This window comes from Chionomys nivalis, chromosome 11, assembly GCF_950005125.1.
Source record: "Chionomys nivalis chromosome 11, mChiNiv1.1, whole genome shotgun sequence".
NCBI classification, from domain to species: domain Eukaryota; kingdom Metazoa; phylum Chordata; class Mammalia; order Rodentia; family Cricetidae; genus Chionomys; species Chionomys nivalis.
Genome location: NC_080096.1, coordinates 51707918 through 51852096, shown reverse-complemented (window position 1 = coordinate 51852096; position 144179 = coordinate 51707918). Strand labels below are relative to the sequence as shown.

Below are 144179 nucleotides of genomic sequence, written 5' to 3'. Positions count from 1 at the left end.
CTTGAACTCTCCAAGGCAAACCAGGCTTCAACTTCACAGCTGCACACAATGGCCCCTCTGAACCTCCATGCAGAGAAACCCCTGCCACACACCGGGCCCCAGTGCATTTCCTTAGTCACAGAGGGGGATTCCATAACTTCTTTCTTCTATCCTTGACTCTAAAGTTGGAAACACACGGCGTGGCCTAATCTGCTAAAGTCTTCTCTTCTCAGAACTAGAACATGATCACCTAGTTCAATTACATCTTTGCCAGCTTTCTGTGTTTGATAGTTTCCTTCACTGGCTAATTTTGGCTGTCCTGAAACTGGATCTGTAGACCAGGCTGGCCTCAAACTCAGAGATCCACCAGCCTTTGCCTTGCCACACCTGACTCTAAATTTTTCCCTAATTCCTTTCACAAGTTGGAAGCTTAGTTGGGTGGGTCTTGCCCTGAGGTTACCACTCTCTTTATTTTATTTCTTAATCTGTTTATCTCCTTGAATACAGGATTTAGCTCCATTCTACTTCCTGTCCTCAAACTATACATTTTGTATATTTTCTTTCTAAATTTGCTCCTTTTCATTATAAATATTCATTAGAAGTCAGGTGGTGGTGGTGTTGGTTCATATATTTAATCCCAGTACTTGAGAGACAGAGGCAGGTGGATCTTTATGATTTCAAGGCCAGCTTGTTCTATAGAGTGAGTTACAGGACAGCCAGGACTGTTACACAGAGAAATCCTGTCTCAAAAAACAAAAGAAAGGAAGAAAGAAAGGAAGGGGAAAGGGAGTGAGGGAGGGAGAAAGAGAGAAAGAGAGACAGAGAAATCTTCATTATAGTTAACCTTAATAACCACATGACAGAGTTAATACTAGGCTGTTTTGAGATTTCCTCTGCTGACTGAATTAATCCAACACTCTTCACGTTAGTCTCAGACAAACTTCAGACAAGGGCAAAAGCAGCCACTTGTCTTTAGGCCTCTAACATTCTTCTCCTCTGAACCTCTGAGCCATGCCCCTAACAGGTCATATGACTCTCAGTTAACACTGTCTTTCATGCTCTAATTAGTACCGCTCATTAAGGATTCATCTGCTTTGCTAGCTCAAAGTACTAATGTCCAAATTCCTCCAAGCAAAAACATGATCGCATCTATCATAATCCCAACTGGTACCAACTTCAGCCTTAGGGTTTCTGTTGCTGTGAAGAGACACCGTGACCACAGCAACTCTTACAAAGGAACACATTTAACTGGGGTGACTTACAGTTTCAGAGGTTCAGTGCATCATCATCAATCATGACTAGTGGCCTACAGACAGGCGTGGTGCTGAGAAGGAGCTGCAAGTTCGACATCTTGATCTGCAGGCAACAGGAAGTTAATTTAACTGTGTGCCACATTGAGCACAGTTTGAGCAAAGGAGACCTCAAAGCCCACACCAACAGCGATGCACTTTCTCAAAAAGGACATGCCTACTCTACAAAGGTCACACTTCCTAATAGTGTCACTCCCTTTAGGGGCCATTTTCTTTCAAACCACAGGTGTGTATTACATAATGTGTGCTCTTTGTAAATATTTTACATATCTAGGATGTGAATAAGAGTGACATCCTCAGTCTTAACCACTAACATTATGTAAAATGTTCCTAAGTCCATAAAGAACAGACTCTTGATTCTGAATACAGTGTAACAGCTAATGACAGAGGATCAGGCAGAAAAACAGGACATTTTAGACATGAGATAAGAAAATCTGGCAGGCAATATCTACAGGTGTCTTTTTATAGGTTATATAAAGGAAGGAAAAGAGGAAAAAATCATGATAAACATCACAAATGATTGTCAGTTGCAGGAGGATGGTGACATCCTACATGTCCGGGTTTACTTAGGCATGTTATTGCCTAGGGTGGTGATATTTAACTAATTTAACTAATCGTGGGACTGTCTTCCACAGTAGGGTTTTTAAAAAGACCAACTATGAGTCTTTAAAAAGAAAAGTAGAATACAGGAATGAAAAGAAAAAAAGTCGCCGGGCGGTGGTGGCGCACGCCTTTAATCCCAGCACTCGGGAGGCAGAGGCAGGCAGATCTCTGTGATTTCGAGACCAGCCTGGTCTATAAGAGCTAGTTCCAGGACAGGCTCCAAAACCACAGAGAAACCCTGTCTCGAAAAAAACAAAAAAGAAAAAAAGTAATTTTGTTTGGACTGGGGTGTATATCAGAGGTAGAGTTCCTACTTAATAAGGCCCTGAGTCTGAACCCAGCATCAACAAAGCTAAAACTAATTTTGCTCAAAAGAAAGACAATAAAATGGATCATAAAACATCAAGACAGTTAATAAGCCCATGGATGGAGCCAGAGTCAAAAGAACAGGGAGTCTCTGAGCTAAAAAATAGCTGAGCACATGATTCTTTCTGTCTCTTTTCCTGGCCCTGAAGTCAAAAGTAGAAGTGATTTGAGATGGGTAGAACTGGAGATCTTTGCATCAAGTGGAATATATAAGAGTCAGAAATACAAGCACGGCATGACCTTCATGTGGAATCTTAACATCTGACTTCACAAAAGGTGAGGATGGGTGGTTAGCAGCGGCCATGATGAGAAGGGAGGTAGGGATGGAGGAAAGTTGGTAGAAAAAATATTATAGTTACATAGAAGCAAAAAAAAAAAAAAAAAAAAAAAAAAAAAAAAAAAAAAAAAAAAACCTCTGGCATCCAAGGAAAGATTTTGAGATTTTGAACTTTTTACCATAACAAAATGATAAATGTTTGAGAAGATAAACATGTTTTTACCAGACGTAAATATAGTACAACGTGTGCGTGTGTGGAAACATCACGTTTGTTGCCCCGTTAGCATATATAATATTTATGATGACTGTAATTCAGGGATTGAATACTTGCTGAGCATCTACGAGGCCCCAGGCTTGAACCCCAGCACTGTATCTAAGAAAGGAAGGAAATAAATAGATACATTTCTACATAACAGTATTTCTATGTAACAGTATTTATTTTTCCCTTTTTAGTTAGGGGCAAGCGAGATGGCACTTCTGGAAAAGGTTGCCGAGCCTGAAAACAGTTCAGTCTAGAGCCCACTTAACGCAGAGAACCAACTCCACCAAACTGTCCTCTGACTTCCACATGTGCCCTGTGGCATGTAGGCCTACTTCCCCAGGCAAATTAGTTTGAAAAAAACATTTTTGGTTGGAAAAACATGGAGTTATCAGTCAATATAATGAGGCTCTCTGATGAGGATGCAAGTCTGAGTTTTTCAAATGCATCATTGTCTCGTGTCTAGTAGCACAAGTTAACAATCCCTCATAACGGGCTGGAGTGGTTAAGAGCACTGGCTGTTCTTCCAGAGGTCCTGAGTTCAATTCCCAGCAACCACATGGTGGCTCATAACCATCTGTAATGAGATCCGGTGCCCTCTTCTGACCTGCAGGCATACATGGAGGCAGAATGTTGTATACATAATAAATAAATAAATCTTTAAAAATAAAAAAAAAAAACCAAACAGTACCTCATAAGGTCCCTTCCAGCAAGTGGAGGGAGCCTTTTACTTGATTTAGCTTCCAGTGAACACAACCCCTAGGTTGAAAGCTGTGATCTAGAATAACATCTTTGTCCCTGGGAGCTCCCTAATTAACTTGGATTTTTTTTTTTTTTGTAAAGTGTTTAGATGTTAACAGAAGTGGAAAATATCTCCTTAGAGGAGGGCTGGCTCATACGTTTCCTTCTACTAGGCAGATGGGTCTTCCTGTTATTTTTCAAAGGAAAACCTTGATGTTTTCCAGATGGGACTGGAACAAAGGTTGAGCAAAATCAACAGAATAACCTTTGGACAGGGAAAGTTAAAAATCTCTGTTAGCTACTGGGACTTTATTACTCCATGTGTCTTCCACCAATCCATAAAACTAAGAATAGTAAGTACAAGGGAAGTCTAAGAAAATTCACCACGCATTACAAATAGACCGAATTATTTGGCCCAGGAAACATGTTTTCCAGGAAACTGGTGTTCAGAAGGACATCCACAGAAGAGAATAGTTATTTTTTTTCTGGTAGGATCTCTACTACCATTTGGGCCAGAGCTCTGCAGCATAGACATACCCCAGGCTAATAAGAAAGCAGTTTATATGGTTCCAAAGAATGAACACACAAACATGTTGCAGGATGGGAGGCTCAAGTCCTGTGCAGAATTGGTCTGTTCTTTGCTCCACATTGTAAGCCAGTTTCTAGTAAGGCCTACCCAAGTGCAGTGGCATGTGCCTGCAATAGCAGTGCTGGGGGGCAGGACAAGGGTGGCATGCACAGTCAGGGAGACACCAAGTTTGAGGCTAGCTTGGGCTACATTGTGTTATAGACAGACAAAAAGAATGTTTCTCCATTGTTTCATATTCATAATTCCTTCTCGGTGGCTCTCTCAACAGTGTTTTGCACTGGGCCTGCTCATGCAATTCAAGAAGTTTAAGCTTGTATCAGTGTTACGATACACAGTAACCCCAGCACGTTGGAGACCGAGTCAGGTGATTGTGAGTTCAAGCTCAACCTGGAATACATGGATACATAGTAAGTCTTAAACAACTAGAAGAAAACTTAAATGATTGCTTTAACTGGGTTGTAACACTGCTTTTAGTAAGTCTAAAATGTGGTGACCACTTTTAATGGGTTGTTCTGAAGAGGTCAGGAAACCATGTTTTTGCTTTGTTGGTTTTGTTTTTGTTTCCACAATATTCTCAAATCTCGGGCCACTCCAATTATATGTCAACTGTCTGCATAGTTATTAGTCACATTACTTTCTGTCACTTGGCAGGACCTGGGTTAGGCAGTCAGTTCGGCTTGCTGAGTTGGTGACAGTCTGGGAGAGGTTTTTGGTGGTTTGTTTTTTTTTTTTTATGACTCCCATTAAAGAGATAAATGTCTGTCCTGTGCTGTAGCACAAATAATAAAAACCTAGAGACAGATATTGGAGTTCAACCTAAAAATCAGAAGAGCAAGGCAGCCAAGCCACTAGAGAGACCATTTACTTCTACCAAATCTTCAGACTGAAAGGGTGAGATCCTGTCTCAAAGAATCCTCAGACTCCACACTTCACTGAGTTCCTGTCTCTTTCCCTTTTATACTATACTCCTCTCTCCGCCCAGCTATATCGCTCCTGTCTCCACCTACTTAGTGCTGGGATTAAAGTGTGTAAATTCAAAACACTGGGATTAAAGATGTGAACCACCATCACCTGCATCTGTTTCTGGATAGATCCTTGGTAGCCCAAAGTAGCCTTAAACTCACAGAGATCCGTCTGCCTCTGTCTCCTGAATCCTGGGATTAAAGGTGTGTGCCACCACTCCCTGGTCTGTATGGCTGCCTAAAGGGCCTGCTTTGTCCTCTGCTCTTCAAGCAAGCTTTATTGATTTATTAAAACACAAATAACACACCACTATACTGTGCTGTTTTCACTAGAATTTAAAAACTGCATTCCATCTATAAAGCAAACAACATCAGATTCATGTGTTGGTTTTCCTTGTAAAATTCTCTCCAGCATGAAGCACAGACAGTCAAGGCAACACAGCCATAACGATGAGGCCTGCAGAGAGAAACAGAGGAGAGTAGCTGTGATTCGAGGCAAGCCTACTGACTGTAGTGCCGATAACTGGATAGCAGTGATAGGATGAGGCACAGAAATAGAACAGTCACGATCCTTCAACTGTCTAGAAGTCAGTCGCTCTCTGGTTGCTGGAGCTCTCAAAAGGGGAAGCAACTTTTGACTGCTCGATCTACTTGTTGACAGTCATATCCTGGAAGTCTCTTCTGTTCACTCTGCTTTTTAGTGAGACCTTCTAGCATGTTTCATTTTCATGCAAAACAGGAAATCCTGTTCATGTTCTAATTTCCCCCTGTTGACATTTGGATTTTCTACGGTCCCTTTTTAGGTGCCCTAGTCTGTTACAACAACAGCAAACCCACCCAAGCACTGCCCCTCCCCCATCAAGAAAATGCCCCACAGGGTGCCCACAGGCCATCTGGTGGGGACATTTTGCCATCCTTCCCAAATGACTCTAGCCTGCATTAACTTGACATTAAAACTAACTAGTAGAGCTGATAAAGCTGAAAATTCATTTTTTAAAAGGACTTGTCAGGTTTTCTTCCTGGAAAGTCCTTGAGAGTTGTGTAGGAGTGGGTCATGAGGACCCAATTAGAAAGACAGCTTTTATCTTCTTTTCCTCATCTCTTCCCCTCTTTTTCCTGCGTGTGTGTGTGCGCATGTGTGTGTGCTGTGTGTGCGCGCGCGCGTGTGTGTGCTGTATGTGAGAGATGTGTATGTATGTGAAGTGTGTGTTCATGTGTGTTTATGTATGATGTGTATGTGTGCTGTGTGTGAGATGTGTATGTATGTGAAGTGTGTGTGATGTGTTTGTGTCTTCATGTGTGTGTATGTATGATGTGTGTGTGATGTCTCTGTGTGTGTGCTGTGTGTGAGAGATGTGTATGTATGTGAAGTGTTTGTGTCTTCATGTGTGTGTATGTATGATGTGTGTGTGCTGTGTGTGAGAGGTGTGTATGTATATGAAGTGTGTGATGTGTTTGTGTCTTCATGTGTGTGTATGTGTGATGTCTGTGTGTGTGTGTGCTGTGTGTGAGAGATGTGTATGCATGTGAAGTGTGTGTGTGTGATGTGCTTGTGTCTTCATGTGTATGTATGTATGATGTGTGTGTATGTGTGATGTCTCTGTGTGTGTGTGCACCCGTGTGTACAGGTGCAGTTGCCTAGACATGCGTGTTGTGGAGGTCAGAGCTTGATGCTGGCTGTTTCTTCTATCATCCTTAACCTTATTAAGAGTCTTTCAATGAACCAGAACCTCACTGTTTCTAGCCAGTGAGCTCTCAGGATCTGCCTGTTTCCACCCTCCAATGCCAGAGGAGAGGGGAGCAAAGTCACTGCTCAGGCTTTGGTAAGTGATTTCCTTCAGGGCCGTCAGCTCCCCAAATAATGACATGGAGACTTATTACTAATTATGAAAGTTCGGCCTTAGCTTAGGCTTGTTTCTAACTAGCTCTTATAACTTAACCCATTTTTTAAAATTTACTTCCCGCTTCATGGTTTTAGTACCTTTACTCTGTACTGCCCATGCCACTTTCCTACTTTCTGTGTCTGGTTAGTGACTCTGCCTTCTTCCCAGTGTCCTCTCTGCCCTGAAAATCCTGCCTAGCTATTGGCCATTGAGATTTTTTTATTAAACAAATCACAGTATCGCATCTTCACACAGTATAAAGGAATATTCCATTACAATTTCCTGACCCTTTGTGATCAAGAAAGGGTGCAGATCAAACTTGCTTGTGACCTTAACTCCCTCAAGGTGGGTGTCACCCTTGAGTTGGTTCTTATGTTTCAGGACCTCATATACCTTGTAAATGTGATGTTCAAGGTAACAGGTACTGTCCTGTGCACCTTCCAGCTGAGCCAAGGTTCTTAAATATTCTACTTTTGTGGAGGCCATTATTTCTTTATTTTATTTTTATTGAAAAAATTTCCGCCTCCTCACAGCCTCCCATTTCCCTCCCCCTCCCCCAACTCCTCTCCCCCTCCCTCTCCAGTCCTAAGAGCAGTCAGGGTTCCCTGACCTGTGGGAAGTCCAAGGTCCTCCCCCCTCCATCCAGGTCTAGGAAGGTGAGCATCCAAACTGGCTAGGCTCCCACAAAGCCAGTGGTAAAAAACAATGACATCTTGAATTTTGCATGCAAATGGATGGAAATAGAAAACACTATCCTGAGTGAGGTAACCCAGACCCAAAAAGATGAACATGGGATGTACTCACTCATAATTGGTTTCTAGCCATAAATAAAGGACATTGAGCCTATAATTTGTGATCCTAGAGAAGCTAAATAAGAAGGTGAATCCAAAGGAAAACATATAGTTATCCTCCTGCATATTGGAAATAGACAAGATTGCCGGGCAAAAATTGGGAACTTGAGGGTGGGGTGGGATGGGGGTAAGGGGAGATGGGGAGAGAAAAGTGAGAAGGGGAGGATGGGGGGAACTTGGGGGAATAGGATGGTTGGGATAAAGGAAGGGTGGATATGGAGGCCATTATTTCTGAACTAATTTTTCATAGAACAGGTAGAGGCAGTCAGGAGCTGCAGTGTTTGGCATCAGAAGTAATTGCTGTAGTTCACAGACAAATTAAAAGCCTCAGCACCTCGTTTAGGTCCTAGGATAAATAATGAGTTATCTATTTTTCAGGGTGGCTTTTAAAGCATGCAATAACTTATTCTGAAGACTATTTTACTTCCAAAGGATGTCTCAAATATCATAAAATCAAGCCAAAATAGCAGATACACAACATTGCCAATAGTTATTATTATTATTTTTTTTTTAAATTTCGAGACAGGGTTTTTTTGTAGCTTTAGAGCCTGTCCTGGAACTAGCTCTTGTAGACGAGGCTGGCCTCTGCCTCCCAAGTGCTGGGACTAAAGGTATGCTCACCACCGCCCGGCCTCAATGGTTACTTCTTTTCAGCACCATGAGCCATACGCACTCGCACACGTGTACACATTCCAATTACATGTACTCCACCATCTTATCTCCTTTTTAAGCCCCATTCCCATCAATCCCCCTTCTCCCTACAAGTCCCTCCCACCCACTTTCATGCTATTTTGTTATGAGCAAAAGTTGAGCCAAGGTCATCAGCATGAGCTTAGGTGTGAAGCCATCCACTAGGAACACCACTAAAAACAATCATGTCCCCATTCCACCCCACTACCAATCAATAACCAGTTTCTGGGGTGGGTTGGGGTGGGGGACAGCTTCATGAGCACCTCTCCAGTTCATGACTGGATGCTGACAGGCTGTCTTGTGCAGGCCACTGGAGGCAATCAGCTGCAGCAATGGCCTTGTGATACTCATAGACAGTCTTTCTGCCACAGCCCTGTCCTCCACCATCCAGCTCCTAGAACCTCTCTGCCTTTACTCCCACTATTTCCTAGTCCTGCTGAGAGCAAGCTCACAATGGTAACCTGTTCTCAGCACCTTGAGCAGCCAGCCACAAGTCTGCTTTTCACTAAGCAAAGAAGCCTCTTTGATGGAAGCTGAGAACAGCACTCGTCTGAGAACAGAATTTAAAAAGCTGTTTGGCCCCATATCCATTTAGCAGCACAAAGTTTGTAGCCCCCGCCCCCCGGGAGGTCAGTGCCTATGACCTCTTCAGCTATAGGCTTTTGATCGGGTTTACAATACCAGGCATGAGCTCCTTCCTACAGGGTGGGCCTCAGACACAATCAGAGTGGTCAGTTACCTCCCTAACAGTCACACGACTATTATAGCCGTGGGCACATTTTGTCTAGGAAGTCTGTAGCACACAAGGTACTGCTGGGTTAAGATAGTTGTTAATAATGCGTTGTTTTCAACAATTAAACTGTGGGGTAATTTAATAAATAATATATAATACAGAGGGTTACAGAAATGTCTTCATATGTGGGGTACTTCACATTCTAGCAGCCTCTAAAGACAGTACACACACACACACACACACACACAGAGACAATTTTTTTCTGAGTTTCTCTGTGTAGCCTGGTCTGTAGACCAGCTGGGCCTTGAGCTCAGAGATCTGCCTGCTTCTGCCTCCCAAGTGCTGGAGTTAAAGGCATGTCCATCAGCACCTGGCTAAAAAACAGTATTTTTTAAAGATGGGACTATTCTAGAATGCACGTGCGCGCGAGCACACACCTCATAAATCCTGATTAGATACTTTTAAAGCAAAAATTATATTGGGTATTTCTAGAGCAAAATATAAGGTCATTTCAAATACAGACTAGATATCAGACATGAAGTTATTTACTAGCTTTGATATTAGTTATGTCAAATGTACAAATACACTTGCATTCAGAGAATATATTGAAATGCTTACTTGGTGTGAAATTTGCAATTTATTTTTATGCAGTCTCACAAGTATAAAAAAAGCAAATATGGAGAAATGGTAGGATCTACTGGGACAGTAGTGGTTTGACTTTATGGCATGAGAGTAATACCATTCAGTAGAAAACATTTGATTTTGAGCTTTTCTCGCTTAGCAATATATGGTAAGACACTCTTAGAACAGTGGCAATGCAGGACAGCCAAGTTAACCTCACAGTAAACAATCCATACTCCAGCCTCAGGTTGCTATGATGCTTGGTAGGTTCAGTGTATTAACATAACATGGGTTTTAAAATTGAGGTAGTTTCTAGTAGTGGTCGATTGTAGGGGAAAACCCAACTCCAGCAAGAACTACACATATAGTTGGTAAATTCCTTGTAGGGTCACTTATTTTTTTCAATTTTTATGAACATCTAAAGGAAGTTCATGGGAAAATGTTTTATTTTATCTATAATCATTTTGGTCATAATTTGTTACAGAAAATGCACTAAAAATTAAAATTAGATTATTACTTTTAAATTAGGTGTATGCATATGTAGCTCTGCATATGGGTGTGCTCCTACGTGCTGAGCCTACAGAGGACAGAAGTATCTAATTTTATGCAGATTTTGCCAGCATATATGTATGTGCACAATGCTTGCATGGTGTACAGAGAAGAGATTAGATCCTCTGGAACTGGAGTTATGGATGGTTGTGAACTACCTTAACTATTGAGCCATCTCTCCAGGCCCTTGGGTAGCATTCTTTCTTTTTTAAAAATAATGTATTTAACTTTATTTTGGGTGCATTGGTGTGAAGGTGTCAGATTCTGTGGAACTGGAGTTACAGATAGTTGTGAGCTGCCATGTGGGAATTGAACCCAGGTCCTCTGAAAGAGCAGTCAGTGCTCTCAACCGCTGAGTCATCTATCTCTCTAGCCCCTTTGGTAGCATTTTTAATCTTGAGTGTTTAAGTTCCTTCTCAAGACACATAGGAGGGGATTCTTCTTAAAAGACCTGTAGGAAAGAAGCCGTATCACAAATGCTTCTTTACTTAACACTTCTTCATAAATTGCACTGTGGTAACCACTAAGGAACTCCCCACTTATCCCCAGAATTATCTTTGAAAAGAATATGTTTAGCTTTGTCTCTTCTATCATTCGTAAAACATAATTGTATTGCTGTGTAGTGATATACTAGCAGTAAATCAAACACAGTCTTAAGAAAACTACAACAGCAACATATCTAAGTAAATGAAAATAACAGCTATAAAATGGACATAAAGTATGTCTTTTGTAGACAATGGGGTTTAAAATGCAATGTGAAACCCACTAATCTGGAATTGAAAAGTGCAGTTGAAGCCGAGCGGTGGTGGCGCACGCCTTTAATCCCAGCACTTGGGAGGCAGAGGCAGGCGGATCTCTGAGTTCGAGGCCAGCCTGGTCTACAAGAGCTAGTTCCAGGACAGACTCCAAAACCACAGAGAAACCCTGCCTTGAAAAACCAAAAAAAAAAATAAAGAAAGAAAGAAAAATGCAGTTGATTTATTAGACACAGTTATCAGTTTAAAACTGCCTATTAATTTGATTCATCAATTTCTTGCATACAGTGTATTTCTAAGAAAAGGGTAAGACTGTTGTGTGATCTTTAATAGCATTGTTTGATAATCAAAAACAGGAAAGTTTCAGATTATAGAAAATGGAATATTAAATAAAATTTCTGAACATTAAAATACATTCCTTTTTGAAAAATAAAATGCATGTTTACATACATGCAATACAGTATAAGATGCTAAGAATGTTTTTCTAGTAGGATTACAGTCAATGAGATGTGTGTATGTTTTACTAAATGAATGTTTATTTCTTTTATACTCAAGAAAACATTAAGAGATCTTTTAAAAAGTTTAAAGGAAAACAAAAATTTAAACCACTATTTAACAGGTTCTTCAAATGAGATTATCTTATTTTTGTTGTTGTTGAACTGTACAAATAATAAAAGCTGGTATAAAAGACAGTGATATGAAACAAAGTATTTACAGTTTTCCATCTCTTACATACTCAGGAGTGAAGTCATGTTCTAAGTAAGAATACATCCAACCCTTTTACAAAGGTACCCACCCATCCTTTCAAAATAAGATAAATTGCATGCTAGATTGGATGTATTAACAAGCAGTGTATTGTAACAGAACCAGGATGATTAAAGTTTTACCATTTAATTTTGATGTAACAATTTAAATCCCAATTCAACAAAAGTAAAGCACAAATACATAAAAGGAACAAGCAACGAAGAGTTTAGAGTTTGGGTACACACAGGAGACTGTAATTTAATACTTAGTAAGGTATACAGCCCTATTTACATTTCCTCACTTCTTATGGTATTCTACAAGTTCTTCCCCTGGATTATTCCAAACACTCAAGATTTTCTTTCCCTTACTGGAAAAAATTTGTCCCTGAATTAAGTCAGGAAACCCCATGGTTCTCCATACTGTTAATTTTGAGAACACTGCTCATAATTTTAAGCAAAGTCCTTGTAAAACCATCTTTTTTCCATAATAAAAATGGAAGTTTTGGAGCTGGGAATGTAATCCAGTGGGTAGAGCTTCCCCAGCATGCACCTGGGTTTGAGCTAGCACCACAAAACAAACAAAATCAAAATGCACACACATACACCAACACAAATATACTTTTTAAAAGGCATTGATCTGGGCATGGTGGCTTTAATCCTAGCACTCAGGAGGCAGAAGCAGGCAGGTTTCTGAGTTCAAGGTCAGTCTGGTCTACAGAGAGTGCCCGGATAGCCAGGGTTACAGAGAAACTGTCTCACGAAACCAAAAAGGAAAAGAAACAGCACTATTTCCTCCTTTGTTTTAGTTGCTAAGATATTCAGAGACAAGCCTGTGGCTTCCTGTCTAGAAAGCTGCATCATGGCAAGTGCTCTGTGCAGACAGCATAGAGTACCCTCGCCTTTACCTTCCCATTATAACTTATTCTATTATCTTTCCTTTTGTAAACAGAAGTATAATAACCATCTTTTAAAGAAAGCTGATTTGAGAATTAAATGACAATGTATATAATGTAGTATCTGGACCATTTTAGGGGTTAAAAACACTTAATTTCACATGACAGATTCTTGACCTTAAAGTCTGATATATGTTACTTGCACAAATGCCTAATGAAAGTCAATGAATTCCAAAATTTTTTGATGCAATGAAGATGATCAACAAGTATACAATCATATCAAACCTGAAATGAAAAATAATGAAGAGCAAAAGAAATAATACAACTTTAAAGAATGACCAAATAATCAGATATCAAAACTAGAACGAAAGATGAAATTACCTCATATAGTGAAAGAAAATTAGTTATCCTAACGCATAATCATTTAAGGCCTCAGTTGTCTGAATTGATATGTATAACAGCTTACCAATTTGCTTCCTTCATCTAAAAATGGACCATGAAAGTTGATACTTTCTATTTACAAATGGCTCAAGAAATTATTGTGTATTTTTTCAATTTACAACTTATAACAAACTAAGTTAAAATTACTTTTCAAGTAAATCCTAAAGGGCCTTGAAATGTGCTAATGAAAGAACCCAACAGTGAAAGGAAGCGGAGAAGCTAATGCACAAGATAGAGGCCAACCTAACAAGGTCTCACAGAAGTAGAGGCAGACTACATAAGTAAAAATCTGTGCTCTCCTGAGTAATAAAGGTAAGGAAGAAAAAGCCACTGTAATTGTGCTGTTATTGATTATAGTTTTAATGTTTCTATACCCTTGAAATCTGCCCCATTACACAGGAAAACCTCACAACCATCAGTGCAAAAACTTTATTTATAATTTGTTTCTCCTCAACACAACTTTACAAGATCTAAACTTATCCCACAGTTCCGTTTTCTTTCTTCTCTCTCTTTTAAACATCTGCAATCAGTCATGTAAAATGTGGGAAAAAAAAAAGTACCCCCATTAATCAGTTGAAAACCTCAGCTTCCCTTCCCCATTGTTACAGCAAATTTAAGATAAGTCTACAGCATTCGCTTACTTTAGCTGGCTCTGATACGGACGCATACTTTTTTATTTGAGAGTCAACACCTAAGGACTTGGCTAATTGTATAGCATTCGAATCATCAATGATAAGTGTCCCAAGAGCCACAAGCAGTCTAAAAGTGGCTTCTAGGTCTTGTACAACTTCCAAGATTGTGCTAATTACTGACAAGCACTGAGCTTTCCCTTCAATGTTATGGTCTTTATGGAAACAAACAGAATAGTTCAAGGTCAATGTAGCCAGAGCAATATGAATGTTCTTATTGCCCCCTGATTTCAGTTCTATTGCTTGTGACACCAGTGATTCCCTCTGGGACATCATGAGCTTTTGTCCTGCCTGACTAACAAAGCAATTGCAAAAAGTCCTAAGAGCAAGCAGCTGGTTTGCAGGCTTTCCTTTAGGATTCAGGAGGTTGATGAGATGGCTGCTGAACTGATCTTCTTTTTCACTGCAGAAATTCTCATTCACACTGGGATGTTTAATTGATAGCCGAAGAATGTCAAGTGCAGGAAAGACAATGTCTATTAAAAAGAAATACTCATTAATACATATGAAAAATCTAGAAAATTCCTTATAGTTATTATTCAGTTTTACTTTATTTTCCCACTACAAAATGACCATTTATAGGAAATGCGAAAAATGTTTTTATATAAACTAGGCTATATGCTTCAAAACTGAGATAACTTTTAGATTGTCTAATAGTCTGACATAGCAAAATATTCATTAATGAGATGAATGACTGAAGTAGGGAATCTAGCTTTAAATATCTGGTAACCAGGCTAGAGAGTTAAATTTTGGTAGGAGCTTTGTAACTGAGTGCTGTGTAGCTGCCATGCAAACATTTAATGAACAATCTTATTGCGAATGTAAGGAAACAAGACATTATATGCTCCATAACATAAGGACAATCATGTGTAAAAGATCTTCACATACACTAGAACAAGAAAACCCTAATAAACTAAAGTCTTAATTATGGCACTCAAAGGAAATATAGTGACAGAACACAACAGGCAGTCAAAGCGAACAGTTAAATCTTTTTTTTTTTTTTTTTTGGTTTTTCAAGACAGGGTTTCTCTGTAGCTTTGGTGCCTGTCCCGGAACTAGCTCTTGTAGACCAGGCTGGCCTCGAACTCCCAGAGATCCGCCTGCCTCTGCCTCCCGAGTGCTGGGATTAAAGGCGTGCGCCACCACTGCCCGGCTCGAACAGTTAAATCTTAAACTATTTTGTAGTAAAGAAAAATCTTTTTTCCTCCAGTAAATGCCATGAAAAATAAATCATGGGCTTGAGAGATGGATTAGTGGTTTGGAGCACTTGCTGCTCTTGCAGAGGACTCAGGTCCAAGTTCCAGGACCCAAATGGCGACTCTTAACTCCTGTGTCTGGTGATCTGTTGCCCACTTCCTACCTTCACACTCACCAGGCACTCATGTGGCACCCATACATCCGTGCACGCATGACATTCATACACGTAAGATTAAATACATTTCCAAAGATTTTTAAAAACCATGAGAGGTTCTTTTGGTTTTCAAAAAATATAATAATGATATAAAAGGTAGAATAATAGTAGATGCTTTTAATATGTAGTTAATAGGTCACAAAGAATTTCTAAAGGTAATTATTATCCCAAATAATGAAATATAAAATCTCAAACATTTTAATTCTAAAATAACAGAAATTATAAAAGAATTTCTAATTTTTGATTGATTATGAATGTTCAATTAGTCAATGGAAATAATTCAAACTGGGAGAATCCAAATTCTAAAACATTCCTGGTTCCTAAATTTCAGTTACGGTATACCAAACATACACCATCAGAATCTCATGGGTTGTGACTAACAAGATTATAAATTATAGTGATGTGGCGAGGCCATTCTGCATAACTGTTCATAACCTCAATTAGAAATACCCACATTAACTTTTAGTTAATCTAGAAGTATCAGCAATATTGGCAGAAATAAAAGGTTCTTAGTTAAAATTTGAAGATACTACTTACCTTCAGGCCAGTTGATGGCTTTCCACAGAATCTGGAGTTGCTGGGTCGTTGGCTTTTCTGAAGAATTATCACAAATCAGAGATAGTATCTTTTCGAGAAGTACCAATTCATCTTCAGTTAGCTTCTTGTCTTCAGGTGCAGTTCCATTAAGTTCCTTCAGCTTTCCTAGAACCCAAAACCAATCTTTCAAAATCCTCTATCTGAACTTAGCAAAATAATACATATGCCATTTTCAGGAATGTTCTCCTACACACTAACACTCTTCTCAGCAATTATCAAAACCTATCAAATGAGGTCCATGAGCATTTCTGTGTAGTGTAGGAAAGGCAATTGAGACCCTCAGATCCTGCTTTAGAGCCACTCTGAGTGTTTTTCAAAGCAACAGTTATGTATGTATTATCTATTATTTTTTATATGTTGTACGATAGGTGTGTGAATGCGGACATACATGTGCCCATGGTTTGCACGAGGCAGCCAAAAGATAACCTAAGCATCAAGGCATCAATTCTCTCCTTTTACCAGATTCCAGGGATCAAACTTAAATCATCAAGCTTGTACTTTTACCAGCTGAGCCACCTCACCAGTTTCAAATTTACAAATCTTTTTTTTTAATTAAAAAAATTTTTCTTTTAATTTTTTTAATTTTGTGTGTATTGGTGCTTTGTCTGCATGTATGCCTGTGTGAGGGTGTCAGATCCTCTGGAACTAGAGTAACAGACAGTTTTTTTTTTTTTTTAAAGATTTATTTATTTGGAATACAATGTACTGCTGGCAAGGAAGGCACCAGGTCTCATTACATTACAGATGGATGGAGCCACCATGTGGTTGCTGGGAATTGAACTCAGGACCTTTGGAAGAGCAGCCAGTGCTCTTACCCTCTGAGCCATCTCTCCAGCCCCTACAGACAGTTTTGAACTAACTGCCTCATAACTGTGGGTGCTGGGGACTGAATCTGAGTCCTCTGGAAGAGTAGTCAGTGCTTTAGCCTCTGAGCCATCTCTCCAGCCCCCAAATTTACAACTCTTTAACAATCATAAATGGACTTTGGACCTATCTCACTTGTATTTGGCACTACAATTTCAACATTGCAAATTAATGAAAACAAAATTTTGAGAAATGTAGAAAACAAGAAATCTCTTAGATCTGTATAATTAACAAATGTTTAAGTGTGTGTATACTTTTTAGTTCATAATATTACCTATCAATGCTATATGTAACAATAATATAAAGAACAATAATGAAAAAAATCTCTGCCTTATTTATGTCAAGGTACAACTGTTATTTCAATTAATCTTCACCATCAGCTTTGTAGCAAAGGGATCAAGTAATTTATAGTTCAAAATTTTCCCTTTTCACTTTAATCTGAGAAAAAATGACAGAAAAGCAATCAGAGTAAACAGTGTACTTTTCTCTTTCTCTCACCCACTGTGCTCCCCTGGGGCCCCCTTCCCCAGATAGTTTCAATATACAACTCAGGCTAGCCTTAAATTTGTATTCCTCCTGCTTCATCCTCCCAAATGTTACAAATACCCGAATCTATTTTTATTAATCATTTTGAAAGCTTGACTTTACTCCATATACAAGCAGGGTCCACAGTGACACAGCGGAAAGGCATGGAGGTCGGAGGACATGGCGCTTCCTCCATCTGAATCCCAGGAATTGAAGTCTAGTTCTCAGATGTGTCAACAAGTTCCTTATACCGACTGGCTCTGTCCACAGGGCATTATGCTTTTTAATTGAAAATAGAATTTTTCCATATATTCTGATATAGCTTCCCCACTCCCAACTCCTCCCAGATACTCCCTACTTCTCCATCTATCTAAATCCACACCCTTCCTCTCTCTTTAGGATACAAATAGGCATCCAAAATACTAATACTACTAATAATAAGATAAAATAAAAACAAACACAACAAGACAAAATAAGGAAAAAGAGAAAGAGCCAAAACAAACAAACAACCCTCAGGAAACACATATAGGAACTCACAAACACAAACACATAAAAACACAAATCTGGAAACCATAATGCATATGCAAAAATCTTATAAAGTTTTTTTTTTTTAAAAAAAAAAAAGTCCTGAAAAAACATCATGAAACAAAGAACCTCCAAAAATACGACTGAGTTCATTTTGTGTAGGATACTTATTTATTTTTAAAGGTCAGACTCTAAAGTGGGGTGTGGTAGTACGATGCTTATAATCCTAACACTCAGAAGGGTGAGGCAGATAGACCAGGAGTTGTGGACAAGCTACATAGTAAAAAACTGCTTTAAGGGGCTGGAGAGATGGCTCAGTGGTTAAGAGCACTGACTGCTCTTCCAGAGGACCCGGGTTCAATTCCCACCATCCACATGGCAGGTAACAACTGTCTATAACTCCAAGATCTCACATCCTCACACACACATGCAGACAAAACACCAATGCAAGTAAAATGAAAATATTAAAAAAAAAACTGCTTTAAAATAACAGAAAAATGTTATCTTTATTTTTCAAATATGCCACAATGTTACTCATTTATTTTCACACCCCCCCCCCCGCAAAACCCTCAAGAGCTTGAGGGTAGAATTTACATTTCCCCTAAATAGGTGCTTTCTATTAGTCATGATAACCATTTATCCTGTATTTGTACAAAACTTCTTATAACCCATAAAGGTTAAATTATCAGACTGTTGTAACACAGCTGGCTAACAACTACCTCACTAGAAGTCTCTATTCATTTAGGAAGCCAAATTCTTGCACATGTCAAGTGGACTTGGAAGATTAAGTCTTGAGAACATCTCTAGCTATTATTGGGTATGTAATAAAAACATTAATATAGACTTACCTAATATTTGCATAGGGTTTGCTTGGTCAAAGGTAAGAGCTTCTTTTTTGGGGAAATAAATATTCACCGTTTTAGATGTAGCTGAACGGTAGGCACTACTTCCTATTTAGGGGAGATCATAAAAATTTTAACAAATACTCAAAGTGAGATTTTTTTTCCTAATTGATGACTGTGTTCTCACAATTACTGCAATATGTAATTTTATTTCAAGGCATGAAATAAAAACAGCAAGCCACCTCCAAACCATTCACAAACTTTTGGATACTGCTTATATTTATCAATGTAGTAATTTCTGGCTCATAAAATGGAAGTAAAGATTTAGAAAAGGGCCTATCATATTTCCTAATTTTGTTCTTAAAATTCACCTAAAAATTTTAAAAAGGTTAAGTAACAAGGATAAAACTTCATTCTTGAATTAATACTCTGTTAACTCTTTTCTCATGTCCTTCATTGCTTATTTAAAATAATACATGAGTCAGTCTCATCATTTCCTATATCTTTGTAAGTTATACTTGTTAATTAGATAACTCAGTTATCTAATGATTAATAAAAATGGTCCAACACAGCCAGATGTGGTGATGCACACCTTCAATCCCAGCACTCAAGAGGCAGAGGCTGGCAAAGTTCTTTAAGTTCTAGGCTGGCCTTGTCTACATAGCAAGTTTCTGAACAGCCAGGGTTACACAGAGATCCTGGGACAAACAAACTATCACAAACTGAAATTTTAGTAATATTCAGTGGAATAAAATGACTTCAAATTAAAATTTCTTAAATTAAAACTGTCTTTTGCTGTTACTTATGTTTATGGACACTTTTAATGCCAGCACGTGGGAGGCACACTGTACAGTGAAACAATGCTTAAATTAACAAAACCAAAACAAAAATCGTTTGCAGCACCAGGGAATCAAAGTTGGAAGGCAGCATGTATTCTAGGTAATAATTCAACAAACCAGGCTAAGGCCTAAGAAGTTTCAATGAAATTTTTAAAATCCAAAAGAAAAAGAAATTTAAAGTACCTACCTGTAAATGGATCGACTCCAGCTATGGAGGTGCCCATACCTGCAGAACCCGGCATGTAACGACCAGCACCTACAACGCAGTAATACTCCTAGTGAGCAAAGTACAGATCATAAAGCCTAAGTCATTGCTTCCTGTAACACGATTAATAAAAGCCTAGAGACAGAAACTGGGGTTCAACCTGAAGGTCAGAAAAGCAAAACAGCCAGCCACTGGTTCTAACCTCTACCTCAGTCTAAAATGGTGGTCCTGCCTCCAGGAATCTCAGAAAGACACTGTCTGTGAGAGCTGTCTCCTCCCATTGTATATTCACCTCAAAGGCTGGGATTAAAGGTGCGCACCACTACCACCTGGTTTCAATGGCAAACTAGTGTGGCTACTGGGATTAAAGGTGTGTGTCACCACTGCCTATTCTGAAAGGCTGATCAGTGTGGCTGTTTTACTCTCTGAACTTCAGGCAAGCTTTATTTATTAAAATACAAATGAAATATCACTACAGTTTCCTTACACTAATGATATCGCCATCAATCACACTTCAAAATCACACACACATGCTTCTACAGAAAAATGCTTATAACTGTGTTGCTGATTAGAAAGTGCCCACTACATTTTCACTAAAAAATAATTCTTGGGGCTGGAAAGGTGGCTCAGTGGTTTAGAGCACTGTTCTTAAAACTACTGGTAAAGAGAAAGTCATCATCTATATATTCTTCAGGTCCTTATACCATTTAAAATGTAATCACATACTCAAAAGAATTCCTTAACAGACAACATACTGCCAAAGCATATAGCTTGAGAGTTGGCTGTCAATACACAAGGTGCAACCACTTGCATCTAGGTGATGACTTTATTCATTAAAGAAAGGATTCTCATCAAGAGAAATTTAGAGTTCCATGACACTGACCTACAGTTATAGTGAAACAATCTATGGCTGAAAAAGGGTCGTAGGTTTATATTCCCATTGAGTGCTGAGTTTGGAAGGTCACTTATATTCCCATTGAGTGCTGAGTTTGGAAGGTCACTGGATTCCATGAAAGGTCATGAATCGCCTCCAAACTGGGTATATTGTCCATGAACTCTACCTCAAGATTCAACAGCATTCAAAGAAATATACTGATGCATTCTGAAACTAATCATTAGCTTGCCTATCTCAGGAAGTAAATGAATCCTGAAAACCTCTAATGACACTTTAAGAAGCCACTAATAAAACTCAGATTAGGAACAATGATCCTAGACAGCTGGGCAGAATGCCTCCTTCCAGGCGTAGTCAAAACATGCATGAGGAACATCTTGATTGCACTGCTCCATCCAATACCAAGGACTCATATGGCTCCTTCTTTGCCATGACTTATGATAGTGTCTTGCCAATAACACTGGCCCTATACCTTGGTTAGAGGACTCTCCTATTATCTCATTTCATAGATTTTAAAAAAAGCCCAGAGGAGTTAAATAGTTTGCCAATTTCTCACAGAAAGCATGTGGTAGAGCTAAGGTTGGTACTATGGTCATCTTACATTAAATACTCTATTTCTAACTACTCTGCTCTCCTTGTTGGAAGAACCACTGGAGAAAACAATGTTCTGGTTACATGTTCTTTAAAATCATGAGAAAATCTACACACTGTAGGAAAAAGTCAAAATTATAAGTTAAAGATCTATCAAAATTGAAAATACACGTAAGGGAACTATTATTGGATCATATCTCCAAAATGTAAAGCCAATATATAATACAAAATGTTATATACCAAGCCAATATATCAAGATTATAGTAATGAAATGCATCCCACCTGTGAAAGGATCTGCCGTCTGCACTGTGTTGGAAGGTCCTGAAGAGCCAGGAACATAGCGACCACCACCTATCCATGCAGAACAACGGAAAAGCTCAAGTACATTAAAACTGATAAACAGCGTGGTATTTATGCTAAAAGAACCAAAGTTTGGGAGAAAAAAAAAAGACCTGTAGCAAAGCTGTCACATGACAGAATGAGAGAGATTATAGCCAAATAGCTTACTGTTGCACAGAAACTAAAATTTCAGTGCTTCTCCAAGCACAGTTCTTTTCCTTTTAAAAATGTATATGCCACTCACAAAGAAAAAATTAGTCTCACTGGGGATATAACCACGTTTGAGGACAGGCCTCACACCCAGTAGTAAATGGTTAACACAAAACAAACTCAATTGTACTTGCATATTTTTGTAGACTTTTTTGTCTTGTGTTGCTTTGTTTGTAATTTTTTCCTGGTCTTATTGGTGTTTGGTTTGTATATTATGGTTTCCGATTTTGTGTTTTCATGGGTTTTGGTGTGTGTGTGAATTCTTGTGGATTTTGTTTGCCTATTTGTATTCTAAAGACAGAAAGAAAGGGCATGGAGTTGTATTGAGTGGAGAGGCAGGGAGGATTTGAATGGAGCTGGGGAAAGGGCAGAATATATTTCGTGAAAAAAAATTGTGTGTGTGTGTGTGTGTGTGTATATATGTATTTTATACCTGTATGCATGTCTATGCACCATGCATGTGCCTAGGGTCCTCTGATGCATCAGAGCCCCTGGAACTGGAGTTACAAACAGTTGTGAGCTGTCACATGGTGCCGGTACCAGAACTTGTGTCTTCTACTAGAGCAGTAAGTGCTCTTAACCACTGAGCTGTCTCTCCTGCTCCTAAGTGTAGTTTCTTAACTGACACCAGTTTGAAATGTTAGCCCCAGCACATTCATGTGGAAATAACTGAAATCAAAATATAGAATTGTAAGTGGCGTGTGACCTAACAATATATGTATGGAATTCCTATTATCATTCCTGTACAGATTTACTAGGATTCCTGTGGTTGCTGTTGTATGAATACCACTGACATTAATGTTAATCTTTTGGAAAGCTCTGGGTTCCTTAACTCACATGTCAAAGAGTGCACAGTGCTGAGAATCTAGCAGGAAATATAACTGTAGAAAATATAACTGTAACTCCTGACATCAACTGATGGAGAGAGAAATGCTACAGCGTATGAGGGCAACAAAGAAAACATTTTCACTGATGTGCACACAAGCACAGATGCGTGAAAATTTTTTAGTACATATACATGCACGCATACTCACACAGGTGCACCCCCCAACACACACACGCAACTTATAAAGTTAGAATTTAGAAGAACAAAACAAGCCGAGTGGTTGCTAATATCCCAGACAGAGCCAAGTGCCTAGTTTTACAGGACTACAATGTGTTCACTGTTTTGCACCATAGTCTGAAACAAGAAAATATCCAGGCACTAAGTATGCAGTCTCACCCACCCTTCTCTTTATGCTAAATCCAAGTATTTGGAGGGTTAAACCATTTATGAAATTTGAAATTTTGAAATTTATGCCCTGGCAATGCTGAAGTATACATGAGAAACCCACATATGGTGGTTCTGTTGAACTTATCCGTATTGGGTTTCATGGTCTAAGTTGATGAGGACAACTGACCAGATTCTGAAAATTTTGATTATGTTAGTTCAACTATGTAAATAGACAATGGATTCTTACACTAGAATGAGAGAAGAGAATGTGACGATCATGTAGTACTTGTGAGGAAAGAAAGGAAATCTACCCAAAGAAGAATTTGGAAGAAAGGGACATGGGAATTTTATAAAACAAAAAGCACTAGCACATGAAAAACACGGGTAAGAAGAAAAGGAGACCACAGAAAAATGCCTGGCTAGAATGTACAAGGCCTTTCCTGAATTTAAACCCAACTATAACACATGCAGGCGCACACAAATACATGCATCACAAAAGGAAGACATTAACTGTAAGTATCTATTTTAAAATTTTACTTAGAAGTCTTGTTCAAAGAAGAGACAAAATATCCTACTTCCTCTGTACCTCAATTTTCTGGATCCAATATGTATAGCAATACTTCCTGGATTATAATTTATATGCTAGCAATAACTCCTAATCCCATTAATGTCATTTTTATTACAGATAACATATTAAATTACAGTAATAGAATACAAATCACATGATCAATCTCTGCCTTAGAGTTGACATACATCTATCAAACCTCATATGAAAACACTGTGATGGTTTGAAAAAAAGGAAGTCCCCATAGGCTCATGCATTTGAATACCCAGTCCTCAGTTGGATCTGTTTGGGAAGGATCAGGTGTGGCCTTGTTGAATTTGTGTCACTTAGGGCAGGCTCTGAGTTTTCAAAAACCACACACAGCTCACAATTAATTCTCTGCCTTGTGATTGTGCCTCAAGATGGGAACTCTCAGTTACTGTTCCAGCACCTGCCTGCTGCCATTACTTTTCACCATGATGGTCATGGATTTTAAGCATGAAACTGCAAGTCCCAAAGAAACACTTTCTTTCATAAACTGCCTTGGTCACAGTGTCTTATCACAGCAACAGAAAAGTAGCTAAGACAGCCATAACACACATTTTAAAAAAGCCTAGAGCAGCTGGGCATGGTGGCACACGCCTTAATCCCAGTACTTGGGAGGCAGAGATAGACAGATCTCTGAGTTCAAGGCTACTTAGCCGGTCTACAGAGTGAGTTCCAGGAGAGCTAGGGCTACATAGAGAAATTCTGTCTCAAAAACAACAACAAAACCTAAAACCAACCAAATAACCAGCCCTGGTGAAATGGCTTGAAAAGTCATGGCACCTGCTGGCCAGCCTAAGAACCTGAGTTTGATCCTTGGGAAACACCTGGGAGAAGAGAACCAATTCCTGAGAGGTGTCCTCTGACCTCCACGTGTTATGGCTTATGTATGTCCACAAACATCTGCCCACATACACACAAATTAATTTTAAAAAATCCAGTAGAAAGTTTTTATTTCAAAAAACAGAAACTACAAAGTCTGGGAGTGTAGCTTAGTGATACAGGCAAGCATGGTATGGATAAATTCCTAGATTTGAGGCTTATCACCATAAAAAAATAAATAAAAGCATATCTTTAATTTTTTTATTTCAAATTATTGAATCAAAGTATCTTAATTTTATTTAGTTTACTGGGAGGTTATATATCTAATTTTTTTTGTTTTATTTATTTTTATTCTATGTGCATGAATGTCTTGAATGCATGTATGTATGTGTACTACATGTGTGACATCAGAAGAGGGCAATGGGTTCTCTGGAGCTGGAGTTACAGATGGTAGTAAGCCACTGGACTGGGAACTGAATCTGGGTGCTCTGTAAGTGTTCTTAAGCAGTGAGCCATCCGTTCAGCCACTATATATGTATGCATATATGTATACACGTGTATATGCATATATGTATATTTATAGATATGTGTATGTTCATATATATTTTTATTTAGTGTTAACTATGTGTAGACCTGTGTACAATGGGGGTATGCACATATGTACTATGCCTGCAGAGGGTATTAGTTTCTCTCTGGAGATGGAGTTTTAGGCAGTTGTGAGCCTTCTCCTGTAGGTGCTGGGAACTCAACTTGAGTCCTCTGAAAGAGCGGCATTAGGCATTCTTAACCACTAAGCCATCTTTCCAGCTCCACAAAGATATATATATTTTTTTAAAGATTTATTTATTTATTATGTATACAACATTCTGCCTCCATGTATGCCTACATGCCAGAAGAGGGCGCCAGATCTCATTACAGATGGTTGTGATCCACCATGTGGTTGCTGGGAATTGAACTCAGGACCTCTGGAAGAGCAGCCAGTGCTCTTAACCACTGAGCCATCTCTCCAGCCCCAAAGATATATTTTGAAAGAGAGTAGTTTCATAATTGTTTCTGTGAAATATAAACCTGGTGTACAGTTTGAGGTTTATCATTACAAGATAAAAAGGCTGAGTTATACCTCAGTAGTAAGAGTATGTATTTGCACGTGCATAAGACATTGGTTAATATCTCCACTAAATCGAAACAAATACCCTCCTCCCCGACACACACACGGCCCCCAACCCTAACACTAACGTTAGTACGTAAGACTTAATACAAGTCCAAACTCACCTGTAAATGGGTCTGAAAAACTGGTATTACCAAGTCCCAGCTTTTGACCTTTTGTGTTTTCAATAATAAATTTAGCCACCTGATCCAAAAACATGGGATTCAAATCATTTTTCTGCAAGAAGTTGTACGCGGCCAGCCAGGGATCCTCGCTGACATTATACGGCAATTTATATGATGGTCCACCTTCATTGACATCAATTGAAAAAACATAATCAAATTCCTATAATGAAAAAAGAAAACACAAAAGATAGATAATTCACCTGTTCAAATATGGTAAAAATGTATATAAAATAATACAGGTGTTAGGTGTTTTTATTCTAACAATTTGTACTTTAAAACATTCTCCAAAATGCAAAGGTAAAAGCTTTCTATTGGCAGATAAGGAGCCAAAGTGTGCACGTGCTGCAAAATTAGTGTTTCATTAGGAGTGGGGCAGGCGATGGCTGAGATGGGGAACTGAGTATCACTACTTATTAATTCCAGATCCAAAACAAGGCTCCCAAATGGTTGATCTCAAGGTCAAAATTTTTAGCTGTTAGGGTGCCCTACTCACCAAGACACTGGCACATAAGCACAGCCCTACAGTGTCCCTCATGTATTACCAAGTTTAACAGAGACACGCATTAAGCATGAGATGAAAGAAACTCCTAATCCAAACTGACTGGAAACAGTTTTGTATGGGAAATTCTAAATGATAGATAATGGCTTATTTGTCATATGCAGCTTCCTCTACACGGAAAGATTTTATATAGATATATATTTGAAAGTTTAATTATATATTTTAATGTATAAATTAAATCTACTTTAAGACAGAAGATAATTTTTTTTACAATAATGTACTTTATAATGCCAAAATACCAAAGAAAATTTTATTAGCAGAGAAAATTTCTAATTTTCTGTGTAGTTTAAAATAATAATTAGAAAGCAGAAGTAGACATACTTTCCCTTCATATAACACTTTTCCAGATGTTTGCTGATTAGCACCAGATGAGCCAACAACATCACCAATTTTTATCCACCTCCCGTCACTGACACTCCACTGGTAGGCTTCAACTCTCTCTCCATCTCTGATTAGACGAGTCTGTCCTTCTCTAGTACCTTAAAACAAATATTTTAACAATCAAAGGTTGACTAGCAGAGCAAAATCCAAAAACAGACAAATTTTAACATTTTTTTAATGGATGCTTCTAAATTAACATTAAGACAAACAAGAAGAATATGGCTTCTCTCATCAGTTATGTGTGATAGTAAAAATCCTCAAGTATCAGTATCTGGCATTGAGAACAAATGAAACATTATCAAACATTTTCTGTTATTACTCTCGGTATTCCAAAAGGCAAGTGTGGCGGTTCTCTTTCCCCCCACCCCCGAGATAGTTTCTCTGTTATGCCTTGGCTGTTCTGAAACTCACTCTGTAGACCAGGCCAGCCTTCAACTCACAGAGATCTGTCTGCCTCTGCCTCCCAAGTGCTGGGGTTAAAGGTGTGCGCCACCACTGCCTGAACTACAGTTACTCTATAATAGTTACCTGGTTCATTGAGATGTTCCCTCCCAGGAAGTTGCTCCGCATTAATGTCTCCTAAGTCACCAGTTTTGGAATCGATAGTTGCCTGAGAGAGCTCCCTCTCAAAAGCCTTGATTTCCTCAGTGCTTGCTGTCCGATCCTCTGACTCTGTAAACACTCTAATAATACCATCACTACAAAAAAAGTAAACCAATTTAAGTCACTGACACAGTTTATTATCATTCCCTCATGTGAATAAAACAAAAATTATCTGTATGCATAAATATGAAAAGTATCACTATGCATTGTGAAGAATGCTGACTATAGCATACATTATCCAGCTATGTAAAGAAGTTGCTGGTAAAGAAGAGAAAATACATTTAAACACAATTTTCTTTTCTTTTTTTTGGGGGGGGGGTGATTTTTCGAGACAGGGTGTCTCTGTAGCTTTTGGAGCCTGTCCTGGAACTAGCTCTTGTAGACCAGGCTGGCCTCAAACTCACAGAGATCCGCCTGCCTCTGCCTCCCGAGTGCTGGGATTAAAGGCGTGCGCCACCACCATCCTGCCACAATTTTCAATTTCTAAAAAAAATGCCAGTGACTGAACCTACCAGAACCTTGTATCCATTAGGCTAGTGCTCTACCACTGAGTTATATCCCAGCATTTGGTTTTTCTGAGACAGGTATGTGCATACAACATGGCCACAGTATTTATACACAACAAGGCCAGTCTTGAATGTATGATTTCCCACATCAGACTCTCAAGTGCTCGGATTACAGGTAAGTGTCATTACGACCAGCACAATATTCAATTTTATGCTCCATATTTACTGTGAAAATTTAAAAATACAGTATTTACTTCTTAAAATTACTATTACATAGGTAACGTACACTATCAAAAAGAGTTGGTTGGACATTGTGGCATATACTTCTAATTACAGCCTAGGTTTCACAGCAAGACCCTGTCTTGAAAACAAAACAAAAAAATTGAAAACAAGTAATCAAAACAACAAAACAAAATCAACAAAATGTACACACTTGCACATGCAAAACAAAAATGCACAAACAAAGCAAGCAAGCAAACAAAAAACCCCACAAAACAAAAAAGGGCCAGTTCCTATATAAAACACTCAAAGACCCAACGTAGGTTTATCACACAGCAGGTGCTCAATGTGCTCAGGTAAAAACACAGTTCCATTTGAATGGCTAAATAGTAGGCCTCAACCTATATTCTAGTCTTATGACTATGTTTTCTCAGCTTTAATAAAGTGGGGAGTCTCGCTGGCTAGTTTAAACTGTCGATGCTGTAAAATATCCCTTAGCTGTCTACTAATGTCAGTTTCACTGTCTTGGTTGGCTTATTTTCCTTTGACATTACCAAGCTTTGTGAAATATTATGTCAACCAATGAATCCCTGCTCCAACCAAACTAAAAGAGCGCTATTAAATGTACACACAGAGCTGTCACCTTCTTCTTGGTCTCAGTGTCTAGCTACAGTCTTTTCCTCTGTCAATCACCCCTTCATTCCCTTTATTTTCTGCCCACAATTTCTACTGAAATGTAACAGCAACAACATGTACCATCTTTCAAAAACAAATCCAAATGCCTTCCTACCTTTCTATTCTTCAGTCTCTTACACACTTAGGCCACTGACATTAAGCTCCCTCCAAAACCTTTTCCATTTCCCTGAACTCTGACATCTGGACTCCTGTGTCCTTTATAACCTACTGAGCTTTCTATAGTCAGAGTTTTCCACAGGATTCACTGCTAGTCTTCTGTCCTTCTATATTTTCTCACTCAGAGACAGTTTGGTGTACATCTTTAGGCTCAGTTCTTATTCTAGAATTCCATCTGATTACTTAGGATCCACTGGCAATGTGGCAAGACAGTACTCAACAAGTCTTAAGTCAAAGTATTTCCTTCTTTATGAACCAAATTAATTCTCCTACTTTTCTATTTTTTTTTTTTTTTTTTGGATTTTTCGAGACAGGGTTTCTCCGTAGCTTTTTGGTTCCTGTCCTGGAACTAGCTCTTGTAGACCAGACTGGCCTCGAACTCACAGAGATCCGCCTGCCTCTGCCTCCCGAGTGCTGGGATTAAAGGCGTGTGCCACCACTGCCCGGCCTACTTTTCTATTTTTATTAATGGGAATTATCATTATTATTTTGAGGTCAGTGTTTTATAACCACACATTCCTAGTACAATTCATGTCTAGTTTGCTTTCCTGTCCAATGTAACTTCTAGTCGAACCCAATCTGTATAATTCATAAATTCCACTTAAATCTGACCCGTCTTGCTTAAGAGCTACAATCCTTTAATCCTAAGCACCAAAATGACCTAGTTCAAATCTCAGCCCCAGGCAAACTCCATCGCACCTACCATTTGCTATCCCCCAACCTTAATCCTCCAGTATTTCCCTCATCTACACACATTCACTCCATAAACGGAAATTGTGCTATCTCGACAGAAATTCCAATTTCTTACTCAATTTTCAAAATCCAATTTAATGTTTATAGAAAGTTTTCTCATACAGATCTCTAGTTTTTCTTCTAACTTCTTTGGAATTTGGAGTTTTCACTATACAATTTATAATACTATACCACAAAGTAAGTACCAGGTCTTGAAAAGTTCTTATTACTGTTGTTTACTTAGTAACAACAATGTGCAAACAGTCCACATGGTTTACTTATGCACACTCAAGTACCAACCAACCACCTAAACACAAAAGTTTATTGACTGACTAGAATATAATACCTCGCACCGACCACAATGTCACCATTGTCTAGCACACAGCAGCACCATATCGACTGGGCTGGAAGCCGGATTGTCTGGGCACATTCACCATGTCTCCAGATTCTCAGAGATCTGTCTTCTGCTGTTGTCGCAAAATCTAAAGTAGATGAAAACAGAAGAAAAATCTGTTTAGATAAAATCGAGCATATTTATAGATCATGTTTTTCTATGTAATAACTAATTTAAGATTAATTTTAGATTTTGTAACTTGTTACAACTTCAAAATCATACTTTTATTCATTTCATATTTTACACTCTATTCTTTGGACCAATTAATTACACAAAGTCTCTCCTCAGACACTCAAAGGTCTTTTTATAATATAGTCATCTACTCTGAATTAATATAAAGATGGTCACAGAAATTTCTAAAGAATATAATGTAATAGCAAAAATTTAAATATATACCATATGTTAATCTTACCTCTACAATTTGGAAAGACAGATATGCTATAAATATAATTTGTATGTCCATAGTATACTTCAAGACACTCTCCAGTAATCTGCCACCTTCTAATACTTGCATCGTTTGCACAGGAAAGAAATTCTGTTTCACTCAAAATTGCCAGACCTCTTACACAGTCTTCGTGCCCTGGATTTAAAAAAGAATACAAATCAATAAAATGCACCATTTGGTTGATAACACTGTGCAGCTTATTAATACCATAAAACTTATGAGTATTGAAACCTAATTTTTCAAGTTATAGAAATTTTATTTTCTCCTGTACAAAGTGGTCTGATAATCAATGCCATTTAGCAATATTGTTTATCCCCAGTCATAGGAAGTTATTCTATATTTTTCTATCTTCTCCAGATGATTTCCAAAACCCTCAAGATATTTTGTACCAGGCTTGACCTCCAACTCAGAGAGATCTACTGCTCTGCCTTCTGAGTGCTGGGCTTAAAGGAATGTGCCACCAGAATTTTAATTTTTAAGGGATAAATGAAAAGGAGAAACAATAAAAACTCACACCCAAATATTAATGGCCTATAGTAAATGAGCAAACAGCGTGACACTCCTATTAGTCAGCAGAGGCTGAAGGTGTGGTTCAGCGGGAGCATGTGCTTTAAAGTACAAGGGAAAGTTCAAATCCCCAAAGCTGAACGCCCACAAACAACCAAATAACCAGACAACGGATGCCTCACTGAATCAAAGAACTAGTTTAACTCCATACACAGCATACACAAAACCACACTCACCCAAATGTCCCAATTATACTGAGTTTTTAAAATTACCATTTTTCAGCTTCTAAACTTTCGAGGAAAAACAATAAACAATTGAGCAGGTTAGAAGAATATTATGTATTATAAAAGTTGTTAACACTGACATTACCTGAAAAAGTCCTCTCACACCTTCCAGCCTTCCACAGTTTAATAGTCTTGTCTGCTGATCCAGTTAACATCAAGCCCTGCTCTGGTAAAATCTTTACGGCCCATACTGCAGCTGTGTGACCCTGTGAGTAACAAAGGTATCAACCTGAGATGCCGCAGAATCTTCAATCTCCACTTATCTAAAATATCCACACAGAAACAATACCTGTAATGTCATCATGCATTTGTCATTCAGCCAGACTTTAGCAGTGGTGTCCCATGAGCCACTAAGTAATGTCCCAAATTTTCCAGACGAAAGACTACAAACTAAGGGGGAAAAGTAATTAGTTAGTATATTTTCATGTGAACAAATGCTCAACCTGGCAAGCTTCTAAAGTATTATAATTTTTAAGTAACTTTGTGAAGTGACAGTTTCTTAGTCAATAAAATTCTATTCAGAGGAGCTGTGAGGGAACACAGTGATCAAGATGAAAAGCTTTGGTGCCTGAATGTCTGGGGAAAAGGCCTCGCTGAATCAGCTACAAGCTTTGTGGCCATAAGGGCAATACTCAAAGAGTTCTAGGGCTTGTTTGTTTCAATTCTTATTTCCATTTATGTGTATATGCCTGTATGAGTGTATGTCATATGTGTGCAGGTGCCTGTAGACACCAGAAGAAGGTACTGGATACCCTGGGAACTGGAATTACAGGCAGCTATGAGCTACTCAACCTTCAGGAGTGTTAGATGGAATTGGCAAATGGACTTTGTCAGGGTCAGGATTCAAAGCATGAAAAAAATGTTGAGTCAGTTGGGAACTGTAAATATTCATTAGATAGTTGATAGCAAGAATTTTTGTTTGTTTCAAGTATGATAATGATAATATGGCTATTTCTTCCTTTTAGGAGAAAAAAGCTGGAGCTGGGGAAAAGGTTGTTGGTAATGGGATTGCCTTACAAACACGAGGACCTAAACTCAAAATGCAAAGGCCATATAAAAATGCCAAGGGCTGGTGGTGGTACACACCTTTAATCTACCCACTCAAGGGTAGAAAGCAGGTGGACTTCTGTGAGTTCAAGGACAGCCTGGTCTACAAAGCAAGTTCCAGGACAGCCAGAGATACATAGAGAAACCCTGTCTCAAAAAAAAAAAAAAAACCCCAAGGGTTGACAGGTGACCATGCAACCACGACCACGCTTAGAATCCTAGTGCTGGGGAGGTGAAAACCGGCAGAACCCCTCAGGTTGCTATATGGCCAGGCAAGCCTCGGGCTACTGAGAGTCCTTTTCTCAAAACTTTATAAAAAGGTAAGGGTAGAGAGATGGCTCTATGAAAGAAGATACTTGTGCATAGGCCTGAAAATCTTAGTTCCATCACTGGATCCCAAGATGGCAGAAGAGAACTGACTCCCGAGTGTAATCATCTGACCTTCTTACATGTGTTGTGGTATGTATCTGCCAAACATACTACTAAAATAATTTCATGTAGCCTTGGCTAGCTTTAAACTCGGAGATCCACCTGCCTCTACCTCTCAAGTGCTAGGATTAAAGGGTGTACACAACACTACACCTTGCCCAAAGTTAATTTAAAAAAAAGAAAGAGCTTTTTTTTGGATCGTCGGCCGTCAGTGAGGCAACATGGGTCACCAGCAGCTGTACTGGAGTCACCCGCGGAAGTTCGGCCAGGGATCTCGCTCCTGCCGCGTCTGCTCAAACCGCCACGGTCTGATCGGGAAATACGGGCTGAACATGTGCCAGTGTTTCTGGCAGTACGCGAAGGACATCGGCTTCATTAAGTTGGACTAAGCGACCTAGAATGGATTCTTCAAGACTCTACCCAGTGGAAAAGATGAACGCCAGTCTTTGTACATAAGAATAAAACAAAGTGAAGACCAAAAAAAGAAAAAGAAAGGTGGGCAGCACTTGAAGAGCAACAGCCAAGGCTGTTCCTGCTCATCATTTCCCCACTCCCACATACACTCACACACAGAATCACTGTTAGCGGAGGGGAAAAAAAAAATCAGCAAATTAATGCATATTAACCACTTGTTTTTTACAACCCACAAAAGCCAAACAATTTTATCTTCTTAAGTGATAGTGGAATTAAAACTACATTTGGTGAAACATAAACTACATGAAATACACATTTCAAGTGTCCATAAATAAATTTTTTTCCAATGAACTTGGTGGCATAAGCCTATAATCCTAGCTACCCCAGAGGCTAAGCAAGTTGAAGATCTGCCTATGCTATATATACAATAGACATTCTGATTCATGCTTTTGTGTGAATTAAGGAGTTATAACAGTCATATAGCCTGAAAAGCTTAAAACATTTAAGAACTAACCCTTTACAAAAAACTTTGCAACGATATATACTGAAATACTTATAGAAAAAAAAAACACCAAAACTTCCTCTACCATGGTAGAGGAAGAAAATTAAATAATATAAGCCACTGATAATACTTAAAGCTATGAAAACTCATGGAGGGGATTTTTATACTATTTACTCCTGCGTACACATATTTATTTAATAACTCACTATAAAATACCAAGCCTCTAATTTGCATACATTTAATTTATTTCATAACAGAAACAACTTTAAATTTGTGTCACTCTTCATTTAAAGTATTACATAGCCAGGCGGTGGTGGCGCACGCCTTTAATCCCAGCACTCGGGAGGCAGAGGCAGGCGGATCTCTGTGAGTTCGAGACCAGCCTGGTCTACAAGAGCTAGTTCCAGGACAGGCTCCAAAATCACAGAGAAACCCTGTCTCGAAAAACCAAAAAAAAAAAAAAAAAGTATTACATATATACAATTTCACATTCTTTATAGGAATTAAGTTTAAGTGTTTACAGATCAAGTCCCAAACTTCTACACACACTATATAAAAAACACTATATAAAATAAGTACAGCTATCAGTGTATATGCTCTTTCGGGGGTCCTGAGTTCACCTCCCAGCACCCATATCTGGTGACTAACAACCACCTACAGCACCAGGAGAGTTTTTGTCTCTGAACTACATGAGCACCTGCACTCAGGTGTCTGTGTAGACACACATACATAATTACAAATGATAAAAATACATCTTTTTGTTGTTTGTTTTTCAAGACAGGGTTTCTCTGTACAGTCTTGGCTCTCCTGGAACTCACTCTGTAGACTAGGCTGGCCTCAAATTCAGAAAGATCTGATTGTTTCTGCCTCCTGAGTGCTAGAATTAAAGGCATATGCCAACACACCCACCTATAAAAATAAATCTTAAAAAGTGAAATAAGATAAAAACAAGTACACGTAACCACACTGATTTTACACATCATTTCATAACAGAGAGCTATGATATTTCAAAGTATTTTCCCTTCAAAAATTATACCATGCCGGGTGGTGGTAGCATACATCTTTAATCCCATTTAATCCCAGCACTTGGAGGCAGAGGCAGGTGGATTTCTGTGAGTTTGAGGCCAGCCTGGTCTACAGAGTGAGTTCTAGGACAGTTAGGACAGTTACACGGAGAAACCCTGTCTTGAAAAATAAACAAAAATTATACCATATCCTTAAACACATCGTTCTCAGTCTGTGTTTTGATGTGTTAATAGAGATATCTTACAAGACAAAACAAAACTGTTTTATTAAGTAAATAACTTCTTTATAAAAATAGAAGAAAACAAAAATTATGAGGCATAATAATATCACAGTCTCTTTCTTTTATAACTCAACACTTTATCTTTCATATTTATAAAGACATGAAGTATAGCTCAGTGTTAGAGGCTTCCTAGTACACATGAAAACTATCTCATCCCCAGTACCAAAAGGAAAAAAACTATTTGGATATACCAATTGTTAAATCTGAAAGTAAATTTATAACAGAAAATTTACATAACTAAGATGACCCAAAAAGGTTTCCACTAACAAACATAGCCAAAAACGAGAAAAAAAAGGTAGGTGGATTGTAACTGAAAGTCTTAAAATTAAAAACAAAACAAACCATCAAGTTATACTCACCAGTATCTTTGTGACCCTTTAAAGTATAAATTGGCATAGGGCTTTCCAGTGAGAAAATGCATATATTGTGGTCATTTCCTCCAGTGGCAATTAGTCCATGAGGATATATATCACTTGAGGGTATGATGCACACACAAGACACAAAATTAGAGTGGCCGCTCATACAATGCATTTCTGTAAAGCCCCTGTTAGGACTGGAAAGACAGAATCATTAATAGGTATACATCTGCCTCCTCCTGGCTTACCCTAAGACATAAAACATGAACATATTCATTACCACTCAGTGTGCAAGCTAAACTTTAAGAGTGTATGCCATTCAAAGACGCTATTGTTTTAAATGAAACATTAAATGGCTTCGTTGCATAAGTAGAGTATTATATCAGACTGGGAAAAATCATGTTTTCTCAGAATATATTAAGAGGAAAAACAAGAAAAGGCAGGAGATAAATAGTCTAAGTGGCCTTTTCTCATTCTCCAACACCATTCTACTCATTAGTTATTGCTATTCTAAGATAGCTCTGGGGAACTGAAATACTTGAAATTAAGACAATGAAATCCAGTCAGTAAACTAAATTTGCTCAATGAAGTATAAACTTACTACTCATTAGTATAGTATGGTAAATGCAGCTAAACAGCTAGAATGTCAATCATTTCAGAATGGAAAAAAAAAGGAACAAATCTACTGTCTGGGAACACAGTGCATTAGTAAGTGCCTTCCTTGGATTACAAATGATTGCCCATTTGTCACATACATCAATGATTCAGCATTCCTGCCTTAGGTAAGTGAAACAATGGTATGATATATTGTGCAGAAAACAATAAACTAGCAACTAAGAGGGATAGACAGTTATACCTCTGGCAATCAAAGAGCTCACAACCCAGTTAAAGCAACTAGGCGAGTACACATAACAAGATCAAACTGGAGACAAACTGAAACAAGCCAACAAAAACTGAACACTCCAACACAATGGTCTACTTCTGTTTTTTTTTCCCCCTCTAAAGCCTACTCACTAGTCCTTTAAATATAAATGGTAGTTCAAAGATCAATAAAGGCATTACAGGGAGGATGACGGGGGAAAAACAAGAATGCAACTTTCAATAGTGTAAAAATAGCTATTAAAAAAGTAGTAAAAACTTAGGATGCCCATGGAAAATCACTTCTACACTAGCAGATTAAGAGGAGAATCAATGGACTGTCCCCTTCCCAAAAGGATAATAACTGCAGAGACTTTTGTAAAGATGCTAGCTGAGGTTGGAAGAAGCAGGAATCTGTCATCCCACTCTGACAGCAGAATCTAGCACTGGCAGAATTTATCTGGTAGTACTACTTGAGAACTATGGTGTCAACTGATGGTTTGCAACTTCCAGGGTAAGATATAGACTGGAAACTGAGTTTGCTGGGATCAAACCCTGAGCCCATGCACACTACACATCCGGCCTATTGAAGTTAATTTTAATCAATTTTGGCAATTCGAACAGTACCAGCTACCAATCTGTCACCTTCTAACTCCATGGTGGGTGATCCTCCACATGTTCCTGTAGCAGACCGCACACAAAAGCAGAAGCCAAAGGGTACATAAAGCATCCTATCTTCCACATAGCAGAGATCAGAGCTGATCCCAGTCTGCTATTCAGAATTAGGTCGCCATTGTTGAAACTTCCTGTCTTCCCTGCTGATGCAAACAACTGCCTCTCGAACTGAAGTGACTTATGAAGAATTTCCTTCAGCATTCTTTTTCTGCTTTTGAGAGCCAAACAATAAAATCCAGGATATTAGTAGCCAGGGCGATGGGACATCTTTGCAGAAGCTGAGGCCAGAAGATTTAGTTCAAAGCTAGTCTTGGCTACACGGGTAGATCTGTCTCAGAATACAAACAAAACAACCGCAAAACAAGGGTATTCAAAAGCAACTGCATTTACGGGGTAACTTAGAAAGTGAATGCGCATGCCCAGGGAAAACACAGGTGAGAAACGATCTAAGACCTTAAGGATACACCTCAGCTAAGATTCAGCACAGACACTGAACAACAGACCATCAGCAAACTCTGGCCACTCAAAGAAGCAAATTAAATCCCTATAAGTTGTTCCTGAAAAAGACAAGAAGGCCAATGGCAGACCCACTGGTCAAAGAGTCTAAAACAACCATCTTAGGAGAAAGGATAACAAACAAAAGACAGGACCTCACTGGATCTGGAATTTGTAACCCTTCTGCTTCAGCATACCAAGTGCTAGAATTGCAAGGGAATATGTGCCATACCTGGTTTAAAACAGATGCTTACAGATGCTGGAAGACATAAGAGAAGATGCAGCTAAACAAGGAAATGATAGAGGAGTAAAGACAAATGTCAATAAGGAGCTAAGTCCAAAAGAAATTCTGAACCTGAAGATTACAGGAGCAAACGAAAAGTACCAGACAATTTCCAAAGCATAATACACAGGCAGGTAAGTTTGAAGACAGGAAAGTAGAAGTGATCAAGTCTGAGTAAGAAAGGAAGAATAGTAAAGTAAACAGAAGAGGCCCATGGAAATCAATGATGTGAACCTTACACATACTGTAGCAGTCCTAGAACAGGGAGTGAGGAAGAGGGTAGGAATAATTAATCAAATAATGGTCATAAAGGTATGAATGCATGTATCTATAAAAATTTCAAGATAAGGCAAACCACACTGAGACAAAGTACAATGACAGAAGCAACTCATCACATATAATCTCTCCAGTATGATGGTAGACTTGGGCCTGTAAAATAGCTAAGTAAAGGTGCTGGTTCAATCCCTCAGACCCACATGGTAGAGAGAAGCGACTGCTGCAAGTTGTCCTTTGACCTCCACACAGAGCTGTGAAAAGTATACCTTCCATATCTATATATAAAATTATAATACTAGGCTTAGGAACAGAGAGGCAGGGGGCTCAGTTAATAAAATGCCTGATGTGCAATCAGAAAAACTAAGTCTGGATCCTTAGCATTCCTGAAGAGCCAGGCAGTGACCCATTTCTAGAACCTTACCAATAGAGAAGCAAAAACAGGCAGAACTCATTCATTGGTCAGCTTCAGATTCATTGAGAGACGTCTCAAAAACATGTGGGTAGTGACTGAAGAAGTCATCAATATCAGTATCAACCTCTAGCCCCCCCCACCTTCTCACAAGATATGATACTAGGTAAATTCCCCATTTAAAATAAACAACAAACCAAAAAAACCTTTGGAGGCACAGTTTAGCGGTAAGTATTTTATACGCATGAGGCTCTGGGTTCAATTTCTACCATGCCATGCACATGTACAAACAACTCTAGAGGTAGGTGGTACTGAGTCAACATATTCAAGTGTCAAAACACACAGAAAACAAAATAAAACAAAACCTGCTTATCAACCAGTAGGGCCATGCCCTGTCAAACTGCTGTTTAAAATGGAGGTAAATGAAGATATTTCCAGATGACAAAAGAAAGTAAATTTTACCAAACTTCTCCCAGAAATATGTGTTTTCCAGGTAAAATAAATTCAGAGTCATGAGAAGAAAAAGAGTACTCAATTGGGCTAGTGGTGCACACCTATTATCTTAGCACCTGGGAGATGAAGGCAAAAGAAATCCCAGCTTGAGACCAACCTTAGCTTTTTATTTCCTCCCTCTTTTTTTGGTTGCTTTTTATTCTAATTTATTTATTTTATAGGTATAAGTGCTCTATCTGCACATATGCCGGCATGCCAGAAGAGGGCATCAGATCCCACTCAGATGGTTTTGAGGTACCATGTGGTTGCTGAGAATTGAACTCAGGACCTCTGGAAGAACAGTCAGTACTCTTAATAACTGAGCCATCTTTTCAGCCCCAGTTTTGTTTTTTGTTTGTTTGTTTAGGCTTTTTTGAGACAGGGTTTCTCTGCGTAACAGCCGTAGCTGTCCTGGAACTAGCTCTTGTAGACCTCTTGTAGACCAGGCTGGCCTCGAACTCAGAGATCCGCCTGCCTCTCGAGTGCTGGGATTAAAGGCATAGGCCACTACCACCCAGCTGTGGTTTTTTGTTTTGTTTTAATAAACAAATAAAAGAAAAAAAGGCCAGTGAGATGGTTTAGTAAAGGTGCTTGTGCACAAGCCTGATTGTCCTAAATTCAATGCCCCAGAACCACATGCTGAAGAGAACCAACTCCTACAAGCTGCGCACACACACGCACGCACACACACACACACACACACACACACACACACTTTCAGAGGCTTCAGTTACTCCCTAATCAACTAAACTGAAGAAAGGGATGTAGGATTGAGAAAACAAAATAAAAAAATCCTCTCAGGAATATAGGAAATAGTAACATGTACTCACTTTAAATGTCAATGGACTAAATTCTCAACCAAAAGACAGATTGGCAGAATGTCCCAAAACATGATCTAAGTATGTGTTATCTATACACAGGGGTCTCACTTTAGCTCCCCAAACACAATTACAGTGGAAAAAGAGTCTCCATGTAAACAGTAAAGAAAGTAAGGGGGAACTATATAAATATTAGACCAATCTCATTTTTAGTTAAATCATGTACCATGTCAAGCATATTATTACATATTACTGAAACTGCACGCTTGTGATTCCAGCAAATTGGAGGTTAGGCCATCCTAGGATGCACAACAAAATCTTGTCCCAAGAAATTAAAACCAAAGAGGAATATAGCAATAATATTTAAAAATTATAAGTTATGCACCTAATAAGATCATAAAAATGTAGAAAGTGAAAACTGACAGAATTGAAAGCACAGTTCTACTATCACAGTTAAGACTTCAATATCCTCCAGGGGCCAACACTAGGGAGGCAAAGGCAGGCGGGTCTCTCTGAGTTCGAGGCTGACCTGGTCTACAAAGCTAGTTCAGGACAGCCAAGGCTAAACAGAGAAACCCTGTCTCAAAAAAAACAAACAAACAAAAAACAAAACAAAACTTCAACATCCAACTCAATAATGGGAATGACAGCACAGAAAATAAGCCAGGGGCCTGGGGCACAGTTGAGCAGCAGAGCCTTTGTCTGCTAGGGTAAGACCCCATTCAAGCTCCAGCAAGGCCAAATTAAAAACAAAAACTCAGAGAACCTCAGCTATTCACTAGGCCAATTAGATGTAAGAGTATATGCCACCTAAGAACAGGACATTGTGAATACTGGGTAATTCTTCTACTCAGAAAACTGAACACTAAATTACCATATGATCCAATAGAAAAAAAAAAGCAACTTCAAAGAGCTCCGTAAGATGTCATAATCATAGCACTTTACCATAGCTAAACTATGGGAGTAACCCACTGCCCACCATGGATGAATTGGTAAGGAAAACGCTACGCAACAACAGAATTTTATTCAGCCTTAAGAGGAAATTTTGTCACTTTAAATTCACTGAGTGCTCCAAACAAAAGACAGATGGGCAGAATGCTTAAAAAATGATCTAAGTATGTACTGTCTTGCTTGTATGTAGAAATCCTGACATATGTTACAATATGGACAATATGGACAACATTTGAAGACATGCTAAATGAAATCGGCCAGTTATAAAATGATGAATTAGAGTCCACTTATATGAAGTACAACTTACCTAAAAGTCAATTTTTAGTTTGTTTTTTCGAGACAGGGTTTCTCTGTAGCTTTGGAGCCTGTCCTGGAATTACCTCTTATAGACCAGGTTGGCCTCGAGCTCATAGAGGCCCACCTGCCTCTGCCTCCCAAATGCTGGGATTAAAGATTTGCGTCAGTACCACCCGGCTTAAAAGTTAAAATCTTGAAGATCTAAAGTAGAATGCTGGTTGCCAGGAGCTAAGAGGAAGAGGGGAATTACTACTGAAATACATGTAGTTTCAGTTTTACAAGACAAAATCATAACGAGGGGATAGTGTTGAAGGGGTACAACATTAAAAATATAGTAAATACTATAAAACTATACACCTAAAAATACCTAAAATAGTTAAGAGGGTCAATTTTGTTGTATTTTGGTCTATTAAAAATTAGGCTGGGTGATGGATGGCATAGTTTGTAAGAGCACATGCCATACAAGCATAAGGGCTTGAGTTTGGATCCCCTGTCCTCATGTAAATAGCCAGGTATATCTGTGAGCACCTGTAACAGCAGAGCTACCCAGAGGGAAGGGGGAAGACAAGAGGATCCCTGGAACCTGACTGCCAGCCAGTCTAGTTGATTTAAAATAAGTATGCTCCCAGTTCAGATAGATAACTTATCTTAAGAAATAAGGCAGAGAGCAATAGAATAGGACATTCAATATCCTCCTTGGGTATCTGCAAAAACATGTGGGCAAACACACCATGATGTTTTGAGTAAGAATGGTTTCCTTAGGCTCATATAGCTTAATATTTGGGAAGAACTAAGGCGTGTGGCCTTTTGGAGTAGGTGTGTTCTTCTTAGAGGAGCTCTGTCACTGAGAGTGGGCTTGGAGGTTTCAAAAGCCCAAGCCTGGCCCAGTCTTGCTCTCTCTGGCAGATCAGATGTGAGCTGAGCGACTGCTCCAGTGCCATGTCTGCCTGCCTGCAGCTGTGCTCCCCACCATAAATGTCGTGGACTAACCCTCTGAAGCTGTAAGCAAGCCCCAACTAAAGGCTTTATTTTATAAGCTGCTTTGGTCATAGCAATAAAACAGTAGCTAAGAGACATAACCACCGCCCCCCACCTTTTTAAAAATTAGAGCAGGGTGTGTAGGATGTGTAGAAGCTAAGGCAGTAGGATCCAGGGTTCAAGGTCAGCCTGGGCTAGAGTGAGAAAAAGAGAAGGCCAAGGGAGTTATTTGTTTAATGCATCCTCAAAATAGCAACAAAGAAGTCAGAGCTTTGTAAGAAAGATTAGTAGTAAGTCTTAGGAATCAGTCAGAAACTGCTCCATAGGGGGAAAAAAATTCTTCAAAGACTTATTTGATAGTAGCTAATTTTAGTTTATCTTCTTTAATGGGTTTTTTGAAAATGTGGCTTTAAATAATTTTATTAATAAGCTAGGAAAAAGCTAAAGATAAAACATGTTTTTAAATGTCTCTGGGGAGGGAGGGATGGCTCAAAAAACAACTAAGAACCTATTTATGTTTGTCTTTGAAGCAGTCTTGGAACACAGTCCAAGCTTAGCTCAAGCTCATGATTCTCTGTGGCCATGCAGCATACTCAGCATAAAATTTATAGTATGTTAAACTATGTATATAATACTTTAGCAGTTTCCAACAGAGGTGTTTGTTTGGGTCTTTTACAGTGATCTATTAGGATCTTAGTTCCAGAATTTGGTCTCATTTTCTTCTTTGTATCTTCCCAAATTCCTACCACCATATTTTACATGGTTAAACATCAAGTCAGTGGTTCTCAACCTGAGGGCTGCGACCCCTACAAGGGTCCTGCGTATTGTGTATTTGCATTACAATTCATAACAGTAGCAAAATTAAAGTTATGAAGTAGCAATGAAATAATTTTATGGTTTTGGGGTCATCACAACATGAGGAACCAAATTAAAGAGTTGCAGCATTAGGAAGGTTGAGAATCAATGCGTTAAGTACTTCTTAAATCAATGAAAAAAAATACTTAAAAGCACTGGAGGGAGAGACAGAGAAGCAGAGCAGGGAGACAGTGGCCTTCTTGTATCCCTAGAAAATCTGAAACTTTTGTTTTAGAAAAAAGTCTTGGGGGTGGGGGGAGAACACCGAGTAGCACAGACACACAAGAGTCATTGATTCTTGGAGAGTAAGGAGTACGTTCATTCATATCACAGCCCAAGATCACAAAAAAACAAAACACCAGAGGCCACGCCAGTATCCTGTTGACCTTTGAGCAAAATAAAACAGCTCTCCAGATAGTATTACTTTGGTAAAGGTTTCAGACAGCAAGCCCCACCCAGAAGCTTTGTAAATCTGATCACGTAAGGAATGACAGATATCCAAGAAAAACCTGAAGCATAAAACAAAATGACCAGACCAAGCAGTGAGGTGGGAAAACAAAACAATCTGGAGGAAGAAGACCACCAAGTAGAACATAACTTTAGTATTAAAAAGCCATTTTCAAGCCGGGCAGTGGTGGCGCACGCCTTTAATCCCAGCACTCGAGAGGCAGAGGCAGGCGGATCTCTGTGAGTTCGAGGCCAGCCTGGTCTACAAGAACTAGTTCCAGGACAGGAACCAAAAAGCTATGGAGAAACCCTGTCTCAAAAAATCAAAAAAAAAAAAAAAAAAAAAAAAAAAAGCCATTTTCATTCCATCCATAGAGACATGGGAAGGTGCTGCAACTCCAGTCAACCCACTAAAAAGCAGCATGAGGGAAAAGAGATGAAGAAAACCAGCTCAACATCTAAATAACAAGTCCCTAATAAGAAAGAAGACAGAAAAATGGAGAAAGAAATGCACAGATTAATTTGAGAAGTTTTGGGCAGAGGTTATTATCATTAAAGAGTCCACTGATGGTTCAGGGAAATGGATGAAAATAGGTTCCTTTTAAAGGATAACAGGTAAAAAATATTAGGATGGCTTCAGACTTCTCAACAGTCTAAAGCCATCGATAGAAACACAATGGAGCAATGCTGTAAAATCTGGAAGGAAAATTACTGCAGGATTAGAATCATAAACTATTCTAGTGTCACTGCAGTAGCAGGACATAAAAACAGTTTTCAAATTTGCAAGTCTGAAACACCTGCCTTATCAACAACCTTCACTGAAGAAGTGCCCGGAGTGTGTAAGGCAAGATGAAGAAGAGGAAGAAAGCTAAAGCTAAAGAGATCCACCACTAGGGGCTGGAGAAATGGCTCAGCGGTTAAGAGCACTGACTGCTCTTCCAGAGGACCCGGGTTCAATTCCCAGCACCCACATGGCAGCTCACAACTGTCTGAAAATCCAGTTCCAGGGGATCTGACACCTTCACACCAATGCACATAAAATAAAGATAAATAAATCATAAAAAATTAAAAAAAAAAAAAGAGATCCACCACTAGCAGTCTAAACAAGCTGACAGTAAAGGTACCCAGGGTCACTTGTGTACCAATGACAGGAGAGGAAACTTTCACTGCTAGAGGAGCCAATGTTTTTAAAATACCAATTTAACTAACCCCACAGAACTGTCTTGACTTAGGATCCATGGTGCTCAGTGTTAACCAGGTGGAAAAGTCACTTTTGATTTAGCATGGTCAAGAAAAATAAAATGCAAAGTCTTAAATTTTAAATCCTATCTTTAAATATGGGTAGTTTTCAAAAGGCCAATTAATATAACGACAAACTTAACCTCATCTCTCTCACGCCAGAAGTCTGTGACAGATTTGTGGAATCCAACTAGTGTGATGTTTAAAGAGGTCTGAAGCAGTGTGAAACTATGGCATGTGGCGGTCCAGCTCAGTACACAAATCTGCTGAGTTAACCGTCTGGGTCTTCAATGGACTTTGGCTAAAACCACCCTAACATCAGCTATTTCTACCTCCTAAATTCTATCATTCTTAGTTCATTTCTTCACTAACTACTATGATCCAGAAGCATATCGACAACAGACAGGGAAAAACAAATTTCATTTACTACTTGACTCCCAATATGGTATAGCCAGCCCTTCATTAACTCAATGAATATACCATGAAGCAAAAGCTTTCAGGATGCCGGCTACAGACTCCTCTTACGTCATGAAAACTATTGCTGAGATGCAGAGGCCAATCACTGAGTGACCAAGACACTAACCTGGACAGCTAGGAATGAAAATAGTCTTAGCTGCAAAATGCAAGCTTTTGATCACTGTTAGTCGAATAATGTGTAAACAAAATTTGAACAAAAACAAAGAACAACCAGTTTTCAAACAGAAAATTATTTCAGTCTAAAGATCCCAGATTAAAATAATCACCCCAGTTATTCCACTTCTGTCAACCTACAACAGCCGGTACAGATTTAATGACAGGATTCAACTACTGAAACAGATTCTTTAGATAGATACTCCTTACTGCAATGTTTCTGTCCTTCTAGATATATGCTTCTGCTGGATTTAATTTTACTTGTTGGGCATTGAATTCTGGGTCTCATATAGACTAAGCAGGAAGTTACACGATACCCCAATATTTTTGAAGTTTATTTATTGAGCTTGTTTGAGAACTCCATTTTAAAGGAACAAATTTCAACAATAATTATACTCGAATACATAGGAAGTTGCCTATTAGTTTTACCTAGTGGTTTGGGATGTCATAGACTGTTAATTCTGGAAGAGACCATCAGAGGTCACCGTATCCAACTCAGCTACTCCCATCACCTAGTGGCTGTAGCAAAAGCCACCAAACACAGCTACTTCCACACTCTTCCTTTAGACTACTGAGGCAAGCAGAAACGTAACAATCACATTAAACCAAACCGCTCGTGTTTTTACATATAAACCTCAGAAAAGGGTTCCTGCTAGCCTTTGAGACCTGCCCTCACATCAGTTTAGCTCCTGACAACCGGGAACCTTCCTCTCTCAATCCAGGACCTACACTTTTTGTTATGCTAGCTATCTATAGTGTCCTTCCAACTTCAGCTTTTCCACTTCAAAGTTGGCCTATTCCACCTTCAACAGATAAGCTCAATCGATACTAGAGATGTCGACACACACACACACACACACACACACACACACACACACAGAGGAACATCTCAAAAAAAGCTTCTCTTCCCACCTATCTCTGTATACGTGCATTGGCTTGCTTCTTGAGGCATATTCTCCCAAGAGATTCTAAGAAAGTTCTGTAAACAGAGCGAGCCTGTCAGTGAAATCACTTCTTCCTAGGGAATAAAATATACGGTACTCATCACCTAAGCTCAATTTTTCTTTCTGAAAACTGAAATCCGTTTACTAAGGATTAAGTTTCTTGACTAATTAGTGCTTTAACGTAACATCTGATATTGATTTGGCCTGGTTTTCAACTTTTGGTTGGGGGGGGGCTTGCAGGCAGAATTTAAGGCAATGATGATTTTTTTTTCCTCAGTAAATTGCATTATTTCTACACAACAATTAACATTTGAGAGGGTTCGGCCTGTCCTCCCCTTTAAGTTGGACAACCAGGAGAGAAATCCACGCCTAACTTTCTGCGAGGCAATTATTGAGAACTACAGTCTACAAAAATTGAAAAGTGAGAGAAGACGACACTTCTGCGACCGGAGCGAGGGGCAAGCCAGCAGTTTTCATATGGCCGAACCGGGGAGGGTGCACAGGAGCAATAAATACTGAAGTCTAAATCATCTGCCAAAGCTGAAGCCCCTAAAGGTGTCCGAAGATGCACGTCCAAGGTCAAGCCCCTCGCTAGTGGTCAAGTTAGGACAGGTGGCACGGTCTTAGAATCCCACACCCATGCCCCGAAATCCCGTCGGTTTCACCGACCGCTCGCCTGGAGTGCGAAAGCTCGGGAAGCCGCCGGGAGGCGGGAGCAGGGCGGACAGCAGGAAGAGGGAGCGGTGCGCCGCAGGGAAGGAGACTCATCCCTCCCACGTGTCTGGAAGCCCGGGATCCGCCACAGGCGGCAGGGCTGGCGAGCGCTCACCTGTCCGGGACCCAGAGGCGGGTGGTGCGATCCCGGGACACAGACACAAAGGCCCCCGGCGGATAGAGGCAGCACACCAGGCCCCTCACGTCCAGCTCGTGGCCCGGGAGCGAGCAGCTCAGCCGGTAGCGAGCTGCGCCGCTCGCCATGGCCAGCGTGGGTCAGGAGCCCCGGCTCCCGGGCACAGCACGAGACTAGTCCACAGGCCCTGGCCGGCGTGCACCAGGCTGCGGCCCGAGACCCGCCTGCAGGTGAGGGGCGCAGAGACCGGAAGAGCCCGTCAGCCGGTGCGGAAGGACTGGGTGACACAGCAGCCCGAACACGCGCACCGGAATTCATCATCCGCCGCAGCCCGTGGTGACGCAGAACGTGTGCGTCGCGCTGCTGAGGCGTCGCGCGTCGAGGCTGTCTCCCCTTCTGCGCCCCGGATCGCGGGCCGAGGAAGGAACGGCGGGACTCGGAAATTCTGCCTAAACGTCGGATGTCCTGGTCCTGCCAGTACCCGGTTCATTTCATAGAACAAGCGAAGATTTGTGTAAAGGGGGGGGGGGGGGCAAGCCGGGACTACAAATCCCACAATGCTGTGCGTGGCGAGCGACGCCCGCGCGCTGAACCTGGGGATGTTTTAAATCCAGGTGCTTGCCGGACTCCTGAGTGGTAGAGTAACCCTACTCCTCTTGATGGTAGAGTGAAATTGCTTCTTTATCTTGCGTCACGGTTTGTTACCCAGTTTCTGAATGCCTGTTGGTAAAATCTCAGGATTTTCATAAATTCTTTTTCATCTAAAATGACAGAAACCGAAGTCAAGTGGAAACTTTAATCACTTTCATCCATGTTAAGCTACCCCTATGTTCTTACCCATGCTATCAGATTTTGCAAATAATAATAATAATACAGACGGTGGTTCAGATTCATTCTTTCCAAACCTGACCACTGTTTGCCCGAGCTTTGGCTCTGTAGGTTTAAGATAGGGCAGAGAATGCCTTTCATTAATTAATTTATAAAGTCTCAACAGTAGCCCGGGCTGGCCTCAAACTCTTGGTTCTCCTGCCCTGATCCTGAGTGCTAGATTACAGGTAAAATTACGTAATTTTAGCCAAACCTCCATGGTGCCCCTGAGTGTCTCTGCATTGCATTGACAGTGTCCCATCTACATTGTAGTAAAATTGCCTTCCGTATTATTGCCTGACATCCACCATAACACAGACTTTAAAGTTACCAAATCTAATGTGCATTTTCCTTACTCACTCTCCTTAAAAAACTCTCATGCTAGGCTTGAACTCACTGTTCCTTTGTGTTTCTCAGGTTTAAACCCTGAAACGTTGGCATTTTAAAACCTCTTCTGCCACTATACTCACTGGGTAAGCTCTCCTTAAATTATATTTTCAAGCTTTGAATATTTCCAGCCGTCTATTAGAAATTTCTGCCTAGTGGCTTAAATTTAACATTCTCTCGTTTTTCTACCTCTTCTTCCCAGCCAGTTCTACACAACAAAGTAAGATTCTTCTTCTAAATTCTAGATCTAAGTATTACCTTAGTTCAGTAATCCCAATAGCTAGCAGCTTTCCGTTTTTAGGAGTACAATGTTATACAAGGCCTTTCACGTTTTCCTAATTTATTTTACTAAACTCATTTCCCGTAGGTATGTGTCTGCCTCAGCCATGTTAAATTAATTACCTTCCTCAATTTCAACAAGCCACAATGTTGAAGTTGATATTTCTGTGTTCCAAAAACAAACAAGCAAGTCCAAATGCCAGAAGAGGCTAAAGGAAGAGGATCGGGAGACTGAAATATGGGCTGTATAGTGAGTTCTAGGCCATTCTGACTACAGATGTTTCTATCTTAAGAAAACACACAAGCAGGGTGGTGGTGGTGCACACCTTTTGCTCAGGAGGCAGAGGCAGGCAGATCTTTGTGAGTTCAAGGCCAGCCTGGTCTATAAAGCAAGTTCTAGGACAGCCAGAACTGTAACACAGAAACCCTGTCTTGAAAACACACAAGCATGCACACGCACACTCACATACCATACCATAACAAAACTGTAACCTTTTTTCTGTATGTCACAGATCAAATACCAGTTTATCTTCCGGACCTTCCTTACTCCTCTTTAGACCAATACAATTTTATTTATTTCCAAACAGTGTTCATGATGTTGTAACATTTCTGTAGTTATCATTTCTACAAAACTGATATTTCTTCAGAAAATTTCATTCTCTTTCAATATTTTTGTAGTTGCTGTTAATTTTTTCTTTTAATTTTAATTATATTTATTCTGTGTGTACATATGTGTGTATGTGTATTTGTGCATTTGAGGTGTGCTTGTGCATTTGTGTATGTACAGGCACCAGAACACACATAGGGGTCCAAGAACAACTTGCAAGAAGTGGTTCTCTTTTTCTACCATGTAGGTCCTGAGAATCTAGCTCAGGTCCTCAGGCTTGGTGGGGTGGCAAGCTCTTTGCCTATGAGACATCTCAGCCACTCTGTCTCTCACTAGCTTTACCTGCCCCAAAATTCCCAGTAATCTTTTGTTTCAGTCTCCCAAGTGTTGTCACTATAGGGGTGTGCCACCACTGAGACCCTGAGATGGGTGAGAGATTGGTTCCCAATCTTAACCATCAGATTTACTGCTTTCTACTTAATAGATGTTATTTTTCTGTTGGCTTTGTGACCACACCTGAAGCCCCAAGGCTGGGCAGTCATCACTTCGGCGGCTCAGATCGCAGCCTAGCAGGATCTGGTCCAGCTGGCTTGATTGTGGTCACCAAATGTAGGTTTTAATTAAGTCTCTATCATTATATTTACCAATAGACTTGGGAGTCAGATGTTGGGGTAAAAACCTGCTAGATCAGAGAAGCTGCGAAGCAACCAGCTGATCTTCCTTTTTGGCTGGAGACCAGCAAGAGAAGCATCTCTCCACTCTTCCCGAACCAAAAAGACGGCAAATCTCTAAGTCCCTCCCTGTTCCTTCTTGTGCACCTCTCTTTCCATATTCCTGAGTCCTCTGTACTCTATATGGCAAATTCTTGTCAACTAGTCGCTGGCTCTGCCCCAGTCCAAGGTTAATTTTATTAACACAGTCTTGGGGTTTCACAATATGATCAAATATCCCATAACAAATAGATTCTCAATGGAAATTTCCTCACTATAGTATTTCATGTAGTTTCTCATTTAGTCCTCACAGTAATCCTGCGAAGTAGGGAATATAATCTCTATCTCACAGATAAAGGATTTGCATTGACTAAAAACAAAGCAACAACAACAACAAAACCTAAAGAACAAAAACCAAAAGTGACCATTAGGCTAAGATGGCCCTAGATATTAGAAATGGGTTAGTTTAAAAGTAAGAGCTAAGCCGGGCGGTGGTGGCGCACGCCTTTAGTCCCAGCACTCGGGAGGCAGAGGCAGGTGGATGTCTGTGAGTTCGAGGCCAGCCTGGTCTACAAGAGCTAGTTCCAGGACAGGAACCAAAAGCTACGGAGAAACCCTGTCTCGAAAATCCAAAAAAAAAAAAAAGAAAGAAAAGATAAAAGAAAAGTAAGAGCTAATTAGTAATAAGCCGAAGCCATCAGCCAAACTTTTATAATTAATATAAACCTCTTAGTGTTTATTCAGGAATTAGCAGGAAGGAGAGAAATTTCCAGTTACAAAATAGAACTTTAAAAATCATAAAAAGTGGCCAAACCTTCCTCTGGGACTTTACACTTTAAAGAATCAAGTACTTGTTTTTAGTCTTGTTCGTAGAACAAGTGATGAAAGTTTTCCCCTCATGGTTCCTAGGTAGAGCCCAAAACGTTGGAACTCCTGGATTCAAAATAGCTCTACTAGTTAATGTTTCAATTGCATGGGTGTGTGCAGTAGTTTTTACTGGTTTAATTGTTTAGTTAACAACTGAACTACATTGAAGTCACATATCATGAACACTTGACTGAACCTAAATCCTGTAAAGAGTAAGAATGAATTCATGGGACTTTTTTCTAATTATTACATTTTTTATTAAGGACTCAAAGGTTTAAAAACTAATGATTTCTTCTAACTGTCCACTTTCATAAACTCTGTCCTTCGATGGAGGGCATGTAGAAATTTCTACGATACCAATAGTTCTTTCAAAGACAATAGATGAGATAGTCGAACATCCATAATAGCCATTTAAGTTTGTACACACTGTGATAGTGATGCAGCTCAATAGTAGAGTTTTTTCATTAGATTTATGAGACCCCGAGTTTGATCTTCAGATACAGCAATAAAGGAAACAAGGGAATGAGCAGGCAAGGCGGGGCAAGGTGCAGTGTCACACAGCTTTAGCCCATCCCTCAGGAGGCAGAGGCAGGGAATCTCTGAGTCTGAGACCAGCTGGTCTACATAGCTCTCAAAAAACACATAGTGGCACATGACTTTAATCCCAGCAATCAGGAGGCAGAGGCAGGTGGATCTCTGTGAGTTTGAGGCCAGCCTGGTCTATATAGCAAGTTCCAGGACAGCTGGGACTACACAGAGAAATCTTATTTCCAAAAACAAAACAAAATAAACAAACAAGACCTAAATAAGTAAAAATAGACTTAAGGTATATAATTTTTGTTCTCAGTATGATGCTTTTCAGTGTGACATTTTTATTTGTTGTTTGTTTTTTTAAAAAGCCTAAATTCATGGGAACATGATGGTGTACACATTTAATCTTAGGACTCAGGAGGCAGAGGCAGATGAATTTCTGAGTTTAAGGCCAGATTGATCTACATAGGGAGTTCCAGGACAGCCAGGGCTGCATAGAAAGACCTATCTCAAAACCAACAGAAGCCTAAATTCATTATAGAGAACCCAGGTCGGGCAATGGTGGCGCACGCCTTTAATCCCAGCACTCGGGAGGCAGAGGCAGGCGGATCTCTGTGAGTTCGAGACCAGCCTGGTCTACAGCGCTAGTTCCAGGACAGGCTCCAAAGCCACAGAGAAACCCTGTCTCGAAAAACCAAAAAAAAAAAAGAAAAAAAAAGAGAAGAAAACCCAGTGTTAAAGATAAGGATATAAAATTGGGGTCAATATGGCCCAAGGCTGGTAACTTGGGACAAATTTTGCCAAGTTGAAAACTAGAAATTTTAACAAATACTAGTGACATTTGGTGTGTTCATATATGTGAATAAAATTGTGGTAATAGAATGTAGGTATATAGGGAACTATGGCCTCTGCTCTATTTGCTGCCATAAAGTGACAAAAACATTAAATATGAACAAAAGTACAAGGATTGCATCCAGAGAAGCAATCACATAGTGTAAATGTTCATGACCCCTAAAAGATTCAGGAGTGTCTGATGTTTTGACATTACTATATGACATTGTCATCTTCAAATGTATTGGGACACATCCATAGTTATCCTGTGGCCTATGGGCACATGTTGGTCATGCATGATAGATATTGATATACTTCAGGTCTATAGGTGTGTTGAAACTTTTGTTTATCGTTCTAGGAATTGAACCCAGGGTTCATGTGAGTGTGTTAAGCACATACTAAACTATATCCCCAGTTCCTTTCATGTCTAAAGGAAAAGGAAATTAGGAATTATGGAAAATATTAAAGTGGCTATAAGCAGTTTTTGTAAAAAGTCACTAAGTTTGGAAAACATGCACTGTTTGGAACACAGACTCAAAGAACACACATTAGTTTGTGAATGATTCTCTAAGGGGCAGTGGTATGCAACACCAGCCTATCCTGCTGTGTTGACAGACTTCAACCTTGTTTCTGCAATTTGAGTTTAATTTTCTCTGGTTAATGCAGTGATATTTTGGTTACTATTTAACAAATAAAGCTTGCCTGAAGATCAGAGTGCAGAGCCACGTCCCCAGAGGCCAGGTTAATGATATTTTCAGTAGAAAGGCTTCGGCTTTGTCTTTCTCTTGGCTGCTCTGGTCAGGTGGAAAGGTAACTTTGCGGAAAGTTTCTCCCAGCACTGAGAGGGAAAAAAAGCAAAAGAAGGTCAGAAGGTCAAACTGTTGTCTTCTAAAATAGAGCCTGAAAACTACTGTTTTGTGTGATGCGGAGTAGGGTCCATCCTGAACTCTCTACAGCATATAAATTGTGTGGTACTTTCCAGCAATGCAGAATATTAAAGAGCTTTCAAAGCAAATACAATTCAATACATTCTTTACATGGCGCTACATCAGGTAATTGCTGTTTCCAAGCTTGTGGTGCTGGGAAAGAACAAAGATACTTTCCTGACAGCTTCTTTTCTCTTGCTTAATGTCGAGGAACTCATATCTTTTCATAAGCTTTGGAAACATTGTCTAGATAATTGCTTAATTTATTTAACAAATATGGAAATTAATCATGGTCTTTATTTTCTTTGACATTAAAATATAATAATGCTACATTTTATTAAGATACGAAAGCTTTAAAAAGATAGTGTGCAAACTTGTAAATCTTAAACACCCAGTTTTCTTTCCTGAAGCACATTGTTTAAATAGGTGTAGGAACATGTTAGCTGTGATTACTTCTTCACCTTGCTTTAACCATATGTCCTGAATACCTTTCCATATTGTCAGGGAAGAGCTTTTCATCTACCCCATCATGTTCAGTATCTTGGGATCTTACTAATTAATATGACAGAAACAAAAGTTGACATAGTGATACAGGTTTGTAATCCCAACACTTGGGAGTCACAGGTAGGAAGCTATATAACAGGTCTAAATCCAGCCTGGGATATAAGGGGCTCTGTTCCAAAAATGTAATAACTAACAAAATACAGATAATAAAAGGAGAAAGAAGTCATTTTTACACAAACTGAGCTAATAAAAGAAACAGCTGTTTCATCAAATGGTTAAAAGCTTATAGGCCCAATTTAGTAAAGAAAAGTGGGTGTGTGATGTGGAAAAAAGTATTAATGAGTAATAGACATTGATTCTTTAGAAAATACAAGTGTGTATTCTTGAGAACAGATTAGCAAGTGTGCTAGTGTTCCCCTATAGAGGTGTGCCTTTCCAGTTTCTGCAAGGTAACAATTCAAGGACCTATAATGGTCTCGTCTCATTTCCTCTATATTTCCACTGTGATGTTTTCAGACAGGAAAGCTCTAAGAAGTCCCTTCCTCATTCATCTGGTGAATCTCACATTTCTTCAGCCTAATTTCGTCTGTGCTAACTCCAGGCTTCTAAGTATATCACCCCAACATCAACACTCAAGGGTGTATTCGCAGCTCAGGGACAATCATTTTAATGGTCAAATTGTATATACTTTATGATGATTGCCTTGTTGGGGACACAGATCACTGGGGAAATCAGGAATGTTAACCATGCAGAGTTGTCTCCTTAAAGGAGGAAATGCCTGCTTTCCACCTAGAAGACTGGGAATGGATATCGTTAATAACTGGTGACCTGTGCTGTCTATAGAGCCAGACCTTACTCAAAGCCCCCAGAATGTTTATCCTGTACTCACCCTCCCTAGTCCTTTATCTTTAGCTCTCAGTTAATAGAACCCATCCTGAGGGAAGATGCCACGTGTACTTTAAAACCTGTTCCCTGCATGCTATCTCAGAGAGCACACTGAATCCTAGGCCTTTAAGCTGTAGAACCTATATCTTCATGGCAACGTACTATATAAAGGAGTTTCTGTGTAGTCACGCAGTAAGCTTCATCGTGCACGGGATTGGAAATTGTTGCTTGGAAACACTTTCCAAATTGTACTGTGTTTAAATATGCTTATATTACAGTAGACTGCCTGGCGCCAAACTAACTAGAAGTTTGATCCAGTCTGACTAAGTCAAGCTGAACCAAGTTTTCCTCTCTTCATGCAGATTGTCTTTCTGCCAGCAGCAGAGCTTGCAGGGACCCCAGCATGACCTTAACTAATTTTCCTATAACAAATACTGCTCAGATGAATAACTGTAAGATTTGCTTTCCTTTAAATTAAGTGTGTCTGTGTGTGTCTGTCTCTGTGTGTGTGTGTGTGTGTGTAGGTGCACATGAGTGCAGTGCCAGTGGACTCCAGAAGAGGGAGCTGGATCCCCGGAGTAGGGTTCCAGATGGTTGTGAATGGGTAAGGGTGCTAGGAACCAAACTCAGGATCTGCAGCATCTTCAGTTTCAATGTTTCTCAGAGTGGATCAGTATTTTTGGTTTAATAATCACCAAATGTAGAGAATAACACTTTGCATAAACACATTATACAAAATGACAGAAATATGTTCAGGGCTCCCCTAGAAATTCTATCCTGATTCAAGCCAAAATTCATTTGGCAGTATTTTTTGAAACTCAAGTCATCATCTTAAACAGTTTTTTAAATCAATCGAATGAAATAAAATCCAATAATATACCAATTTGATACTTGCATACTAAGGAATAAAGATATAAAAATATTGAGCTCTTATTTTCTGTAGTTAAGACATTATGTCTTTTTCTCTTTGACATATTTTTTAAAAAACAAACATACCATATGTATAACAATCCAATTTACATATTAAAAGCATTATATTGGAATGATCTGATACAGTTTTAAATAGAAGAAAATGGTAAAAATTTTCAGGTTCTAAAATTCTCCCTTCCCCAGACAAACAAACAAACAAACAAACAAATCTTTCTAAAATTAATCAATGTACAAAAGTGTCTGTGGCTAGTCAAGTCTAATTTCTGTTGATGGAAGTAAATGAAAACCCAACTTTCAAAACGAAGAAAATAATATATGTGAGATTCTCTTGGAATGCAAAGAAGTTTCTTGCTACTTCAATAGCCCAAAAGTTTAATTAATTTTTTCCTTTTTTAAAATAATTTTTCATAGTGTTATGTCTGCATGTTTGCCTTCACGCCAGAAGAAGGCATCAGATCTCATTGTAGATGGTTGTGAGCTACCAGGTGGCTGCTGGAAATTCAACTCAGGACCTTTGGAAGAGCAGCCAGTGCTCTTAACTTCTTCTGAGCCGTCTCTCACATCCCCTAATCATGTTTTTATAACAGTAGAAAACTATATAGTAAAAACACTGGAGTTCATAGCAAACAATAGTCTTGACTCTGAGCCAAGGTGTCACAGGCAGCACTGGTTGGTGTGGTGTGGTGGGAGGGGACTAGAAGTACAGAGTGCACAAGTGATTCAGAACCAAAGCTTTAGTGAAGCCATGCAATGCAACACGGGTGAGTGCTGCCAGAAACACCTCCAGTTCGTTACTATGTGTTCTTTAATTTTTGTTAACTGAGTGTTCAGACATTTTTTACTATTGTAAATTTGGGGGAATCCCCACATTCAGTTAAACCCAATGAGGGTTCGTGATCTACAGTTTAAGAAGATCCTGATCTACAGCTTGTGATCTACAGTTTAAGAAGGTCCTGATCTACAGTTTGTGATCTACAGTTTAAGAACATCCTGATCTACAGTTTGATCTACAGTTTAAGAAGGTCCTGATCTACAGTTTGTGATCTACAGTTTAAGAAGATCCTGATCTACAGTTTGTGATCTACAGTTTAAGAACATCCTGATCTACAGTTTGTGATCTACAGTTTAAGAAGGTCCTGAGACAGAAAGCTTTATCCAGTTCAGTTACTTGATGTAGCCTATGTAAGTTCCTGTAAAGAAACAGCAAAATCTTGCACAGTGGGTGTGTAACCCAGTGGTACAGAGCTTGTCTAGCATCCATGGTGTAGGAACTACTTCAGCCAATAGCCTTTAAGATACCAGGCACACTTGGGCATGGTCTCATGTACTATAAGTACGTGGGAGGGAGACATCCAGAAGACCACACCAAAGCAATCAAGCAAGACAAAATGAAAATGACCAAAGTCAATTAAAGTGGATTGCATTCCTTAGGAAAGCTGAGAGGCCACTAAGTGAGATGTTTGAATTGTTTTCGTCACATAAAAGATATGGGGACAGGGAACACTGCTGATTACTCAAATGATTTAAAACAAATTGCTTAATCTCTCTAAAATTGGGTCAAGAACACCTGTCCTGCCAATTTCAGTTGTCACATCTGTCAGAGTTCTTAATTGGAAGGCACAGAAACTATGTTTTTAAACTAAAAACTGAAAGTGGGTTTATTAAGGTTTATTAAACCTGGGTATGTGGTGGTGCAAGTCTTTAACACCAGCACTTGGGAGAGGCAGGAGGATCTATATATCCAGCTTGGTCTACTTGAGTTACCAAGACAGGCAGGGTTACGTAGAGAGACCCTATCTAAAGTTAAAAAAACAAACGAAAAAAAAAAATCAGTCTTAAATCCTGGATATAGTTGCTGGAGTTGGCATCCTTACTGAAATAGACCCTGAAGTATCCCTTACGATTTACATTCATATTTCGGGTGTGTGCATCGGGTTATGGAGCTAGCAAGCAATAAACTCAGATCCCACTATTAAGAAAGACTGGCACAGCCAATGTAGTCACTCTCATCCCCTATAGGGGAGCTGGCCGGGGTAAGGCAAGGAATCTGTCAAACGTTTAAACGTTAGTTACCCAAACAAACAAAAAAAATCAAATTCCCACCACAAACAGTTCCGTTCTAAAAAGATACTTGTCACCCAGGGCTACGTAGTGATTTAGACCTACATCACTCTAAAAGTGAGACCTTGTAAAACAGATCTTTTAAGGACTCTCAATTAATTACACAGCCTCCTCCTCCTCCGTTTTTTTTTAAAAAAAGACCTCTGGTAAAAGAAAGCTTAAATATATCACTTTTGGGCGAGAGGAAGAAAGGCTGTCCTCAAATCTCGCGAGACCCCCCCAAATCAGAGGCGCAGCGCCGGCCAATCACGAGGGGAGGTTTCCGCGCGGTGGCCGTTGCTGGGATACGCGGCGTCGCGCAGGGCTTTGAGGCCTGGCGCCCAGGCCGTGCTTAGGTGAGCGGTGTGGCTCGCTCTGTCTCCTCGCAGAGAGGTTCGTGTTGCGGGGTTCCCCATTCGCACCGGGCAAGGTGAGCCATCTCAGCTTCGCGCCTTCTCCCTGCGCGGGTTATCGTTCTCTGGAGACTCTGATGCGCTCCAAACAAAACAAATTCGAATCCGTGGGCTCTTGGCTGTTCTATGACTTGGGGTCGGAGGTTTGGCCTGGGACGTTCACCCTACGCGTGGACTAAGAGTGGACGCTCCAAAAAGAACACTGACCCTCAGGAAAGTCACTGCTTTGAAGGAGGAGACCGTCAGCGCTTACAGGGGGAAGGGATTTAGCAACTTTTCGCTTACCCTAAGTCAGAATGACTGGTTTAGGGAAGATAATGGTAGTAATGGTAAAGAAAAACTTCTTTTCCGTGTAAGAACTGAACTCCACAACTCTGCAAAATAAGGACTCGTGGCCACTCTTTTGTTTTAGAGACGAGAAAACACATCCCAAGCAAAGGTTATATAGTGGTTACTGTCAGAATTTGTATCCTTAATCCTTGTGGAATCAGAAACTGTGAACACTGCCCTCCCCCATGATGGTGTGAATAGGAGTAGGAACTCCCCAGGAATAGGGGTATATATGTCACCAGGGCTCTCCTTCCTTTTCTCTTAGCATAAGGGCGACATTATGCTAATGTAAGTTAGGCATTTTATATTACAGTAAATCAGTAGTAAAAAAAATATAGTGTGTGCGTGTGTGTGTGTGTGTGTATGAGAGAGAGAGGGATAAACAGCAACTAATTGTGCCGGAATTCCTGGGTGTTTTTACTCCTTTTGAGAAAGTATTTTGACTGTAGGACCTGTATTTGAAAAAGGTACTGCTTTTAACTTTTCTGATTTCATTTGGAATAATGCTGTTGATGTCTCTGTGTAGTTCAACACCATAGGGAAGTTAGGGGAAGGGTGCTGCTTGGAATAGAAAGCGTCTAAGGTAGGTGTCTATTTTTTTTTCTACACAAAGAGATAATTGTTTAGATGCCCAAATGGAAATGTTCAGTAAACAGGTGGACATTCAGAATTGGTGCCTGGTTTGAATGATAGGATTGCAGACACTGATTTATGAGTTCTTATTACAGTTGGAACTGAAAGTGTGTAAGACTGTAGAAGTTGGCAATATAATGACAGATCGTGGGGTGATGCAAAGAAGAACAAGAGAAAGCCGAGCATGGGATGTGTAATAAAGTCGAACTTCTATTCAACTATGTTTTGTTTGCAGTCGTAGTAATTCTTCCCTTCCCCTTTTCCATCACAAGCATGCACCACCATACCTGGTTTCTTTTAAAAATCTGAGTCAAGTTAGACATACCTTCTCAAACATTTATTATTTTTTTGAAGACAGTTTTTTCCCTTGGTGCTAGAGGTTTGGTCGATCTGATAGTATTTTTATGTTCTCTATCACAGAACTTTCTGAACCCCAATTAGTAAATGTTTGTAACTGGGATGCCTTTGTATTGGAGGAGATTAAGACGTAGTTTCTCCCTGCCACTGAGACAGATGCTGAGGACTTAAAGATACGAGCTAGCTCTTGTTCTCAGAGGGAAGGAGGACTTAAGCAGCTTCTTTCAGTTACTGTGGTAGGTACTGGGGCAGGTTATGTGCAGGATATATGGCAATGTGTGCACAGCCCTGTAAGCCTGAAGAAGGTAGACGTGGTTGAGAGTAGTCATGAAAGAATTCCCAGAAAATCCAGCATGCAAGATATGTGTTAGGGAAGGAGATTCGTTAAGAGGCCGATAAAATTACCGACCTGAATTAGGCCCTAAACAGGCTGCCAGCACTGTGAGAATAGAGGGCAGTGTGTGTTTAGCATTGGAAGGAATGAAATCAATAGGCCATTGGCAGTGAGAAAGAGGAGAAATCAAAGACCAGGTTTCTGACTTGTATGAGTAGGAGGTAATACCAAGAGGAAGGACAGAGTTGGGGGATGTGATAGATGTTCATTAACTTTATACATGTTTGCCTTGAAAACAGTTAGACTATGTCTGAGTGGAGAAATTGTGTCAGGGAGATAAGGAGTTGTGAATCCTTAGCTCATTGTTTGCTGAAGCCCTGAATGTGGACATAAGAAAATGAGACTGTGGGTGGCATCGTGTGGGATGCTGCCAAACCCAGGCAAGTGGAGGATGGAGGGGCCTGGAAAGAGAACAAGAGCAGGCTAGTGTCAAGCCGATGATTTCCTGTAGATCATATAGCAGTCAACCATGATGTTTATATCCCTGTAAGGTTGACAGAGGGCGTTTAAATGATGTAGTGAAACCTAGGAGGTAGTGGAAATAGGCTACTCTGGAAAGCCTGATTGCATAAGGAAGATTTTCTGCACAGGTTAGAGGAGTTTGCAGGACAAATACATTAGTTTCTGTAATTAAGGAAAAATTGAACTTGACAGTAGGTGAAAGAAGTAAATTGTAAAGATTGCTGCAGTAGCGGGGATACTATCTCAAGGGAGACGTGGTTAAGAAGGCAAAGTAGAATTGATACTGGAGAGCAGGACGTATTAGCTTGATTTGGATGCTCTAAAGGCAATGGAATATATCCTAATTTTCTCAGATCACTAGGAAATCAAGTTACTTACTGAGAGTGATAGGAATAGATGAAAATATGATTAAGGGTTATATACACCAAGAAGAAAGAGTTAGAGGACCTTGCCTTTGCTGAGTGGGATATTGAGGAAGGAATATTGTAATAAATGATCTTATTTATTTTTCATTTACTCACATATTTTAGTTATTTACTATTTTTTTTTATCCTGAACCTAAAAGTTTTAATTTTATCATGGTAGAATTTAAATATATTTGCATTGTATACATAAAATGGGAAATGTATTTAAGTAAATGCCTTAAATGTTCTTGTCCATTCTTTTTTTTTTTTTTGGATTTTCTTTTTTTTTTATTTTTATTCTTTTTTAATTAAAATTTCCACCTGCTCCCCGTTTCCCATTTCCCTCCCCTCCTCCCAAATATTGCCCCCTCCCCCCACTTCCCTCCCCCTATCCCCACTCCTCTTATCCTCCCCCCACACCATTCCCCCTCCCTCTCGATACTGAAGAGCAGTCCAAATTCTCTGCCCTGCGGGAAGACGAAGGTCTTCTATCTACTTCCAGGAAGGTGAGCGTCTAAACAGGCTAAGCTCCCACAAAGCCGGTTCATGTATTAGGATCGAAACCTAGTGCCATTGTCCTTGGCTTCTCATCTGCCTTCATTGTCCGCCATGCTCAGAGAGTCCGGAATCAACCCATGCTTATTCAGTCCCAGTCCAGCTGGCCTTGGTGGGCTCCCAATAAATCAGTTCCACTGTCACAGTGGGTGGGTGCATCCCTCGTGGTCCTGATTTCCTTGTTCATGTTCTCCCTCCTTCTGCTCCTCATTTGGACCTTAAGAGCTCAGACCGTTGCTCCAAATTGAGACTCTGTCTCTATGTGTAAGTGCACGATGTAGCTGGATGTCCGTGCTACATTGTACATGGGGGAGGGCCAGAGGACAGGTTTGTAGAGTCAGTCTCTTCTTCCACCTTTATGAGGGTTCCAGGGACGGAACTCATGTTCCCAGGCTTGCATGCAAGTGCTTTTACTCAGTGAGCCGTTTCAGTAGCCCCAATCCCATAAATCCCTAAATAGAATTTTAAAGTAAAATTTGAATAAAATTACAGCCAACTTAGCCTTGTAAGAGTGTCTGGGAATGGCAGTTGGCAAGAAAAAAAATAATTATGAATTAAGTATTTGAAGAAAGGGTATAAAGAGATACTAGTGTTCAGGTGTATAAGACCTCAAAGAAAAATTGAATTATGTTTTTATTTCCAAACAGTGGTTAAAGTGAACAATGGCCAGTAACCACAAATCTTCAGTGCCTCGCCCTATTTCTCGGGGTGGAATAGGGCTAACAGGAAGGCCTCCTTCTGGAGTAAGACCCCCGTCTGGGACTGTTCGGGTGGCAACTGCAGTAAGTTGGGAGTCTGTGCAATAACAGGTTTTACTTGTTGTTCCTTTATTCTGTAGACTATATTAATTGTATGAAAAATGTTAAAATATGTGAAAATACGATGTGGAAGAATAAGACCATTATCAAGGAATTACTTTTAGTGATACCCGTAAACATATTTTAAAGCTATAACAGTTTACTTTTTGTGGTGCTGAGATCAAACACAGGTCCTTGTACTTATTAGGCAAGGGTAAAGTGAAACAATTATAGTTAAAATTGTACAGTATTTCAGAATCAGAAACAAATGAGATAAAATAGACTAAAACCAGAATCAAGCATTTGTAAAAATTTTATTAGTAATGTGACTTTTCAAATTAGTCAAAAAATACATAGAATATTCTTAAGGCCTTGCCCCAAACCTAATAAATTACTTCTTAAAGCAGTTTTTATCCCTTTGTATCATTTATATGACTTATAAAGAGTATATAAACTTGATATTTTAAAGAGTTTATATAACTGGCAGAGGAAAATATACATAATTATTTAATATAAACTTAATAAAGTCTGAGGACTTTCTAATAATGATAGAAAACCAAGTACTTGAAAATATTTTTAATTTTTATATTTGAATTTACAAAAATTAAAAATATCATAAAAATAAAAAACCCAACAAACTGGTAATTCTTTGTATAGATCATTCATAACTTTAAAAAAATTGAGGCAGAGTCTTTCTAATATATTTTGGACTAGCCTTGAATTGAGAATCTTCATGCCCCAGTCTCCTTAGGGCTGGCTAGGATTACAGACCTTGCGGCCACACACATCAGTACTCAGAAGCTTGTTTGTTTGATTGTTTATAGAGGCAGGGTTTCTCTGTGGATAGCCGTGACTGTTCTGTTGAACTTGTTCTGGAGACCAGGCTGGCCTTGAACCCACAGTTATCCACTTTACTAATTTGTATGCATTTGTTCTGTGTTAAAGTTATAATAAACTCATGTTGAAGTAGAATTCTGTGAGGCTTTTTTTTTGATACTGGGGAAGAATAGCATTAAAAAATTGGGCTCGAAACCTTTCAGAATGATAAAAAGAACAAAAGGCATAATAGTAATGAATAGTATGAGTAAAAATATATTTTGAGCCAGGTGGTGGTGGCGCACACCTTTAATCCCAGCACTCAGGAGACAGAAGTAGGCTGATCTCTGTGAGTTCGAGACCAGCCTGGTGTATAAAAGCTAGTTCCAGGACAGCTAGGGCTGTTGTTACACAGAGAAATCCTGTCTCGAAAAACCAAAAACCAAAAAAAAAAAAAAAAAAAAAAAAAGTGTGTGTGTGTGTGTGTGTATATATATATATATAGTCTCAGAAAATGAGAAATATATTTAGTAACTATTAAAATAGTGGTATAAATCAATGTAGCCAGTAAGAGAACCACCATATTTGAGAAAGTACAAAATTTAAAAACTAATCACTCTAAGAAGAATTATAACTACAGGGATTATTACATTTTCATTATCATAATAATAAAAATTTGGAACAAATTGGATAACATTATAAACATTTTTGAAGGTTTATTTTTAATTGTGTATATGTGCATTTGTGTCTGTGGGTATGCGTGAAAGCGTAGTTACCAGTGGAGGCCAGAAGAAAGTGTCCAGTTTCTTCCAGCTATAGTTACAGGTAGTTGTGAGCCTCGGGATATAGTGTTGGGAAATGATTTGGCAGTTTTCTCAAAGACCATCAATTGCTCTTAACCACTGAACCGTCTTTCCAGTCCCATAAGCAAATCTTAAGTAAATTATTTCTGCTATTAAAAATATATCTGGCTATTATTAAAATTATTTTTAATTATAAAACTGCCTAGGATCAGAACAACTGGAGAACCACCATAAGCAGGCTTCCCGTGCATGCTTAGGCATTGCCAGGGCATAAATGGTGATGAATGACGATTATACTTGAGAAAACTGTGCTTTGTAATACATGATTTAAAAAGCAATGTAATATCAATTTAGCATAGTCATATATATTTACATGTTGCTAGAAATGAAATGGTGGGCTAGGAATAGTGACATGCCTGTAATCCCAGCACTCTGGAGGCTGAAGCAGAACCATGATTTCAAAACCAGACTGGCTACATAGTTCCAAGTCAGCCTGGGGTAATAGCAAGATCCTATCCAGGCCAGGCTGGGACACCTGGGACAACAGCAATAGGGGGTCTCAAAAAACAACAGCAAAACCTTTTTCTCTGATACAGTATTTTCTGTTCCTTCCTACATTGGTCTTGAGTAGCAGAAAGTATGTAGTGCTGGTGTTCAGGCTCTAATTGTAGAGAAGCTGTAATGCTGAGTCTTGTGTTTTTAGGACAGCACTTTTTTTTTTTAGGCAATAAATAATAGTCAGGTTTTCTTAAACGTTTATGGTTTTTCTAGAGTTTCAGATAATAGTGTTATATCATTATAACCTAAAATGGAGATGATTTTTCTGAAGTCTTCTTATATATGTTTTTTTCTCTTGTTCTAGTAATAATTGATTCTTTTGATGATTGTTGATTAAATACTTAAAAAAGTTATCTGACATTATTGACCAGCTCCTATTTGTCATGCACTTTACTTGTGTGATGCCTATAATTTTTGAAATGAGTGATGTTCATTGTAAAATAAACTGGCAGATTTTTTGAGAGCTTTTTTCTATTCAAGGCAATTATCAGCTGTTTGGTATGTGTCTTATAAGACTTTTCTGTGCATTTACAGACACAAAACACATATGCATATGTAGCTTGTAATCTGATTCAAAACAGGGTAGTATTCTGTTGGGGTTTTTGTCCCTTTCAGAAATAGATTTTTGAATATTCTTCCAAGTGAATACATATACTCACACATTATTCCATTTTATTAGCCTCTATACTTCATCTCATAAATAAGGTAATTCAAATAGTTTTCCAAAATCTGCTTGCATAAAGCAGAAAAAAGAATGGTTTAGAAAGTTTCCAAAGCAAAGACTTCTCAGTCTCTCCTAGAAACCACTGTGGGTAACCCTGAACTCTTTTATGTGAGTTGCATTTGTTTTTGTATTCAGCGTAGTCTCTGGAATGTGTCCTGGTGTTGGCAATATAACTAAGTAAGTTTGCAAGTAATTCTCTGAGTCACCTAGGAACTGGGTTGTTTGATAGTGCTAAAGGCTACCAGGTAACAGAAATAAAAACAACAAAGTATATGGCAAAAACTTAATAATCTAAAATTTCTACCCCACATTTAATCTTCTACTGTATGTTAGTCTTTGGCAGAGACAGATAAAATAAAAAGGATGAAAAAAAAAAAGAAGATGCAGAGAGATGTTGCCTTTTATAATTTTCCATGCTTATGTGCATAGTTGACAAGAGAGAGTTGTGGCTGGGTGATGGTGGCGCACGCCTTTAATCCCAGCACTTGGGAGGCAGAGGCAGGCGGATCTCTGTGAGTTCGAGGCCAGCCTGGTCTACAAGAGCTGGACAGGCAACAAAGCTACAGAGAAACCTTATCTCGAGAAAAAAAAAAAAAAAAAAAAAAAAAGAGAGAGAGAGAGAGTTGTGACTTTCCTCAGGACATGTAATAGTACTCTTTTTTTTCCAAAATGAATTTCTTTTTCCTAATTTTAAGGAAAATATATACTCATCATAATAATGCTTAAAGCACCAGATTTTACAAAGGAGAAAATCAACTATAACATCATTATGTAGAAATATGATACTTTAAAACTTTTTGTTAACATTTATTTCTTTATCTGCGTGGAAAAGTACTGTGTGGAGCCCAGGGGTCTAACTTAGATATAAGGTCTCTCAGTATGTGCGTTATCTAATTGGCCCTAGTTTTTTTATTATTATTTCTCAGGTAGTTTTTTTTTTGGGGGGGGGGGTATGTAGTTCTAACTGGTCTTGAACTTAAAAATTGTGTATAGTTTCAATTTTTAGAAAAATTGCCTTGATAATCTTATGTTGGCACTGTTTTTTCCTGGTTTAATAAATGTAAAGTCTTGCTTGTCATTTAGATGCCACCAGCAACAGCAAGACCAGGTTCTCGTGGTGGACCCCTAGGGACTGGTGGAGTTTTGTCATCTCAAATCAGAGTTGCTGATCGTCCTGTAACTCAGCAAGGTTTGAGTGGAATGAAAACTGGGATGAAAGGTATTTATTTTATGAAGATGAATATATTTTGTTTCAAAACTGTTACAGCACATCTTAATAAATGAGAAATGTAGCACGGCGTTCTTATTCTTTGACTTATAAAATTATTATGAAATAATAGAATATATGTGAACTAGAAAGGTATAAGCATATATATATACATATATATATATGCTCTACTTTGAGCTTAAATTTTCTGAATATCAAGGAGTTTTGTTAAAACTGGAAGAAATTTGAAAGGTTTATGACTGGGAATTAGGTTTTCATTACTACATAAAAGTATTTTGAAATTCTTTTTGATAGCTTTCACCTTGGAATGGCACTTATTGGGCATGTGAGATGGCTCATCACATGGAGGTCCCAGGCTTGATTATCTGAGTTTGATCTCCAGGACTGACTTGATGGAAGGAGAGGGCCAACTCTTACGAGCTGTACTCTCACCTCCACACAGGTGCCATGGCACATACCCATAAAATTAAATAATATCATTGAAAACATTTATTAGGTGTTAAAAGTTCCTTTTTTCTCCATTATAATGATTAAGAAAAGAAATGAGACTGACATGCTTCTCTCTAAGGCATAATAATATATTTTATTTTTTAGACAGTCTCAAAAATAGTTACTGTTCTTGCATTCACTATGCAACCGAGAATAGTCTTGACCCCTATCTTTCTTCCTCAACTCTCTCAAGTTTTGGTATTGCCACACATGGCTTAAATTGGTTTTGTGAGTTCTTTTCGATACGACACCGGAGATTGAACCTAGGACCTTGTGTATGCTAGGCAAATGCACTACTGCTAAGTCATATCCCTAGCACCATTACACTGTACTTGTTTCAGCAGTTTGATCAATGTGATGTATAAACAAAACCATGATTAATATTCTTAGGTTTCGTTTTTTTCTTGTGACTAGTGATTTCTGAGGGCTTAAAGCTACTCTTGAGGTGCAAAATTAATTTTAAGGTAAATTACAATATAACTATAACAATAATGATATAACTGTATAACATTGATAAGGCATTCTAAGTTATAGACGAAATTTTTTGTTGGGACCGCCTGTCAGCTCTGTTCCATCAGCCCACTCCCAAATAACCACACAGAGACTTAATATTAATTGTAAATGCTCAGCCGATAGCTTAGGCTTGTTACTAACTAGCTCTGACAATTTAAATTAACTCATTTTTCTTATCTAAGTAATACCATGTGGCTCATTGCTTGTTACCTCATTTTCTACATGTCTTGCTTCCTCTGTGTCTGGCTGGAGACTCCTCAGACTCTACCTTCTTCTCAGCATCCTCCTACTTTGGCTCTTCCTTCCCTGTTATAGGCAGTCAGCTCCCTCTGAACCAGGGAGAGCAGTACACAGTGTACAAAGATTGTTCCCAGCAACAAGTCATCCAGATGGTTTTAAGTCATGTGACATGGTGTAGCTCCATTATGTGAAAATGCAGCAGAGCTCTATTGGAGACTTGAGCATCCCTGGATTTCAGGGCCTGTTGCAGTCCTGAAGGCAGTTCCCATTAGATACTGAGCGAGAACTGTATTTTTATTATTATTTCTCTCTCTCTCTCTCTCTCTGCATTGAAGAGACACACATGTGCCCCAGTGCATGTTATGAAGTCCCAGAAGATAACTTTCTGGAATTGGTTCTTTCCTACTGTGGGTTCCCAGGATCAAACTCAGGTTGTCAGACTTGTTACCCACTGAGCCATCTTGCCAATCCTAACCACTGTACTTTAGGAGTATGGTATTCCTTTCAGGAGACTTAATTTTTTTATGCCATATTGCTTACTAAGTAGAAAAACCATTGATTATTTAGAAATTTTTCTTAATATTAATAATAAAAAAACGAGTCAAAATTATTATGTCTCTGATCCTCACATGTGTGCTATGGCACATGCACACCCTCATATTATACAATCTAATGATAATGAAATTGCATTTTTGGGGGCTGGAGAGATGGATCAGTGGTTAAGAGCACTGCTTATTCTTCCAAAGGTCCTGAGTTCAATTCCCAGCAACCACATGGTGGCTCACTACCATCTGTAATGAGATCTGGTGCCTTCTGGCCTGCAGGCATACATGTAGAATACTAAGAATACTGTTTGCATAATAAACAAATCTTTAAAAAAAAATTGCATTTTTTAAAAAGTCCTTTGTACTGCTCTGTTCAAGGCTTCCATAGGTCCAGTTTCTATCTAGTTAGTCTGTCCTGTAGTATCTAGTGTCTTTTAAAAAATACTGGATTATTATTTTTTTAAATTATGAATATATGTGTGTGTATCTGTGTGTGGGTCTGTGCACATAAGTACAGTGTGTAAGCCAGAAGAGACTGTCAGATTTCCTGGAGTTGGAGTTACTGGCAGCTATGAGCTGCCGAATGTGTGTGCTGGTAATTGAACTTGGGTCCTCTGAAAAAGCAGTATGTGCTCTTAACCACTGAGCCATTTCTCCAGACCAGATTCTTATTTCTTAACAGCCTCACTTTTAAAAGTCCCAATCTTATCTAAATTCAGCCTCCTTTATGTCATGATTCTAGAATACTAGCTTTTAGTGTTTCTCCATATGTTGAGGCATTCATGAGGAATGGTCTGAGAACTGTGGCAAGTAATGGTGGTTGTGCTTTGGATTTGTTATTTTGGTCATTTTATAATGGAGTATTAATATTCACATTAAAAACATTTTTTTTAGGTCCCCAGAGGCAAATTTTAGACAAATCTTACTATCTTGGACTTCTTAGGTATGTAAAATAAATGTTTTTTATGCATGACCTTGGAGTTTTAGTTGTATTTATTTCAACAATTAGTTACCTTTTGAGTTCTAAGAATAATTTTATATTCTCACATAATTTCTGGTTAATCGACTGTACTGCATGATAATATAGTTAGACTGAAATCTGGTACATGGAGGTGCATCCTGGTGCCCACATGTGGGTTAGTATTCATACAGTCTTGTGGGTACATGTGGATGCTAGAGGGTGACCTTGGGTGTCACTTTTCAGATACCTTCCACCTGTTTTTGAGACAGGTTCTCTTTGTTGCCCTGGAGCTTGCTAAGTAGGCTAGGCTGCTGACTGTTGAACCTTTCTGAGCCTCCTGTTCGTGTCTCCCCAGGGCTGGGATTGCAAGCATGAACCACCAAACCCCGCTGTTTTACATGGGTTCTGGGGTTTGGACTCAGCTTTTTGTGCTTGCAAGGCAAGTTCTTTATGAACAACTAAATTTCTTCCCAGCCCTAGGCTGAGAGTTTATGGTTTTGTGTAGTTCTTTGGTTTTTCGAGACAGGGTTTCTCTATGGTTTTGGAGCCTGTCCTGGAACTAGCTCTTGTAGACCAGGCTGGTCTCGAACTCACAGAGATCCGCCTACCTCTGCCTCCCGAGTGCTGGGATTAAAGGCGTGTGCCACCACTGCCCAGCCGGTTTTGTGTAGTTCTGCGATGGACAAGGAAAGCAGAATCAGCCCTTTGGTAGGCATTAACATCCATGAAATAGCCTTCGTGGCCTAGATACAAACCAGAAGAATCAATTCCTTTTTTGGGGGGAAAGGTGTGGAGAGGTCAGGTTGAGGCAAAGTCTCTCTACATAGCCCTGTTGTTCTGGAACTCACTCTGTAGACCAGGCTGGCCTCTAACTCACAGAGATCGTCTGTCTCTGCCTCCTGAGTGCTGGATAAAGGCTGCACCACCACTGCCTGGCAAACGTGTGAATTTTAGAAGGAAGGCAATCATTCAAATCATATCATAAAGTTTACTCTTTTTTTGGAGTGATAATAATCTTTTATGCTTTTTAATATTATTCTGAATGTATTACTCATATAATTGAAATATCACTGATTGTACTAAGAAAGGAAATAAGTGTTTGTTCATTTATACTTAATCATAGAGTTTTATGTAAGTATATTTGGTCATTTGATACGCTTGCCCTAATTTTAACTAATTTATAAGCCTCCTACTTTTTTTTGTAATTATTTTGAGTTGGGGCATCACTTGTATATATAGCCTTAGCTGTCCTAGAACTCATCTAGACCAGGCTAGACTCAACTCACAGAGATCAACCTGCCTCTGCCTTTTGAGTACTGGGATTAAAGGTGTGCACCACCATGTCTGGCTTCAGGCCTTTTAATAAGGTCTCTAAAATGAAGAACTTTAAAAGAAATATGTTCTTTTAATTTTATGTGTATGAATGTTATACATGTATGTATGTGTTAAAGCACATGTTTGCCCTTTGCCTGTGGAAGTCAGAGCATTGGATTACTTAACTCCTGGAACTGAAGTTACGGCGGTTATGAGTTGCCATGTGGAACTGATCCCTGGTGTTACCTACTAAGCCGTATTACTTATTTTCCACCTAATAACTTTCTCTTTTCAGATGTCCTAGTGATGTAGCTCCATTTTCCTTTGTTTGGTTTTTGGTTTTGCTTCTGTTCTTTGAGATTGTGCCCTACTGTAATACCAGCTGATTTGGAGCTCCCTGTACAGACCAGGCCGAGTGTTCTCAGACTGTGCCCTCCTCTGTAACACTAGCTGATTTGGAGCTTCCTGTATAGACCAGACCAGGCTGTCCTCAGACTTGGATTTCTTTTCCTGCTTCTTCAAGTTGGATCAAAAGTGTGTACCACAATGCCTGGCCTGTTTCATCTTCCTTGATTAGAGACTCTGTGTCAGACATTTTTTCTCATCGGCTCATCATTTTTAGTGACACAACCCCCTGAAACTGTTCATTTTAAATGGATTTGATAAAGCCATGCATATTGTTACACATTTACGAAGTTTATTTTATTTAACTATATATATATATATTTAAATAGTTATATTCTTTTCTGAGTTAGAAGTATTTCTAAACTTCTTCCTTTTTTTCACTTAGGAGCAAAATAAGTGAACTTACAACTGAAATTAATAAACTTCAGAAAGAAATAGAAATGTACAACCAAGAAAATTCAGTGTATTTGTCGTATGAAAAGAGGTGAGTAATTTTACAATTAAGACATGCAAGATCTTTATTAGGAATCCATCCCACTGAATATCAATTTAGTATTTGTTCAGTATCGTGAACATAATTTATTAAATATGACACCATCCATAAGGTTCTTTATATTGATCTGCTTATGTATTTATGAATACATTTGCTTTTGTTTGTAGGGCAGAGACATTAGCTGTTGAAATTAAAGACTTTCAAGGACAACTAGCAGACTACAACATGGTATTGTCTCTTTCCTCAGAGAATTTCTCCTGATGTTTGTTTTTGTGCTCGTGCTCTTGACACTTAAAAATACATTTTAAATATTAAATAATACACAAGTATATATATATTTCTTGTGAAAAAGTTGGAAGTATAAAAATATAAAAATTAAGTTGCTTTTTTCATTTCTTCTTCATTTCCTTCCCCAGAAATAACTTGGCTTAACAGATTGATAGGAATTCTTCCAATTTTGTTTGCATTATAAAAAATATTTATTTTACCTACTGTTTATTTATTTGTTATTTAGTGTGTGTGTGTGTCTGTGTGTGCAGGCACATTCATGGAAGTGTAAGTTACTTCTTATCTACCATATGGGTCCCCCAAGAATCAAATACAGGCCACCAGCCTTGGTAGAAGCTTTACCTGCTGAGCCATATTGCTAGCCTCATTTTTTTAAAGACACATATAAATCACACAAAAGCTTTTCTCCCCTACAAATGTTTGAATAATATTTTTTTTAAAGCATTACAATTTATTAGGTAAGAATGATTCCATTGCTTTAAAAACACCTTTACCTTGCTATGGAGCATTGTCATCATGACATTTAAATTATTACCTAGCATACAGATTACTTCCATCTGAGTGTTCAATTTTGTGTGCATTCTGTCAAAATGAGTACACTCATAAAAATAGTTCCACCGAGGATATTTCCAGTGCAGACTATCACCTTGGCAATGCTGTTAATTCCTTGTCCTTGGAGTAACACTGCCTCCAGGAAGTTTCTAGCATCAGAATTTCTTTCTAATTCCTGAGGCACATTAAACAATTATGGTATGACTAGCTTTTGTCTCCACTGTTGATTAGGTAAATTATGATATAACTAGTTAATATTAATACTTACCAGTGAAATTTTGCTAATTAGAATATTTTGTAGTTCTTAAATTTTCTGAGCATATGCTCTGTAAAAACACCTCGAGACCAATATTAATTAGAATTTCTTTTAGTGTTGTTTTCTATTGTTTATTGTTTTAAAGATTTTGTTTTACTTCTAATTATGTGTATATGTGTATGCACATGAATGCCATTACCCACAGAGGCCCAAAGGAGGTGATAGTGTTGATTCCCTGGAGACAGTTAGAGGCACTTAAAGCTGCTTGGTGTGGGTGCTAGGACCTGAACTCACATCCTCTGTAAGAGCAGGACATTCTCTGACTTAAGAATTAGATTTACTAGTGCTCTGTTTTATAAAATAAATTTATGGGAAAGAAAGTTGTTTTGCCTTTTCACTACTATAAATTTCTAAAACAGTTAATGTTTCCAGGAGGGGAAAAATTCAAGTGGCAGATAATTTCCAACGCTGCTTTTTTTCTGTTTCAGACCTTTATAAACTTGGTCATTTCAAAGCAGAGAAAGCTCTTCAGTGTTCTTAAAGGAACAGTAATTCATCACTTCTCACTTACTGGCCAAATGAAGAGTATGTTAGGTTTTCAATATTGTTTTTTAATGTGGCTCGCTATTTTTTTTTTTTAGAAAGTAAGACACTTGATAGTATTTACACTGAAATTATTAGCTATTTATGAAAATAGGTATGTATATTAAAACTTGCCTAAAATTTATTAAGGCTAACCAAATGGTGCTTTCTTTGTTATATTTTTGCTTTTAGTTGGTAGATAAACTCAATACCAATACTGAAATGGAAGAAGTTATGAATGATTACAACATGGTAAGAAAATATACAAATATAAGTAATAATTGTATATAAATCATATCCTCTAAAATAAAGCATTTATCTAGAAGTAGTTTGGTAAAACCTTTTATAGCCATTCGAGGTGGTTATGACTCTGATCATAAGTATCACAATTATGATTAAGCACTTTTTATTGTTTTTTATATCCCTGTTGCTGTTGGAGTAAATATTTTAATATCTGTCAATGAAACTAGGGAAGAACCATCTATATTGATTGGATTTATATTAATAATATTTTGGTTCATAACTTTTTTTTAAAAAAATGTTTCCTTAGGTTTTAATTTTTTTACAAATGGAATTAAAATTCAATGGAAATAATATCTTTAAAAGTTTTCTTATAGTTTTTTTTTTTTGAGTTAATGAAAGTGTGTGGATGTTTTATCTGCCTATATGTCTATGCCCTGAGCCCTCAGAGGCCAGAGAAGGCATCAAATTGCCTGGAACTAGAGTAACTGATGACTTTGAGCCTCCACATGGGTGCTAGAAAATGAACACAAGTCTTCTGGAAGAACAGCAAGTGTTCTTAACTGCTGAGCTATCTCTCCAGCACCTCCTCATAGTTCTAATAGCAAGTAGAAAAAGGAATGGGTATGATACCAGGCATAGCTATACTACTGATTTTGGTAAATGAGAATTTGTGTTCAGTGTTCATGTTAATATTTAACTTATTTTCATTTTAAATATTTGAATAAAATATAATATTCTTTAGCTTATAATTTACTTACATGATCAAAGAAATCTGTGAAAACAGCATTTTTTATTTATTTATTTTTTTTCCTGAGACAGGGTTTCCCTGTGCAGCCCTAGCTGTCCTGGAAGCCCTCACTAGAATAGGCTGGCCTCAAACTCAGATATCCGCCTACCTCTGCTTCTTTTTTTTTTTTTTTTTTTTTTTTGGTTTTTTGAAACAGGGTTTCTCTGTGGTTTTGGAGCCTGTCCTGGAGCTAGGTCTTGTAGACCAGGCTGGTCTCGAACTCACAGAGATCCGCCTGCCTCTGCCTCCCAAGTGCTGGGATTAAAGGCGTGCACCACCACTGCCCGGCCCTACCTCTACTTCTTAAGTGCTGGGATTAATGGCATGCCCCGCATCATCCTGGCTAAAAAAAAAATCCAGGATTTTTAAAATGAGTTCTAAATTTGGGGTTCTAAAAAAATTAAGTAAATTATTTTTAGTTTTACAAACTTAGAGATAAATTTTATTGCTAGAAATAAATATAGAAAACTTTGAAAATTATTTGTTTTTTTATTTGGGGTGGATCTAGATTCACGTCTGTGTACATAACAGTCATCTAGGAGTACTTAGGAAATCATGAAAGATTTAAGAACAAAATTATGTTGATTCTAAATTCAGCATATGACTAATCAAGTATTTATTGAATATACAGTGTGGTTTTGAAATGGCTTTTACATAAATTAATTTTAATTTTAATTTTTGGACAGATCACTAAAGAAAAATGAATTATTTTGATGAGAACTTATAATATCAATATAAAGGACTAAGTTAACTGATAGTGTTCTTTGTTAGATGAAAGATGCATTTTTCTTGTAATTTTTGTATTTTGCATTATTACAATAATCTCATTTAGTTTGTAGCTAGAGTAATCTTTACAAAGAGAGTTTGGTTTGATGGTTATCTTTTTTAATGACTAACTTAAAGTTAACTGTTTGCACAGCTTAAAGCTCAAAATGATCGAGAAACACAGAGCATGGATGTCATATTTACTGAAAGACAAGCGTAAGTTCAGATTCATAAATTAGTTTTGGTAGATGGTCTAACTTGTGAGTCATTTATTTCCTTATAAAATTTTAACTTTTTCTCTTAATTTGCTCTTAATTAATTAATTGTTGGATTCTTATGAAGCAACATCTTAGTTGTAGTGTAGGCTACCTCAAGTTCACAAGAATCTTTCTGGCTCAGCCTCCTGAGTGCTGGGACTACAGATAAGATCCACACCTGGGCTGAGCATGTTAGTGCACAACTTTAATCCCAGCATTTGGGAGGTAGAAGCGGGTGAATCTCATAAGAGTTCAAGGCCAGCCTGGACAACAGATTGAGTTCCAGGACAGCCAGAGCTGTTTCACAGAGAAACTTTGTTTCAATAAAACAAAGCAAATCAAAACAAACAAACAAGAAGAACCACAACTGGCATCTTACTGACCTGTTACAAGCATATATTTATAATAGAAAACGTGTCATTTTTTTCTTATTTTACCATAACGTCTCAATACAAAATCTATTTTAATATCAAGGAGCTGAATAGTATACAAAAGAAAGAACTACCCAATTCTATAAATATGATTTCTGCTTCCAAAAACTTAAACTCTAAGATGAATTATGTCTTTATGTCTACTCTTAGAGTTTATCTGAGACTTTTAACTAGTTTGACATTTTAGTTCTACTTTAATGGAAGCAGTTATTAGTCAGTAGGCTTTGTACATTAATTGGCATTATGGTAGTTATATTCTCTATGATAATATAATTTTCATGATACATAATTCTGTATGCTGCCTATAGATTATACGTGAATTAATACATAACTTATTTATAAAGACTAAATATGAACTAGTTTTGATTTCCATAATAAAATGTAACAGTAATCCCTTCAAAGATAATAAATGTGAATTAAAATAATTTTTAAAATTAGTTTTGACCAGTATCAAATACTTCAGCATATGGTAAGGTAAATGTAAAAGTTGAGCTATAGTGTATAAACATCTGTATAGCATTCTGTTCCAGAAGCTTACTACTGTTAATTTGTTTGAGAGCAAGGTTAGTTATTAACCAAAATTTCTGAAATTTATTAACACTAAATACACTCCCATGTTACTTCTACAGTAAACAACATGATGAAGAATAGGCTGTTAAATATAATAATGAAATATTTGGAAGAGAAATGTAATTCCTCTGTTAGTTAGAAACCAAGGAGTATCTTTCCCCACCTATCATTAATACTTCTCTGCATAACTTTCTTAAATATGGCAGCCTCTTCCTTATACAAAGAATACCAAACTCTTTTTAAAAATGTTTTCTTGCTTCCTTTCCTCCCTTTTCCTTCCTTCTTTGAAACCATCGAGCAAATTTATGGCATTTACTTACTGTTTACAAGATTCTCTTTTAAGTACTGAAAAAAGTGTATGCAAACATATAAGTTGTAGCTCTGAACGCTTCAAAGAATTTAAAGCCTATGTGTCCCTATTTCACATCTCAGAAGCTATGCTAATACCCAAATTATATTTTACAGTTATATATTTTAAAAGTATATATGCTAGAAATAAAAAGTAAAAGATTTGAAAAGTATTTGGTCACTAGCTTAATCTCGACTATGTATTTAGAGGAACTAAGGAAGGCCATACATATTGACAACATATGAAAAAAGCTTCCATTTTTGCCATCATTTAGTGTGGTTTGATTCTCTGGTTTATTATGGAAAAACTGTCTAGTATAAGCTGGTTGTAGGGATAGCTTCAGCAAATGATTGCAACAATGTTTACATAGTAAATATATGATTTTAATTGAGTTATCTTTCTAGTTTGGCATCAGTCAAAATCAGTTGTCCTTTAAAAGCATATTAGTCACAATTTTATGTTCATTTATTCCTCCTCAGTCAGGTATTTACTAACTACCCAATAATAAAATGTCGAATGTAAGAGATCAGGTATAATCTGTGTTTATTTATAATTTTATACTATTTCCCCAAAATTAATTTCTAGATATTTTAAGCAGGAAATGTTATTTAAGTAGAATGCTAGATTATTTAGAAAAAGATGCTTTATGTTTTAAAATTGATACTTAAAGCAATTTATAATTCATAAGATTAGATATATTTATATTCTTTGTGTTACTATAAACATAATAAAATATGTATTAACACAAATAAGTCATTTGGTTCAAGGGATATACTTTATTTTCCATCTATGAACATTCCAACTGAATGTACTATTTATATAACCTTTAAAAATTTTTAAATTTATTATTGTGTGTGTGTATATATGTATGTATATGTGTGTTGGTACACTTGTATCATAGTGTACATGTGGAGCTCAGAGGACAACTTGATTCTCATGTTGGTCTGGGTATTGAACTCAGATTGTCAGGCTTTTTTGCATGGACTTTGAACTGCTGAGCTATCTTGGCACTGTTTATATAACTGATCTACATTACTAGTCTTTTGTAAGATGTTATCATGTACATTTTTTGAATATCTTTATTAACTAGAAATTGGAACATCAGAATCGGAGCATTGTATGCCCATGTGTCTAATTCCAACTTTTGTCAGCACATTTCCAGCTGTGCTCCATCTTCAACTCTAGTCACTGTCCTCTTCTATGTATGTGGATGACGAAAATCATAGAAAATATGTCACATATTTCATCCACAAGTAAAGTTCAAAAGTTCAGTGTTTTGCCATAGCCTTATCTCTAAAATAATCAGATAAATACATTGAGTTTCCCAAATATAGAATGGTAAATCACAGACTTTGCAGACTTTGCTAATTTTTGAATGCACTCTTTAAACTGGTAAGTGGTTCAAATTATATTTGCAGCTAATCCATTATACAAGAATTGGTAACCATTTTGCTTTAGATAGACCCTTCCTATTTAGGGCTAGTGTTTCCAGAGTGTGTCCTTTGTTCTTTTAATGTGCTGTGAGCTTTTAGCTATATTTCCAAGAAAGGGTTTGGTTATCAAGTAAATTTTAAAGTTTCTTCGTGTGTGTGTGTGTGTGTGTGTGTGTACATATATATGTATATGTGAAAACCCAGGGTCTTCCACATGCTATGTAAATGCTCTTCAAAACTCAGTATTTTACTCTGAGTTATCAGAGAACACCTCAGCTTAGTAAAATCTATATCAATACTAAAGGAAAGACTCTTAGTTCACCTTGTTTAAATTCAGATACTTTTGGTAAGTTGACTAGGTACCTTTTTCTTTTTCTGTAAATGCTTGTCAGTTTCATTGTAGATAATCAGTGTTTTAGAAAACAATTTGGGAAGCATTGCTCTGTTTATTGAAGCACAAACAGATATGTGTGGATTAACTAAGTATTCCTCAGCTCTAGCTCAGAATGACTTGAAAAATAATCTCCCAAAAGAGATACAGAAATGTTTGTTTTGAAAGAAAATTCATGAGTAGTTGTGATGTCCAGTTTAGAAGCCATTGCAATATTGAATATAACAATTGTATGTGGAACCCTTCCTAACAATCACTGTCAAAATCAGTAGCGATTATTAGGGATTATTCCTAAACATTGTGCCTATGCCTTAAATTGCTGCCGGTTTTTAAGGAAACTGTTTTTTAGGTTCAGGCAGCATTAAAAAATATTCTCCATTCAGTAGATTTATTTGTGAGCATTAGACTAATTTCTATAGTCAAAGATCCTCACTTTGATGATATAAATCTAAATTTTATATTCCTTTATTGGTTAAAATTTTAGTATAATTTCAGACATTGCAGCACATGCATTTGTTAATACCAGAATCTGTTCATTTTAGTTAGTAAATAATCATTCTTGGACTTTGTTTTTACCAGTTTGTGGTTTTCTGAATACTCCTGGCACTAGTAAGTGGTGGTGGTGTAGATAAATTATTCAGCTTTTAGCTAATCAGAGTATGAGTTACTGCATTTGGACTTGCTTGTGCAATACAGCAAAAAAATTGTATATTTACATAAGGTACTGATTAATATGACGGTCTGCTTGTTATAGTTTTTTGCAAATAGAAATCTTTTTGTCTAAGCTATAATATTTTTTCAAATTTTCAACATGATAAATTATTTTTCTTCTTGTACCTCATTGATATCTATATATCTGTCTTCAATAAAACCATCATCATTTTCCACAAATGAATGCAGTTGTTCGAATATTACTGTAATGTCTTCAGAGTTTGTATCTGTTATTTGTGAAAGGGAGCTCGGGTTTCTAGTAAGGCCATTGTCGTAGGTTTCTGCTTCGTGCTCTTCCAGGCGATGATGATTGTAACTAAGCAGAATATTATACCATATTGGACACTTGATAGCAATAAAGATGAGGAGTGACGTTAGCAGTACAGTGACGACAACACCAACAAGGAGAGCCCAGCTTTTTCCAAGAGGTTCATGTTCTTAAAGAAGAGAGAGAGAGATTTTGTTGACAAAGGTCGAACAGTGTTAGGAAGGAACATACTTTACAGTTTTCTTTGAATTAAAATTACTAATACACTAAAGAAAACTGTGGTCAAAGAACATTGTTTTCAACGTGACTAAAGGTTGAGAAATCCTACTTAAAAAACCCAAGATGCTCCAAAATCTAAAACTAACTCATTGAGCACTAACATGATTTCATAGGTGGAAATTCCATAACATCTTCAAGGGCACTATAAAAACGCAGATGCCCCAAAATACTGTATAAAATTATCTTCAGACCACATGCATGTGGTATTTTTGATACATAAATGAATTTTGTGTATAGACTTGCATATCCTCTCATGTTTATGCAGTAGCCCATACTAAAAACCAGGTATTGTTACTAGCTCACATGAACCATTAACTTATACTTGTGAAGTGCGGTGTCTTGAGTAGTAAATAGTTAGCTAACTAATACACAATTTCCTGTGAATGATATATAGCAGAGCTCAGTTAAAATTTCAGTATTTTGTAAAGCTTCATTGAGATGAATTGTTCTTTTACATTGTTCATAGAAGTTCAAAATAGTGAAAGACAAGGAGAGCTGTGTGGTTAGTCTGACACATTCAGCAATAGTCGTGCTCAAAACCAGTACATTACCTGAGTTCCGTGTTAAATTTTTTAGAGAGCTATTAGAAGTTGAATTCCCAATGGACGGAAAATCAATATACAGATCTTCAGTTATAGTGGAAATAAATTTAGAGTGGCATTCAGCAGTGAATGGTGCTGACTTAATGCTGTAGTGCTTTAGGTCATCTGGATAGCTACACATGGTGATGTTCTCATTTTCTGGTAAAGAAATAAATTAGGATGTATTATTTCAATAGAAGTGGCTCATAACATAATGTTGATATAGAAGTTTTGACAAGTCAGGCTTCGTAGAGAGATAATAAGAAAGACTGGAAAGGCATCTCAGTAGTTAAAGTACTTGCTACTCTTGCAGAGAATCAGTGTTTAATTTCCAACTTTCACATGGTTGTACATGACCATCCTTTACTCTAGTTCTGGGGGGATCCAGTGCCCTCCTCTGACCTTTGCAAGTACCAGGTACACACATGGTGCACATACACTTAGGCAGAACACTTAAACACAAAATATAAAATAAATGAAACAAAAAATTTATTATAAGAACTCTAGCCGGGCGGTGGTGGCGCACGCCTTTAATCCCAGCACTCGGGAGGCAGAGGCAGGCGGATCTCTGTGAGTTCGAGACCAGCCTGGTCTACAGAGCTAGTTCCAGGACAGGCTCCAAAACCACAGAGAAACCCTGTCTCGAAAAACCAAAAAAAAAAAAAAAAAAAAAAAAGAACTCTAGATGAGTTTGTATGACAACATGAGTGTTGATGCATATTCCTGTTATACAGGTTAATTGAAGTTTTGTAGTTTGTATGTTAGGAAGTTTTTTTTTGTTGTTTTGTTTTTGTTTTGTTTTTTCGAGACAGGGTTTCTCTGTGGCTTTGGAGCCTGTCCTGGAACTAACTCTTGTAGACCAGGCTGGTCTCGAACTCACAGAGATCCGCCTGCCTCTGCCTCCCGAGTGCTGGGATTAAAGGCGTGCGCCACCATCACCCGGCTATGTTAGGAAGTTTTATGATTAAGATTATTGTTATAATCTGGATCCCAAGCAGAGTATGATGTGCGGTTAACAAAATCAGACAACACCTTCAGTTCAAGCCCCAGTGCTAGAAAACAAATAACTAGCCAGCCAAAGGGACCTCTTTTTGTGTATTTTGTGGTACAGTACCCTAAAGAATAGACAGGAAGTACTTGAAGAAAAATTAATCTTTTTTAAAGCTAGGATCTCACTGTGTAATCCTGGCTTACCTAGAACTCAAAAGAATTCTTTCTGCCTCTGCCTACCAAGCTTTGGAATTAAAGGTATGCACTACCACATCTGACATGTAAAAATAACATTAAGTAATGACTCTGCATGTTTAATACTACTTGCATATACCATTGTTTAAATTGTCACCCTCTGCCAGGTAGGCTGAATGCATGTCTATTCTGCAGTTTCTTCCAGGTGGTATTTTTGCTTTTTTTAATTTTTTGTTTTGTTTGGTTTGATATTGGTTTATTTTTAATTTTGCTAAAGATGAAGTTCAAGGCCTGAGTCTACCAATGAGCAGTACTTCTTCTTTCTATTCCAATTCTGACATAAACCATCAAAGTTCTGTCACATTGTCTTCTTGCTTACCTAATATCACATTAGACTTGTTCAGCCAGTTCTGCAGCTGGAGTAGACCACAGGTGCAGTTCCATGGATTCCCATCCAACGTTAGCAGCTCCAGATGGAATCGTTGTGGCACATCAAAGTGGTTTATCAAGTTGCCTTGCAGATTTAGAACTCTCAGGTTGAATAGAGGTACAAATGTATTGGGATTCAGTTGTAATATTTTGTTTTGGCAAAGATATAACTGTTTTACTTTATTTAAGCCAACAAATGAGCCCTGTTCAATTACACTGATGGAATTTCCACAGATGTTTAAAATTTCTAGGTTGGAGAGATTACTGAAACTATTATTGTGTATGGCAGTAATGCTGTTCTTCATCAAGTAGAGCTCAGTTAGTAAAGAATACATCTGTAGCACCCTGATGTCCGATGCATTCAGAGTGATCTGGTTATAACTGAGATCAAGGATGGTAACACTGTTACTGATACCCTCTGGAATAAAGGAATAATTCCTTCTGGTGAAATTACATTTGACTTCCTAGAAAAGAAAAAAAAATAGAAATGTTTTAATCAGAAAAAATTCTAACGGAAGAGATTAAAGTTAGCCGGGTGGTGGTGGCGCACACCTTTAATTCCAGCACTCAGGAGGCAGAGGGAAGAGTACCTTTGTGAGTTTGTGGCCAACCTGGTCTACAAGAGCTAGTTCCAGGACAGGTACCAAAGCTACAGAGAAACCCTGTCTCAAAATACCAAAAAGAAAAAACAACAACAAAAAAAACCCCCCAAAACCAAAAATCATATCCAAGATGAGATATTAAAAAAAATTCTGGAAAAAAAAATGATACTTTAATCTGAAAAAGAAAGAACAAACATAGGTCTTTATGAAGATGAAATACTAAAGATTAGGGAATTCTGGTACAACCACCCAAGGAGAGTATTTTGTTCCATAGGTGTCTTCCATCTGTTACTATATAAGCATTACAGAAAGAGTATTTCTCTATTTCTTTTATAGAATTATAAGGGAAACAGCAGTTTTGTTGACTTACTTAATCAGGAATGTTGGCTCCTGCCTGTGATCCCTGCACTTGGGGAGATTGAGGCAGGGTACTGACAAGTTCAAGGCCAACCTTGGCTTGAACAGTGAGATGCTTTTTTTTAAAAAAAAAATGAAAACAGACTAAAACCTTATTTGATGTTAGCATGCAAGATAGATATATATGGGGAAATTGGAAGTTTGTGTAGATACCATTACATACCTAGAAATATTAGATAAATCAATGCCCAACAATCTCTGTTGGTATGACAGCACAAAATTTTGTTATTTTAAAAGTAAATAATTGTTTTCTATCAAATACAGAATCATGCTGAATGTGGTGATACACAGTTTTAAGCACAGGTAGAGGCAAATGGCTCTCTATAAGTTCAAGGACAGCCTGGTTTACATTTTGTCTCAAAACAATATAAAAATAAAATCATGATTATTGATGAGCTATAATACAAGACATGATTTCCATATTAGTAACTATATCGAATAAATAGCTCTTGCTAGGCCCTGCCGTTGAAATAATGCAGTTGCATGGTGGTAAGTTGTATCAGTGAGCATTTCTGGATTTTTGTTGATTGACATGGGGGGTTGTTTGTTTTGATGTTGGTTTTGTTTGCAATAGGGTTCCAGTATATTGCATGAGCTGGCCAACTCCTGATCATCCTGCCTCATGCTAATACACTCTGGATTACAGGTACATGTCAACACAACTGACTTAGTTGCTTAAAATTTTTTTTGGCAGAACTGGGATTGATCCCAGGGTATTAAACAAAAGCTCTCCCACTAAGCTCTATCCCTAAGCTCTACCTTACATTTCTTTACATTATTATTTTGTATTTGTACAGTATGTGCTTGCCTGTGCATGAGGAGAAGGAGGAGAGGGCAATGTTGCATGTAATTCAGATCCTCTTGCTTGCACTAAACCATTTCGTCAACTCTCTTGCCCCATTCTATGATTTGAACTGTTTTTTTTTTTTTGTCTTGAAACTAATCGCTGATTTTATAGTGAAAATTTACAGGATTCTATTCAGTTTTAAAGTTTTTTTTTTAAAATTTTTATGTGTATGTTCCTGCATGTAAATATGTGCATCATGTATCTGCTATCTGAGAGAAGTCAGAAAAGTTCTTTGAATCTCCTGGAACTGGAGTTGCAGATACATATGAGCCAACATGTGGGTTCTGAGAATTGAACCTGGGTCCTCTGCAGGAACAGAGTGTGCTCTTAACTCCTGAACCAGCTTTTTATTCCCATTTGGTTAGCTTTGAAAAAGAATTCATTTTATAAAACAAAGAATACTTTTGCTCAGAGGTTACAGAATTTTAGTTTATATGGATAAGTAAAATTTAATTTTTATTTTATTATTTATGTTTGTATATGTGTATGGTTATGTGTGTCCTCATGTCCATACACATGCATGTCATAGCACATGTGGAAGCAGAGGGCAGTTTTCAGGAGTCAGCTCTACTTTTTATAGTGTGTTTTGGAGCTGGAACTCAGATTGCTATGCTTTGGCAAACACCTTTAGCTGTGAAGACATTTCAGTGGTTCTCAAGAGTTAGTTTTTAAAAGTTCATCACTTGTCTTTATTTCTCTTTTGTTGGTCTTTTGCTTTTATATATTTTACTACCTTTTAACTATTGTTTGTAAAAACTTACTGTTTTAGAGGCCTGGCTTTTGTCAAATAGTAGCATAGAGAGTGGCCAAAACACGGTCATGAAGTGTGTGATTTTCATACTGAAGGCCTAAGAGAAAAGAGAATAATTTCATTTTAAAAGATGAACTTTAGAGGTTGAGGACATACTGATTTCCTTTTTCCCCTTTACATATATTTTTCTTTTAAAATAGAGAAAATATGAAGCAATCACATTGCCTCTCATTATCCTGTATACTAACTAACCTTAACAAACTGAACAGTCCCTGTGGACACCAAGACTCAGTATTTTTCTAGGATGTGTTATTAGCTTCAGAGCTAACAAAAAGAAAAAAACCCTTATAAATAATTTAAATACTTGTGTTAAAAATTTTCAGTATATATGTAGATAAGAAAGCCCAGAGGAATATATATTTGCAATTATGTGCAAACCCAAGTATATATTTAAATTGATGCTTTTTGATAATTCAATTTGGGGTGTTGTATTGATATTGTAGATTGATTTATAGTGGTGGAAGATAAAAATTACTGTTTCAAGTATTCACTACTGTAACCTCCAGTACATTGGCTGTTCATTTCTAACAAATACTTAGTGAATTTTCAGGGTTTACAATGTCATGATCACAGGTAAATTATTGATTACTGAACCATGTAGCATGATTACTCTTTCCGTTTTAGACTTTTTTGTTTTGCTAAACTGAGCTTTTTAAAATGTGTTTATTTTTTTCATGTTTTTTTTTTGTCATGAATTTATTCTCATGCTGTCCTATAACAAATGTCTCAGTAAGTAGTGTGTACTAAATATTTCCTTGTCAACTACATGAAAAGCCTGTCCTGGAGCCTGTTGCTGCGCATAGTCTAGACATGCTGACCAGTGGATGACGCTTCCACTGTTCATGTCTGACTTTCATGTACAGATTCTCCATAGTCTTTATTACAGATTCCCGCCTTTAAGAATTCTTTGTCTTGGCCGGGCGGTGGTGGCGCACACCTTTAATCCCAGCAGAGGCAGGCGGCTCTCTGGGAGTTCGAGGCCAGCCTGGTCTACAAGAGCTAGTTCCGGGACAGGCACCAAAGCTACAGAGAAACCCTGTCTCAAAAAACCAAAAAAAAAAAAAAAAAAAAAAGCTTTGTCTTGTTTTATTGTTTCGTTTTTTGGTGGTGCATCATAACTTCCAAGGACCACAGGAAGGACGTTTTTGCTGTTTTTATCCTTGAGTGATTTTGGCTAGAAATTGAATTCTAGGTAGGAAATAATTTTCCCTCAAAATACTGATGGCCATTGTTCTACTGTTTTTATGTTTCCGTACTTAGGTTTTTCTCAGTCTTTGTCATCTTGTCTACCTTGCCTCTCCCTAGTCCTCAAAGCATTAAGTCAGTATTTTCAGATTCATGATCCTGTGCCTTTTAGAGTTTGATTTCATCAGTCAGATGGATACCTGGTTGCCTTCCAATCTGGAAGTTATACCACTCAGTTCTCCGAAAATTCATTTCTAAATTATTTTATTGATTGATAATACTAATTGTAGAACTGCCTAAATTGAGTATTGTACCATCTGGAATAACCTTCATTTTTCAGATCCTTATTTTCTTGTGTATATTATAATTTGGTCTACTTTTTGGAGATAATCTCAACTTTATCTTCCAAGTTTTTTTTTCCATATATCCTTTAGATTGTAGACCTTTTTCATTCTTTTATTTTTTTTCAGTAGATCCTGCTGCATTGATATATTTTCTTCTTTTTTCCTTCCTCCCTTCCTTCATTTTTTCATCCTTGTGCTTTTATTTGTTTGTTTGTTGAGACAGGCTTTTTTTTTTTATGTATACAACATTCTGCCTTCATGTATGCCCACATGCCGGAAGAGGGCGCCAGATCTCATTACAGATGGTTGTGAGCCACCATGTGGTTGCTGGGAATTGAACTCATGACCTCTGGAAGAGCAGCCAGTGCTCTCTCCAGCCCCCTTGAGACAGGTTTTTTTATGTGTCATACTGGCTGTCCTGGAACTAACTCTGTAGACCAGGCTGGCCTCGAACTCACAAAGATCTGCTTGGCTCTACTTCCCAAGTGCTGGAATTAAAGGTCTTTGTGCTTGTTTCTTTTTTCTTTCTTCTTATTCTTTTTTTTTTAATGAATAGCTTTTGTGTCCCCAGTTTTATTTTTTTCCAGCTATGGAAGCTTTCTTCATGAATGTTATTATTTTGCTTGGGGGTAAAGTGTGAAACTAAGTGCCGGACAGAAAACAGTGTGTTTGCATTATTGGCTTTAGACATTCCTGTAGAGTGAATGTGGTTTGTAGCAATCATTTCAAGAACAGAGTGGTAAAAGGAGATTTAATATTAATATTTGGTGTATCAGATAAAGCTTCATCTAAGCATTGTTTCTCTTTTCGCTTGGGCCTAGTATCCAAATTTCTCCACAGAAAAAGCAAGTTCTTAGCTTCCATAAAGAAGGAACATCACGTGTCCGAGCAAAGATATGGAGGACTTTGTGCCTCCTCCTCTGTTTCCAGAATAGCTGATAATGGTAATTTCTGAACAATTTAAGTTCCTGTAATAGAAATCAAGTGGTTTTTCTGTTTTTTTCCATTGTTTACATGGGAAAAACTTGCTTTTTCAGTTACCACTTAACTTTCATACTTGTAAATCTTATTATTGTTACTTCCTCGTCCATTCTCTGTTCTTGTGAGTTTATACTCCCCTTCACCTTTAACTTTTATTGTGGTCAGGTTTTTGAATAGAAGCCAAAGTTAATAGGTGTATTCCACATGCTGCTCAAAGTAGAAATTGCCCTTTATTGAAAAGTAATATTCTTAGTATTTATTTTCTATTTCATCATTTATTCATGATGATGTTTCATATTCTCTGTCTACCTGTTTTTTCAAAGTCGTCACGTGTTTGAAAGGATATAATTATTTCCTGTCATTTTTAGAGGTCTTCTAAAATTTAATCTTTCTAAGCAGTTGTTATACTTATTTAAGATTTTTAAGGAGAAGATTATTACATCCAAGCAAGAAGGAAAAAGCCAAGTAGAGTAAGATTCTATTCGAGTTACTGAAGCCTGTTTGCTCTTCGGTGATAAGAATTTATTATTTTTCAATGCTGGTATTTTCTTGTCCACTCGGTCATTGCTTTCAATTTGTTGATATGTTTAGCTTTATTTCTCTTCTTTTTGTCTTTTCATGTTTGCTAGAAAAAGTTACTTGCCTCCTAGATTTTATGCAATATAAGTTTTATATGAAATACATTTTTATCACTCTTTTAGAGCCAGAATTTGAATTAAGCTACAATGTACTCCACATCATTGGATATAAAAAGGGGATGCCTAGGTTATTTATGAAAGCTAGCTTACCTGTACTTAATGATCTCTAGGAACACTTGGGCAGCCTCTTCGGTAAACTTAGTACTGATGTCCTCAGTGGTATGCACACATGAGTGAGGAGGGCTCAGTAATACAGAAGTGCTAGTTTTTCAGCCATATGGGATAAGGATAGTTAAAGGAAGGAAGTAGGCTACAAAAGATTAACTAATCAGTGAAGAGTTGTTGTTGAACAGAAGCAAATGAGGGCCCATGCTTTTAATCCCAGCTCTGCAGAGGCAGGCGAACCTGTATGAGTTTGAGGTCACCCTGGTCCTCATATGTGTTCCATATGAGCCAAGAGTAAATAGAAAGACCCTGTCTCAATAAACAAAATATGGATGAAGAATAAAGTGGAGTCAAGGTAGGGCTGTGAGCCATTTGGGAGAAGGAGCGAGGGGGTCATGTTATATTTATCATTTGGTAATTGTTTTCTATAGTGTACTAAAAGAAAATTACAAAGATTAGAAATGTCTTTCTTAATGAATTTTGAGAAAATTACAAAAATTAGAAATGTCTTTCTTAATGAATTTTGGAATTAAAAGCAGCATATAGTACAGGTTCTCCTTTCAACCTATCTGCAGTGTTACTATGTTTAAAGTTGTAGCCCACGCTGTCTACAGGCTTCTCCACACATGCGTGTGTTTTTAGCTAGGGGAGATCAACAGAGAATGAATGTTAAGATTGTGATGTCACACAAATCCCTAGACAAAAACATGTCTTTCAATGTTGATTTAAAAAGAAGACAGAAAGGGGGGGGGGCAGTTAAGTAAGGCCATTTCTTTAGTTTTTTTCTCAATTTGAAGGTTATTTTGAATTCTGTCTTTTGAAAGAAGTAATAACATCAGGAAGAAATAGAGCACCAGTTTCCACTAGCTGGTGTATGTATTTAAGAACCTTTACACAGGAAAACCAAATCTAAACACAAAGTGATGATGCTGTTACAGAATTCATGTTCTTCTTATAGGAAGTTTCCAGTACGAGTCTAGGAATTTTGGCTTATTATGGGCAGTGAGATAAAGTATGCTGTACATGTTTTGATTTTGTTAAATAAAGTCCAGAAGGAATTTTGTCCTTCAGTATTTCAGATATTTATATCACGATACAGTACATTTAAAGTGAGAGATTAACAATTAACAGTTAACTTTGTTTCTTTTCTTAACTACTGTGTGATTTTTGAATTTTAAAAGTTAAATAATAAATAACTTACATTGGAAATTATTTTTGAAAGCTGTTTAATAATAGTCATCCACCTTCAGAAGTTTCAGCTAGTAATTTTTTTTAATTTTGTAAATTTGTTTTAAGGTTAAAATTACTTTAGATTTTGCTGATTAACATTTAAAATAAAAAACTTCTTAAAAATTTGATTGTAGATGAAAGCTTTGTATAACACTATAACTTTATTTGTAAAGTGCTGTTGGCCACTTCCTAGCTTTATACTATTTCTGCAGTAGACTGTGTGAAAATATGATCATGTTAGTCACTAACGGCAAGAATTGCTCTGCAGATTTAACCAACTGAATTTCTTTAGCTCAGCAACAACAACCAGACCTTAAGTATATAAGATCTTACCTTTCCTTTGTCTTTTTTGTATCTGAGACGGGTGTGCTCAAGACATCTATTCTGGTTCTTCTACCCCATCAGAAAAGCCTGTGTCACATGATCCCGTTTCACTTTGTCTTAACCTTTGTACCCAGTGAACAGGTGACTAAGAAGCTGGTATTCCTTAGCAAAAGATTGACTAGAATTTCTTAAAGACATCCTTGACTTTTTTAGTGTAACAAATAGCAGTTTGCTTAGTTTTTGTATTTTGTTTCAAAATTTTATCAAAATATTAACAGTTTTGTTTCCTGACTTAAAGAGTATAATATTGAGAGTATTTTGAACCACGTTTCTAAAGCAGTGTGGGCAAAGCTATTTGTATCTTGTTAGATTCCAGCATACCATCAAGTTTTATGTTCTACCGCCTTTCAACATTGTTGTTTGCTTATTTTTATGGCACCTTGCTTTTATTGTCACTTTACTGCCAGGTTATAGCAAGGGCAAAGTGCTCAAGCTGTCTAGAAACCTGACAGCCATTATATGCCCTCAGAAAATAATATGCGCCTTCCTTGTGATGCAATTACTATACAATGTTAGCTTTCATCTCACTACATGGACAGCGGAGGAAACAGTGTTTGTTGAGTAATGAAATGTAGAATGAGTTTTCCCAAAAAGATAGCTCCTTGGTTGATGTCTTGATAAATTTAAAAAAAAAAAGGTTGAAATAAATGACATTTTCTGCTTCAGATTTCTGTGAACTCATGTGTACTCACCTAAATTTTGGCAGTAGAAATCCCATTGTTACATTTTAAGGAAATACCTGTTCAACAGTGAGGCAAAAGTAAATTGGAATTCCCATTGTCTGTTACATTACCTTCATATTTTATTTGGTTATTCCGAGACGTTTGTAGGAAATGTTCTAAGTTTGGATCCTTTTGCTAGTTGTAGGACATGAGTGTACAGAAGGTATCTGGATCTAATGGAGTTAGCTATTAATTGATTAAAGACAGTACAAATTATTATCTATGAGTGAAGGCCATAAATAATGATAGGTTAATCAAATTTTTGAAAACCAGTGAGAAATTCATGATCTGGGCACTAAAAATTTATGTTGATCAAACTTACTCTTTCGACTTTTCTTCCTTTTGTGACAGGTTCTTACTGTGCATTCCTGTCTGGCCCAGAATTCCCTTTGTAGACCAGGCTGGTCCCGAACTCACTGAGATCTGCCTGCCTCTGCTGCTTAAACTGGGGATTAAAGGCAATTGCCACCATACCTAACAAATAAATTCTGTCAGCTTTATTTAACGAAATGATTCCTGGTAGGTCAACCATACTCTCGAAGGATAGGCTCCACTCCCAAGAGAATTGCACAATACAAACTGCACTGGGCTGGGGGCAGGAGAGAGAACTCAGAAGTTGGGGAGAAGGAGCTATGTGAGAGTAGAGAGGGCAGATACGGGAAGAATAGTGTAGGGATCAAAATACTTTATGTGATCCTCAAAGAATTAATAAAAATACTATTTTTTAAAAAGAAACTTTCTGTAACCTATTAGTAATTGACTGTGTAGAAAATAAGATACAGAGTACACTAGTATTTCTTGTGATTATATTATTGCATTATTAGGGTGGCTTATTAAACAATGGTTATATTTTTCAGAAAATTAATGTATTATGGTGCCAAATATGCTTGTTAAATACCCATATGTCTTAGTTAGGATTTTTATTGTTGTGAAGAGACACCATGACCATGGCAACTCTTATAAAGAAAACATTTAATTGGGGTGGCTTACTTACAGTTTCAGAGGTTCAGTTCATTATCATCATGATGGAGAACATGGCAACATGCATGGAGCTGAGAGTCCTACATCTTGCAGGCAACAGGAAGTTAACTGACTGTCACACTGAGGGAAGCTTGAGGAAAAGAGACTTCAAAGCCTGTCCCCACAGTGGCACACTTCCCAACAAGACCATACCTCCCTTAACAGGCCATTTTCTTTCAAACCACCACACCATTGTATTTAAAGCAATAGGTAAAAGCACATTTAGGCAAAATATGTTACTGATCTTATGGTATAATTTCTTTTTAAGTTTTTATTAGAACTTTATTGTTGTTGTTGTGTGTCCGTGTGCATAAGAGTGCTCAGTTGACATGGAGAGTGTGGATTTGATCTGCCCTGCTTTGGGTTCCATGGAATGAAAGATTATCAGACATGCGCAGCAAGCACTTAGACTCCCTGAGCCATCTCACCCAACCTGTGATTTTCTTTTTTTAAAAAGATTAAATTGTGGGGCTGCACAGTGGCTTAGTGGTTCAGATCAATGTTCTTACTGAGGATTGGTTTTTGATTCCCAGCATCCACTGACTCAAACTCTCTGTAACTCTAGTTCCAGTGATCTGACATCTCTTCTGACTTCTGCGGGCACCAGACATACACAGAGAACATGTACATATATGTGTCAGAACACTCATTCATTTAAGATAAATAAATCCTAAAAAAGTATTCATATCGCAGTGTAGCTCTCCATATTGGCCAGTTCAGTCAGAGCGGCCTTGCTTTAAATGATTCACGTAGTAACTTTCTATACAGAGCTTGACTTGATCAGAGAAGGCTGTGACTGACTGATGACTGAAAGTCACCATTGTAAGACGAGTATGATCACCAAAAGATTGTGAACCTCATATGTACATAGGCCTGAGAGATTGGTGCGATAATCTTTCTTTTATTCATACATTTAAGTGAAGAATAAAGAAACTGGATTTGGGGATACAGAAGAGAAAAGTCTGTGCTAAGGGGATCAAGTTTTATATACATTTTTTTTTACAAGATAAGGACTTTCACACACTGAGGTTGATTTTCTTTTTAAGTATCTCTAAATAAAATTATTTGATTCCCCTCCCCCCTCGATATACTAGCAGGAACATTGCATGCTCTTGATTTCAGGAAGGAAAAACAAATCAGAAGTGTAGAAGAAGAAGTTGAGCAAGAAAAGCAAGCAGCAGATGGCATTATCAAAAATATGTCTCCAGAAAAACAAGTCAAGTACATAGAAATGAAAACCACAAATGAGAAACTGCTGCAGGTAATATTACCCTGGACGGTGTCAATGGTCTTTCCTTCCATCTTACCTTCCTTCCCTCTCTCCATCTTTCTCCCTTTGCTCCATTTCATGTATATGTAAGTCTTGAGCATAAAAACATGTAGGCAAAAGGAGTGAAAATGTGGCTAAAGATTAGAATTTGAAATCTTGATTTTAAGTGATGGCATCATGAGTTTGAAGGTTTCTGATGATGACTGTGATCAGAACACGGATAGGATAGCTGTGATGGACATAGGAAGTTGTTTACTGTATGATGATGACTGTGATCAGAACACTGATAGGGTAGCTGTGATGGACATAGGAAGTTGTTTACTGTATGATGATGACTGTGATCAGAACACGGATAGGATAGCTGTGATGGACATAGGAAGTTGTTTACTGTATGATGATGACTGTGATCAGAACACGGATAGGATAGCTGTGATGGACTTAGGAAGTTGTTTACTGTATGATGATGACTGTGATCAGAACACTGATAGGGTAGCTGTGATGGACTTAGGAAGTTGTTTACTGTATGATGATGACTGTGATCAGAACACGGATAGGATAGCTGTGATGGACTTAGGAAGTTGTTCACTGTATGATGATGACTGTGATCAGAACACTGATAGGGTAGCTGTGATGGACATAGGAAGTTGTTGGTAGTGTGAGGGAAGGATTGTAGAACTAATGAAAAGAACTATTCCAAATAGGATAAAACCTTGGTAAGCTGTAGGCAATATGAAAAGATAGAAATTGAATATATTTACAAAATTTATTATATTTGTAGGTGAGTTATTAAAAAATGAAGAAAAATTATTACTTTGCATTTGTCTTTTCCCCTTAGGAATTAGATACACTGCAGCAACAACTAGATTCACTGAACATAAAGAAGGAGAGCCTAGAAACTGTGAGTATGAGTCATGGGAGCACTTTCCTGTCACCGAGCTCTGAGAGATAATTCAGGGCAACATTGACCACACTCATGCACGCAGCAGTTTACTAACAAAAGTTCAGTGTATTTTCTTCCCATTCTGGACCACAGAAGTCTCAGATGGGCAAGAAATACATTATTTTTGTTATTATTATTATTTTTTAGTAACTACTGTATACAAAGCAAATCACTGCCCTACAGTACTATGCAAAAAAAAAAAATGTAACAGTAGTTTAGATACACTGTAAGAGACTAAAGCCCTGTAAAGAGGAGGGAGGTAAATCATTTGAGGGTATAACACTGGATTTTCCTTTTTCTTTCTTTTTTTAATTTTTATTGATTCTTTGTGGATTTCATGTCATACATTCCTATCTCACTTATCTCCTTGTTTCTGCTTTTTTTTTTAAAAAAAAAAAGTTTTAGTTCACAAAATAAAGGCATGTATATGGTTTTAAAACTGAAAAAAATATATGGCATAAAAATCTTTGTTTCTTACCCCTTTCAGGCAGAACTACTTTGACATTTACTTCTTCCTTACCCAATTTTGTGAGCTCTTTGTGCATATCACCAATATGTTTATTTAATCTTCACAGCTATCCTGTAATCCTAACTATTTTTTTAATTGTGGAAAACTTCAAATGGGTTTCATGTTTGGAGTTGTGATATGGCACCTGTAGGGGACCCTGGTCCCCCCCGCCCCACATTAATACTATCTTCTTGACTCTGTTTGCCTAACTTTAGAGCTATTCTTCGTTATTTTAAATTAGAGCATTGTATAATATTTATGATTAAAACAGCCTTGCAAATGAATAGATTAGTTGTTTTCAGGGGTTATTAATAATCTCCATTGAAAATGTACATTTTTAAGAAAATATTTATTTTATGTGTAGGAGTGTTTTATCTGCATGAATCTATGTGCATGCCTGGTACCTGCAGAGGCCAAAAGCAGAGTATATAGTTTCACAGATCAATTGCTCAATAAACAATAGGTTCAAATGTCAATATATTCACCATTATTGCTGCAGTCACTCTAGTTCTTTTTATCTAAAAGAATTTGATAACATCTGTTTTATTTTAGTGGGGTGTGTGTGAAAGCGGAACTGTAGTAATCACACAGCAGCTGTTGTACCTGCATTCGTTTCTTGGTGTTCCTGTGACAAGCGGTCTCAGACTGGGTTAATAAAGCCATAAACATTTATTTTCTTGTGGTTGTGGAGGTTAGAGTTGTATGCCAGCAGAGTCTGTTCCCTCTGAGACTCTGCAACGTCCAAGTTTCTTCCTGGTCACCAGTCTCTGACAGTATTCCTTAAGGCAGTGCATTCCCTGCGGTTGTACCTGCGCTGTCAGTTGGCATTCTCAGCCTGGGCCCCAGTGTCTGTCTGAGGACACCAGACACGTTGGACTAGACAGCCTCGTGATTTTATCTTAACTTTCTGCCTCTACAAAAGACCAACTGAAGTTTTCTTTTTTTATTCTCAGGAAATAGCACACTCCCAGGTAAAACAGGAGGCTGTATTACTACATGAAAAACTTTATGAGTTAGAGTCCCATCGTGATCAAATGATTGCAGAAGACAAGAGCATGGGATCACCAATGGAGGAGAGGGAGAGATTGCTTAAGCAGGTAGGGGGAGAAAGTTTGTTTATTTATTTTAGACTGCATTTCTCTGTGTAGCACTGACTGTCCTGGGTCTCATTCTGTAGACCAGGCTCAAAACTCAACTCAAACTCAGAGATCTGCCTGCCTCTTCCTCCTAAGTGTGGGATTAAAGCCATGCACCCCATCTCCCAGACATTTATTTGTTTTAAGAGCTTTGAATTAAGCAGAAAACCAATGTGATTATTATCAAAAACCAATAGTTAGCTTCATCTCAATATGAAATACTGAGCCAAGAAAATGTCAAAAAATCTTAGTTTCTTAAATAACATGGTTTTGAAGTAAATACTCATTTTTTATTTTTTGGTGCATATTTTAGTCATTGTTTCATGGATACTTCTTTATTGGTGATTTAAGTGGTTAGATAATCTCAGTGGAAATAGGTTCTATTATTTATATTTATCTCTACAAAAAGAAGTATTCCAAATCTGATGACTCAGTGGTATCCGTGTCTTTCTGAAAAGAATGGAATATAACCGTCATATGAAATTATATGTGACATAATCATGTGTCATGTATTCCGTAGCATTCCCCTACTTTTTGGTTGCTTTAATTTAGCTGTAAGTTACAATTACCACGTTTATGCTGAGATATGCTGACATATGCTGAGTCTAAGACCCTTTGAAGAACTTTATCTTCATATAGGGCAGAGATCTCTCCAGGAACTCTTCTGAGGTCTTTTATTTTTATTTTTATTGTGACTTGTGTGTTTTTGGAAACTTATGGATCAGTTCAGTGACTGTGAGAATCAATCTTTCTAGAATGTTCTAAATCTTGGTTTGTACGATGTCTTAACAGATAAAGGCTCTTGCTGCTAAGCCTGGTGGCCTGAGATTAATCCTAGGAACCTGTGTGGTAGAGGGAGAGCTAGTTTCTGCAAGCTGCCCTCTGACTTCTATACTGCACTATAGTATTATTTATAATAGTAAATAAATTACAATGTAATAAAATTTAAAAAATTTTAATCTAAAACTTTAGAAATTCATTGCAAAGAAAAGATTTGGGACAGGAAAGGATACAGTACTCTTTAGTTGGGTTGTTAGTTCAACCTGAGTTTATATGGGACTTGGTGTCAAACACTTTTAATCCAAGACTTGGGAGGCAGAAGCAGGTAGATCTCTGTGAGTTTGAGGTATCCCTGATCTACATAGTGAGTTCCAGCACAGCCAGGGCTACATAGAGAAATTTTGTCTAAAAAAATTGAGTTTAAGATAATTTAGGATTAATAAATGCATATATGTGTGTATACATACATATACATACATATATATAGCATGTGTATCCCAAGTACTACATTGCATGGTATAAATGTGCCCTAAAAGTTACTTATAGTTTTTCTGAAATTTGATTTTACTGGGGTTTCCCAAATCTGGTAGCTGTACTCTAGGGTGTAGGAGAGTCTGAGGAATTCAAGATACTTACTGTTAACTCACCCGTGTTGAAAGATATGTTAGCCTGATAGAACATGGTAGATCAGTGTCCTACTTAGAGTTTATATAGCTAGGATGAAGCATTATTACTAACAGCAACTTGGGGAAGAAAGGATTTATTTCACTTAGGCTTCATAACTTAGTTCATCATCGAAAGCAGGCAGGGAAAGAACCCAAAACAGGGCAGGAAATCTGGAGGAAAATAGGAGATGATGCAGAGGCTATGAACAATTGCTGCTTACTGGCTTGTTCCCTACAGCTTGCTCAGTCTGCGTTCTGAACCAAGAACCACCAGCCCATGGATGTCCCTATCTACAGTGGGCTGAACTCTTCTATATCAATCACTAATTAAGAAAATGCCATATAGACTTGCCTACAGCTTAATTTTTAAAAATTATTCATTTATTTATTTGTTTAGAGACAGGTTTCTCTGTAGCCCCAACTGTCCTGGAACTCACTATGTAGCCCAGGTTGGTTTTGAATTCACAGATATCCACCTCCCTCTGCCTCCTGATAGCTGGCATTAGAGGTGTGTGCAGTCACACCAGGCTGTCAGCTTGATCTTGTGGAGGTATTTTCCCAATTTAGGTTCCCTCCTTTCGGATAAGCTCTAGCTTGTATTAAGCTGTCATAAAACTAGCCAGGACAATAGGTAAGAGTGTATTTGACAGAGAGCAGGAATCTGTGAATAGTTTCTTAGTGATGTTTTCTTTCAGATAGTCTAATAATGAGTTATTCTTTAAATGCTGTTTTCTTTTTATGCTTGTATAGGTTAAAGAAGATAATCAGGAAATAGCCAGCATGGAGAGACAGTAAGTACCTTTGAACCAGGACATTTTATATTCATTCATCTTTCAGATTACCTCCTAAAGCTTTAATAGTACAATCATTATAGGCATTTTTCCTGTAGTTCACACTAATGATTTAATATTTATTGAACTTCAATTTTCAGCTTTTAATTCTCAGTCATTGCTTGGTATAATTGCTTTGAAAAATAGTCTTAAGAGATAGCTTATGTAAGTTATATATTTAAAACATACAATTCAGAGCTTGTTGTTATATTTACAGGTAGACAACCAGCACCACCACTTGAGTCTTCCCAACAAAATTCCAAAGCTTTTAGCCATTGCTTTCCTTACCCTTCCTACTCTATGTCACCATAGATTTGTCTATGGATGTTTGATATGTGTAATCATACAGCTGTTGGTTCTCTGTGGCTACATGCTTTCATTTAGCCTAACGTTTTCAAGGCTCATCTGTGGTTTAATCCCAGTTAATATTCTGTTGTATGCATATGATATGTGCTATTTATTCATCAGTTAATAGGCTTTGGCTTATTTCTATTTTGTAGCTATTAGGAATCATATTGACTTGAACATCTGTGAGCTAGTTCTGTAGGGGTTTTTATTTTTACTTCTCTGTGTTAATGTTCAGGAGTTATAAATGTTCAGGATTGCTGGCTTATGTGGTTACTTTGTGTTTTACTTTATAAATCATTTAGATTTTCTGTCTTTTTAAATTATCTGTCGTTTCATTACAGCCATGCCACTGAATGTGAATTACTCTTTCTGTGACTTTCACTTGCAAATAAATCCTTGATGGCTCATGGTGTTGAGTTTCTTTTCATGTGCTGTTGGCCATGTGTATATCTTCTTGGAAGAAGTGCTTACTAATGCCCTTTGTTCATTCTCATGTGAATTTATTTTTGGTGGTATTGAGTAAAGTGAGTTCTTAATATATTCAAAATACAATCCACTTACTAGACACATGATTTAAAAAATACTCATATTCTATCAGATGTATTTTTTGTTGTAGTTCTGGTAGGAGAAAAGTTTTTAATTTGATAATGCTCATTTATGTTTTTTTCTTTTGTTGCTTCTAAAGTTCATTAATATTTTTAACAGGTTAACAGATATAAAGGAAAAAATAAATCAGTTTAGTGAAGAAATTAGACAACTTGACATGGATTTAGAGGAACACCAAGGTAATATATGTGGTATATTTTTGAATTTTTAAAACTGTAATTAACATGTATCTATACAGATTAATTGTTAATTGTGATCTCATTGTCTTCTTAAGTTTTATTATTTCTCTGTGATTATTTTTAACTTTTAGTTACTGTAATATATTTACCAAGTATTATAAGTAGTATTAAAACAATAACTCTAATTGACTAAAATTTTAAGTAACCTACTGATTGTGTAAGGCAAGTATTTAATTTTTCAAAGGAATTTTTCTTTTTCTAGTGAAGAAGGTGACAGGTAACAAATCTCACAAGCAGCCCAGAGAAATTTGATTTTCTGGTAGGGCACAGTTATGAGGGAACAAGCGCTGATTGTCCCGATTTCCCCCAGCTGAGGCCTTAATAGTAGAAATTCTGTGGTGGGAGATATGTGTGGGAGAAGAGGTGTGGGGGCCGTGATTCCTAACCAGTTTACTCTTATTTTAAACAGTTCCCTTAACTGCAAACTAGTACATTTTTCTCTTGTAGTAACAATGACTAATTGTGTCTTCTTACCAGTTAGTGGAGGACGTCAGGGTAATTCACTACTAAATGACAGTAGACAGTCACAGGAGGGAAAAGAGTGCCTCTTCTTCTTCTTCTTTTTTTTTTTTCTTTTGATTTTCAAGACAGGGTTTCTCCGTAGCTTTTTTGGTTCCTGTCCTGGAACTAGCTCTTCTAGACTAGGCTGGCCTCGAACTCACAGAGATCCGCCTGCCTCTGCCTCCCGAGTGCTGGGATTAAAGGCGTGCGCCACCACCGCCCGGCAGAGTGCCTCTTCTTAAATGTCGTTTTTACTTTGGTTTTAAAGATAGTATTTAGCCTTTTTGTCGTCATAGAAATGGTATTTGTTTCAGTACCTGGACAGAGCACTTAGAAACCTTTGAATCCTAAATAGTCCATTTTAAACCTGTGAAAGCTCTGAGAAATTAGCAATTTGCTAAATTCTCTGTTAGAAAATAGTAGACTAGATTTAAACCAGAGTTTTACTGACTCTAAAGTCTTAGTTCCATTGCCAAAGCCTAAGTTTGATTTTCTTATTCAAAGTACTTCATTTGTGAAATTACAGTGTTCTTAGAAACACATAGTTCTATCTGCATGTGGTCACTAATGGTCTCAATAAGGTTTCTAAAGGCAGGAAAACATCAGTTTAGGTAAGTCAACTTGCCTATGTCTTAGTTTCCTGATCTGAGAAGTGAGTATAGTAGTGATGTCTCACTAAGGTTTATGTATTAAATGGCATTTGTGACAAAGAAAGGCTTATAAGATAAATTAATACTAAGGTCCTGTTAATTTAAAATGTTTTCATTAATAAGATTATCTATATTTATTGTTTGTAGCATGTTCTGAAGTATGTATATTTAATGGTTCAGTCAAGCTACAAATGTATTACTTCACACATTATGTAATGAGAGTGACTCAAAATCCACTCTTCATGATCTTTAAGAATATACTACATTGTCGCCTGACATGGCAGCACACACCCTAAATCCCAACACTCGGGAGGCTTACATTTATACTAATGTCTTACAGTGGATCTCTTCAATTGATTCTTATCTCACAAAATGTTATATATTTTGTCTGTTATTTTATTGTTGCTTTTTATATTTGTAGATCTATTCTGAGAAATCTGATGTTTTAATTTTAGAAACTTTACAGATTGCATCCTAAATAATTTCCTTCCTAAACTATACAGTTTTCTTTCTACTAAAATGATGTATCTGGGAGGTAAAATTTATTACTAACTGAACTTGTAAGATAAATGGAATATGGAATGCTTGCTTTTTGCTTCTGTTTTCCTTTTTTGTTTCAAACATTTGTCATTTTTATTAATGTAGAATAAAACAATCCGTAATTGTGTAATAGTGATAAAAGCATATATAAGTATATGTAAATGTATAATATAAACATAGATGCATGTATGTATATTCACAGGTAAGTGTATTGATGTCTCCGAGATTTTTGTTCCCACTGCTCTGCTGTGATCCTTCTTGGTTATTGCAACAACTCGGGGGTTTGTAGAAGGTGACTTGTTAGAAGGTTACTTGTTAGTTCAGGACCTCATTACTTTCTGCCTGAACTATTGCAGTAGCCTCCTCACTGGTTACCCCACCTCCATTCTTGCCCCTTCTCAGTTTTTTACAATATAATTCTACAAAATGATTTATGTAAAATGTGGCTCAATGTCCTTTCCTACTTAAATATGGTTCACCTTGATGCACAAGATAACAGAATTTTTGTATGTCAAATTTGTTCTACTTTAGTCTGATTCTGTCAGCCTCCTGTTCATCCCATAGTCATCTCTGCTCTGCCCCCTTTTAAACCAGCTCTTATAGGATTTATGCTTGCTGAGAACTCACTCTATACCCCAGGCTGGCCTCAGCTTCCCATGGCAAGGATTACTGATAGGAACCGTCATGCAGCTCTGTAGCAATCTGTTAATGACAGTCTCCTTCTGCTACCTTGTATTTCTCATTATCATTCATTCAACTATATTAGACTTTAACTGTTTGCTTTCATTTTTTTCTTTTTAATTGTTCTTCTGTTCACCGGACTAAGTTCTTATCCTATAAGATTTAGCACAGGCATCCTCTTACTGAACATAACTCTGAACTTCCTTCCCTAACTAGTTTCTAGGCTTAGCTGAGTAACTTTCCTCCATGTTACTAGACCACACTGTGTATTACAGTTGCCTACTTAGCAACTGTCTTCCTTCTTAGCCTGTAAGCCCCCCGAGGGCAGGGACTTCTTAACTTATGTCAGTAATCTAGTTCATCAACACTGTATCTGGGAAGTAAATGCTTGTGGGATAACCTAAACGATCCATAATTTAAGAGTGAAGGAATTATACACTGAACTAATGGTGAAACTGTTCTTTGGGTCCTCTCATTTTAGGATATAGGTTTGCTCTCTCTAGAGAAAGCTTGACTACAAAGATTTTATTACTTTCCAGAGGATTCCTATTTTGGATTCATGTTGTACAATAAAGTGGTATATTTTTGACTATGTCTGCATTTTCACCTGAGATAATTAATTTTGATTGTCAACCTGATTTAATTACAAAGCACTTAAATTGGTAGCGAATGTAGGAGAGTGTTTTCTCTGGTAACCATCTTAGGCGCAAGATCAGCTGAAATGTGGACAGTCCTGTCCCATACGATGGGGACCCAAACAGCATAGATGTTTCTCTGTGCTTCCTGGCTTACATTATGTGTGCTGTTCTGCTCCTCCTAACCATGATGGGTGGACACCTCTGAAAATAAGCCAAAACAAATCTTTTCTCTCTTGTTTTGTTGTTAGAAGTGAAAAAAAGGAAAAAAACTACCATAGACAATTGGTACCAAGCTGGGTGTGTTGATACAAGTTGATAGTCTAGTATCCAGGAGGCTGAGGAAGGAGGATTGCTGCAAGTTCAAAGATAACTTTGGCTACATACTGAGTTAAAGGACAACCTGGGTTACAGTGTCTCAAGTTCCTTTTTACTCCCCCCCCCCACCAAAAAAACTTTCTGAAATGGAAGTGATCCTTAAGCCTTTGGAATTTGTTTGTAGGAGGGATTTAGAAAAGTTTGAAGAAATGATCTAGAGAATGCCAGGGATACTATAATTCTGGTAGGAACTAAGAAGAGCAGGATGTCCAGAGAGCAGGGATGCAAATAGAGTATGCTCGAGAACTCATGATGTTTTAGATAGGAACAGGACTTAAATCATACATATTTTATTCTGGCAGTGAACTTGGCAGTGCTTTGTCTGTGTCCTGAGATTGTGTGTGATGCTGAATTGGAAAGGACTGACTAGTTAATTGGGGAGAGGGAATTTCAGGGGAAATCAGCATTCAGGCGGTTGTGTAGCTTATGCTAGCTGCCTTTTTTTTGGTCAAATTGACAGTGAAAATTGTGAGCAAAAAGCAGAGCAGAAAGATTTGAAAACTTGCCCTGTCTCCAAAATAGCATGTAAAGTTAGGGTCAAGGAAAGTGTGGCCCTTGAAGAGATTACAGCAGCTTGAACCACCAAGTAAATGTATCTTTAATTGTTACTTTTTTGTTTTTAATTAAGTGCTTACTACATAGTCCACACTGGCCTTAAAATCTTGGTGATCTTGCTAATAACTCAACCTCCCCAGTTGTGAACCAAATACTTTTTTTTTTAAGTTTTTTTTGTTTTGTTTGTTTGTTTGTTTGTTTGTTTTGTGACAAGGTTTCACTGTAGCTTTGGAGCCTGTCCTGGAACTAGCTCTTGTAGACCAGGCTAGCCTCGAGCTCACAGAGATCCACCTGCCTTTGCCTCCTGAGTGCTGGGATTAAAGGCATGCACCACCACCGCCCAGCCACAATACTTTTTTAAAGTGTTACTTTTGTCTGAGCAAAGGAAAGTATGGAAAAATCATTGTTTCCTTGAGTAAGACTATAATAAAATGATGAAGTAGAGTATTAATAGGATCCTTTCTCTCAGGGTATGTGTGTATGTATATATATATATATATATATATATATATATATATATATATATATTGTAGTCCTTTTCACACACACACACACCCACTCCTGGTGCTAAGGAGGAAATCAGGGCCTCGTGATAGTCACTTGCTTTTGGGAAAACAATTGCTAGGAAATGTTTTATTTTCATTATAAATTAATACTTGAGAGTTTACATTCCATGCTTTAGTCTTAGTTTTATCTTTACTCTTTTACATTAAATAAATTCTGATAATAACAGTGTTCCCATTATAATGCCTGCCCAAACCTTTTGTGGAATAGGTGTTGAAGACAAGTAATTATCCTTCTGTGCAGGATTACTGGGTCTTTTGAAATCTGGTCTTCAGCTTTACCCATTGCTAGCTTAGGCTGAAGGTTTTTCAGGTCTGCTAAATTGGTTTTCAGTTGTCCATCTGTTTCTATTTTCCAAATTTTTATATCTACTGTCTTCTCTTTCCCATTCTTGGGAGTTTATACTTTAAATGTAAGTAAGCAAACAAAACTCAGCTTTTTATTATAGCTATAAGAGGGCTTGGAGAAGAGTAATTATTAGAAGTGGGTATTTAGCTGACCATGGCGATGCACTTCTTCAGTCCCAGCACTCAGGAGGTGGGCAGATCTCTGTGAGCTGGAGACAAGCCTGGTCTACATAGTGAGTTCCAGGATGGAAGTGTGTCCAACTACTGTCTTTACTAGGAAGTCACTAATTAGATATTGACTTAGAATCTTTAAGAGTTCAGTCACCTTGAGTGTGCTTCATTCTTCTGGTTTTAAATGTTTTTGTAGGTGTGTGTGTGTGTTTAATTGCAAATGACCATTCTTATAAACTTTTATTGAGTTTTCAGTTAGCCTCAGTCACTCTTTCCTGCTCTTAAAATTATTATTTCTTTTATCATAATATTGTAGCAAACTCCTATAATCCTAGCAGTTGTGAGGGAGAATCAAGATTTCAAGTTCAAAGGACATGGTACAAAGTAAAACCCTATTAAACAAAACAGTGCCTAACCTGAGTGTGGTGACATGCCCCTGTGGTCTCAGCTTCTCAGAAGGCTAGGTCCAAAGAAGCTAGGCCAGAGGATAGCTTGAGGCCAGGAGTCAGAAGGGACCCTGAGCAGTGTAGTGAGACTGTGTTATATCTATGTGATACATGTTTGATGTAATGGATTCAACAATAAAAAACCATATATAGTAAAGAGTTGTCTTTTCAAACTCATCTAAGTCTTCAGAGGTAATCATTGTTTATGTTTAGTCTTTAATTAGATTTACTTTCAATTTATAAATGTATTTCTAAATGAAGTAAAAGTATATAGTTCTTTTAAGCTTCAGTATTTTATTTTTAACATTACTTTCCTTTCTAGTGGCTATGACAAAATACCCTGAGAAAAGCAACCTAGGGAAGAAAGAATTGATTGTGGTTTAGTGGAGGGGATGTACTCCGTCATGGCAGTGGGAGCACGGGGCTAGCCCGGCATTCAGGAAGCAGAGAAATACACTTCACTTGAGAGCCATGATGATCTAGGACCAGGCTATACGACCCCCAAAGCCTGCCCGGATGCATTTACTTCCTCTAGCACAGCTTTGCCTTCCAAAGGTTCCATAACTCCCCAAACAGTGCTGCTAGCTGGGGACTAAATTTTCAAGCATATGACCTTGTGGGGATATTTCATACTCAAAGCACAAAAACTATATAATGTACATCATTCCACATTGAAGATGTGTTTCATTTACCATTAGGAGCTAAAGGCTCAAGAATGGCGTCTGGTACATAGTAAGCGCTGTGACAACCATTAGCTGCCATTGCAGTTGTGGTTGTGTAATATTCATTGTTTCAGTCTTGGCATTAAGGTTGCATCTAATTTTTCTTTATCAAAAATGCATGATGGCATATCTTTAATCGCAGCACTTGGGAAGCATATGCAGGTGACTTCAAGTTCAAGGCCAGCCTGGTCTATGTAGTGAGTCTGTGGACAACAAGGGCTATGTAGTCAGACCCTAACTCAAAACAAAACAAATAGTGGTGCCATAGATATTCTTGTACATTCATGTTTATTAACATGTGTACTCCACAGATTAAATTTCTACAATGAAATTTTAGTCAGAATAATTACTACTTTTAATTTTGATAATTTCTCAAAGGATTGAGCTAGAAGTAGTATGTGGACATTGTTTCTCACCAATGCAAATTATATAAATGTCCTAGTTTTTGTTAAAGTAATGTACCCACTTCATGACAATTCCAAACTCCTGTGACTATTGCCAAGGCCTGAATGTGCAGTTTTACCAAGATCCATAAGGTGGGGCTAATTTTCTGAGACTCTGTAGATTCAAGTTAACATACACAGTTAACAAAGTACAGCCACATTCACACACCTTGCAAGAAGAGTGTTTGAGCATAGTTCTTAAAAGGTATGCCTTCATTTGGAGAATCCAGTATTACCCCAGATTTGGATTAGACAGCATGATAAATATCATGTGATTACTAATCTGTCTCAGACATAAATATCTGATATGGAAGTGTGGTAGATATCATAGACATGCACATGAAGTATGTAGGGCCTATGAATCACTCTTTTAACATGAGATAATTACTTATAACTTATTCCATAATGCATATGTAGCTTTGAATAATCAAAATATACACACTTTGCCTGTAGGATACATTTTTTATGCAGGTTATCTGTGTAGCTCTGTCTAACCTGTAACTTACATTAGATACTTCTAATACAGATAGTTCATAAGGCTTGTTTTAGGAGTCTTGTTCGTAGCAGTATACAGGTAAAATAAAAAAATTAAGGCAGAATTTTTGTATCCCGCAACTAAACATGTCTTGACTTGAGTCTACACAGTGCTGCCTAAATAAAAGTTATTCATGGGGGCACATGCCTAAATCTCAGCATTTAGAAGATTGAGGCAAAAGGATTGTGAGTTTGAGGCCAACCATGGAACTGGCAAGGGATGGGTATATCACTTACAATTTCTACTTAGCGCTTGAAGCCAGTTCAGGGTCAACCTGAGTCACGCCATAAATTTCTTGCTTCATGAATCCTTCTTACATACCCTTGAGTAGTTTGTAGGAATTGCCCCTCACTAATGCAAGCTATATATATGCCACCTCTGAGGCAGCAGTGACATAAGTAATTAGTAAATGCAAAATCCCTCCTGCCTTAACCTCTCAGAAACTGCCAATTCTTAGTATATATTTTAAAGTGTACTTTGTAACAGCTCAGGGCTGAAGGGAAACATCTCTGCCAAAACTTAAATTATTTTGCAAGTAGGATGATGCCTAAAGTGAAAAGTTGGTTTAAATCATTTATTATTATTATTTTCAAGACAGGGTTTCTCTGTGTTAACAACCCTAGCTGTCCTGGAACTAGCTCTTGAAGACCAGACTGGTCTCAAATTCACAGAGATCTGCCTGCCTCTGCCTCCCAAGTGCTGGGATTAAGCATGTGTGCTTTCATTTTTATGTGCTCATAGCAATTTAAAAGTTTTTGAAACCGGCATTTATTGCTTACTGCTACATTGACGGAAAAGACGTAGGTTGAGGGGAGGCTAAGTATAAAAATGTAACATGGAGGGGCTGGCTTCTTGGGGTTTATGTCCTACCCAGTTCCCCACAGCCGGCAAGCCCCAAAGAAAATCACACAGAGTCTACATTAGGTTATAAAACTGATTGGCCCATTAGCTCAGGCTTCTTATTAGCTCTAGTAGCTTATATTAACCCATTATTCTTATTAGCCACATGGCTCAGTACCTTTCTCAGTGGGGCAGCTCACATGTTGCTTCTTTGGTGGTCTGGGCAGGAATGGGAGGAATCAACTTCTTCCTTCCCAGAATTCTCCTGTTCTCATTGCACCATTTCTACTTCCTGTCTGGTATTCCTGCCTATACTTCCTGCCTGGCCAATCAGCGTTTATTTAAAACATGATTGACAGAATACAGACAATTCTGCCGCACCACATGTAATTTAGTAGGATATCCAAGCTAACTGAAATTGAGATAGGAAAATTGTCGTGACTCACTAAATGCATGAAAATGCCAGAGGGGGTCTGAAATAATAACTCAATATAAATTAATGGGGTTTCACCCCCAAAGTCTCTAAGACAATAGTTTGCATGAACAAAGATTGGTTATATGGACTGTAGAAAGTAGTGGTCTTCTTGAAAGATAATGAGCAAGAAGTCATTCGTAGTAGAGATGAGAATGGTAATAGAGAAGCTGCTCCACAGGAGGAACAGTAGAAGTGAGAGGACTAAGAAGTGGTGTGCCTCAGAGAACCTGGTACAGAAAGAAACCGATCAGATGCTGGACAAGACTGCTCTATGGCCATAAAGGAGAAAGATTTATTGTAAATATGGAACTGCTTTGTGGCTATCTCTCACGTGGTAGAGAATAGCTAGAGGTGGTGGGGAGAGTCCAAAGCTGCCATGGCTACCTCTTGGGAGCAGAGAGAAGTGAGAGGGTGGGGGAAGCCTTGCATGTTAATAAAGGGAGAGTACATGCAGGGAGGCAGGCATGCAAGCCAGATCCCACAGGACAGAGCCAGTTCCCACAAGTCATTTTCTGACCTTCATACATGTGTTGTGGAACACATGAATGCACACAGACAAATATACATGTAAAAAATGGATTGAGAAGACTCAGGTTTAAATAAGGAAGGAGGGGGAACCCATGAGAAGACAAAGAACAGTGTTTTAAAAGAAAAACTGCTTTAGTCAGATCTGTGAAGTTTATCTGTACCATATAGTAAGATACAGAACATAGATGTTGAAGTTTTAGTGTCTGGTATCCTTCTGCTTCTACACCTTTTTAGCCCTTTAGCTCCTGTTCCTAAAGGTCCTTTTTAATGCCAGCTTTTAACCAGGAATCCCTGTAGAAATAGCTCGCTATTCTTTCCATCCCTTTTGGTGTCACTAGGCTTTGTTCGAGGAAGCTAGGGATTGATCGACTGGTGTGAAGAAACTGATTTGAAGCAAGCTCAAATTTATCCTTTCTCTATTTGATGCCCTAGAACATGGAGTTGTAACAGTCTTCCTCTGAGAACAGATCTGTACTGCCGTAGCTCAGTGTTTGTCACGGTGAAATAACCCACCCGTTTGTGAGGCTGCTCTGTCCTTTCCAGCTTTGGATTTTTGTTCCTTTAGACATGACTTTCATATTCATTACACTCAGTATGTTCAACTTTTTCTTCAGTCTGTTCCCCTTTGCAGTTAATGCAGCTGTCTTCAAGTTTCCTGAGTAGAATCTTGAGAATCACCCTTGGTTCCACTTTCTCCCTTGTCACTCTGGCTCTTGATAATCGAGATAAAAATCCACAAACTTCTCTCCTAATTACCCTCATACTTCTAGCAGCTTTGATCTTCTACCCAGACTTTTGAGACATGTAACTGGCCTTCCAGCTTCCAGTCTTTTGTTCTTTAGGCTAAAATACTTCTCAGTAGTTTTCCTTTTACTCTCCTGCTTCAATTCTTCAGCAGGTGGAGGAGAGCTGGCTCAGTGGTTGAGAGTGTGTGCTGCTGTGCAGAAGGCCCGAGTTCCAGTCCCAGTGCCCAGGATGATTGGCTAGCAGTCATCTGTAAATTCAACCCCAGGCCTTTTGCTTTAGTGGATACCTGCGCTTATGTACACACGTGGACACACACACACACGTAATTAAAGTAGTTTTTCCAATAATTGTTCTTAGTTAAGCCCAAATTCTGAGACATGGTTTTTAGACGTATTCATAGTCTGCCTCTCATCTTATTGTTGCTCTTCTGTTTCCTGTTCTCTGCGTTAGCCACGCCACTCTTAATTCCTTGTGCTGTTGGTACCAGACTTGAGATCACAATCTGTGTCCCAAGAAGCCAAGCTTGACAACTGATTCTGTGATTATACTTGCATAGTCATCATCACTTCCAAATTTATGTATTGGTCAGATTTTTTTCTTTTTTCAGTTTTAAATTTTTTTTTTATTCAACTTACTTATCAACCACTGTTTCCCCTCCCTCTCTTCCTCATGCTCGACAACACTTTCCCCCTACTGTATCCTCCCATCCACTCCCCAGAAAGGGTAAGGCCTCCCAGTGGGGAGTCATTGAAGCCTGGCACATCAAATTGAGGCAGGACCAAGCCTCTCCCCACATCAAGGCTGATCAAGGCATCCCACCATAGTGAATGGTATGCAAAAGGTCAGCTCATGCACTGGGGATAGATCCTGGGCCCACTGTTAGGAACTTTTCTTAACTTGAGCTCTCTGCTGACACAAAAATCCCAATCAAGCCAAATGACAATGAGCCAAATTTAAGGATATCCATTTAAGGCGGTGGGGGGGGAAGTAGACGGAGAGGGGGGGGGGCGACAGGGACAGGGACGGGAGGCTGCCTCATCCCTCTCTGGGGGAAGGGCCAAGGTTTTGGCAAGCACAGGGGCGGGGCCTCCAAAGATGGAGGCTAGAGACTGGACTTAACACCCACAAACAGACCAAGCCACACAGTTGTCACCAGCGTGGAGAGGGCCTAGTTTGGTCCCATACAGGATCCCCAGCTGTCAGTGCAGAGTCCATTAGGTTCCACAAACTTGGGTCAGCTGTCTCTGTGGTTTTCCTATCATGATCTTGATACCTTCACCCCCTTGCTCATATAATTTCTCCTCTCTCTCTCTTCATCTGATCTCTCAGAGCTCAGCCCAGTGCTTGGCTTCATCTGATCTCTCAGAGCTCAGCCCAGTGCTTGGCATCTGCTTCAGTCAGTTACTGGATGGAGGTTCTATCATGACAATTAGGGTAGTCACTAATCAGATTACAGGGGAAAGCCAGTTCAGGCACCATATCCATTATTGCTAGGAGTCTTAGCTGAGGTCATCCTTGTGGATTCCTGGGAATTTTCCTAGCACCAGGTTTCTCCCTAACCCCATAATGGCTCCCTCTGTTGAGATATCTCTTTCATTGTTCTCCCTCTGTGTCCCTCCCCCAACTTCCCCATCCTGTTCCCTTTTGTTCTCATTCCCCTATCCCCTCCCCTATTACCACCCACACCCCCAGTTTGCCCAGATCTCATCGATGGTCAAATTTTTTGACATTGACTTTTTCATATCTGACCAAGTAACTCCTTCCTGCTCATTCCTTATAATGTAGCATGAATATTATTTAGAGAATTTTCTACAGTACCTTAGTTAACTTAGTTGTATATTTGTATAGTATCTTTTTTCATATGACAGCATTTAACATGTTAGATTTCTAGATGCTAAACTCTGTGAGGTAAGGAATGCTGCTGTCATGCCTGCAAACTGTTCCTAGATGGCTAGATTTGCACGAACTTCTCTGTCACCAGGAGTGTTCATGTATAGCTGAACAGCTTCAGATTTGGAATGGAAAGCCTGTAAGTCCATTCCAGTCTTTTTCCCCCTAATTGTAAAAGTACAATTAGCTGCTTTAAAAGACTTTGTAATAAAATATAAACAAATTTCTCCAAATTAAAATTCAATTAGATATTGACTATTGAATATTCAGCGGCTGATGGCATAAAGAGAACCCAAGAAATACTTCAAATTTAGAATATAATGATTGGAATTTTAAAGTTAGTATTGTTTTGTATTTCTTGTAGGTGAAATGAATCAAAAATACAAGGAGCTTAAAAAAAGAGAGGAAAATATGGATGGTAAGTGATGATCTTATGTAACTCTTAGATTGCCATTCATTTGTACTAGGTACTTAAGACATTTGCCACATTGACCCATTGAGAAAAAGTGATGTTTTAAATAAAATTTGGTTCTGAGTGGATGGGTTTTGTATCCTAGAATTTTTCTTTTTCTTTTTTTTTTTTCCTTTCATTTAAATCTTTGTCAAATAAAGGCACTGGGACTTGTTTCTACTGCATGTACTGGCTTTTTGGGACCCTAATCTGGATGCACAGCTTCCTAGGCCTGGATGTAGGGGTGAGGGCCTTGGACTTCCCACAGGGCAGGGTTCCCTGCCCTCTCTTAAGCAGAGAGGGAGAGGGAGAAAGGGGAGTGGGGGAGTGGGAGGGGGATGGGAGGAGGGGACAAAGTGTAAATCTTTGAATGGAAAAAAAATAAAATAGTTAGGACAAAGAGAAAAAAAATCCTTGTCAAACCATTATCTATTATAATATGATTTAATATGCAAATTCGATTGCTGTACATAAAATATGGTTTTTTAAAAATTAAAAAATATATACTATACCATTGAGCTACCAAAAAGAATTAGTAGAAAAATTATAATGGAAATACATTACAGAATGCATGCAATGTTTATGCTATTGTCTTACTAATAGTAAAATTTTAACTACTTATTTTTAATTTTGAAGGTTTTATAGTAATAATTGAAGAAATTCAAATTAGAGCAAAAGTATATATGAGTTCTAGATTTGACATATGGGTAATTTCTTAGAATATTTATTAATAATCTGGATAAATGATAAAATTCATCAGTAAGTCAGTATTTGATTCATTTAATGAAAAGGTATTTTTAGATGAAATAGTAATATTTTAGAATTTAGTAATATTTAGTAATTAATTTCAGAAATAAAATCAGCTAACTATAAATATTAATAATTATAGCTGTATCAAGTAAGTCATATATAAAAGTGAAGTTTTTCTTATTTTTGAGGTATCAGCTATTTCTTTTGAGCCTGTAAGCTTTCTAGTTTTACTTATATTAAAGTCATAACAGGTTTCAAATATTTGAAAGTATGTAGAGTAGGTTACTAGTTTAAAATTTGTCTTTACTTGGAATTTGTGGAGAGCAGTCTGAATTCTACAGCCCTGAGTTTATTCAGTGTTAACTCTGCCAACAGTAGTCTGTATTACATGTTTCCAATTGGCAGCTTTTATAGAGGCTTTTGAGGAAACAAAGAATCAGGAATTGGAACGGAAGGCACAGATAGAAGCCAGCATTGTCGCCCTTTTAGAGCATTGCAGTCGGGTAAGTGCTGTGTGCCTATGTCAGGCTCCTAACTTTTCAAATAACACAGAAAAGTAGAAGATTCACTATATATTTTCCCACTTAAACTGTTTCCTTTAAATTTCCTTGTTTCTTCAGCCTACTGTTTATCTCTGTAGGAAACTCTTAGCTAATTAAGGTAACGTGGGAAGGGGGACGGGTACATGATCGGTGCTAAGCAGTACATGAAGCTGTGATTAGAATAAATTTCAAGATTTCCTTCCATTGCTAACTTATCTGAGTTTACTATTCCAAAACCTAGACATTATTTTAGAAAATGGTAATATGTTTTATACTATAATTTGTATTGTAAATATTTTCTTATAGATAAACCCAATGAATACAAAAGTTCAGAAATTGTTTATTAAGGATCTACTATGTATCATGCTAAAGGAGGAAAATATATGACCCCTCTTCAGTATTTTTAGTGTATTAAATCTGCATTTAGTTTTTTAAAATTTGTAGCTAATTTTTAATTCAGTTTAATAAAGCAAGTGAAAAAAATGAACTTGTATGAAAACATGACTAAATTCTACTGCATTCTATAAAACATCAAAATTGAATATATATTTAAAAATAATATTCAAAGAATCTCATCCTTTGTGGTTTTGGGAGCTAAGTCCTCTGTTTATTTCTCTTCATATACAGAATATAAATCGTATGAAACAGATATCCTCCATCACCAACCAAGAGCTGAAAATGATGCAGGATGACCTCAGCTTTAAATCAACTGAAATGCAGAAGTCACAGACAACAGCTAGGAACTTGACCTCAGGTAAGAACAATAGTTAAGAGTTTATATTTTCTATTTTTTCTCTAGCAAATTAGAACTTCAAAACTCATCTTCATTCTTTTTGAGTTCTTTTGAAAGTCCCATAAGGAAGAATCTAATTACAATCTGAGAATTCTATGTGACATACCCAGGAACTTACTAGTAGGACATTGTCATATTCTCATTCATTTAACAGTATTTCCTGAATGCAGTCAGTTGCCAGCTTATGAGGGCTTTGACGTACCATTTTGTGTATGTACGTGTGTGTGGTGCTAGATACCTGTTCTACTGCTGACCTACAATCCCAGGCCCTGGTCTGTACGTTCTCTGACTTTACATTGCTTCGAAACCAGCATGCAGAACTGAGACTTCTGTTTCAGATTTTGAAGTTTGGTCTTTTTGCAGGGTGATGGTGTGTAGTATATGTAGTATGGTGTTCTTTCACGGTGCTCGGCACTAGCCACAGCCATAGCTTCCAGTGAGCAATGAAGTTAGGAGGCCCAGCAGTCAGTTCCTACAGTGAGGCTTAGATGAAAAGAGTTCTGAGATCCTGGCTAGAGTTTGGCCAGGGAGAGACTCTCTCAGTATTCAAAGGTTTAAAAAAAGGTCAGATTTGTTTCCCCAAGGAACTCTTATCCTGGTAGAAGGACAGTTTCAGGGCAGTGAAATGATTGTATAGAAGAGGGTGTGGAAATGCATCCTGGTCACACATATCAGGCCAGTCTTTGATAATTAGTGTTGAGAACCAGTGATGTTGGAATAGTTTTAGCTGTGCTCACTAGCACAGCACTGACCAAGGAAAATGGCAAACAAACCACATGCTTAATTATAGTTATTTTGTTGTCATTTTAAAAACTGAAGAATGACAGATGAATTTAATTTTATTAATCAATATATCCTAGAAATTGGTATTTCAACTTGTATTCTATAAAATGATGGGCTTGTTAGTTGTATAGTATTTTAATTTAGATTAAACCTATTTCAAGTGATCAAAAAGCTTTATGTGTCAAGTAACATAGATTGAGATCAGATACAAACTGTAAAGTTAAAAAATTTCATGTGGAATCTTGGGTTTCTGTACTGGCAGACTCCGAGTGTTGTGGTGTGTGGTGACAGAATTAGCTGTTTCTGTCTGCTCAGATTTGCGCTGCCAGGTAATGAGTTTAGAGAAAATGAAGACTTAATTGTTAGCTTACTTGTGTATTTTTTTTAAAAAAAAATTTGATTATTTGTGTATTTAAGGGTCCAAGCTGGAGAGATGGCTAAGTCAGTAAAGTGCTTGCAAGCAAGGGGAGCCAGAGTTTGGATCCCTATTGCCCATACACACACACAATCCTAATGCTAAGGTGATAGAGGCAGGGAGGTCTCTGGAGTTATTGATAAGTCAGCTAGCCTTGCCAAATTGTTTTGCCCCAGGTTCAGTGAGAAACCATGTCTCAAAAATAAGGTGGAGAGTGATTGAGGAGGATAACCATGGTCATAATTGACCTCCACATGTGTGTGCAGACACTTGCATACCTAGTAGATGCCATGTGCACACACACAATGTTTAAGTATACTAGAAATAGAATAATTATACTTTATGGGTGGTGTGGGAGGACCTCTGTCTATGTGTTGATTTCATTGGTTAATGAATTAAGAAAACTGGCTTGGCCTATAGCATGGGAGGAAGAAGGGCGGAGTCAGGAAGATGCCATGTATCCTCCACTTGAGACAGATGTTGGGAACATTACCCGGTAAGCGATACACAGATTAATGGAGATGGGTTAAATTAGGAAGGCAGAGAAGAGACGCCGTGGATCCACCACTGGAGATAGATGTACTAAAACTTTGCTGGTAGGCCACGACCTTGTGGTGATATACAGATTAATAGAAATGGGTAAAACTAGATGTAAGAGTTAGCCAATAAGAAGCTAGAGCTAATGGGCCAACAGTGATTTAATTAGTACAGTTTCTGTGTGATTGTTTAGGGTCTAACTAGTCAGGCAGCCCAGAACCAAATAAGTGGCCCTCCCTACAACATATGGGGATCCCCGAAATCTGAAATGTTGTTGGCAATAAAACTTATTCTGACCTGAATTGACTATTTATGCTTTTTATTGTAGAAATGTTCATGAACTTGATAGCCAGTACTGTCTCAGATCTTGCTGTGTGAGTTATGCAGTTACTATATTATGTTATCATTTTAACATTCAAAGAAATCTATGTTTGAAAGCATGGTTGCCCAGGAATTAGGTAGGGAATTAGGGGCCTATAAGCATATTGAATGATACTAAGATGCTAATTGTAGCACAAATAATAAAAACTCAGAGACAGATGTGGGGTTCAAGCTGAAGAAAAGAAAAGCAACCAGCCACTGACACTTACCTCTACCTCAGACCGAAATGGGCAGTCCTGCCTTCAGGAATCCTCAGACTTAAGATAGAGATGAGACCTGTTGCCTCCTGTCTTATATTCCTCTTTAATGCTGGGATTAAAGGTGTGCACCACCACCGCCTGGCCTGTATGACTGACTAGTGAGGTTGCTTTGCATTCTGATCTTCAGGCAAGCATTATTTATTAAAACACAAATACTATACCACTATAGCTAATTAATTAAAAGTTATGCTAAAATAAACAAATTCTGTTATTCTATGTTAAAGAATATTTTATACTTAAATTTGTTTAGGGTTTTTTTTCTGTAGGATTACTACTTCTTTTGAATGCAACTAGAAGAGGTACATTCCAGTGTTGACCTAAATCTATATTACTTTGTATTTTTAGCATGTTAAAAATACACAAAATTTATCATTTTAGTTGTTGTTCACTTTGTTTTTTAAGTTTGTATACAAAGTAAATGGGTGTCAGAGTGGTGTGCTCATCATGTATGCATGTATGTCACTGTACTTTGTTTTTATGAATAATGCCCTCTAGCTCACTTTATTTGGTACCCTTCCTCCCTTCGAAATACCACTTCTGCTCTCATGACATGTACACCTCCTTCCTTTTCGTGGTTCCCTTTATACTTTTAAGACTTCTATATACACAAAATTTAAGTTCCGCATACATGAAAGCAAACGTGGTAGTTGTCTCTTATTCCACTAATTAAAATTCCACTGTACATATGTACCATATTTTCTTTAATTCCTCATCTATTGATGGACACCAGCTGGTTCTGTTTCTTAGTTGTAATAAATGGCACAGAAGAAAACATGGATGTGCAGGTACCTCTGTGATTGATGACTCAGAGTGTTTCAGTATAATTCTAAGGTTTTTATTTTTTATATATATATATATTTGAGACAGGGTTTCTCTATGTAGCTTTGGTGCCTGTTCTGGAACTAGCTCTTGTAGACCAGGTTGGCCTCGAACTCACAGAGATCTGCCTGCCTCTGCCTCCCAAGTGCTGGGATTAAAGTCATGCACCACTGCTTTGCTTAATTCTAAAATTTTTAAGGAGCCTGTACACTGATTTCTGTCCTGTCTTCAAGAGTTTACATTCCATCCAGCAGTGTTTGTGGTTTATTTTCTTGATGATCCACCTTAACCAGTTTTGCATGTATAGTCTGGTAGGGTTTACTGTACGCACATGATTCTACAGTAGAGCTCCAGAATTTTTTTATCTTGTAAAACTGAAATTTCATCAGGATGCTGCATATGAGTGCTCTCATGATGGGTGTGTTGTGACTGGCTTGTTCTGCTTAGTGTAGCAGACTCAAGGTTGTAACATAGGACAGAATTTCCTTTTTATATGACAGCTGAGTAATAATTTCATATATGCTCTACTTTATCTATTCAACAATGCATCTCATTTTTAGGTTCTTGAGTTGATTTGAGTATTTTAAAACCTTTATTCTTTTCTATAAACTAAGAAATTACATGAATTCATCTATATTCTCACTTATCTAAGGTTGATGTTAGTTCAACAAGCTTTTTCCTCCTTTAAGTTATCTCAGTGCAACAGCCATTGGAAAACATTTCTTAAAGGCAATGTAAATGCCAGGAAACAAAGTCAGTGATTAGGGTTGTATTTTTTACTAGCCTTTATGCTTTGTGTTTATGTTTCCTTTTGAAAACTAGTCGCTGTGCTTTCTTCAGTTGTGCAGTTGGAAAGAATGAGAACGGACTTTAACAGAGATGAAAAATCTGTCCGTCACTACAGTAAAGCTTTTCTCGTTCTGGAAAATTTCGTTAGTAAGATTTGAATTCTGACTTTGTAATTTGTTTCTTTTGTTTGTTTATTTAAGCCTTCCTTCTTTAACCCTTCTTTTCTTTATATCATTGTCAACACTTAAGACATTTCTTTTATCTGAAAATCACCAGAAGTTTATGATAATCTTCTTAACTGTTCTGAGATAATGTATGCTAATAGTGCCCTTGTGTGAATTGCCTCCCTTTCTGTCTTTGAGATTATCACTGGAACCCACCTGCCTCTTTTGTTCCCACTCTGTCTCTTAAAGGAGTCCTCTTACTCTCAAGGGGCAGCATTACTTCTTAGAGAAGGTTGACAGGAACCTTATCAGACTGGTGAGATGACTGTGATTGAGTAAAAGGAAAAACAAGCCCACAAAGGGTTCCTATGGGATTAGTAATACAAACAAGTTGAGAAGCTCTTATACTGCAGGGTAGCGGCAAGGAATCTTGCTAACACTAGTTTTTATTTATATTTTTAGAAAGGAAACTCTGGGGAGTAAACAAATGTGCTGATGGCAGAATATTTCAGAAACATTTCCCCAGGTCAAAGTGGCTCCTCCTGAGATTTTGCTACTCTGTACACACTGGTTGGTAAACTCTGCAGCTTCATAGCATATCAGAAGGAACTCGACTGCTTCCTCTTCCTGTCTCTTCCCTTGGAGAAGCTTTCAGCTTTTCATGGGGACCTGATGCAAAACAGAGATAAACTTTACTCTATACCAACCAAACGTTTGCTCCTTTTCTCAGTTTGTATAGTTCTTAAATGTATTTCCTGAGTATGTATCCAAATTACATTTACAATTAAATTTATGCAACTGCTTACTTCAGTTAGCTAAGCATGTTTCCTATCTATGTTATTAAATGTCCTAAATTTATATCCTAAAATAAGCCTTAGTAACTTGTTCAGCATTTTATTCTTATAGCTGTTTCTAATCTTAGCAGAGATATGAATCCAAATTAAGACTTTTATGGTTTTGGATTTCTGAGATAGTTATGTTGCCCAGGCTAGCTTTGAACTCAGAGCCCCCCTGCCTCAGCCTCCGGATGCCAGGATAACAAGTATGTGCATAGCTTGAAATAGAAACTATGATAATATTTAAATCTTGTCATAATATGTGTATTTCAATATGGTTAAGCTTAAAACTCTGAAGGGGATAAATGAAACCTTCAATGAATACTAGCTTAATTATACCAACTTTAAAATATTTGGTCATATAACCACCCTTTTTAAAAATTACTTTTTTGTGTTTGCATGTGTGTAGATGCACATGTGTGCATATAGAGACCCAAAGCTGATGGTAGGTGTTCCTCAATCACTTTCCACTTTTGAGGTAAGGTCTTTCAAAGGACCCTGAACTTGCCAATTGTGGCTCCTCTAGGTAGTCAGTTTGTTCTGGGATCCCCCGTTTCTGTCTCCTGAGTGCTGGGATTAGAAGCAGCTGCCATGCCTGCCCACCATTTTTGAGGGTCTGGGGGATCCACACTTTGATGTTGGAAGCACTTTCTATACTGAACCATCTCCATAAACCACAACTCCCTTTTAAAATCAGGGACTTTTTAAAAGAGCTGTTTGTCTACTAAGTGGAATTTAATATTCATTATACTGAATTTCTGTTCTTGTTCTGGGATGCCATGTGTTCTTGCCTCCTAAGTTACACATTATTTTTTCTAGAGTACTCACCTTCTCATTTGTTCCATTGTATTGCAAAAAATGTGGTTTTCCTTCCCTCCCTCTTCCCTCTCCCAAATCACACTGTTTAAATGTTCTGCATTCAAAGTGCTAATGTGCTGTCTAGTGTGTTATTAAAAACAAGAAGTTTATTACATACCTTAAGAAGAAAATTTACATTAAATATTCCCCTTGCACAAATAAGTTATATTGTTGTTTGCTGCAAGTTAGTTATTAACACTCATGAATATACATTAGATAAAATGCCTTAAAAGAAACATATGTAGTAAAATTATATATAGGTCAGATGACTAAAATGTTGTGACCAGACGTTCTAAAAACCTAAGGCTAGTCATGTAAAAGGAGTAGAATTTTAATTATTACCTTAAATTCTTATACTTCAGACAGTCAGCGCCTGCAGCTGGATCTACAGAAAATGGAACTTCTGGAAAGTAAGATGACAGAGGAACAACAGTCTCTGAAAAACAAAATTAAGCAACTGACTGCTGACCTGGAGACATACAGTGACCTGGCAGCTTTAAAATCATCAGCTGAAGAAAAGAAGAAGGTAAATGCACAAGAGAATCTTTGAAAATTATCACCCAAATAATATAATATAATATCCTTCCTTCCTTCCTTCCTTCCTTCCTTCCTTCCTTCCTTCCTTCCTTCCTTCCTTCCTTCCTTCCTTCCTTCCTTCCTTCCTTATCTGTCTGCTTAAGACAGACTCTCAAGTATCTCAGGTTGGCCTCAAACTTGCTCTGTAGCAAGGGTGACCTTCTGATCTTTCTGCCTCATCTCTAAATCCTGGGATTATAGGGTGTGCTACTATACATGGTTTACTTGGGGCAAAAACCAGGGCCTCAGTTGTTTTTCCTTGATAGACTTTAATTCATATGTACTTTATAGGACTTTCAGTATATTATTTGACATACAAACTAAGAAGTAATAAGGTTTGTTACATGTATAGTTATAATCTAAAGAGATTTGGAGGTTTTCAAAGGAGGTAAAAAGTAAAAAACAAAGTGTAAATTGCTCCCTAATGGTGCAGGAGAATTGTCTGTATTCTGTCAATCATATTATAAATAAACGCTGATTGACCAGGCAGGAAATATAGGTGGGAAAACCAGACAGGAATTAGAAATGATGTAATGAGAACAGAAGAATTCTGGGAAGGAGGAAGTTGATTCCTCCCACTCCTGCCTAGACCACCAAAGCAGCAGGATGTGATCTGCCCCACTGAAAAAAGGTACTGAGCCACATGGCTAACATAGATCAGAAAAATGGGTTAATCAAGATGTGAGAGTTAGCCAGTGAGAGACTTGAGCAAATGGGCCAATCAGCTTATAATTTATGGAGACCTATGTGTGATTTTCTTTGAGGCTAAACAGTTGTGGGGTACTGGGCGGGACAAAAACCCGGACAACAAACAGGACTGTTCATGTTACACCCTAATAAAGAACATTCCAATCTGTGACACTTGCCAACTCCAGATATGGATTATAGGTCTCCACTGCAGACTCCTCAGTGTCTCTCTGTTGCCCTTTGCCTTAAAGTAAATCTTTTAGGGTCAGGATAGATATGGAAGTATTTATTGAGTTATTAATGCAGTTACTATTCACGTAACTTATTCAAAGAGTATTTTTGTAAATAAGTCTTAAAGTAATTATAACTAGTTTTATTTTACAGAGTAAAATCATTAAAATTTCTAAGCCAATGTGATTTCTATATTGACTTTTTAGACAATTACTATAGCTTCTATGTATTACTATTTGGATCTATCTAGAAATTGCATCAAGAAAGAACAGTATTATCAACCTATAGAAATGCCTTTAAGAAAACAATGGAAAAGCTGACGGCAAATTATGAGACACTGAAAACACAACTGCAAGAAAATGAGACACATGCTCAGGTAAGAACATTTAAAGCTCTGAAATCAGTTCCCTTTCATGTTGTCTGTCTTGTTCTTAGTCTGTGTTTTTTTACTCCAAACCGCTTTTGTTTTTGTTCTTGTTTTATAAGCCTTCCAGATATTTTTCACTTTGAAACAGTGAGATTTTGGGCTAATCTCTCTCTCTCTCTTTTTTTTTTTCGAGACAGGGTTTCTCTGTGGCTTTGGAGCCTGTCCTGGAACTAGCTCTGTAGACCAGGCTGGTCTTGAACTCACAGTGATCCGCCTGCCTCTGCCTCATGAGTGCTGGGATTAAAGGCGTGCGCCACCATCGCCCGGCCTAATCTCTCTTTAGTATGAATTATTGTCTACCTTATTCTCTCAGTAGGCCTGTATGGAAAACCGGGTTTTTGTTTTATTTTTATCGATATTTATTGAGCTCTATATTTTTCTCTGCTCCCCTCCCTGCCTCTCCCCTCCCCCTTTCAACCCTCCCCCAAGGTCCCCCTGCTCCCAATTTACTCAGGAGATCTTGTCTTTTTATACCTTCTACTTCCCATGTAGATTAGATCTATGTAAGTCTCTCTTAGTGTCTGCATTGTTGCTTAAATTCTCTAGGATTATGGTTTGTAGGATGGCTTTCTTTGCTTTATGTTTAAAAACCACCTATGAGTGAGTACATGTGATAACTGTCTTTCTGTGTCTGCATTACCTCACTCAAAATAATGTTTTCTAGCTCCATCCATTTTCCTGCAAAATTCAAGATGTCGTTATTTTTTTCTGTTGTATAGTACTCCATTGTGTAAATGTACATTTTCCTATCCATTCTTTGGTTGAGGGGCATTTAGGTTGTTTCCAGGAACTGGCTGTGACAAACAAAGCTGCTATGAACATAGTCGAGCACATGTCCCTGTAAAGGATGCAATTGAGCATCCTTTGGATATATACCCAAAAGTGGTATTACTGGGTCTTGAGGAAGGTTGTTTCTTATTTTTCTGAGAAATCACCACACTGACATCCAAAGGGGTTGTACCAGCTTGCATTCCCACCAGCAATGCAAGAGTGTTCCCTTTTCCCCACAACCTCTCCAGCATAAGTTGTCATCAGTGTTTTTGATCTTGGCCATTCTTACAGGTGTAAGATGGAATCTCAGAGTTGTTTTGATTTGCATTTCTCTGATGACTAAGGATGTTGAACATTTCCTTAAGTGTCTTTCAGCCATTTTAGATTCCTCTGTTGAGACTTCTCTGTTTAGGTCTGTACTCCATTTTTTTTTTATTGGATTATGTGATCTTTTGATGTCCAATGTCTTGAGTTCTTTGTATATTTTGGAGATCAGACCTCTGTCTGATGTGGGGTTAGTGAAGATCTTTTCCCATTCTGTAGGCTGTTGTTTTGTCTTGTTGACCATGTCCTTTGCTTTACAGAAGCTTTTCAGTTTCAGGAGGTTCCATTTATTGTTTCTGTCAGTGTTTGTGTTGCTGAGATTATGTTTAGGAAATGGTTCCCTGTGCCAATGCGTTCAAGTGTACTTCCCACTTTCTCTTCTATAAGATTCAGTGTGGCTGGCTATATTTTGAGATCTTTGATCCATTTGGACTTGAGTTTTGTGCATGGTGATAGATATGGGTCTATTTTCATTTTTCTACATGTTGATATCCACTTATGCCAGCACCATTTGTTAAATTTGCTTTCTTTTTTCCATTTGATATTTTTTGCTTCTTTATCAAATATCAAATGTTCGAAGATGTGTGGATTGATATCCGGGTCTTCTATTCCGTTCCATTGGTCCTCCTGTCTGTTCTTATGCCAATACCAGGCTGTTTTTAGTACTGTAGTTTTGTAGAAGAGTTTGAGGTCAGGGATTGTGATGCCTCTGGAAATTCTTTTATTTTACAGGATTGTTTTAGCGATCGTGGATTTTTTTTCTTTTCCATATCAAGTTGAGTACCGTTCTCTTGAGGTCTTTGAAGAATTTTACTGGGATTTTGATGGGCATTGCGTTGAATCTATAGATTGCTTTTGGTAAGATTGCCATTTTTATTATGTTAATTCTGCCTACCCAAGAGCATGGGAGATCTTTCCACTTTCTGGTATGTTCTTCAATTTCTTTCTTCAAAGATTTAAAGTTCTTATATACAAGTCTTTTACTTGTTTGGTTAGAGTTACTCCGAGATATTTAATGCTATTTGTGGCTGTTGTGAAGGGTGTTGATTCTCTGATTTCTTCCCCAGCCCTTTTATCATCTGTGTACAGGAGGGCTACTGATTTTTTTTTTAGTTAATATTGTATCCTAATATATTGCTGAAAGTTTATGAGTTGTAGAAGTTCCTTGGTAGAATTTTTGGGATCATTTATGTAAACTATCATATCATCAGCAAACAGTGAGAGTTGGACTTCTTCTTTTCCAATTTTTATCCCCTTGATCGCCCTTTGGTGTCTTATTGCTCTAGGTAGGACCTCAAAAACTATACTGAATAGATGTGGAGAGAGTGGACAACCTTGTCTTGTTTCTGCTTTCAGTGGAATCACTGGGAGTTTCTCTCCATTTAGTTTGATGGCTGTTGGCTTGCTATATATTGCCTTATGTTTAGGTGTGTTCCTTGTATCCCTGCTCTCTCCAAGACCTTTATCATGAAGAGATGTTGTATTTTGTCAAAAGCTTTTTCGGCATCTAATGAGATGATCATGTGGTTTTTATTTTTCAGTTTGTTTATATGGTGGATTACATTGACAGATTTTCATATGTTGAACAATCCCTGCATCTGTGGGATGAAGCCAACTTGATCATGGTGGATGACTGTTCTGATGTGTTCTTGGATTCAGTTTGCCAGTTTTTTATTTAGTATTTTTACATCAATGTTCATGAGTGAGATTGGTCTGTAATTATTTTTCTTAGTGATGTCTTTCTGTGGTTTGGATATCAGGCTAGTTGTAGCCTCATAAAAAGAATTTGGCAGTGTTCCTTCTGTTTATATTATGTGGAATAATTTGAGGAATATTGGTATTAGTTCTTCTTTGAAAGTCTTGTAGAATTCTGAGCTGAAACCATCTGGTCCTGGGCTTTTTTTGGTTGGGAGGCTTTTGATGACTGTTTCTATTTCTTCAGCAGTTATAGCTCTGTTTAATTTACTTATCTGGTCTTGATTTAATTTTGGTAAGTGATATTTATCCAGAAATTTGTCCATTTCCTTTAAGTTTTTCAATTTGTGGAGTACAGGTTTTCAAAATATGACCTGATGATCCCCTGTATTTCCTCCGTGTCTGTTATGTCCGCCTTTTCATTTCTGATTTAGTTAGTTTGGATATTCTCTCTCTGCCTTTTGGTTAGTTTGGATAAAGATTTGTCTGTTTTGTTGATTTTTCTCGAAGAACCAAGTCTTTGTCTCATTGATTCTTTGTATTGTTTCTACTTTGTTGATTTCAGCTCTCAATTTGATTATTTCCTGCCGTCTAGTTTTCTTAGGTGAGTTTGTTTCTTGTTGTTCTAAAGTTTTCAAATGTTCTGTTAATTTACTAGTATGGGATTTTCCCAGCTTCTTTATGTAGGCGTTTAGTGCTGTGAACTTGCCTCTTAACACTGCTTTCATTGTGTTCCATAAATTTGGGTATGTTGTGTGCTCATTTTCATTGAATTTTAGGAAGTCTTTAATTTCTCCCTTTATTTCTTCCTTGACCCATTGATGATTCAGGTGAGCGTTGTTTAATTTCCATGTTTGTGGGTTTTCTGGAATTAGTATTGCTGTTGACTTCTAGTTTTAAACCATGGCAATCTGATAAGGTACATTGGGTTATTCCAATTTTTTTTGTATTTGTTGAGGTTTGTTTTGTTACTGAGTATGTGGTCAGTTTTTGAGAAGGTTCCATGAGGTGCTGAGAAGAAGATATATTCTTTTCTGTTTGGATGGAATATTCTATAGATGTCTGTTAAGTCCATTTGAGTCGTAACATCTGTTAGTTCTCTTATTTCTCTGTTCATTTTTTGTCTGATTGACCTGTCCAGTGATGAGAGGGGAGTGTTGAAGTCTCCCACTATTAGTGTGTGGGGTTTAATATATGATTTAAGCTTTAGAAATGTTTCTTTGATATATGAGGGTGCCCTTGTATTTGGGGCATAGATGTTCAGTATTGAGATTTCCTCTTGATGGATTTTTTCCTGTGACTAATATGAAATGACCTTCTTTGTCTCTTTTGACTGATTTTAGCTTGAAGTCTATTTTGTTAGATATTAGGATAGCTACACCCACTTGTTTCTTAGGTGCATTTGATTGGTATATTTTTTTCCCAACCCTTTACTCTGAGACGATGTCTGTCCTTGAGGTTGAGATGCATTTCTTGTATGCAGAAGAAGGATGGATTCCGTTTTCATATCTAATCTGTTAGCCTGTACCTTTTTATAGGTGAGTTGAGTCCATTTACATTAAGGGATACTAATGACCAGTGGTTGCTATCTCCTGTTAATTTAGTTTTCATTGTTGGTGATGTTAATTTGTGCATTTTTTCTTCTTCTTCAGGATTTGTTGTTATGAAATCAATTGTCTGTGATTTTTGTTGGTGTAGCTATCTTCCTTGGGTTGGAGTTTTCCTTCTAGTATTTTGTGTAGGGCTGGGTTTGTGGCTAGGTATTGGTGAAATCTAGATTTTTCATGGAATATCTTGTTTTGTCCTTCTGTGGTGATTGACAGTTTTGCTGGGTATAGTAGTCTGGGCTGGCATTGTGGTCTCTTAATGTCTGCATAATGCTTGACCATGATCTTTTGGCTTCCATTGTCTCCAATGAGAAGTCAGGTGTAATTCTGATAGGTCTACCTTTGTATGTTACTTGGCCTTTTTCCTTTGCAGCTCTTAATATTCTTTCTTTACTCTGTACGTTTAGTGTTTTGATTATTATGTGGCAAGAGGACTTTTTGGTGTTCTGTAAGCTTCTTGTATCTTCATAGGCATATCTTTCTTTAGGTAGGGAAAGTTTTCTTCTATGAGTTTGTTAAATACATTTTCTGTGCCTTTGAGTTGAACAACTTCTCCTTCTTCTATACCTATAATTCTAAGATTTGGCCTTTTCATGGTGTCCCATATTTCATGGATATTTTGGGTTAAGCTTTTGTTAGATTTAATGTTTTCTTTAACTGATGAGTCTATTTCCTCTATTGTATCTTCAGCGCTTGAGATTCTTCCATTTCTTGTATTCTGCTGTTCATGCTTGCGTTTGTGGTTCCTGATCTTTTTCTCATGATTTCTGTTTATATAATTCCTTCAGCTTGTGTTTTCTTTATTGTTTCTATTTCATTTTCAAGTCCTGGATAGTTTCTTTTATATGTTTGATTTCTTTTTCTTGGTTTTCTTTAAGTGATTTGCTGATATCTTCCAATTTTTTTGTTTGTCTTTTCCTTAATTTCTTTGAGGGAATTTCTTATTTCATCTTTAAGAATTTCAAACATTCTCTTGAAGTTATTTTTTAGGTCATTTTCTTCTGGTTCATCCATATTTCCTTGTTCAGGTCTTGCTGTTTTAGGGTCTTTAGGTTTTACTGGTATTGTCTTGCTCTTTGTGGTATAGCTTATGATCTTACCTTTTCTACTCATCTTTTCCTCTAATAGGTGTGGTTGGGGCTGTCTGAGATTCTGTTGAATAATCTTCTAGGTGCCAGTGATTCCAAAGCTCAGATGGTTGTTTCTCGTGATACAGTCAGTGTTACAGTTCTAGTTACCCCATTGGTTACTTCTGTTCCTGGAGATAGCTCAGCGCTACTGTGCTTTGCTCTGCTCCCTTGGAGTTTGCTGTCTCAGGCCTACTTGGCCTAGGTTACTGGCTTTGATTTGTTTCTGTAAATCCTGGTCTGGATCCAGAAGTCTGCAGAAGTCCCTGGCTTGGAGTTGAACCTGTTCTGGTGGAGATCACTGACTCTGGATCTGGTTGCTGGCTCAGTCCTGATCCGCCAGTGTTCTGGGACTGGGTTGTCTCCCAGGACTGGATTTGCTCCTGCCTTCTGCTTCAGGTAGAGCTTGTTTCCCCAGGCCCTATCTGTCCTAAGTGTCTCAGTCAGTCCCAGTCCTGTGGAATTTGTTGTCCAAGGTGGAGTTCCTTGCCTCAGGGCAACTTTGGCCGGGTTTTGACTGTAAATCCTGGTCTGGATTCCCTCCTGTGGAAGTCCCTGGGTTGGAGTTGGACCAGGAAAGGTTTCTGGTTCTGGTCTACTGCCTCGGAGGTCCCAGGGTGCGTCCGAACCTGCAGACTCACACTCGGACCCCCAGGGGTTCCAGGTTCCTGCCTATTCCCTTTGATGCCCCAAACCAATTCCCGAACCCACAGAGGTCCTGGCTCAGGCCTACTCTCTCTGAGGTCCCAGACTCACTCCTGGCCCCTCCGAGTTCTCTGGTTCCTGCCTATTCCCTCGGAGGACTCAGGTTCACTCACGCCCAGACTGGGAGAGGTCCTGGCTCAGGCTTAGTTCCTGGGAAGGTCATAGACTCTCACCCAGACCCACCAGGGTGTTGGCTTAGGTCTGCTCTCTTGAAGGTCCCAGATTCACGTCCGGACCCTCAGCAGTCTCTGGCTCTGGTTCACTTGCTCAGCAGTTACTCCCCTGTACCTGTTCTGGTGGAGATTGTTGACTCTGGATCTGGTCGCTGGCTCAATCCTGATCCGCCCGTGTCTCGGGACTGGATTTGCTCCTGGCTTCTGCTTCTAGTGGACTGGATTTGCTCCTGGCTTCTGCTTCTAGTGGAGCTTGGTTTCTCTCTGTCCTAGGTAGCTGGTTCAGTCCCACTCCAGTTCGGTGGAGATCGCAGACTCTGAGTCAGGTCGTTGGCTCAATCCTGATCAGCCAGTGTCCCAGGACTGGGTTGGCTTCCAGGACTGGGTTTGCTCCTGGCTTCTGCTCCTGGTGGAGCTTGAAAGGCCGGTTTTACAAAATGTGCTCTCTTGGGCATGGCCATTGCACCACTCTGGGTGATTGCTTTAAAATTTATCAAAAGTAAACAAAAACTTTTAACTTCTGTTGAAACTCCACAACATCTTAAAATAACATAAAGTCCAATGACAGATTTTCTTGTCATTTTGAAATGAGTAAAGCACATTGTACAAGGCACCCACATATACACTTTTATGTATAGACACATATGTATATACACACATTCCCTGTGTGTTTAGCTTGGGACTTTTGTTGTTTTCATTTAGTTTTATTCTTTGATACTTTCATACATGTCTCTCTGGAGCTTTCACACCCTCTTTTCTTCCTCCTCCCCCCCCACTGAAACCCTTTGCCCTAGCAACCCCAGTCCTACTGTGGTATGTTTTTATACACAATGAACTTAAGATTGCTTGTGTGGGGGTGTTGGGGTGTTATTTACTACAGCATGGGAAACTTATTTTTTAATTGAAAATAATTGTTTTTCAAACAATAAATTGTGATTCTGATTTGCCCCCTCTCCTTTCTTCCCCGATCATTCCTACTTCCCCACTCACCCAGCTCTGCACCTGCTCTCTCTCTCTTTAGAAAACGAACAGGCAAGTAAAACAAACAACCAGAATAAAACAGGAAAACAGAGAAAACAAAGAAAAAGAGTGAGAAACACACACACACAACCCATAAAATCACAAAATTAGAAACCATTATATATACGCAAAAAATCAATAAGGTTAAAAAAATATCCAAACAAAGCATTATGAGACCAAAACTCTCCAAAAATGTTGAGTTTGTTTGGTTTGGGCTATCTACTTCAGGCCTGCTGTTAAGTGTAGTTTATATACCCAGAGAGACTTCATTGGAAAACACCAATTTTCCCTTGGCAAGTAGTTGACATTTGGAAGTAGCTTCTGGATTAGGAATGGGAGCTCATGTCTGCTTTTCCTCTCAGCGCTGAGATTCCACTGGTTTGGGACCTGTGCAGGCCCTGTGCATGCTGCCACAGTTTCTCTGAGTTCATATCAGCTTCAGTCCTGTTGTATCTGAAGGCATTCTTGCCTTGGTGTCTTTCATCCCCACTGACTCTTAAAATCTTTACGTCTCCTTTTTGGCATAGCTCCCTGAGGCATGGGCATCTTACTAGTTGTTCCACCACTGAGCAAATGACAATCCTTCATGCAGTACCCACTGACTGCCCGCATTCCCTGGGGTGGGGCCCTGTGAACCCTTGTTGATGGGACCAGTCTTGTGCACACAGCTGTATTGAGTCCTGAGTCAATTGCTGTGTCATTTCCAGAAAACATTGTTTTTCAGTACTCATCCATAACCACTGCATTTACATCATTTCCACTCTTTCCACAATATTCCCTGAGCCTTGAGGGGATGGATTGAGGCTTGTGATATACATGTCCTGTTAGGGCTCATGCTCCTCCTCACTTTGTTCATCTGTAAGTCTTTAACTGCAGCCCTGTGCAAACAGAAGCCTTTCTGATAAAGGCTGAGAGCAGCACTAAACTCAGAGTGCAGCTGGCGTCTGTTTGTCTGTCTATCTACTTTGTGTGTGTGTATGTGTGTATGCATGCCACTATGTATGTTTGGAGTTCGTATATAATATTCTACTACATGATAAAGCATAGTTTGCAGAACCAATCTCTTAATGGACATTAGGTAATTTCTAGTCTTCAACTGTTCTAATAATATTATGTAGAGCAATCCTGTTGTTGAAGTTCTTGATTCATATCCCTATAGACACATAACTACACTTTTCATATTACTCATCGTCATGGTACTTATCAGAATAGTGGTTGAGGTCTATAGATTATGAACTCTCAGAGGGTACACTGTCGATCAGTTTACTTTGTCTCTGGCACCATGTTACTAGTTTGCATGTGCTAGATCTATAGTGTTTTCTAATTACCTAATGAAGCATTATGTGAGTAGTTACAGTCAGGAAAGGATTGGTTATGGTCGTGTGTTGTGGAATATTTGTTTAACTATGCATAGATGTGTTACATTTGTTTATGTTGCAGGGTATTTGTTTAACTACATAAAGATGTGTTGGATTTATTTCTGTTGTGGAATAATTAACTATGTAAAGGTGTGTTGCATTTGTTTAATTAAGATGTGTTGCTGTTTTACCTTGCCTGCCTAATGATTGGTTTAATAAAAGATGAATGACCAATAGCAAGGAAGGAGGTATAGTCAGGACTTCAGGGCAGGGCAAGTAAGGAAAGTGAGGAGGAGGAATTTAGGTTGGGATCGGGGAGAAAGAAAAGAGATGCCAGGGAGGTGCCAGGGACCACCAGCATATGGAGGAAGCAGGAAAGTAGAACCTACAGAATGAAAGAAAGGTAAAAGTTCTGAGGTAAAATGTAGATGAATAGAATCAGGTTAAATTAAGTTAAAAGAAATATTTGGAGAAGCATAAGCTAAGGCCAGGCATTCATAATTAATAAGTCTCCATGTCTTTATTGGGAGCTGGTTATTAGCCCAAAGAAAGTTCTAGCAACAGCCATGTCTAATCAGGCTGTGACTGAAAACTGTAAATGCATGAAATTCCCCAATGTTTGTAGTAGTATGATCAAGGTACAAAAAACAAAATCAGGTCATGTTATTCTCTCTTACCCAGAAATGACCATTTCTTGATTTTTGTTTGGTTTGGTTTTGTTTTTTGAGACCGGGGTTCTCTGTGTAACAGTCCTAGCTGTCCTGGAACTAGCTCTTGTAGACCATGCTGACCTTAAACTCACAGAGATCCACCTGCCTCTGCCTCTGAGTTTTGGGACTACAGGCATGTGCCACCACCGCCTGGAAATGATCATTTCTAATACATTGATGTGTGTAGACTTGGAGACATTTTCTTCTTCTTCTTTTTTTTTTTTGGTTTTTTGAGACAGGGTTTCTCTGTGGCTTTGGAGTCTGTCCTGGAACTAGCTCTGTAGACCAGGCTGGTCTCGAACTCACAGAGATCCGCCTGCCTCTGCCTCCCGAGTGCTGGGATTAAAGGCGTGCACCACCATTGCCTGGCTGACATTTTCTTCTTTATATCAATTCATCACATCATATTCTTATAAAAATAAAATAAATCCATTAAAAACAGTCTTTAAACATTTTAACTTTTTAAAAAAATGTTTCTCTTAGCTATTGCAATGTATGGATGGACATAGAGTTTAAAAAGATACTTTACATTTCTACAGAAAGAAATAGATTCTTATGAGAGTTTGCAGTAACCATTAAAGTTTAGAAATCACTAAACTTTAGTATCTGGTTTCTCTGTCTGTCTCTCTCTACTTCATAATCTAAAACCCTACAGATGGATTTGTTATTGACACTGTAAAAGTTTGCTGAGTGGGGATGAGTGCTAGAGGAAAACCCAAGAACTTTTGTAACTATGCTATGTTGTTGGAAATGGTTTGTAGGAAGAGGACTGCCTTTTTGTTTCAACTGTTGGCATTCCTCTTCCACAACATAGATGATCTAAGGCACTGGGCAGACACCATTGCTTAGTTGCTTTTTCCCTAAATTATAATGTAAGCCACAATTTTAAATATATCCCTGCGTTTTTGTATTTTGTTAATCTTGGCTAATTAAACCAAACCCTTGTCTCTAAATCTTTTATTACTGTTTTCTTAGAAGTTTTATATTTATAAAAAAGTTTATAATATATTATTTGATTAAACTATAGAGATAAGATTTTCAAAATTGGTATTTTCATGGTAAATGTCAAAGCAAGTCAGTAATGTGGATGTAAAAGGCATTTGATATGGTGTCGTTTTATATCAGTTGTATAGCACTTAAAAGGTCCGCTGCTGTATGAGAACAAAAAGGAACATGTCTGGTACTTGACTTTGCAAAAGATTATTAAAGATTTTTTGCCAAAATGTGCTGACTGCTTCCCTAAGGGTCATCCTAACTTCGAGGTCTTATTTATGACAGATAGATTTGATTTAATAAGTTCTAGCTCAAGGGCCACATATTTTACACAGTTAGCCATGATTTCATTCTGATATCCAAATTTATCTCTCTAGAGGAAACAATAGGATAGATAGGAGCACCCTGAAAATAATCTTTACGTGAGAATTAGAAGAAACATTTTTCTTGCTTCTTCATTTACCATATTCTTGTAAATGTCCATTACTTCTTTGAGATGTCCAGGGAGAACATTATTTTAGTGTTTCATTTTCCAGACAGTCCTTTGCTTAGGGAAAACTGTGTGTATCCCAAAAAAGAAAAACCATAACCCAGAGTTACAAGGTTAATTAAATCAGAAAAACAATTTAGTTCTGTAACAGTGAAATTGTCTTCTGAGGAAGCAACCATCAATGTAATATCCACATTTGTTTCCTGTTGATGCAGGAATTATTGTAGCAGGGCCAGCTTTTCACAGACTCTTACAATCTTCACACTGCAGCTCTGCCCTTATCGTAGCCTGTGAAATGAGACAGGAAGCTTAGCTCTAGAAATAAGGAAGTTTATCCTATATGACTGAACCTTTGACAATATTAGAATATATATTACCTTTGTGGCCTTGGGCTTCCAGAATTCAGGGAGAGATTCCCATTGTGTCATGTTTTTCTTTCTTAAGTTATTTTACAAAAAGTTATAAGCTGTCTTGTGCTTATTTTTAGTTAAAATAAATGATGTAAAACCTTTTGTAGAGGGGCTGGAGAGATGGCTCAGAGGTTAAGAGCACTGACTGCTCTTCCTGAGGTCCTGAGTTCAATTCCCGGCAACCAGATGGTGGCTCACAACCATCTGTAATGAGATCTGGTACCCTCTTGGGCCAGCAAACATACAGACAGACAGAACAATGTATACATAATAAATAAATAAATAAATAAATAAATAAATAAATAAATAAATGAATAAATAAAAGAAAAACCTTTTGTAGAATTTAGTTTTGTCCTAAATATAGCTATTGTATGATCTAATCTAACTGAAGTTTCTTCTCTGGCAACTCTCACTTTATTTAATAGAATGTAAGGAATTGATATGGTTTAAAATTGTGTTATTTTTCATACCGTCTCAAAGGAATGTGCAATAATTTTGAATATGAGAATCAGTTAACATTCATTTTTTTGTGTTTCTAGCTTACAAATTTGGAGAGGAAGTGGCAGCACCTTGAACAAAATAATTTCGTGATGAAAGAGTGTATCCTTTAAACTGGCTTAATATGTCCTTACAAATACTTGATATGTACAGAACTCTGTACTAATTGTGTGGGGTTGTAAAGACTAGCATCCCTTTCTGCTCTGTAGTCGCTAGAGGTTGTTTAGTCACAGTGTCTATGAGAAAACTGATTTTGGAAATTACCCACCATATGAAGTCATCATATAGGGTAGTGGTTAAGGGAATATGTTATAGAGAGTCAGATGATCAAATTTTTTGAATGTTTGATTCTATCATTGATAAGCTATGGTCTTTTTAGACAGTTCTCTTGATCTACTTAGACCTTAATTTTTATCATATCTAAAACAGTTTGTACTCATAGAGTTTAGATATAGTTATAGGTGTTAGTTGTTTATAATGCTAAAACTTGGCTGTCTGAACAACAAAGGGTGGTAACCAGTTAGGATCATAAGAAATTTGACCTCTGAGTTCATTAGTGTTATAGTTGTTCAACTTTATTATATTTCTACCAAGATGATATTTATATCTTTCATGTTCTATCTAAGAGGCAGCAGTTGCTAAGGGCAGACATTGTGACATCACAACAGTCTCTCCAGAATTTGTTTCCTGTTCCCTTTGACTTATTCAAGGACATCTGTCCTCAGAACAAAATCCTACTCAGTGGTACCATAGGCATTCTTTTAGAGTGTTACTGAACTTACCCAGGGGCAGTAAGCACCTCAGCTCACTTCTAGTTAGGATGCTCTAGAAACTCTAGTCATACTATTTCAAACAGCTCAGTTTGAAAGGCAGATTTTGGTATTCGTGGGGTGCTTAAAAGTCCAGCATTCCAACTTTATGCAACATAAATCTATATGACTCTGAAACAGTGAAGTCTAAGAGACTTGACTGAAATTCTGTGTGACATTACAGAGAATAGTTTTTCCAAATGCTCGATTGTTCTGAGAGTAGAATTAGATTGAGCAACCTGACATTAAAGAATCAAAAGTGTTTATATTGCAAGTTAAGTTTTTTGAAACAAATTTTATTTGGCCTGTTTGTTTCAACTTATGCTTTGTTAAAATAAGATTATATCTTAAAATTATTATAGTTGTATTTTTTATGCACTGTCTACATTCACTGTGATAAATACCCAGTCTGCTTCAGTTCCTTTCTGAGTCACAGACTACTGTTTTTTACTGACATTGTTCCTCCTTAACTGTGTAATTAGTCATAGCAACCAAGAGTCAAGAGAGTGATTACCAGCCAGTTATTAAAAATGTGATGAAGCAGATTGCAGAGTACAATAAAACTATCATGGATGCTCTACACAATGCCAACAGAAGCTGAGACTGATTGACTGCATCTAGAAGCACATCCTCAAGCTTGCTGAAAGTAAACTAGCTTCCCTTTGAAGAGTTAAACCCCAGGTTTTTGAATGCCATGGTTTTGTGATCTCCTTAAGGAGAGACATCTTGCATAGTAAATAGTTCAATAAAAGGTGTACTGTTATGTGCCTTTCTCTGTCCTGTCAGCCAACTCCCAAATCGTGAAACAGAGATTTATTAATTATGAAAGCTTGGCCAATTAGCTTAGGCTTGTGTCTAACTAGCTCTTATAGCTTAAATTAACCTGTTTCTTCCAATCTATTTTTTTTTTAATGTGGCTATGTTACCTTTACGCTGTAATGCCCATGCTGCTTGCTCTGTGTCCTGGCATCTCCACCCTTCTTCTTCTGAGCATCTTCTGTGCCTGGAAATTCTGCCTAGCTATTGGCTGTTCAGATTTTTGTTAAACCAGTCAGGGTGATACAGCTTCACAGTGTACAAAAAGATTATTCCACAACATTCCCCCCTTTTTGTCTAAATAAAAAGGAAAGGTTTTAACTCTTAACACAGTAAAGCTATATACAACAACCATTATCAGGTAAGAATTATATTCACATGTACAGTCCATTTGTATTTGGCATATTGAGAGAAAATACTCTATTGGTTTTTTTTGTTTTGTTTTGTTTTGTTTTTGGATTTTCGAGACAGGGTTTCTCCGTAGTTTTTGGTTCCTGTCCTGGAACTAGCTCTTGTAGACCAGGCTGGTCTCGAACTCACAGAGATCCACCTGCCTCTGCCTCCCGAGTGCTGGGATTAAAGGCGTGAGCCACCACCGCCTGGCTTCTATTGTTTGTTTTATTTTGTTTTTTTGAGACAGTTTCTCACCTGTATATGGAGACAGTCCTGGAACTTTCTCTGTAGACCGGATTATCTATCATATCTTGTTGAATATAAAATTTTTATGCCTAAACCATTTTCTACCATAGCTTGTATTTTCATCCTAAAATATCTTTTTAGACTATAAAACATCTTTTTAGATAAACAACTTTTTATGCTTTTATGTTTTTCCACCTTATAAACTTTTCATCTCTTATATAAGTTTTTTTTTCTGAATTTGGTAGCAAGGAAAATTTCACAACTTTAATCCCTTCGAAGACTCGAGAAGGATATAATATTACCCGAGTAAACAGGAAGTGAAGAGCAAGCAAGTTCCAAGACAATAAGAAATGACAGAAACACATCTGGCTTCCTGGACAATTACCCAAGGTTCCTCTGTAAGGTTGGGGCATCTATCTTTGGTATAGAGGCCTAGAATATCTGACAGACGTTTCTGTGAAGCAGGAATTTTTAAGGACTATCCCACCTTATCTTGGCAATTGGGCAGTTTTCTTTTGTGTCTTGCTTTTCCAATTTGGATAGCATACGGTCAGCAGTCAAGGTAAGGGCAATTTCTTGTCCAAATGACTAGCTTTTGCCACAAAGGAAATAAGTAAACTTCAATCAGAGATACTTCAATGCCTATTATCCTTTTATGAAGTAGATTGATGCTACCAGGAGCAGACATGTCTCATTGTCATAGAAAAGCCTTATGTATTTAAAGCAGTTTAAATACCATGCTCTGTATATATAGTATATGACATTGTTTGAGATTAGGAAAGGAATGTCGTGAAAATAGGTCCTGGAGACAGCACTAAGTGGAATTTAATTCACACTGTACAAGGTGGGCTGCATCTAGAATTCCTAGAAGTAGCTTGGAGTGGGTGCAGGAGAGGAGGCATTCTAAAGAGATACTTAACACCTTCCTTTGAAACAAGAGACTCCACAGGATTAAAAAACTCCCCAAAACCCTCATGCGGGGGGAGGAGAAAAGTTGGAACCTGGTACTTCCCAGAGAAGAAATTTGTCTCCCAGGGAAAGATTTTAAACTGTTTAACAGACCAGAACCCAGCTCAGTGATAGCTCAGTGATGAGTGGACCAAATTTTGACTAGACCCAGTTATACACACCTTATTTCCTCTATTTAAACCTAAACATTCTGTCAGGATCCCAAAATGGCTTTGGGAGTTTCTGGGCCTCATTTTCTTATTCCTTTTTCCAGTGTGGCCGCATCAAATAGACCTCTCACTGGCAGTTATCTCGTGTTTCTAGTAGCATATGTTCACTATACATGATAGATTTCATTGTGACATTTCTGTGCTTGTAAATAATATATTTGAATCATATTCACTCCATCTCAGTTACCCTCACTTATCCTATTCTATTGCTAAACTCCTTGTCTTCCTAATTAATCCCCTTAATTTTTTATTGAGACAGTGTTCAGTGTTCAGCTAGCCATGACCTTTTGGTCCTCCCACTATAGCCTCCCAAGTAGTTGAAATCACCACATCAGGCACTATAAATGGTATTACTTTAGTTTGTATAAGTTTAGGTAGAAGATTGACCCTGATTGAGCTTGGTTTACTATAGAGCAGTGGTTCTCAATCTTCCTAATGCTGAAACCCTTTAATACAGTTCCTCATATTGTGGTGACCCTAACCATAAAACTATTTTCACTGATACATCATAACTGTAATTTTGGAAAGTAAACATCAGATATGAAGGATATCTGATATATGACCCCTGTGAAACAGGTCATAACTCGAAGGCTGAGAACCACCGCTTTATATTACTAATAATTTAGTGAAGATCCCGGACAACTATTGTAAGTGACAGTTATAAAATATGTTCTTCAGAGACTGAGTTTCTTGGATTATCGGTAAACATTTTACCACCAAAGGATTTGTGGCCAGAGAGGTTTGGAAACACTGCATCAAAGGCAAATCATTTTCTTCTTGACTACTAAGAGCTATAAATCTGATATAATAAATATGTATACTGAAAGCATTTCTCAAAGATAAACATCTCCAGGCTACCATTGTGAAAGAAATGTGTAATCACTATACTGTACTGGCAAAAATCAGACACTTAGGAAGCCAGCATAGAGAGCAAAAGCCCATCCCAAAGGACTTGAGAAGAAACTGGTATACAAAATCTGATGCATATTTCTTAGATAACAAATTCCATGTGAATGAGGCTCTGTGAAAACAAGAATTCTTTCACAATGGTAGCCTGGAGTTTTCCATTGGAAATTGGTAGCAGATTTGAGTACACTAGAAAACGCTCCTTGGAGAGGTAAAGAAATGAACTCTGAAATTGAGAAATATCAAGTAGTGGGTTTTGGTGGCATTTTGCCAAGCCACCTGCTCACTGGTAAAGTGCTAGTTTAGTTTGATAATTAGAAACTTTCTGTGAATGCTGAATGTTGAGCAGTGTTCCTTTTCTGCATAGCAACAATCACAGGTATATGTAGTTGGCCTTTTTCATTGGGACTGTTGGCTCCCCATTATAACATACAGACTTATTAATTTTGAAAGCTCAGCCAGTATCTTAGGTTTGTCCCACTAGCTCTTATAACTAAAATTAATCCGTATCTTTTGATCTACATTCTTTCCAGTGGCTTGGTTATTTTAGCACATGGTTCTGTGTGCAGGGTCTAGGGATCCTGGTGAGCCTTCCTAGTTAAAAATCTTAGCCCTTTCTCTTATGAAGGCCTCTCTGGTATGTTTGAATCTCTCTTTAAAATTATTTTCATTTTATAATTATTTTGTTTTTATATTTATGAGTGTGTGTGTGTGTGTGAGCCATGGGTAAAGGTCAGAGGACAATTGGCAGCCAGTTGTTCTCTTGTAACATTTAGAATCAAGAAATTAAACTCAGAAATGTCTACTCTGCAGAACATTCTTGGTACCTAAGTGGGTCATTTTGATACAGGCCAGCAAAGTTTTGCAGAGTTGCAGTCTATAACATGAGAAGAGAAGAGACTTGAGGCAGCAAAACATCATCTAAAGTCTTGTAAAATTAGTAGTGTTAAAATTTTGTTGTATAGCATAAATCTATACTGGGAAAAGTTTTCAAAGAGGATATTTAAAATTAAAACTTCTTCATGTGATTTGGGATATGTAAACACTTTGCACATTAATTAACCCACTTGTCTGTCGATAGTAATTAAGTCTGCTTGGTTTGCTTTTAAATGCATAATGTGCCAGGTTTGATGGTATAGGCCTGCAATCTTAGCAGCACTCAGCACTTGGGGAGCAAAGGCAGGGTACTGCAAGTTTGAAGCCAGGCTGGGTGATATAGAAGATCTTATGTTAAAGAAAGAAAACAAAGAGAAAGGAGGTAGGGCATTCTCAAGGTTGTTTATATCAGACTCATGAAGCCAAAGGAAGTGTTCTGGAGAGACTAGGCAAGGGCACTGTGCCATCTGTGCACTTACGACCAACTGGCTTCTCTCTAGTGCCAATGTCATTAATCATACCCTGAATATCACCTCACCCTGTTGGCCTGTTGGCATGCTCCATAGAGTACTGTAGAGTACCAAGCTCGCATGTCTAGAACAGGGCATGATAACAATCATCTATAATCCTGGAAGCTGGAGGCTGAGGGAGGTTGAGTGCCAGGCTAGGCTGGGTGATACTGCAGGACTGTTCCAAAACCCTGAAGAACCTCTGCTTGTTTACTGAGAAATTAAACAGGAGAGACTATTTAGCTTTCCCATGTTGATCTTCATTAGTAAGGGCGACCAGGATTTGTTCGGCCTGCTGTTGGTTTCCATGAATTTCAAGGCGTTATTTTTTTTTTTTTTTTTTTTTTTTTTTTAGTTTTTCGAGACAGGGTTTCTCTGTAGCTTTGGAGCCTGTCCTGGCACTAGCTCTTGTAGACCAGGCTGGCTTCGAACTCACAGAGATCCGCCTGCCTCTGCCTCCCGAGTGCTGGGATTAAAGGCGTGCGCCACCACCGCCCGGCTCAAGGCGTTATTTGTAACAGAAATAGGGCTCAGAAAGATGGAACTGAATAAGGAAGGGCTGACTCATGCAGATAGAACCTCCAGTTCTTCCCCAGCAAAAAGAAGACTCTTGTTGGATTTGTTGAAAGGCTTTGAGAGGAAGGAAGAGACATTAGTGAGAATTTCCCTCAGATAACACGTTTTAGTTTTAAAGAAAACCTCCTCAATTGTGTTTCCCCAAATATCACACATGAGTAAGTTATAATGGAAGCTGGAAACTTTGCTTTTTTTTTTCAAGATTTTTTTTCCTGTCGAACTCCCTATTGTTGTAATGTGAGAGTAAACACATACTCAGACATAAACACACCCTTACCTTATGGAATATGCCAGTCTTCCCTTTTCTTCCTGGGCAAATACTGGCTGAGTTCTACATAGCACCAAGAACTGGGTTTTTACTAACCCAAGTCAGTGTTTGTTACTGTGATAAACATACACTGTTTTCTTGGAGTCACCCACCACCTATGAGAGCTCTTACAGTCTTTCTGCCTCCTCTCCTGCATGCATCTCTGAGCCTCCAGGGAGGGTTTGGATGGAGACATCCCCCCTAGGACTGAGTGCTCCAAACTTTCACACTCTCTGTACATTGTCCACTGTGGATCTCTGTGTTAATTCACATCTGTTTCACAACCGAGCTCTCTTGTGGGGATTGAGTGATGCCCTGATCAGCTGTAGTTGATTATTTCCACTGTGGTGCATCAGAACAGGGCAAGCTCAAGTAGGGAGTCTTGGGGAAGAAAAAGCTGCCTGATTTGTTTGATATAATGCATTGCATATGATATTACTTTATTTGTCTATATTTTATGACTATTGAAATATTTTTAATTAAATTTTTTTTTTCATTTTACATGCCAACCCCACTTCCCTCTCCCTACCTTTCTCTCACCCTCCCACACCTCCCCCATTATACCCCCCATCTACTTCTCAGTCTGGCATACCAACTTGAGGCAGGACCAAGCACCTCCCCCATGTATCAAGGCTGAGCAAGGTATCCCACCCTAGAGAATGGGCTCCAAAAACAAGTTCATGCACCCAGGATAAGTCCTGGTACCACTGCCAAGGCTCCCCTCCCCCAACAGATCAAGCCATATAACTGTCACCCATATTCAGAGGGCCTAGTTCGGTCCCATGTAGGTTCCCTAGCTGTCAGTCCAGGGTCCATGAGCTCCCCTTAGCTTGGGTCAGCTGTCTCTGTGGTTTACCCAGTCATGATCTTGACATCCCTTGCTTATATGACCCCTCCTCCCTCTCTTCAGCTGAACTCCAGGCGCTCAGCCCAGTGCTTGGCTATGGATCACTGCATCTGCTTCCATCAGTTACTAGATGGAGGTTCTATCATGACAGTTAGGGTAGTCGCCAAACTGATTACAAGGGTGCCAGTTCAGGCACCCTCTCCACTATTGCTAGGAGTCTTAATTGGGGTCATCCTTGTGGATTCCTGGGAATTTCCCTAGTACCTGGTTTCTCCCTAACCCCATAATGACTCTCTCTAATGAGATATCTCTTTCATTGCTCTCCCCCATCTCATCCCTCCCCCAGCTGGGTCTTCTTGATCCCTCATGTTTCCATTCTCCATTCCTTTCCTTTTACCCCCTCCCAATTTCCCCAGGAGATCTTAACTGTGTTACTTCCTGGGGCCCTCCATGTGTGTTCCTCTTAGGGTCCTCCTTTTACCTAGCTTCTCTGGGGTTGTGGATTGTAGCCTGGTTATTCTTTCCTTTACATCTAATAATCCACTCATGAGTGAGTATATACCATGTTTGTCTCTCTAGATCTGGGTTACCTCACTCAGGATGATTTTTTCTAGTTTGGTCCATTTGCCTGCAAATTTCAAGATGTCGGTTTTTGTTTGTTTTGTTTTGTTTTGACTTCTTTTGTTTGTTTACCATTGAGTGGCACTCCATTGTGTAAACATACCACATTTTCTTTATCCATTCTTCTGTTGAGGGACATCTAGGTTGTTTCCAGGTTCTGGCTATTACAAATAATGCTGCTATGAACATAGTTGAGCAAATGTCACGAAGGAGAGGATGTGGAGTAAGGCGAACACCCAACACTGCTGGTGGGAGTGCAGACATGTACAACCACTTTGGAAATCAGTGTGGTGGTTTCTAAGAAAACTGGGAATTAATCTACTTCAAGATCCAGCAATACCATTCCTGGGCATACGCCCAAAGGATACACAATCATATTAGCCTGCTTTCTTAGACCATCCAGGATCACCTGTCCAGAAGTAGCACTGCCCCCAGTAAGCTGGGCCCACTCAACTCAGTATTTATCAGGAAAGTGCACTTCAGGCTTACCTTCAGGCAAATCTTATAGAGGTATTTTCTCAGTAGAGATTCTCTCTTCTCAAATGACTCTACTTTGTGTTAAGTTGACAAAAATCCAGCCAGGACAGCTGACACCTTGTCAACTTGACACACAAACATCAATATTCAACTGAACCTTTCCTTTCTCATTTGTCCCCAAGATATCATAGTAATATAACAATATAAAACAGTACATCATTTTAAATGTCCAGTCTTTAAAAATTCAAACACTTTAAAAGTTGTTTCTTTAAAATATTTGAGTATTCAGAAAGCCTAACATCTCTCTAAAATCTAAGATATCCAAAGTTTTTGTAAAAATCCAAAATGTCTTAACTGCAGGCTTCTGTAAACTAAAAATTAATTTAAATAATTTCTTTATCCAAAAGGAAAGAACCATAGCACAGTCACAAATCAAAGCAAAAGCAAAGTTCACCAGTGTGAAACTTGGGGTCAGACTTGTGGCACGCAGCCACCATCATCTGCACTCCCAAGGGCCTAGCACACTTCAGCTCTATCCTCTGCGTCCACAGCTTCTCCCCTAGGCTCAGGTTGGCTCCACTCTATGACTCCTGCTGTCCATGGTATGCCATCTCCACAACGCTGGGTTTTCACTGCAACTGTTGCACCGTCACCAGTAGCCTCTCATGGTCTTTCTTCAGGGACTCTAACCCTGCCACATTGTGCCAAGCCTCAGTTTCTATGAACTCTTCAATTCTGGTGCTTCTGCTCCAGCTGAGGCTCCACATTCACCAGTGGCCTCTCCTGGCCTCTCCTGGTGCCAAACTTCAGCTGCTTCCCATGACCCCCTCATGCCTTCAAAACCAGTACCACCAAGGGAGCTCTTAGACATTGCCAAGGTTGACTGCCAGCACGAAGTACAACCTTGGCTGCCTCCAGAAGAGAGCTTTTATATGCTGATTCTGAGGAACATTCCGAGAAGATTTTGCCTCAGTGGTGTTAGTCCCTTCTTAATCACAGTTTTCTTCAGTTCCAACTAAACAATATGAATTGTCCCAGTAAATCAAAGGTTTCATTTGAATGGTTCTGTTCTCTCATTAGTCACAGCTGATTCTTCCCTCTCATCTGAGGAGAATCACGGATTCTTCAAAATACCGGAGAACTCAGGTATAGTCTTTAAGGATCCTCAAACTTCCCTCTGAAATTTCATGAACCAAGTCTTTATTATCTGCATTGCTCTTAACCTTGCTCTCAAATTCCCATGGAAGAGCCCATTGAGCTCTGCGAATGCAACGACTTTTCCAGTCTAACGTTCAAATGCCTTCATGCTCCCCAAAATCACATCACAGCAACACTCCACTCCTGGTACCAATTTTTTGGTCTTAGTTAAATGCTGTTATGAAGCAACTTGGGGGGAAAAGGGTTGTCTCTTGCAGCATGTGGTCCATCTTCCAGAGAAATCAGGGCAGAAACTGAAACAGAGGCCATGGAAGAGTGCTGCTTACTGGCTTGCTCACTGTGGCTGGTTCAGCTTGCTTTCTTATACCATCCAGAACCCCCTTAGGGGGCGGCACCATCCCAGTGAGTTGAGTCCACTCATATCAGTCATTTAATCAATAAAATGCACTATGGACTTGCCTAGAGGCAAATCTTATGGTGGCATTTTCTCAGTTGAGATTCTTTCTTCCCAAGTGTAGCTTGTGTTAAATTGACAGCAAAAGCTAGCCAATGCACTATAGCAACATTATTATGCCGGGGGAGAAAGACAATCAGTTATGACTGTGTTTGGTAGAAGTGAAGAAGCTGTTATTCTCTTGGCCATTTACTATTAGAAGACAATAGTTGACTAGCTAAGCCCACACTGAAGTGCCCCGTTTTCTGTTACCACACTCAGCAGATAACCTCCCCGTGTTAGAGGAGGTCGAGCGACATGAAGGTGAAAATGCTCAATACTGTCCACACTTAATCCTACGTCTCTGTCAAAGGAAAAATATAATTCCTTTTAAAAAGGTTTATCACCTTCCATTTTATTGTTAAAATCAACCTTCCCTTAGTTCACTAGAGGCTGATTGGCCATCCCCTTCCCTGTTCACCCGCTTCACCCTATTCCCCACCCCCACTTAGGACAAAGCAGGACTTGTGTCTCAGGATTAGGGGAAATGGTTAAGGGAAGGAAAAGAAAATTGCTTTTCCAGCTTCTCCAGCTTCCCATGTAGCGTACAAAGAAAAAGCCAGCATCCCTTGGGAGGAAATAACAAAAATGCCAACAGGAGATGGATGGCTAAAGCCTGTGTCCCTGAAATGGATTGGAGTCACTGCCTTCCAGGTGTCACAGGCTCCTGCTCTTCACTCTTTGTGGTTATTAGAAAACCAAATAGTGGTCCCCTCCTGAAGCCCTTCACCCCTGAAGCCATTTGTCAACTCTTTTCTTTCCTGCCAGAAATAGCTAAGTCAGAGAAGGAGATCTGGTGAGTTGTAGGAGGAGACCTGTTGACTTTTTTTCCAAAGTGCATATGGGCTGTGCTCACAGTCCCGCCTTCCTTCAGTGCTGGGCTTACAGGTGAACACCACCACAGAGCTGCTGCTTGTCACTTTAAGATGGGTACCAGGGAGTAGCAAGAACTCCATACTCATTTCTGTTAATGCACAGGTCTTTCACCACTGTGGGCTTTCTGCAGTCAGGTTGGATGTCTTCACTTCCTCTCTGCTAGTCGATCACTTGGCAGGGGAGCTCACAGTGAGTGCTCACTGGATTGAACTAGTTTGCTGGCCAGTATTACAGTAATAAACCAAATTAAAAGAATGGTGTACAACAGAAAGTGCGGGGAGGGGATGAATATGATCAAAGTATGTATTATGCATAAGTTGAAGATGACACAATGAAACCTGTATGTATTTTGTGTAATTAATGTATGCTTATTTAAAGGAAAGAGGGGCTGCTTTGGACAAGAGTTTGAAAGTTCTGTAAACATATCTGTAATCCCAGCGCTTGGAAAGATAAGGCAGGGATGAGGGTTCAAAGATACCTGGGCTACATAATGAGACCTTGCCTTAAAAATCAGGGCTCTTCTTTCTCCACGACCTTGCCAGCTTTTGTTGTCAGGTGTTTTGTTGATCGTAGCCATCATGACTGGAATGAGGTGAAATTTCAAAGTTGTTTTTATTTGTATTTCCTAATTTGCTAAGGGTGTTGAACACTTTTTGGGATTTTTCTTAGCCATATTTATTTCTTCTATTGAAAACTCTCTATTTAGATCCCTAGTCAATTTTTAAACTAAGTTATTTTTTGACTCTTGGTTATTTTAGTTCTTCATATTTTCTGGATATTAATCATTTGTTGTATTTATAGCTGGCAAAGAGTCTCTCCCATTCTGTGAGTTTCTACTCCATAGGTGCTTGCTCAGCAATGTTCATTGCTACCCTACTCCTAATAGATAGGGAATGGAAATAACCTCAATGTGCTTTAGTGGATTGATGGATAATGAAAATAGGGTACATATACACAATATACTTGTAAAGAAAAATAAAATTTGCAAGTAAATAGATCTAGAAAAGATTATATTGAACGAGGTAACACAGATCCAGAAAGACAAACGCTGCATATTCTCATTTGCAGTTCCTGACTCCAAACCCTGAGATTTGAATAAAGAGCATAGAGTAGCCACAGAAATCTGTAAAATATAAATGAACCATAGGGGTGTGTGTGTGTATGTGTGTGTGTGTGTGTGTGTGTGTACTGGGGTGGGCTTGAGAAGAGACTAGCAGGATACAGGTTGATATGAAGTGGAAAACAGAAAAACAAGAAGGCCTCCAGCTAGGGAGGAGGGAGAGAGGTCAATACAGACAGAAGGAGGGAAGGATGACAGGTAACACCACGGTTGTTTGATAAGGTCTCGAGAAATTATATTTACCTAAAATTGTACACAATACATATATGCATGTGTATATACACATGTGTGTGTGACTTAAAGCCACTTGAGCTGACAGAACCATAAGAACCACAAACTAACAAAAATTCCAGTACTAGAAACAGAAAACCTCTTTTTGAATGGTTGGTTAGGGTAGTCCAAGCGACTTCCTGAACAAATCGTTGATGTATCCTTTGGTTGCCTCTCAGTGATTGAGTGTGGTACATAAGACTGGGTTGATTTGAGCTGGATTCGAG

General features: G+C 38.2%; 4 protein-coding genes across 5 annotated transcripts; 2 read left to right on the top strand and 2 right to left on the bottom strand.

The window, feature by feature from the left end:
* Positions 1-11610: 11610 nt before the first annotated feature.
* On the bottom strand, positions 11611-47055 carry Plaa (phospholipase A2 activating protein). Its single transcript, XM_057784382.1, has 14 exons — positions 46743-47055; positions 35270-35463; positions 31502-31602; positions 31298-31418; positions 30389-30556; positions 29929-30064; positions 27199-27368; positions 26611-26768; positions 25671-25890; positions 21508-21576; positions 19725-19793; positions 18705-18806; positions 15883-16047; positions 11611-14410 (listed from the first exon to the last, which is right to left on the bottom strand). The coding sequence occupies exons 1-14, from the start codon at positions 46889-46891 to the stop codon at positions 13848-13850; spliced, it is 2385 nt and encodes a 794-aa protein (XP_057640365.1). The 5' UTR covers positions 46892-47055; the 3' UTR covers positions 11611-13847.
* LOC130883689 (40S ribosomal protein S29-like) lies at positions 32862-33184 on the top strand. The gene has a single exon (XM_057784383.1). It carries the CDS (start codon positions 32910-32912, stop codon positions 33075-33077), a length of 168 nt encoding a protein of 55 aa, XP_057640366.1. The 5' UTR covers positions 32862-32909; the 3' UTR covers positions 33078-33184.
* A 10432-nt stretch (positions 47056-57487) lies between the features above and the next one.
* Ift74 (intraflagellar transport 74) lies at positions 57488-133371 on the top strand. 2 transcript variants are annotated; one of them, XM_057784437.1, is made up of 21 exons: positions 57512-57617; positions 60628-60686; positions 61383-61517; positions 65517-65652; positions 68343-68391; positions 70514-70612; positions 70789-70849; positions 72492-72551; positions 74249-74310; positions 91447-91585; positions 92430-92492; positions 93996-94139; positions 96374-96414; positions 97507-97586; positions 109659-109712; positions 110901-110998; positions 111665-111791; positions 118035-118198; positions 119417-119542; positions 131516-131576; positions 132766-133371. In XM_057784437.1, exons 3-21 carry the CDS (start codon positions 61398-61400, stop codon positions 132882-132884), a joined length of 1803 nt encoding a protein of 600 aa, XP_057640420.1. In that variant the 5' UTR covers positions 57512-57617; positions 60628-60686; positions 61383-61397; the 3' UTR covers positions 132885-133371. The 2 variants fall into 2 exon arrangements, with proteins under 2 accessions (XP_057640421.1, XP_057640420.1); XM_057784438.1 differs by lacking the exon at positions 60628-60686 and having other exon boundaries at positions 57488-57617.
* Positions 78345-83683, bottom strand: Lrrc19 (leucine rich repeat containing 19). Its single transcript, XM_057784439.1, has 4 exons — positions 83606-83683; positions 80929-81442; positions 79335-79523; positions 78345-78673 (listed from the first exon to the last, which is right to left on the bottom strand). Exons 1-4 carry the CDS (start codon positions 83681-83683, stop codon positions 78345-78347), a joined length of 1110 nt encoding a protein of 369 aa, XP_057640422.1.
* Positions 133372-144179: the final 10808 nt, after the last annotated feature.

Coding starts and splice junctions, on each gene's coding strand:
- Lrrc19 (XM_057784439.1), bottom strand. CDS start 83,683: ATGAAAATCACACACTTCATGACCGTGTTTTGGCCACTCTCTATGCTA. Junction 81,443..83,605: donor AAAGCCAGGCCTCTAAAACA/GTAAGTTTTTAC, acceptor TTTCTTTTCTAG/GAAGTCAAATGTAATTTCAC. Junction 79,524..80,928: donor CAAGTCTAATGTGATATTAG/GTAAGCAAGAAG, acceptor TTTCTTTACCAG/AAAATGAGAACATCACCATG.
- LOC130883689 (XM_057784383.1), top strand. CDS start 32,910: ATGGGTCACCAGCAGCTGTACTGGAGTCACCCGCGGAAGTTCGGCCAG.
- Ift74 (XM_057784438.1), top strand. CDS start 61,398: ATGGCCAGTAACCACAAATCTTCAGTGCCTCGCCCTATTTCTCGGGGT. Junction 68,392..70,513: donor TACTATCTTGGACTTCTTAG/GTATGTAAAATA, acceptor TTTTTCACTTAG/GAGCAAAATAAGTGAACTTA. Junction 131,577..132,765: donor TAATTTCGTGATGAAAGAGT/GTATCCTTTAAA, acceptor CTGTGTAATTAG/TCATAGCAACCAAGAGTCAA.
- Plaa (XM_057784382.1), bottom strand. CDS start 46,891: ATGGCGAGCGGCGCAGCTCGCTACCGGCTGAGCTGCTCGCTCCCGGGC. Junction 30,557..31,297: donor GTGTGAGAGGACTTTTTCAG/GTAATGTCAGTG, acceptor TTTTAAATCCAG/GGCACGAAGACTGTGTAAGA. Junction 18,807..19,724: donor TGGAGTCGATCCATTTACAG/GTAGGTACTTTA, acceptor TCCCCTAAATAG/GAAGTAGTGCCTACCGTTCA.